At 42.2% G+C, this 144,179-nt stretch overlaps 3 protein-coding genes and 1 long non-coding RNA gene across 5 annotated transcripts; 3 read left to right on the forward strand and 1 right to left on the reverse strand.

Moving 5' to 3' along the window:
• Nucleotides 1-5,556: 5,556 nt before the first annotated feature.
• On the reverse strand, nucleotides 5,557-11,541 carry LOC142049949 (uncharacterized). The gene is made up of 3 exons (XR_012657869.1): nucleotides 11,408-11,541; nucleotides 6,341-6,429; nucleotides 5,557-6,233 (listed from the first exon to the last, which is right to left on the reverse strand). It is a non-coding gene; the product is annotated as an uncharacterized LOC142049949 (long non-coding RNA).
• Nucleotides 11,542-31,462: 19,921 nt separating this feature from the next.
• Nucleotides 31,463-47,358, forward strand: CCDC112 (coiled-coil domain containing 112). Its single transcript, XM_075078163.1, is given in 11 exon segments — nucleotides 31,463-31,632; nucleotides 32,288-32,403; nucleotides 34,461-34,582; nucleotides 41,991-42,080; nucleotides 43,328-43,403; nucleotides 43,988-44,378; nucleotides 45,195-45,611; nucleotides 46,336-46,410; nucleotides 46,412-46,432; nucleotides 47,033-47,151; nucleotides 47,232-47,358. Coding segments are annotated over 11 exon segments (1,509 nt in total). The 5' UTR covers nucleotides 31,463-31,581; the 3' UTR covers nucleotides 47,263-47,358.
• PGGT1B (protein geranylgeranyltransferase type I subunit beta) lies at nucleotides 47,301-87,305 on the forward strand. The gene is given in 10 exon segments (XM_075078165.1): nucleotides 47,301-47,726; nucleotides 53,123-53,241; nucleotides 61,516-61,583; nucleotides 69,768-69,919; nucleotides 72,984-73,116; nucleotides 79,693-79,738; nucleotides 81,362-81,546; nucleotides 81,823-81,931; nucleotides 86,605-86,736; nucleotides 86,739-87,305. Coding segments are annotated over 10 exon segments (1,146 nt in total). The 5' UTR covers nucleotides 47,301-47,586; the 3' UTR covers nucleotides 86,801-87,305.
• A 22,078-nt stretch (nucleotides 87,306-109,383) lies between these two features.
• On the forward strand, nucleotides 109,384-128,681 carry TRIM36 (tripartite motif containing 36). Of its 2 annotated transcripts, none has more exons than XM_075078915.1 (10): nucleotides 109,384-109,556; nucleotides 110,570-110,804; nucleotides 118,477-118,820; nucleotides 122,026-122,172; nucleotides 123,251-123,346; nucleotides 124,292-124,545; nucleotides 125,177-125,301; nucleotides 125,750-126,043; nucleotides 126,330-126,627; nucleotides 128,236-128,681. In XM_075078915.1, exons 1-10 carry the CDS (start codon nucleotides 109,530-109,532, stop codon nucleotides 128,579-128,581), a joined length of 2,166 nt encoding a protein of 721 aa, XP_074935016.1. In that variant the 5' UTR covers nucleotides 109,384-109,529; the 3' UTR covers nucleotides 128,582-128,681. The 2 variants fall into 2 exon arrangements, with proteins under 2 accessions (XP_074935016.1, XP_074935015.1); XM_075078914.1 differs by having other exon boundaries at nucleotides 109,404-109,556; nucleotides 118,495-118,820.
• The last annotated feature ends 15,498 nt before the right edge of the window (nucleotides 128,682-144,179 follow it).

The raw sequence follows: 144,179 nt of genomic DNA on the forward strand, positions 1-144,179 counted from the left end.
AATCTTTGGTCAAAGGCGTAAATATTATTTAAACTAACAAATATTATTTCTGAGAAAGAAGAAAGAGATTTTTTTGCAGAACAACGGGCTGAATGCTAAACTAAACACCATGAAAAACAAAGTCCACTGTTATTAAATCTGGTGGAAGCTCCCCAGACAGCACTGGCAAATAGACACTGTGGTATGACATGGAGGACTGATGTGATCTGATCTTTCGAAGGCTGGAGCCAGAGGACCAGAGGAAATGTCCCTCGCTCCCATTCAGATGTTTGTGCATGCAGCCCCTGCTACTGCCCGTGGTGGGTGCCCATGGGATGGGGGGACCCCAGCCTGGGACAGGCACCTTCTCCCCAGCCACAGGACATCTCCCACCTGAGCAACAGGTACCAAACCAGAGTATGTCCCTGTGTCCTTCTCCTCCAAGCCCTGCACCAAGGGCTTCCAACTTGCCCAAAAACCCAGAGCAGGTATATGAATGTACCCACTGTGGGGTATGTTTGCAGGGTGGCACCTGCATCTGACAGCCTCAGCCCTTGGCCTAAGGCCTCTTGACAAGCAAGAAAAAAAGCCTCTGCTTGTGTGATGGCTCCAAAGAGCCTTTTGATCAAGGGCACTGGCTCCTAGCCTACCCAGGGACTCGCTGGTGTCTCCAGCAGACTGCAGCAGCATGGTAGCTTTTGCGTGCTGAACAAGCCAGTGCACCCCGGCAGCCGCCTGCCGTGTTGGCTGGCACCTTTCTCCCAGTGCAGCAGGTTTCCAGTGCATCACCACCAACCTCTCTGCAGCTAAACTGGTTGAGCCCTTCATAATGAAAGTGACAGCTAGTGCACCCACTACACTTTTTGTGGGGTCAGTGCTGAGCAATGGTACTTGCAAATTAACATATTTGAGAAAACATGAGCCACCATGCTCAGTGTTCTCCAGCCAGCATGGGGTCCTTGCCTGGCATCTTGATTCCTTCCAGGGTTTCTGCTCCTTCCTGCTCCTCTAACATGGGTACACTTACACCTTTACATAATAAGAGAGGTAAAATTGGAAAAAAAAAAGAAAATTGCAAAAAAATGTTTACGTGACAAATTATTGTATGGTGAAATTCTGGTCTAGCAATAAAAAAGAAAAGATAATGTCATAATTGATATCTAGTATTTTGCATAATATCAATAACAGCATAATCCAAGTAATGCTATTATTACTACCAAGTGTGACTAATTAGACATGTAAAAATAGCTTTCTCATCTCTAGAATACATTTACCTTCCTAAAAGTCCTTTTTATTTAAGATTTTTGAGTGTTGAACATGTGAGGCAGAGTTTGACAGCTAAGAAGACTGCTTGTCAGTGAAGACTGGATAATTTTTGCAGAGCTGTGGGTATGACAGAGAAGGTATTCTGCAACTTGAGTCCCCAGACCATGTTTGTGCAGCATCTAGGGCACTGAGCCCTCCTGGCTTAAGGTTTGTTACTGCTGCCAAAATGCAAACATGAAGTCATTAAGCTGCATGAGCCCTTCAGGAGCAACAGCCTCGGGGGCCCCCATTGTACAAGGGCACTGTACAAGCAGGCAGCGACACCAACACCAAAAGCCACAGGCTTGGTTAATCGTTAACACTGGGAGCCGTCTCTTTTATTGTGCCTCTGCTTGCAGGGTGTCCCAGGGCAGGAAGAAAATGCCTGCTCGCTTTCTTTCGCTTTGGGAGGTATGAAATGAAAGGGTCATTTCTAGAGGAAAGAAAGGCTCAGCAGGTGTGAATTGAAACAGGTCCGTTGATTTTAACAGAACTTCACCAGTTTGTACCAGTAGACCAATTCTCTCATTGTCTCATCCAATTTAGCCCTGCAGGGCTGACATTGTTAACGAAGTTGTTGAAATGTCTGATAAGCGACAGAAAAAAGTGTGTTTCTTTTTAAATATGTATATATATGTCTAGAAAGTGATGGCGGGGGGGAAGAAAGAGACCTAACAAAAACTCCCAGGCTTCAAATTTCCTTGCCTTTTTCACTGATTTCTACTGACAAGCTTTTCTGATGCCTTTTTTTTGTTTTTTAACTGACAGTAAATTTATTATGGCTGTCACCACAACAGGTAATTGGTATGCTGTACACGCTGGGGAATGGGAAAGTGGTGGGTGTCAAAATTGCCCTACTGTGCATAATTGTGGAGTGGAGCAGAGCACATTGCCAGAGAGCTGCAGTGGGTCTGACAACACCCCGCTCCTTCCCCTCTCCTCCAGCCTTCTTCTAGACCTCCTGTTATTTTGGGGGTGCTTCAGGATTCTCCCAACCCCTCATCAAAGCTCTGCCTAAAAAGCACCTTTCACATCATATCCTTCACAGTATAAAAATGAAAAGCCTCCTAAACCATGTGCTAACAGGGACAATTATTTCCTTGGGGCGTAATGGTAATTATCAATGACTTAAACCCACTCAGCACTTTGGATAAGCTGAGCACAGGGTATGAATTTCTGTTCCTTTCTGCACCAGGTATGAACTCTTTCCCACTGCATCCGCTAGTTCTATTCAGTGGAGTTATTTGCATGCTGTGGCAGAGCAAAAAATCAATAAGGGCTTTTTTTTCCCCACCCTTCTGGAGATTTGTTTTTCAGTGAAGGTTAGAGTTATCTTCCCGTAAAAGCACTACATGCTGCTACTGGCTGACTCAGCGTTACTGATGGCAGCAGCTGTCAGAAATCTTGCCTCGGTTTTAAACCTTTAGATTCTAAAGTTTTGTCAAAATGTAATAAATTACTGCAATTTAGAATAATAAACAGGAGCCTGTTTTGTATATTTCATGAGCACGCAATACCACAGCTTCTCTCCCTCTCCTTTTAGTGTATCAAAATTGTTTTATCGAACGGGAGGTAGCAAAATATTATCTAAAATCTAACTTTACCTGCCAGTCTCTTCCTGTATGAGCGTAAAGTTTATTCTTGCGAGCTGTCTGCTGACTCCAGTCTCGTTTTTTTTGCCTGGGCAAAAAGCACCCAGTTCAGTAAAGGTGATCAGGACTGTGTCTCTGGATTGCTGCCTCCTTGGCTACCTTTTTTTCCACTAAGGGTGAAGCTTCCAGATATTTGAAGGACCTGTGGCAGGTTCAGGGGCTAGTAATTTAATTGTTACCCTTTCTTAATTTTCCCACAGTCCTGTGCAAAGTAATAGGACTGGGTTTTTTTACTTGGCATATGGAAAAAATGAAGGGCCACCCATGACTTGCCAGTACAGACCTTTTCACATCTGCTGCTCTAAGAGGAATGGATTTCAACTTTATGCAGTACTTTTCTTTTACACTCCTTAGAAAATGGTAATGAGTAAGTTCAGTGCAATGGCTTTGAAGGTGAAAAGCATGCAGCCACTGTATACTCCATATTGTTTACATTTAGTAGGGTAATGCAGGCTGTTTCACTGAATGGGGGAAATGTGGCTGAAGAGCAGCACCCTCTTGTAAGTAAATCAAGAATTATTGGCCTTCACGATCACTTTTTTTGCTTCCCACTGTGGGCTTCCTTCCCCAGTGCTGCTGAGCTCACACACTGCTCCCTGGCAGTGCTGTGTGCCTGCAGCAGAGAGCCTAAGTGAGACTCCCAGCCCCACTCTCCTTTCACAGGGGCAGTCTGCTTTCCAAAGCCAAAGAAAAAGTGAGGCTTTTTCTGTTTCTTACCCGAAATCTTGCTACAATGAAGGAGCTGCACAGACTTCTTTATAATGCTTATGCAGGGCTGGACTGCTTTCTGGGCTTGGACCTGGACCTGGACCTGGAGACAAAGACAGCGTATCCTCCACCTCACAGAACATCTCTGGCATGAGCCCCAGGTGCATCCCCTGTAGCTCTGCCCTGCTCCACAGGCTGCAAGCTGAGCCGGCACCCAGTGCCACTCAGTTGGCATGCCTGCCCCAGACAAAACAAGCATGTTTAAGCAACGGCCTGTTCCTTTTTGTTTCCATCATGCTGAATACATCCTCTTCCTGCCCTTGGCACAGGTACAGCCTGGTCCTCAGCAGTGCTGAGATTTCCTCCATCCTGTAAATCCTCCGTTGCTGAAGCTGCCTTGACAAGTTTTCTTGTAACCTGAAAATAGTTATTCCTGTACCCACAATCCCAGATGTTACTGCAGCTCTGGGAGCCACTCACATTTAGCTAGCTCCCAGCTGCACGAAACCCTGCCCGCGGCTGAGCATCTTTATAAGCCCCCATTCTGTGACACTTTTTGTCACAACCATCGCTGCCCTGAAACTTTCAACACAGCATGCTGCCAAGCAGGAAGAGGACACATACATCTTTATTAGGTTCAGCAACCTCTCTGCCAGATTCAGTAAAGCCAGCTTGCAATGCCAGTAATGCCAGTAAAGCCAGCATTTCTCCCCGAGACAGCTGCAGTACATCATGTCAGTTCCACCTCCACTGCCCCTCTCTGCAGAGGAGGGTCCCTACCCAATTCTACAGAATGGTTCAAAAGCCTATAAAAACATAAATTTCAGTGACATCCTATAGGAGTTCCCTACATATATAATCTCTGGTGTGTTTGAAATGTCTCAGTATGGCCCCAAACTTGACGATAGGTAACATCATACAGTGGAATGTGTGGTAGTTTTATTTTCGGTGGCTTTAATCACCACTGCTTTAAATATATTGAGCAAAATATAAGGACGATGGTCATAAGCAAGTACAGTCCTCTGAGTCTGAGCATACATTTGCCTCACTAAACATCCTAATTGGATGTCCTTTAATGACAGTGAAGCTTTGGTGGAAAAGGTCAGTGAATAACTACACAGCTGAGAAAATTCACACAACATAATCCTAGTCTTTCAGCTTCCTTCTTCCCTGCGCTGTGCACTGTTCATCCCCAGACAGGAGCATGTTACAGCTCTCCACCTCCTGTTCTCTTCCTGCTGTTCTCAAATGAGAGCAAAACAGCCTCCTTCTTGCTTAATTGAGCTTGGCTTCTATGATACTGAGTACACCACATTTTGTCAGAGCATTTATAGTTATTGACATTCATTTTATTAGAAAGAAACCTTTGAAACAAAATCAATGCATTGCTCATGTAAGAAGCACTTAAGTCATTTTGGACAGCATGGTGGTTTTGTCTGCAGCCCACACCTCTTTCCAGCTGTGAAAGCTCAGCTGGATGCTGCGGACTTTCAAAGAGGCAGTCAGTGTGGAGGTGGGAGGAACGAAAGAATAAACCTCTGCATCATAAAACAGGAGAAGGGGAATGTTCTGTTATGTGGATTGCCCGTAGCTTATGAGGTGCTTGTCTTTTTCTTTGAAAGGTGAGGAACTATAAGAAGAGTGTGAGAGCTCAGGTGACAGTGCTCTGCTGCAAGGGTGGCCTGCAGGCATGACAAGTGAGAAAGGCATTTCCTGCTCCTCTTAGAATTTGATCCTGAATCTCACCTCATTCCTGATGAGGCTGGGGCTTAAATAATGACAGTATAGTTTTCTTTCTTTGTTTTAAAAAAAGAGAAAATAAGACTATATTTCTGCTTGTCACAGATGTGAAGAAAAGCTAGAAAATACAACTTGAATGTTGCTCTAAAGGTCAAAAAATGAGACAGCAACTAAAACCAGCCCAAGCTTTATTTTAATCTCCTGATATTTTTTCTGGCTAATTACATTATTCTGCTGGGTCCTGCAATTTTTAAACACCTGGGATCAGCAGGACTCATTTGCACCAGTCACAAGGCTATGCTACCGCTCATCCCCCTCCTTTGAGCTTTGCTCGGGGGGCAGCTCCTGCGAAGATGCTCACGTCAGAGTGGAAAGCGAGGCAACTCAGTTCACGGGCAGCCTCTCGCTCTGCTTGCACCTCTTGGGGCACCAGGTGAGGAGAGATGTGGCAAGAAGGATGGTGTGGAAGGAGTCCTGGCTCCGTGGCTTCATCTCTTCTGCTGCCACAGGAACAGCACCTTGAAGCAGTACTGATGCTGTGTCTTTTCACGGTGCGAAGGTGCCGCGGTTCCTGCCAGCATCTTCAGAATTATTTCTGCCTGGTTTTCTTCTGCATTCCTACTGTCAATGGCTGACAGACAAGTACTTTGGGGGCTGATGGGCTGCACTTCTCACCAGGGTCTCACCACACACCTCCCTTGGACTATACTGTCAGATGTGGTGGACTGTAGAAATGGATAAATGATGACATCGTTGAGACCACCCTTAATTCAGGGCCATTTGTTCTTTCTCCTGGCTACAGAAGTGAGAGAAAGGGCTGAACAATTACAAGAAATGGTTGGAAGCACCCTGAAAATGAGGGAAATAATCTTCAATACAGGCGAGGCCTCCTGCTGTATCTATTAAAGGTGTCCTGGGACACAGAAAGCCATGCCCCAGGTCTTGAAACCACTCACCTGGACAGAACAGTCTGGTCTCAAATAAACTCTTGTCGGCCACCCCCATGTGAACCTGGTGCTCTTCTCAGAAATGAATGATCTCTTCTCTGCAACATAGTAAACATTAACAGGAGTTTATCGGTCATACCATTCCTTAGGTATTATTGTTTTAAAAGTAGAGCTTACCAGCTTCTGTTACTGAGCACTATGCACCCAGGAGCAGACTTGGTCCCAGCATAGGCTGTCAAAGTGGATCTTCACAACAGGTCATTTCTTGACTCTAACTCAAGTCAATAAGCCAAGCAAATTCCCTGGGGTAATTATTAATTGTTTTTGTTTAATTTCACATTTTGGTGCAGCTCTTAAGTGTCAGTGTCCACCACAGCTGCCACAGCTCCATCGCTGGACTGAGTACTGACCAAGGAAGTCCAGGCTCTGCAGTATGGACATATTTCTTTTGTAAATGAAGTAGAACCTAGCCTAGCCCAGATCAGCAAAAATCATTGATTAGACACCTCCCCTCCCAGAATAATGGGATTCACTTTAAAGTAAGTAAAATTGCAAAGGTATTCTACCTCATAAATCCCCATGCCTCAGTAGATGCTTGCGTTTCCCTCACACTGGGGAGGCCTAGCAATTAATTGCCTTAGCTTGCAAGCTGAGAGTCAGACTGCCACCTTGCCACCAGCCATGGTTTGTCTGTAAGGCTGCAGCCTTCCTAGAGGTCTGCATGACTCCTCACGGTCTGGACGGACTGTGCACAGAGGTGCACTGCTCCAGCTCCAGTGTTAGGGGTACTGACCCTCCTCCCACCGAAGCTAGTGCCACTTTTGTGCCTATGTAGATACTACATCTATATTCAGATCTGTTTAGCCTTGTCTTCTGTTCTGTGCTTGAGAAGAGTGTGTGCGTATGTGTGCATATGCACAGGTATATGCGTGCATTTAAATTTGATAGGTCTGTCTAGACCCAAGGCTGGGCAGTTTTAGCCCTGTCCACTTCTCACCCAAGAGGTGACACCACAAAATGCCATGATGTACTTGGACAACCTGGACTCTCAGCAGACTATAATCTCTCCCTTGGGCCTAAAAATCTATCTATGGCAAATCTGAACTGTCTAGGCCAATCTCAGGCACCCTGCAGAGCTCATGAGTGTGTGTATTCAGTCCCATGTGACAGTGAGTGCATGCTGTGGAGCAATACCAAAGCACAACACTTTAAAACGAGGAATACACCTCTCTCTTTATCATTAAGATTTTACATTTGTTCTAGTTTCCTTTTTTAAATAACTAAAAATAAACCATGGAGACTAACACATGCTTCTGTGCCCCATTCTGGCCCCTTTCCACTATGCCTAAGGATTTGCCTGCACTTGGTTATTCACTGAAACAGCAACTCTGGCTTTATGTATGTATGTATGTATGCATGTATGTATGTATGTATGTATGTATGTATCTATCTATCTATCTATCTATCTATCTATCTATCTATCTATCTATTTACAGCAAGCAACAGAACAAAAAGCATTACACAGGGTTTGCTTGGCTACACAAAACAGATCGAAAGCAGCCAGTTATCCATACCATTTGCCTAAAAGTTTCTTCCCATTTTTACTCATAACATGGAAAGCTTCAGACAGAAACATTTTTCCTAGCACTTCAGCATTTCTCACTTCTGGGTGGCAGCAGGTAAACTGTAGTGAAAACACAAGGGGATATTTTCCTTCTGTGGTTCTTTTGAGATTACTGGATCATACTTCAGTATTTTCACTAATGTACATCTCATTTTTTGTATAACCACCTAATTACAATATTTTCCTTATTACTGGTAGGCATGAACTAGCAACCTGCAAGAAAATATGTCCAGTCTCAAGCTGTCTGTAATCAGTATCTCATCTTGAGAGACGATCCAGGTTTTTGGAGACAAATAATGGACCTGTGATTCATTCCTGTGATTTTAATAGGCCAAAATTACACCTGCAGGTGAAAACCCAGTTAAGAACTAGGGTGCTTGAGATGAGGATCTATATTTCGCAATGTGGGTTCCATTTTGACATTTTAAATACTCTTACACTGGCTTATCTGAGAGAGAAAATAAGTCCCTTGGACAAGTAAAACGAAACAGATAATTTGGTTTAGCTTTTTACATGACAAGTTGCCCATGTGTGTTCTCTGTTTCCTTGGATACTAGAGATTTCATGCCACAGTTTAGCCGCACATATATTTTCTATTCCGTTACAGCACCTGGAATATGCAGGAAAAATCCTCAGAAATTGTTAAGATATGAACAATACTGCAGGTGTAACCTCAGACAGGAACCTCCTAGACAGGGTCAGATAGAAGTGGACAGGAAAAGCAGGAAAATCATCATCTGCATAGGCTTCTCAGTGGTGCTTGCTCTTGCTTTTCTAAGAAGGTAAGACTTCCATGGGAATATTCTCTTTCCTTCACCATTCTGAAACTGCAGTTGTTTTTGCTTTTGGTATCCACCTGACTGAAAACTGAAAATATAATGGGCTAGACCATGTGCATAGTTTGGACTAAAGGCCAGTCCAGTGCATTTTCAAAACAGTTTTCATAAGCCCTTGCACAATCATAATCGTGTGACAAAAATCAGAAGTTCCATCCTCAAAGCTACACTTAGGTGTGCAGATTTATTTACTAATCTTACAGACCAGTTTACAGACAAATTTACTCTTTCTGTTCACTTGTGCGATTATTCGATATCTGAATATTTGCCTAGTGTTTTCTAAGCCTTTTGCAAGTCATGATGATTTTCCTAAAAATGGACAAATTACCAACTAATTCCAAGTTAGTTGATAATAACAACAAAGCTGGTTTAAAAAGCCTTACAAAATTTCACCAGATAACTTTTAATAAGCCTTGTTTAGTCTCAATGAAAGGGCAGGGAAGACCTAGAGAAACCTGGTGAGTACTTTCCAAAGAGTTCTTCCATCTTTAGGTGGTGGTTTATTTGTGTTTAGTAAATCTAGATGGACTTTTCTCATTAGTTTGTTGAGTTATTCTGAAAACCCAAATAACTTTTATAATTTACAATGTCTTGCAGCAAGGAGTGATACAAGCTAGTTGTGTGTTTTCTGAAGAGTCACCTTCTTCTGCCCATCTGGAACCTACCTATGTTTATTTAAGGCAACGTTTTTGATGTTTTGTGTTGGACGAGCCCATGAAACGTGGTCAGCTCCTTCAAGTCACTCAAGATTTTACAGACCTGTGAGTTCTGCTCCTTTCCAGACTGAAGTGTCGTAAACTGTTCGAATTTTTATCATGGGAAAGCTGTTCTCTAGCTTCACAAAACTTGCCATTCTTCTCTGTAACTTCTCAGTTCTTTGACTTTTTCTCAGATGTTTCAAACTAAATGCAGCGTCCAATGCAGATATATCATAGATATGCATACAGTGCCATAATGGCATTCCCTGTTTAGTCCTTCACCATTTTCTGAACAACCTGGATCTTCCTTCATGTTTCTGACCATTGCTGAGAACTGAGTTGATGTTTTCACTGGATGCACCTCACCTTCTAAAAACCTTTTCCTTTTCCTGTTGCCAAAAAAGAGGAGGCACAGTTCCTAATTTAACTGCCTCACTTCAGTCTTTAAATTAATGTGATGAATTAGGTATTTAAACCTTGTCTGAGAGAAAGTGTAGAGAAATTTAGGCAGAATATAGCAGACTGTCATTATTTATTTTCAAACACTGGCAAGGCACTGAATATTTTGTGCTGTTCTATAAACACTTTTGTTTCCTCTTCTACTGCTGCTTCAGATGCACAAACCCTTCTCTCCACCTCTTTGCATTTTCAGCTTCCTTCAGAGGGAGGGGAACTGGGTGAGCTGGGGGGTGCAAAGGCTCTACACTCGTCCCTGAATGGGGAAAGCAAAATGTCATTACAGGCGACACAGGATTTCACTGAAGTGGTGAGGTATATCTTATCTTGTTTTTCACATCGGTGATGATTGATGCTTGGTGTCAACTTTTTCACTGAGAGTCCACCACTGACACCTACATGTCCCTTAAGTCATGTGAGGATTTTACAGACACTGGGGGATATTCCCTGGGATGCAATCTGACAGATTTGGAGCCACTTCATGATGGCAACATCTGCCTAATGGGGACAAAGGCCAGCATGAACCAAGCCATCGTAGCAAAAGGCTCTGGCAAAGCTTCCTAGCTGGATTCCCAGATATGTTCTTGCCCACGATGTAGAAAGGTGGGGTGGGAGGGACGCACCACCTGCTAGTGTAGGTCTCTTGATTCCAAAAGGCATCAGGTCTTGAAACAGCCCGCAGTGTAGCAATATTCCAGAAAATGCATTAGAAATCACTTCATAACTAGGCTTGCAAATTTTATCAATTATACCACAGAATTCCTAACAAGAATGATGGCCCCTGCTGCATTAGAAGAATGCAGGCTTGCAGTTGGAGAGGGTTCCTGCATTGGGAAGCCTGTTTAAAGACAGGATCATTAATTTCAATTCCCTCCCAGGAGAGTGGCTTGCTTCATGACTAATGCTCAGCACAGTTAAGTGGCACAGCTAGAGTTCTTGGCAAAGCAACATATGGTGTTTTCAAGCAATGTAGATGTTTCATTGAATATGTTTCCCACTCTGTTACCTTGCAACACTTCAGGGCACCTCTTTGCTCTGTTTATTATTGCTGCGCTAGTCCTTTTTACCTTTGATCTCAAATATATTCATTATTTACTGTATTATTACTAGAAATTTGTAATACAAAGATAGACACACCTGTGTACGCATCATTTTGGGGTTTCTTGTAATTGAAACTCCAAACTATGCAAAAGCCTTTTGATGCCAGACTCCGCCACTACTTTCCATCATATTTTGCATGCTGCTCATGAGTCGGGGACTCTTTGTGCAAAGCACTGAGGCCTTGGTTTTATGCCAACTAGAAACTCAATACACTTTTTGACTGCTTGGCATGTGTCCTTTGGAACAACAGCATTTTCATTTGCACAAGTAGCCTGTACATAAATAAGTCTGGTTTAGAGGCAGGCAGAAAGATACATACATATACAGAGCAATAAAGCCCAGCCATGCCAGGAGGGCTTACCAGTTAGTACAGTGTGTTAACTCAGTGAACCACATTTGCCCTCTCTGGAAAAGCCATTGTGATATCTCCTCCAGAGCCTAATGAGCCAGTCCCAGAACAATCCTTGTGAGTCATCAGTTTCCATTTGCACAAACCTGGTGTTAAATGAAATGAGAGAGAGGCAGATAATCTATTTATGTTCACAGGACTGATGCTAGGGTGAAATTCAGAGGGTGTCTACAGGGGAGCAAACAGCACTAACCTGGACTGCTGAGAATGGAGGTGGACTCACCAAAGAAGCCAGGTGGCTGTAACATTAGTTCTCTTACCAAATCTGTGTCCCATTTACTTCCTGAGTATACATCGAGAAACAAGGAAGGAGGGTTTTTTGCTGGGGTCTTCCTGAATCTACTAAACTTTCCATCACCTGAACACTTAAGAGGACAGCTTGTCATACAAACCTAACTTGAGTCTATGATAGCAGTACTACTGTTAATAGGCATGCTGCCCTGGTGAAAATGAGGACCTTTGTTTTTTCAGCAGTACAAGGCCAAATCATTGATAAATGATTCATGCACAGTAAGAAATCTGGGATGAAAAACTAAGTCCTTACAGTATGAAGAAGTGCTTACAGCACTCTGCTGTAAGCCGACAGCTCCACCCTGGCTCAACAGTGTCACCCAGTCACAGCAGCAGTGTGGGATATCATGAGCCCTGGCATCACCTTTGCCTCTCCATTCTTGCTCCATGCAGAGAACATTGCACATAGAGGGGTCAGAACCAAGGCACCCTTTTGCCCCAGAAATCTTCAAGATGCTGAAACTGTCCCAGGATGGCCCTGCTACTAGCCATGACGCAGAGACCCTAAGACATTATATTTCAGTGGGATGAGACCTACCCCACAGTGAGCAGAAAACAAAATTGGCTCAACATACCTTTGATCCCTGAGTTTTGCAGCATGTATACTCGATCTTAAGGCTTTCTTGCGAGAGCACAGCAAACCCAGGAGCCTCATGATCTTAGGAAAGTCAGGACAGTGACTGTCTAAATCCCAACTGCTGTGGCATGTAAGGAGCTGCAGGTTCTCTCTAACCCCTGTAGGGGTCTGGCTGGCCATGCCCCCAACCCTGGCAAACTCCAGGTGGTTTTCAGCCCCTCTTCTCTGATGACTTTTATATCTCTCAGGATAAAATAAATCAAACAAACACTCACATTTGAGCTAAACTAAAAAAAAAATAAAATTAGATCTTGTAATGGGTCACCCAAGTCATCTAATCACTTCTATGAATGGATGCATTTCCAAGGGAGAACAGCTCAAGAGCAAATCATAGCCAACTAAATCAAATGGAATTAACTGCAGTAAGATAGTGCTATTGCTGGTTCAAAGTCAAACTGACCTGTAACTTGACTGATCAAAAAACCAATACAGGCCTGTTTCATTCACACTGCTGCCCTCTTTCCAACACAAATGTTGTTGAATTTCAAATATAGAAAAGGCACAATCTAGACCACTTAGTCACTGCAGTATGTGTTCCTGAAGTCTATGGGTTTTTTTCCCTTGATTTATGTCCATGTTTGCAATCATTTGTGGGTGTAGTGGGTTGGCTTGGACTGAATGCCAGGTGCCACCAAGCTGCTCTATCACTTGTCTCCTCAGCAGGACCGAGGAGAGGAGGGAGAAAATGAGATGGAAAAAGAAACCTTGTGGATCAAGATAAAGGTAGTTTAATAAAGAAAAAGCAAAGGCTGTGCATGGAATCAAAAGGAGAACAAAGAATTTATTCTCTCCAGCCTCTTCACCGGAAGTAGGGCTTCAGTACGCGTAGCGGTTACTCTGGAAGACAAATGTCATAAGTAATGACTGCCCTTCCCCTGCCACCCTTCCTCCTTTCTCTTAGCTTTTATTCCTGAGCAGACGTCATATGGTATGGAATATCCCTTGAATCAGTTGGGGTCAGCTGCCCTGGCTGTGTCCCCTCCCAAGATCTTGCCCACCCCCCGCCTGCTGGGTGAGACTGTTGGAGGCAGCCCTGATGCTGTGCAAGCACTGCTGAGCAGTAGCCAAAACACTGGTGTGTTATCAACACCCTTCTAGCTACTGGTGCAAAGCACAGCACTATGAAGGATGCTATGGGGAAAATTAACTCCATGCCATCCAGAGCCAATACAGTGGCTTTTAAAAAAAAATCCACCTCTTATTTTGAGTTTGATGTGGAATGTGTTAGGTCCCCACAGAAGAAATAAAAGCTAGATAATTTGTTTTATTTTAAGCTGATATGAACAAGTCCAGTGACTGGCTTATGATCCCTGATACTTGACCAAAGTTCATTTTCTGCTCAGGCAACACTTTATGTCAACTGCTTGCTTCACTCACTAGATAAGCTTGGCAAACGATGTGATAGGATCAAAGCAAGGTAAATTGGGCAACGGTGCTTGTTGATGCACATTCTGTTTGAAAAACATGTGTTTGTACTTGGGCAAAGCTCAGTTTCTGGAAAGGTGAGCTTCATAGCCTAACAGTACTTCATTTTACCCCCTCACAGGCACAGGACTTTCTTCTGTTCAGCCTTTTATATGTGTAAATAAGGAAGGCACATGTGATCTAAACAAAATCAGGAATCAGGTCAACAGCATCTTCACTTGGACCAAATGGTGACCCCTGTTTTGGCTTCAGAGTAGGAAACCTAGAGCAGCAGCTCTGCAGGGAGCACACCAGCAGTCCCGCTTACTCTGGAGCCTATTTCTGGAAGGAATTAGCTGCACGTGTGCCCTCTTAAACCATAAATGCGTCTATGGTTTACTAAATATCAGATGGTGGATTAATACCTTGTAATAATAATAATGATACCACATTAATAATAATAATACCACATAATGACAGTAATGCCACATAAATAACAGATGCTGGAAAAAATCAATACAAAACTGGCTCCCCATGAAAAGGGAACTGACACTGACATAATGTGTAGTACATATTTGCACACACAAATTCACCCCATGCTGCCTTTTCCTGGCTGCTCTGGTTTAGCACATTGAACATTTACCGTCAAAGTCTGTGGTGCATTTGTTACTGCAAGACCCTTTTTTTTGTTTTGGCCAGATAAGACCATGAGCCTTCCAGTGTTGTCCAAGCCATACTCAGTAACTTCCACACTATTTTAGAAGTCCATTTGTGGATGGAAATGTAGGAAAACACAAAGCTAAATACTAAATACACGGTTAAGATTTTCTCCTGTGGCAAGTCGTCATGGTTTCCCCATTAGCTAAGGATGTTTCTTTTGTTGGAAAATCAGTTTTCAATTCCTTACTTTTTCTATACAAAATAAATACATCTAGTGATGAGTAAATATGTAACCACCTGGGTAGGCCCCTGAAATGTTCTTTATGGAGCTGTAAGCCTCTTCAGAACATGTACAGGCCAGACTGAAGGGCAGTAGCTACTGACTTGCCCTCGCAGGGACCATCCATGGGGCTCACAGAGGTAAGCTATGCACTGCCAGACCTCTACCAGCTACACTGCTGAAACCTCTGGGTACAGTAAACAGGCAGCAAGCATTTACAGATTTACTACCATGAAATTTCAGAGCTGACAACTTCTTTCTGCCTCTGTGACTTTTCCCCCCAGTGGACAGTAATTTCCCAGTATTTACACTAAAAAGGGTATTAAAGGTATATGGGAAACACAACCTCTACCTCTTCTTTTTTAAGTAGTAAGTTGGTCACCCTTCATTATCAAAAAGACATTCTGCTGGAATCTGGAGCTGCACAGGCAGCTGCAACAGGTGAGACTGTGTCTGTAGCACTGTAGTGCTACAGCCTGGCTGTGCGTCATTTCAAAGGTACACTGTGAAAATGCCTCTCTAATGAGATCTCAACATTCAGCTTTTAGAAATGTCCCAAGACTGAAGTCCCAATGCAGCTATACTCTTAGCAATTGCAAATTAATTGGCAAGTATTTTCAGATTAATTTTAAAGTCTCTTCACATTAAGAACAGGACAGAACAGTATGTTGCTTTGAATTTACGTTCAAGTATCTGAAGGAAAACATTCTTTTTTATGTTATCTTCTCTCATTCTCAGAAATGGGATATCTACAGACTTTTTGTAAAGAAGAAAGTGAAATTTTCTATTGAGAAAAAGTAATATGCAAATCAGGAAAGAAACTACCATAACAACATACACTTGCATTTGCAAATATCTTTCATTTCAAGTTGCTTTACAAATCCTAGCTTTTGCTCAGGCTTAGTCTTTGTATGAGCATGTCTAAAGCTCATGCATGTATTTCCAATAAGGTCCCATGAATTTATTTGCACAGGAGGTGAAAAATCACAAACATCATTACTCAGCACTGAAATCACAACTGTACAAGGGGAAGCCTGCCATGAAAAGGAATGGGTGATTATTATTATTATTAATATTATTCAAAGTAATGTTTTTCAAAAACTTCCCATCTATTACTGTGTCTAACGATCTGTTGCAGTAAAGCCTTGAAAGGACCATCACTGAGTCCAGAAGGTGTTGGATCAGGCCCTCTTGATATGCTCTCCTGCACCACAAACGCTTGAATAGCCCTGGTTCTTGTTTTTGTCTCTTTGACGCTCATAGTCAGCTCTCTTTATGGTTGCAGTCTATCCATTCCCCAGCTAACATAAACTAGCTCTAAACTAGCCAGAAAGAAATTAGTGTAACACCTCAGGCTTCAGCAGCTTAGTCTTTAAATAGGATTTCTGTGATTGCCTGAGATGCAACCTGCTGCAGCTGCACTGCTGTAGGTAGCAGGGCCCTTAACTGTAAGGTTACTAGCTGGTTGCTACCAGACCAAATGTGCAGAAGTCAGCAGGAGCAGAGGAGCCAAAAAAGGTGTTTGATTAAATCAGAGTTAGCCCACTGTGTGCAGCAAATCCTGGGAGACCAGAATATATACCCAAAAGTTAAACCTCTGATATTATTAGCTGGTCAAGCTGGAAGAAGCTACTCAGAACATTTGCAGCTTCCAAGGCCAAGAAAAATTGAGCTGAAGAAAATCATTTTATGTCTGCCATTAACTGTATTCAAGCCAAGGAAATAAAAATAATCCATATTAAACCAATGCCCTCTTTTATTTGCCATAAGTAATTTATATTTTACTTAGGAAAGTTAGGTTTAGCCTCTAACCTTTTGCCCTGCTGGCACTCAGGCTCTGAGTTTAAAGAGACGGCCTGGGCTGTTTTCTGTAGCAGTGGACAGACCCTCTATGTAGAAGTGCCCTTTCATAGAGAAATCCATTTTTTCCTGCCATTTCTTTTCAGAAATTATTTCTTGATTTAACTTATTTTTCTTGTTCTTTCTGAGAAACAAACCAGGAAATTTGCCCCCTCTTTTACTTCTCTTTCAGATTTTTGAAAAAGCTTAATAATTTTTAAAAATTCAAGCTTTCACAATTCCGTTGGAAATGCTGAAAGTAGCATAGGAACAAGATAAACAAGAATTCTTGTTGCTTCCATTATGACTGTTTGAAAAACATCAGACCTTTTGTTACTGTGGTGGTGCAACAAGTCACTTGCTGTCTGGTTAGCCAAGCCCTCACAGAATGTAAGAGTGAAAATTTTTTGCTGTTTGGAATGAAGTGAAGCAGAGAAATTTTTTTTTTCAAAATCTTTTCCCACAGATGCACCTGTGAAAGAAACATTCTTCTAAGTGCAAAGGGTTTGATCTGCAAAGATTTACTCTTTTTAAAATTTCAGAGCTCCAGTTTCCCTTGGGAAAATTGTCATTTATGCAGATTAACTAAGCCTTTGGTAAAGGACCTGCTTACTTTATCTACAAACTCAGCCAACCCTTGTTGAAGTTACAGGATTTACTAGTAATATTAGAAGACAGATGGGATCCAGGTGCCTGGGCTGGAGTCAGGTGGAACAGCCTGAAATGTCTCCCTGGGTTTCCCATGGACAGGCCTTGGACAGGCCCTTGTGCCCTTTTCAACCCTAACTTTTAGGTTATTTCATGCTTAATCTAAGTTCTGAAAGCTGAAAATGGCTTTCATTTGGCCAATACCCATGCCTTGTCTACCTCAGGAAATTCTGCCATCCAAACGTTTCTTTGGTCTACAAGACCAAGCCAGAAAAAGCATCCTCTTCCTGGCAAGATTTGCAGTGTGGACCAGCTCTAATAGGCACCCCGTCTTTGCTAACGTCTCTGCCCCCTGCTGCAGTGCCCACAAAATGAAGTATTGGAAGTCTATGAGGGCACTGACAAGTTTACCCATTTGGAGGACAATATTTCCCAGAAGAACAAAGCTTTAAAGGCACCAGATGGTAAAATAAAAGCTAAATATTTTTCTGTTAAAGAGATCAATTTGCTAAATTCAAAAGATGCCATTCATAGCAGAAGTCACATGATGCAGAGGACAACAATGGAGTCCTTTTCTGCAAACATCTGTTAGATGCATTGGCCTGTAAGGGGATACCTGGCAAGCACGTGTACTTAGCATGTCTGCAGTCCATTCATCAGCTTTGGCAGCTATTTTGGGCCTTGAAAGGGGGCAGCCATGCATCTCCAGGCATTCACCATCCCAAGAACAGATTGCCACCACAACACCAACACTGTAGCTCTTCAGCATCCTCTGGGGGCAACTTCTGGATTTGTCCCCGTGTAAATCTCCAGGCAATGCTGGGCACTCTGCTGCATGATGGTCATTCACCCACCAGCTTCGGCTGTGTTTTACCAGCAGCCTTTCCCTCTCTTATTTTGCTCTCAGCTACCCCCTCAGAAGCTCATTCATCACCACTAAGGGATTTGCCACATGCAAAAGCAGAGGGCAAGTCTTGTCTTCTCCTATGAACTGCCTCATGTGACCCTAATATCATTGTCCTGCTGGTACAATACCTTCTGTTGTTGACCCATTTAATGCATTTAATGTTTTAGTGTATATTTAAATTTATTGTAGTGTATTTTTGAACTACAACAGTAAAACCAAATAAAAACTGAAAAACAGAAGACCAAAAATTTATTTAGATAATTTGAGCTGCTGCTCAAGCATCGTGGTATTTGATGTATTTTAGAGCAGACATTATAGCGCCACATCAAATTTGTCTAGATGCTGTGGAAGAACAATAAGTGTGCTAATGTTCTTCTTTAAGAAAAGCTTCTGGAAGCTATTTAATATATTTACAAAAGCCAAGAAAATTATAATGCCCTCAAGACTAATGAAACAAACACCTTGGACAGCAGAATATGATGTTCCTCTTCCTGATTCACATCGTACTTGTCCAGGCGTTATATTCTTGCTTTTATACAGCCAGAACTTTAAAACATATTTAGTAGCGGCTGGACTTGATGATCTTAAGGGTCTTTTCCAACCTTAATGATTCTATGATTCTATGAAATCAAACTTTTGCCGATATCAGCACGAGTTAGAGGCCTGTACGCTCCTGGATTGTGCATAAAACTTTCATAAAGTGAAAATGCAATCTATTGGTCCAATTCAATATTACATTATTTGATTATTTTCTGTATCAATATTAGATTACTTCTTTTTATTTTCCAAAAGAGAGGTAAGATTTTATTCCCCTTTAATTTTTTATGTTAATCTTTATGTTGGATCATATTTTATTCAAAACGTAAATACTGTTATGCTGTGGTCTGCTAATAATTTAAGCAATTATGAAGATAACAGCTGCTAAGCCCCCTGATTTCACATGCACTGAAAGTGTTTACTGTCTGGTTTATGGCTATGTCATTAATATTTTTGGAGTGCACGGCGTTCTGGAGGAGTTCTGCAAGCAATGCATAAAATCTGTAATACTGATCCATCTCTGGCTTTTAGACAATTGGCTTTTGCTCAGTCATTTCAAATGAAAATGTAACATTAACTGCTTTAAACCAGCTTTCTGATTATATCCACTAGGAGTACTGTTGCAAATGTAGGGAAATTTATCTGTATTGCTACTAGTAGTCTTTATGATCAGGGGAACATCTACTATAGTTTAAATGGGGACTATTTTCCTTTGGAACAAAAGAGCCTAAATTGGTTGTACCCTCCACGGTGCAGGTTTGGGGAGAAATTACATCTATGATTTAGTCCCAGATTAACATAGTCTTTCAAAATATTTGCGCATGACAATATACACAAACACACTTAGGAACTGTATTTCTATACTTGATAAAGATATCAATTGTTTAAGAAAAAGAATTTTGATCCTCATATGGTCTTAGCATGGCATGGCATATCTGAGACTCAGTGGGTGTTGCCTCTATTTTGCAAGTAAACAGTGAGTACTTCTTTTTCAAGAAAACTCCAAAATTTTACTTCCCAGTACCTCTCAATCACTATAATAAAAGGTATTTGAATTTAACTATGTCTTACTCTTAGTAGCAGGCCAGTTTTATAAAATAATGTAACACACTGAAATGTACATAATGGACACACAGGTTTGTAAAGATGGATGTTACTTCCATCATATAGGTGCATGCAGAGATAGTGGGGAAGAGCACATTCCAAAACTCTAAATAAATATTGAGAGTTTGGTGCAAACACTTGAAAAAGCAGGCAGTTTAACAGTCTGTCAAGTTTCGAGTGCTTTGTGCCTACTTTTGCAACCTAGTACAGGAAGTATGAGTGAATGTTCAGGGCATCCACCCCTGGGCACCTAGCTGTCATGTCATTGTACCAGCTGTGTGCAGGGGTGCCCAGGCCAGGACAGCATGGGGGAACTGCATAGACAGTGTTTGTGCCTCCCAGTCAATACACAGCAGATAGCATACACTTGTGCACACGGTCAGAATGAAAATGTCCTCAGGACTGGAGCACGACAGAAAATGGCATTTACTGACAGAAAACAGGAAGGTTTGATGCTTTTTTGTGAGCTGCCATCTCAGGTGCTTCCCACAGACAGCTTTCCACAAATGAGAAGGAATGCTTAGACCACTCTGTGCTGTGAGTGTCATGTAAGACAGCTACCACATAGGTCTGGGGCTTGGCCATTCAGCAAAATTTTGTATCACATTTACTTGCAGACACCGTCTTTTATGCAACATCTTTTTGGTCAGCTGGAGACTAACTCAGAAGAAGTACGTATTGAGAAGTTTGGCCTGATTCACTAACAAGCACACTAAAGCACACTATGATTGAAAACTTCAAAATTCTGCTGTTTTGAATGAAAACCATTTGGAAGAACTTGACGTTTGTGTTTTGGATTAGTATTAATTCCTGTGCATGAAGTCTCAGGAGTTGCACTCATGTTACACAAGCACCTGTAGATTCCCTTGCTGCTGTTCTTTCCTCTAATGGCTGATTGTGACCCACGCAGTTATCTTTCTCTTCCTCCCCTTTCTCCTCTGGGATCTTTACAGGAGGATTTTAATCATTCTGGAACACCAGATATAGCAACATATGGAACACACCTTGATATTGTATAATAAGGAGAGTTAAGATAGAGCTGTTAGGTAAGGAATGATTGCTAAGGTTATTTTTAAGACTGTTTAAAACCAGAACATATATGTATCAGTAGGTTCCCACAGGAATGTGTGTTGAGGCTAGCAATCAGTGCTACGATGGGGACTGTGTAACATTCCTCAGTACCTTGGAATCTGAGCCCACAAATATTTGTTTTATGGGGGATCTACTCAACTATGTCAAGTTATGTACGCATGTACCTGGTTATGGGATTTGGCACTTGGACTAGGATTTAATTCTGATAGAAACTGCATGTGACATGACAAAACAGACAGGCACAGGCTCTGTCTGAATGGGTGTCTCCATGGCCATCAAACAGCTCCTGTTTCCTGCAGGTGGTCCAGCAGTAGTGGTAGGGCACTGTCAGTATCTGCTGCTTCATCCACCCAAGTAAAATCTCATCTGATAAAAGCAAAGCTATGAAAATGCTGTATGAAATGAAAGGGTTAAAATACATTTTAGTTAATTCTCACTTGGATATTTCTGAGACTAAGTTGTAATACAACACACAGAGCCAGATTTGAAAGACCCAGAGTTTCCTTTTGACTTCATGGCTGTGGACACACCATTGTGCTTGCCCCTTTACCCCTGGGGGAACATGTAAACACAATAGGAGCAATAGTGATGTGAAAAATAGCCTGGCAGTCAGATGTTCACATCACATTGATTGCACCCAAAACCAGACTGAGGGCAGGAGGGAAAGGAGAACTGTTGATGCTGGTCTGTAGGTAAAACCATGCTCCCCATGGGGGTAACTCATCAAGCCAGATGCCCATCAAACTCAGCTGTTTCCGAGTATGTGGCCTCCTACATTTCCAAACAAGCTTCTCCCCCAGCCGTGTGCCCTGAGCCCGCATCCAGGGAAGGGAAGAGACATGATGTCAGCTCTTTGCCACCTGGGACATGGGTGCATTGGGAAAATCCTGCTGGGTCATTTTAGCTGGCTTCAGGAGAAGATTCAAAGTGACCTTGATGCATGGCAGGATCTAATGCCACAGACACAGAAGTAGAGCGTTAGAAAGATTGCTTTTGTTTTAAGAGGTACTGAAATGACATTATGCATATGCTGATGTGTTAATAGATGCCTCCACACAAAGATCATGTTAAAGCCATGCATCTCTGCAGCAGAGTTCTCCAAGTGGGGCAACTTTTCAAATCACCTTATATCAGCATTGTCAGAGAGTGTTTCTAATCAAATGCTCATTTGCCACGAGTTATCCCTGGGTCCTAGCAAATGGTGCACTCATTTGAGTGCTCAGTGTGTTGCTGTGGCAGAAAAACACCAGCAAACAAATGAACAAAAACCCAAAAAGGTAAGCAGAGGTCTAGTTGAAAAAAAAAGACAATTCCTTTTATACATAGCAGGGATCAGACAACTCATGGTACCCTGTCACAAACGTTCATTATCCTCAGCATTGCAGGATACAATTGGGATACTGAAGGTTCTCCATAGGGTCACATGACCTGATAGTGTAATCTGACTTGCGGGATGGTCAGGATCCAGATCTGCTCTCCCAAAAGAAAACATAATTAATGGGAATAGCTCTTGACAGATGTCAGAAGGGAAGGGATGGAAGACAGAGAGCATATGAGTCGTACTGGAGTTCTCCAATAAAATTGAAAAAGACACGGGAGGCGGGGGGGATTATTAGCTTGGAAATGGATAAAATTGCCTGAGCAGTTCTGTCAGAGGATATAACAGTTTGCTTAATGATGTGGTTGTGCAGAGAAATCATTTCCAAGGAGAATGTTGCGCCTGAGAGATGTTTTACAGCTTTATCATGTACCAATCTAGAACATGCTACCACATGGACTATTGTATACTCAGGGGTTTAATACCTCTCTCAACATAGATTCATCTAAATATCTATAAAGGGTGCCAATGTGGATTTTGTTTTGCTTGGGTAATAACTACCATTTGTTTATTTATAGGGCACTGACAGTATGCATTCATCACTTTACAGACATGTGCCTTTTGACAAGAGAAAAGCCCTGGCGTCCTACATCTCATTGTGGGTTCCCTGTCCTGTGGGTACCACTCAGCCAGAATACAAGGAGGAGAGTGGTAGGGGCAAAAGCAGCTTTAAGCAATCTTTTGTGCTGCCTCAGCTCTGGGGATTACCCATCTGAGTGGACTTCAGAAGTGTCCTGTGAATATTTATGTGTGTGAAGGGGATAGAGCCTGTGACTAGTACCCATGGGAAACACAGGAAAAAGTGGAAACCTGCGGATGTTATTAACAGCAGTGCTACAGAAGAGCCTATGCCATCACACACCTCTTTGGCAGCTGGTTTTGTGAGCATTCTACTCTCACCACCACTTAAAGCACTTGTATTCTCACCTTGACCTTTAGATTTTGGTCCATGATCATACACAGCTAAAACCATTCAATTATCCTGGGCTATTTGCTGATGAATTATCCTTGCAAATTCCCCTACTAACACTCCTACCTGTCTTATTATTCTCAAATTATGCAATATACTGAATTATGGATTTTTCCCCAACCTGCCAGAGAGCTCTGTAACATATAGCCACGCCTCTCACCTTTCTCACACCTCTCATCTTCCAAAAGTATGTATGGCAGGCTATTCCCTCTCGCAGGTGTAATCTGAAGTATTACCCTTACACACTTCACTAAGGGAAAAAGCTTGTTTATGGCTGCCTGCATTTCCTTATCAATTGCTGAAGCATGGCTCAGTCTGGTCCAAGATCTTGTTTGCGAGGGAAAGGCAGGAACACCTCACTTTATTGTGCTCCACAAAGTTGTTTTTTTCAACCAAACATCTTTCTGCAGATTACCTACGTAATGGCTGCTGTGACCTTCAGGCTTGCAGTCCATGTTACCTACCAAGGATAGGATACTATATACACACCCTGCATATGTCTGCATGGGTTTTTTTTCCTAAATCGTATATTATACAGGTGTGGCTAGCAGCAGGGCAAGTACAAATGCAGATGTGACTGTTTATTTGATCTTGTGTGCTGCAAAGTGAACATTAACTGAATGCTGACATGCAATTCTCAACACTGTCATTCCTATAGCATGTGGCAATGCCACAGCGCTATCCACACAAGCTCCCCAAGCACTACATATCAGAGTGCATGCTCCAGTGTAAGGATGGGTGGTGCCTTTGTGACATGTCTCAGGTACCCCGAGCGGCTGTGCTGGAGGCAGGAGTGACATCCTCTGAATCCCTGTAACCGTTCCAGGCCCACTGCATCGCCATGCCTCCTCAGTGAGCTATTCCACTCCAGCCACCTCCAGCGCCTTGCCTTTTTGATACCACATTATGCATGTAAAAATATTCTGCCACTACATGCAAGTGACTGTGTTTCATATATCTTAATAGCCCATTCATTTCCACTAAAAATAACAGCTTGATAATTTGCTGTTCTGCCAATAAGCAGGGACTAATCAAAAGTGCTCTGCTTTAATTTTCTACTTTGAAAGGGACAAAAACCTGATACCCTAAGAAAAGCAAAAAACCCAAACAGAAAAGAGTGAAAAAATACAAGAACCTAATCTAATTACTGATCCCAGTTTAACCCTAGGATACTTACTGATTATAGCATTTCAACCACTTGCCTGGCATTGAATGCTTCCAGCACAAGAGAACTACTAATGTTCCTCAGATTCATTTTCACTTTTGGCTCATTTCAAACCTTTTTTCATTTCTACCTGCTGCAGACAGAAATCAACACTGGCCATGCTGATCCTTCTAAGGTAGTTATGCAGTAGTAGCAATCAAAAAAAAAAATCCTTGTCACTTTATGCTCCTTGTTGGCCAAATATATAAGGCATCCGTGCCTTCAAACACATCTGCAAATCATCTATAGAGTATTTTTACAGGTTCTCATCACAGCCTCAGCCTCCTGAAGCTATGCTGGGGATCACAAGGCTGGTGTCATGGAGGGCTAAAAGGTATTGCTACAGGCACAGTTTTGTAGCAATGGTATGCAGGCTACCAGATCGGTCCCTGCATATATAACCGGTAGTCTCCCCTTGCCCTGTTGTCTCATCCACTTCTGCTTCTAAAGTTCTTCCACTGGGGCCCTTCTGGCTCTAAGTATGGTTTTAAAATCCAGGACAATGAAAAATTAAGACAATAGTGTAAACAAAGGGCGATTGAGCCTCCTGAGCTCTCTGTTTCCTCTCACACTGCTTGTGAATGTTGCTTCTGTAGTAGTTGTGGCTGAGACCTGACCACAAGAAGTCCTAAAACCTGAAGGCAGTGTTACAAGCCTGAAAAACACATCCAAAACCTTAGCAAAAAGCATCAAGTCAAACACAAATGGTGTTTGTGTCAACTTCTTCACTCAGAATATTTTTACTGACTTCACCGAGGCAAATGTCAGGTCAGAAACCAGGAGTACTTACCCCAGCATCACACAAATCTGAGACTCTATACTCCACGTGAGAGATACCATGAAAGATCAAGGGAACAGGACAATGTGTTGAGGGTCTTCAACACATCCTGTCCTCTAAAATAGTACCAAGATCCTATCTTATACCCACAAAAAATGTACTGCTTTTGCCCAAACACTTATTTGACCTAATATTGACACAGACAGGTATATTCTTGCACAGACACTGTCATCTTTTATAGTAAACTGTTCTGAGGAGAGATATGAAATCAGAGGCACTGTTTAATATCGTCTGGAAGGTGTTTGATAAATGGGTATTGGTCAAACAACACTTAGTGAATGTGAATAAACCTGTTGCCAACTGCTAGTTTTCATTGGAACAGTAAATCTGTGAAACCCACAATGTTTAACTCAGTGCTACTGAAATCCGGAATAATCTGTGAAATTGGGGTAGCTTTATGGTTGCCATGAAAACAGTAATTGTTGTCACCATTTCAAGTTTATTTTTAAATCTGAATTTGGACAATATGAGTTTTTTGCTGTAAATGGACTTTTTGTTTATGTTTTCTTTTTTTAAACCACAAAGAGTTGCTTCCATGTTAATTAGTAGTGACTCTGTCTTGCATCTTTCAGCCATGTATCCAGAATAATGGAGGTGAAAATTGTGACTGTGATTGATGTATGTGTGTTGCTCTACTGGTTTGTGCAGTTACAGTCCCAAGTCACGCACATGCTCAATTAGCTGCTTAAGCATAAGGACTTACAGTAATTTCAAATAAAAAATGTAGAAGTACAACATTCAAAAATGTAGCTTTTTAATTCTGATTAAAAATTTAATTCTGATTACTAATTTAATCACTTAACTCTCATAGGTACCATAGCGATCTGTAGGGACTAGAACTGAGAAAAATAAAAGTCATCAACAAAAATTTTGAGCTTGAATGTGCCCGTTATGAAATCAGTGCCAAAATTCTTAAACATTTCCAGTTGTAGCAATGCTAGGCCATACACTTGTGACAGACCAAGTGGTTCTCTTTATCTGTATATAGTAGCGTTGCTTTCATGCACAAATATCGTGGCACTTGCTCCTAGTAGAAGTCAGCTTTGCCAGCCAGCTATTTTCCTCATGCACCTAGGAACCTCTCTCTTTTCTGCACAGCACACTTCCATAGAGAACCTTCATTATATTGGTAATGCATTATCATTTATCTGCCTCTTACTTATTTGAGGTTTTTGGAGTGCTACTGAGAGTGGCTTGAGTTAGTAAACTCTTGGCCTTTATGTGACAAGAGGAAGAAAAGCTCCTGACAGCCTGAAGCAGACAGCCAGTCTTTTGCAAAAGCCACAGAAATGCCATTGAAAGGGAAGGTTCATCATGCTTGACTGCATTAATAACCAGTCACAGAAAAGTGGCATAGAAGCTAATATATTAAAAACTCACAATGAAGAAGTGGCAGAGACAGCTGCTGACTAAGGTCTTGAAGCCCCAGCATGACTGATGCTGTCAGTAGCATGACCTATGCAGCATGCCAGTTTCAAACACAAGCAGCTGCTGAAGTTGTTGATTGAATATACAAATGTGTACCAGGGAGAGCATCCAACTTTTTGCTCTGTTGAGGTTTGGCCAAGCTTAAAACTTTCTATAATTTTGCCAGAGCACATTTCTGTCCTCTGCTTGCCAGGTCTAAGAAGGAAGGTATTTTGGAAGACTGGGACTTGAAATTAGAACTATCACCTTCATCACATTCCAAATGATTTTAAGAAAACCTTTGACGCTTAAGTAACACATTAGGAAACATTTGTGTGTTACTGGCATGCCCACTACCTCTTTTTGTGTGTTTCAAGTACAGTTGTGGGAAACATTTTCTTTTTCCTTTTGTGACAGGAAAGGGAGATGAGCACTGAGAGAATTACAGAAGATCCAAGAATGGGAGATGATATGAAAATACATGAAGAAAATCATGAGAACAGAAAAAAAGAGTTAAAGGATTGGAGGAAAAAAGGAAGGAATAGGATGAATTATTAAGAGATCAGATTCAGTTATCATTTCCCCAGTTATAAATCAGGAGAGAGTGAAGAACACTGAAATGGTGTGCTCCTGTTCATTTGGGACCCTTGGATCTCGCACGTGGGTTTGTTCAGGTTTTTTTCATTTTGCTTTTGGTCTTCCACTTCACTATTAGTGTGAAGACTTCAATCAGGGTTCAAATAAAAGTTTATTTTCTTGAAAGATATAGGCTCTGTTTTACAGAAAGGAAAGGAAATGGTAGTTTAGGTGAGCAGATATTTCTGTGGACATTATGATTACAGCTTTTTTTTATTCCTACCACCTACATTCTCCTACAAACATTTACTAAAACTAAGCTACTGATTCCAGGCCTCTTTATATATCTTGTACTTCCAGTTTCTTTGAAGATGTCTTCTACACAGAACAAAATGTGAAAGACAAGCTACCGTTCCTTGCTATCATGCCACCATGCAAAGTCCCTTCTACCTAAAGCACAGACTGAAGCAAAATTGAGTTAGGGTGAGTGGAATAGGCACTCATCTGGGGAACAGGAAAGAGATCTTCTATACTGCCACCGTCTAATCTGCAGCTCCTCGACTTCTGGGGCAAGTTAGGCACTGGTAGGACAAGGTACTGGGGGACACTGACACCGAGCTGCAGCTGCAGAGCAAGAAACCTTTGTATGTGCAGGCTGTCAGGTCTCCTAGCACTCCAGGACAGGACTCAAAGGGAGACAGGATGATCACTCTATCCTCATCAAATGAAGGGGAGCTGATGGTGCCAGTATGGGGCCAGGTGAGATCATCCTGTAAAGAGGGATAGAGACAGCCAAAGGACTGGGTTCAGGCTATATAACCTACAGACACTAAAGGCTTGCTGTCGGTTTCTGGAAAGAAAAAAATACAAAAACGATGCCTTTTAGGAGCTATCAGGTGCTTCTCAGATGACACCTGGTGGACAAAAACTGAAGAGATTAAAGCAGCCTGCCTTCACAGTGCAGAACTGTACCATCCCTGCTTGCATCTGCACTACTGCTGGTGTGTGTACCTATCAGGTGCCCTCCCTACTCTGCCTACCCCTGCAGAGTGCATTATTACAGTGCCCCAGAATAAGCACATATCATCCATGTACCTCTAACAGGATGGGGTTTTTTTCACCTTCTTACAATTTTTTTTTCATATTCTGGCTGATGCCTTGAGTTGTTTTAATTCTGACCTGTGAGTCTGAGGCTAGACTACAGCAGAGACATTGTTTTCAGAAATAAAAATTCAAGGAAAGCCCATGTTGTTTAGCAGCAACTGAGTGCTTTTATAGTCTAGGATACCTAGACAATTTTATGAATGCCTTCACAAGCAGATAGTTGTACCCATAGGGTTAAAGGCTTTGATAACTTCTGATCATTAATTTACCCTTTCTCTTTTAAACCACTTCCAGTTTGCTTCTCCAACACCAGCAGCTTTTCTGCTTGACACTTGAAAACTGCCTTAATGTGTTCTTGTTGAGAACTCAGAGATTACCCTCCAATAAACAAACAAAAAACCCAAAACCAAACAAAAACTACAAACAAAACAAAACAACAAAAAAACACAGCTCTGAGCTGACCTGGAGAGAAACATCTACTTAGAGGGGTCTTTCTTCTGGGGATCCACAGCCAGTGAGTGGTTGCTTATGCCACCTGGTAGGAGAGGTGGTTTCCTCAGGGATCTCATGGATGGGAATACAACATTGCTGTGCAGTCCTTTTTCTCTGTTTGGCTTGAAGGATTTCAGGGAAATGGGAGACACCGCTGAACCAATACTGTGATAGATAATGCCTCCTCCATAAAGGTAAGTGGCTGTGGTCAAATCTTTGATTGCTGGCATTGCATCTTCCAGGGTAACATTTTTTTTTCTGTTATTTGGCCTTTCTTGTTCTATGTATATCCAGTTCCTTTGAATATTAACAGCTTTTTCTTGGGGTACTTCCCTGCTTTATTTTTGTGCAAAATCTTGAAAGCTTTTATGAAGCAAAACACACACAGAAGTCAGGGATTTTCTAACCTCAAACAACAAACCAACCTGACAGAGTGAGTGTGGGAGAGGTCAGGATGTAATTATGCTACATAATTATCTAGCTTGTTTCTTCTGGATCTAGATTACCCATTTACAGAAGAAGTTCACAGAGGCCACCCAAGAGTTGTGGCACTGTATTTGGTCTGGCTGGGAGAGAGTTAACGTTCCTCACTACAGTCCACATAGAGCTGTGCTTTGTGTTTGTAGCTAGAAGGGTGTCCATACCCCTCCAGTGTCTGGGGTATTGCTGATCAGTGCTAGCACAGCGTCAGGGCTCTCTCTCCAATGCCTCCCCCAAAGCCACTGGGCTGGGGGTAGGCAAGAGGTTGGGAGGGGACACAGCCAGGGCAGCTGACCCCAACTGACCAAAGGGTTAACCCACACCACACAACATCGCGCTTAGCAATAAAAGCTAGGAAAAAGGCGGTGGGGGGGGTATTTGTTATTAAGGTGTTTTTCTTCAAAAGCAACCTCTAGGGGTACTGGGGCCCTACTTCCCCAGAAGTGGCTGGACTTCGCCTGTTGATAAGAAGTAGAGAATAAATCTTTTTGCTTTCCTTTACTTCCGCACGCAGCCTTTGTTTTTATTCATTAAACTGCCTTTATCTCTACCCATGGGTTTTTCATCTTATTCTCTCCCCACGCTGCTGAGGAGGGGGAGTGATAGAGCGGCGTGGTGGGCACCTGCTGGCCAGCCAAGGCCAAGCCACCACAGGCAGATTCTGGCTCAGGCAAGTCCTGCTCCAGAGAGGGAATGAAGTAATGTCCTGGCCTAGCTGAAAGCCGGGGTTCATTTTTATAACAGCACCACAACTTGGTGCCTGACTGCCCCCTCCCCTGGTGATTACAGTTAGAACTAGCCAAGCCTAGCTCTGCTCCGATACCTGAAATACTTCTGCAAGTGGTTTCTTTGTAAAGTCCTCAGGATTCTGAGTAACTCACAGGTAAAGTGTGTGGCAAACAATAATATAGATTGACCATGCAGAAATTGGTGAACTACTTAACAGCATCTGAACTCCACTACCATCAGAGCCACCATGTTGAACTGCTTGCTGAAAACAGGTGCCTGCTCTGGAGCAATCCCTTACCAGTTGTCAGTTTGCTGATCCTAGTAACCGAAGCCTTGGAAGGGCTGACAGTCACCAAAGGAAAGCAATACAAACATATTCTAGAAGACACATTTTTTCTGTGAAGGACAAGACAAAGAAGACTCTGAAACACTGCTGTAGAGAGAATACTTTTACAAGCCATTTCAGGTAGCAATCTGTGAGAACAATCCTCCTTAATTTATGCTGATGACTATTTTCAGGTTTTGAAATGTTCCCCTTTACTTGTTAATTCCTATTCAGCAAACACAAAGAGAACAAATGTAAGTGCAGTCATAAAATATAAAGAGGAAAAATATATCAGGAAAGTGCTCTTAAAAACATCAATTAGGCAATAAAGTGTCTTCAGCTTTGGCCATTTGGTTAGCATCTGTCAACACTTTTGTGTTCTGCAGCTGGGAAAACACCAGTTGGTAAAATCTCTTTAGCTAGCAAAGCCACTGCATGAATAGATTATTTCTATTCTGCAGAAATGTTAATTGGCCACTCATTAAAAGTTTGATTGGTATACGTGAGTGAAAAACAAGATCTTCAGAGTCCCCAAAATGTACTGAATATTGTGAAACTCTTTATGCCAGGATAATGAGGATATGTTCTGGTCTTCCTGAAGGAAGCAATCAAGACAAAACCTTAAACCCCAACATAACTGAAACCAGAGCCAGTAACAAGCGGGAAAGGGGAAAATAGCATTAGAACATATACGCAAGACAGATTAGTCAGTCATAGTCAAATTACAACCCCACATGGCTCTTCACTATTAGCAGCAGCCTGAGAGAACAGCGGGACACCCCACAGCCAGCACGGCTTGCTGCCACGCGTGTGGTGGACCTCTAGGTACGCAATTAGTCGTATACCGCAACAGCCCTCGGGCCGGGGCACCGCTGCCCGCCGGGGCTCCAGCCCGCCGCCCCGAGGGGACACCCACTTGCGACGCCCAGCCTGCGGCCCCAGCTCTCCGAGGCAACCGGGGCCTCTAACAGAACCGGCGGACAGCCGGGGTCCCTCCAGCCCACACGCCCCCGCCCCAGCGCGCGCACGCCCGCAGCGGCTTGGCGGCGGCGGCGACCCGCCTCACACAGGCGCCGTGCGGCTCGGAGGAGGCGAGGCAGACGCTCCGCGCAGAAACCCGCCTTCTTTCGGCCGAAATCCCGGGGTTTCGGGAGGCTGGAAGTGGCGGCACGCCGGGGCCTGTCCTGATCGCCGCCGGCGGGCCGGGACCGCGGTGCCGCCGACATGGCCGCGCTGGCGATGGCCGTTGCTGCGGCGGCCGCCGGGCAGCCAAAGGTAAAGGCCCGGCCCGGCCCTTCCCGCCGGGAAGGGGGAGTTCCTACGAGGTGTAGGCGTCAACGTTAAAAAGAAAGCTGCGGGAAGCGGCGCGGGTTCGCCGGGCTGGCCTCAGCAAGGTCGCTCCGTAACCTGAGCTGGCGGTTTCATAATCTGCGCTCGCAGCAGCAGCTCTGTTAAGGATGGCCAGGGTTGCTGTGAATAAAAACTGGTAATCTGCAAGGGACAGTAAGCAGATTTCAGAAGCTAAGCTAGTCCTTTTTTTGAACAAGATGAAATGGGGGTAATCTGCTAACCGTAGATTACATGCTTATAGCCAGGTAGGTGGTTACTCTGGCTCCTCAGACGCTGCCACGAGAGAGACAAGGCAATTGCCTTGATTTAGTATTGCAGTGTGGTGAGCAGCCTCTGGTAGAGTAAGCTGATGTTGCAGCCTTTCTGTTTTTCTCTTGAATGCATTTTTGTATAATCATCAGCTTGCCATCAGCCCTTGCTCCAGTTTTACACCTGTGTGACTTAAAATTAGTTGAATAGCGTCAGTATAGAACTGAAGTTAATGCTGTTACTCTGCACTGTGGTGGTGTCTGCTTAAAATTAACCAACCAGCATTTAAAAAGTATTGGTTTTGAATAATACTTCATTTTGTTATGTACAGAATGACAGCTGTTGCAGTACTGCGGGTGCTAGTCGACAAATTCAGTACCAGAAGATGAAAGCTGAACAAGCTAAAAAAATTGAATTCATAAGAACTGCAGAAAAGCTGAAAACTCAGTAAGTTAAACACTTTTATCGTGTTTTCACGCTGTTCTGGAGGTAACATAACACAAGGTTCATGGTAAGAATTTATGGTAATGAAGCCTTTAGGCTAAGATCTCCTTTTCAGGCGCTTAGCCCTGTTGTTCTAATTACCATTTGGACTTTGGTCAGTCATCTGTAGTAAGCTGTTACTACACTACATGCACAAAAAAGAGTGCATGTGGCATAATTGAGTTCTCAGTTTTCCTACTCAGCTATGCTTGCCCTTCTAAGGACCGAAAGCCTCTAAGACATGCCAACAAAAGGAGAGTTGCTGCAGCATTACAACAGCTTCCTCAGAGAAGATTGAACGTACTTAATCTAGAATACCTAGGCCACTGCTTTGGAAAATGGGGGTTCAAGACACCTGAGGCACATAAGTGATTTATATCTGTTTCTCCACATCCTGAGTAAGTGCTGTAACAACTGCACTGGCAGTTGAAAGACCAGGGAGGTTTCCTTTTGCACGGATGAGCTTTATGAGGAAGAGCTGATGTAGCCACCCAGCTGAAGGAGAGGTTTGTGGTTGTGAATCTGTAATGAACAGTGACACTTAAGTCTCACAGCAGTGTTTTATGCTGCCTGACTGAATTGGCTTCTCCTTAGAGGATCCTGAGTTATGGCTCAAAAAATGACTGCTGGGTAATGTAGACATTGCCAAGCAACTTCAAACAAGGCATGCCATTTAACTACAGTCATTGTCCTTCTGTAATTGTCCTCTGAAGGCTTCTAGCGCACCGTGTGTGGAGATTTGGGTCTAGGGTCTGCTCTCTACAGTCCAGTGGACAGCAAAGCATTTAGACTGTGAACCATAAACTGTACCCTATATGGTTCAAACCCCTATAGGAGCAGTAGTTTCCTGAAGAACAAGGCTGCTACTGAGAGAGATTCTTGGGCTGTTGGTAGTATTGGTTAACGTTGGGAATCCGACCAGATGTCTCTGTGCAATGTGGCTGTTCTGATCTCTAATGTCATGGCACCAAACTTCACAGATGTGCTTGGAGCTGCAGACACTTTGGCACGTACTCTTCTGAAGGTCAAACCCTAGCACCCTGCCTGGTTGTAGTAAGGCAAAGCACATCCCACTCTGTTCTACTCTAAAGCTTCTGACCTGAGTAAGAAAGCAAAATCATAGAATTGTTAAGATTGGAAAAGACCCTTAAGATCATCGAGTCCAACTGCTAACCTATCACTGCCAAGTCCACCGCTAAACCATATCCTCAAGTATCACGTCTACCCTTCTTCTAAATACCTCCAGGGATGGAAACTCAGCCACCTCCCTGGGCAGCCTGTTCCAATGTTTGACAACCGTTTCGGTGAAGTTTTTCCTAATATCCAACCTAAACTTCCCCTGGCACAGCTTGAGGCCATTTCCTCTCGTCCTATCGCTTGTTACTAGGGAGAAGAGTCCGACCCCTGCCTCGCTACAGCCTCCTTTCAGGTAGCCGTAGAGAGCGATAAGGTCTCTCCTTAGCCTCCTCCAGACTAAACAACCCCAGCTCCTTACAGCTCTCTGTACTATATGTAAAGCATAGTCAGTAAGGTAGCAGCTTTAATATCGTAAGTTAAATGCTAATGAACTTGAATTTGAAACTTCAGTTGCAGTAGTACTATTACTAATGTTAGGGCTGAGGGAATGTACTTGTTCCGTCTGTGCTGGGGCTCCACCTATGCGTGCAACTGCATTAATACAGCCTGTCTGTCCCAGTGCTTTCCGGTGAAAGCTCTCATAAAGCTCCCTGCTAGTGAGCATACGGATGAAATTTCAGACTGTTTCAGTGTGACTACCTGTCAGTGAGGTAATTTCCCTGTTAACTTCTTTCTCTTATTCAAGTCCTTGGGTTTCTTTGGTGTGTAGTGTTATAACTGCAGGAAGATTTTTCCTTGAAAACAGCTGTAGGAACAACCAGTGTTTTGTATAAAAATCTAAGACAGTCCTGTTGATACAGCCTTAGCTGGGTACTAACCTTGGAAAATCTTGGGGCTTTGCTAAGTATTCATGTCTTACTCAGTGTGGCAACCTTTTTTTCCAGGCTTGCAAGTATAGAAAAAGACAAAAACGGACATCTTTACAATAGGAAGAATGATTTCAGGGTAGAACACAGCATACTAGAGGAACTGGAACATACTATGGCTGTCAGCAGGAAAACTGAAAGTAAGTGGTGTTTTATTTGGGTGTTTTGTTTTACTTTTTTTTTTTTTTACTCTACTGTTGTTCGTTTAGACGGTTTTATAATCATGGGTACAGAGAGATTAGTTCAGGTGGAAGGTAGATGCAGATAAAAGTGTGGTATTTCATGATGTGTGCTGCTTATAACAAAGATGTCCACAATTCTCTTGCAAAAATCAGCAGGATAAATGTTTTGGGACTTACGTGTTATTAACTGTTTTCTTTTAATCTTTAATGTAGTAGTGCCACCCATGACCACTTGTCATGGTTCAGCCCCAGTCAGCAACTAGGACCACGCAGCCACTCACTCACTCCCCCCACCCCTGTGGGATGGGGCAGAGAATTGGAAGCGTAAAAGCAAAAAAAAACCCAAAAAACTTGTGGGTTGAGGTAAGAACAGTTTAATTATTAAAAATAAAATAAATATTATTATGATAATAATAAAAATAATAATAATAAAAAGGAAAAGGGAAAAAAAACAGAAACACAAGCGATACAACCGCTCACCAGCTGCCGACCGATGCTGCTGGTCCCCGAGCCGCGATTGCTGCCTGCCTCCCCCGGCCAGCTCCCCCCAGTTAACGTATTGGGCATGACATTACATGATATGGAATATCCCTTTGGCCAGTTTGGATCAGCTCCCTTAGCTGTGCCCCCTCCCCTCCCGGCTTCTTGTGCAGCCGGCAGAGCACGGGAAGCTGGAAAAGCCCTTGACTAGTACAAGCACTACCCAGCAACAACTAAAACATCGGTGTGTTATCAACACTGTTTTCATACTAAGTCCAGAGCACAGCACTGTGCCAGCTGCAGTGAAGAAGGTTAACTCTATCCCAACTAAAACCATGACAGTATCCACCCCTTATTCTATACCGTTTACATCATGCTCAGGTCCCATACTATCCAATACAACTTCAGTAACCCCTACCCACCTTCTCATCCTTCAACAGAATATACAGGTTTCATTTATCATTCCCCTTTGCCTGAGGCAGGAAGAACCCAGACTGTTTTCCCCAACGTATTTTTCATGTGCACTACAGGGACTCTGTCCCCTTCCACAGTACGACAGGGTTCTCATTGGGCAGGGCCAGCTCGACTGGCAGATCCCCTAGTGTTGACTAACCATGTGGCTTTTGCTAAGTGTGTATCCCAGTGTTTAAGTGTTCCACCCCCTATTGCTCTTAGTGTAGTTTTTAACAGTCCATTGTACTGTTCGATTTTCCGGGAGGCTGGTGCGTGATAGGGGATGTGATACACCCACTCAATGCCAAGCACTTCAGCCCAGGTGTCTATGAGGTTGTTTCAGAAATGAGTCCTGTTGTCTGACTCAATTCTCTCTGGGGTGCTGTGTCGCCACAGGACTTGTTTTTCCAGACCCAGAATAGTGTTCCTGGTGGTGACATGGGGCATGGGGGGGGTGTGTTTCCAGCCATCTGGTGGTCACTTCCACCATTGTAAGCACATGGCGCTTGCCTTGGTGGGTCTGTGGGAGTGTGATATAGACAATCTGCCAAGCCTGCCCATATTTATATTTCATCCATCGTCCCCCATACCACAGAGGCTTTACCCGCTTGGCTTGCTTGATTGCAGCACATGCCTCACATTCATGGATAACCTGCGCAGTAGCGTCAAGTCCACCCCTCGATCGCGAGCCCACCTGTATGTTGCATCTCTCCCTTGACGGCCTGAGGTGTCATGGGCCCACCGAGCTAGAAATAATTCACCCTTATGCTGCCAGTGCAGATCCACCTCAGCCACTTCAATCTGAGCAGCCTGATCCACATGCTGGTTGTTTTGATGTTCTTCAGTGGCCCGACTCTTGGGGACGTGAGCATCCACATGACGTACCTTTACAACCAGGTTCTCTACCCGGGCAGCAATATCTTGCCACAATCTGGCAGCCCAGATGGGTTTGCCTCTGTGCTGCCAGTTGTGCCGCTTCCACTGCTGTAACCAGCCCCACAAGGCATTTGCCACCATCCAGGGGTCAGTATAGAGATAGAGCACTGGCCACTTTTCCCGTTCAGCGATGTCTAAGGCCAGCTGGATGGCCTTTACCTCTGCAAACTGGCTCGATTCACCTTCTCCTTCAGCAGTTTCTGCTACTTGTTGTTTAGGACTCCATACAGCAGCCTTCCATCTCCGGTGCTTTCCCACAAGGCGACAGGACCCATCAGTGAACAGGGCATACTGCTTCTCCTTTTCTGGCAGTGTGTTATACAGTGGGGCTTCTTCAGCATGTGTCACCTCCTCCTCTGGTGATAATCCAAAATCTTTGCCTTCTGGCCAGCTCATGATCACTTCCAAGATTCCTGGGCAACTGGGGTTTCCTACTCGAGCCCGCTGGGTGATCAGTGCAACCCATTTACTCCACGTAGCATCAGTTGCATGGTGTGTAGAGGGGACGTATCCTTTGAACATCCAGCCCAGCACTGGCAGTCGGGGTGCCAAGAGCAGCTGTGCTTCAGTACCAACCGCTTCTGAAGCAGCTCAAAACCCTTCATATGCCGCCTTTATCTCTTTTTCAGTGGGAGTATAGTGGGCTTCGGACCCTCTGTATCCCCAACACCAAAACCCTAGGGGTCAACCTCGGGTCTCCCCTGGCGCTTTCTGCCAGAGGCTCCAGGTAGGGCCATTCTCCCCGGCTGCAGTGTAGAGCACATTTTTTACATCTTGTCCTGCCCAGACTGGCCTAAAGGCTACTGCATGAACTACCTCCTGTTTAATTTGTTCAAAGGCCTGTTGTTGTTGCCCCATTTGAAATCATTCTTCTTCCAGGCCACTTGATAGAGAGGGCTTACAATCAGACTACAATCTGGAATATGCATTCTCCAAAAACCCACAATGTCTAAAAAAGCTTGTGTTTCTTTTTTGCTAGTTGGTGGAGACATGGCTGCTATTTTGTTGATCACATCCATTGGGATCTGACAACATCCATCTTGCCATTTTATTCCTAAGAACTGGATCTATTCTGTGGGTCTCTTTACTTTGTTTTATGGCAAAGCCATCTTTCAGAAGGATTTGGACTGTTTTCTTCCCTTTCTCAAAAACCTCTACTGCTGTGTTGCCCCATATGATGATGTCATCAATGTATTGCAGGTGTTCCAGAGCCTCACCCTGTTCTGGTGCAGTCTGGATTACTCAATGGCAAATGGCAGGACTGTGTTTCCACCCCTGGGGCAGTCAATTCCAGGTGTACTGGATGCCCCTCCAAGTGAAAGCAAACTGTGGCCTGCACTCTGCTGTCAGAGGGATTGAGAAGAATGCATTAGCAATATCAATTGTGGCATATCACTTGGCTGCCTTTGACTCCAGTTCGAATTGAAGTTCTAGCTCGTCTGACACGGCAGCACTCAGTGGAGGAGTGACTTTGTTCAGGCCACAATAGTCCACTGTTAGCCTCCACTCTCCATTAGACTTCTGCACTGGCCATATTAGACTGTTAAAAGGTGAGTAAGTCTTGCTGATGACTCCTTGGCTCTCCAGTCGGTGAATGAGCTCATGGATGGAATCAGGGAGTCTTGGTTCGTGCGATATTGCCGCCAGTGCACTGTTGTGGTGGCAATCGGCACCTGTTTTTCTCTGACCTTCATCAACCCCACAGCAGAAGGGTCCTTCGAGAGGCCAGGCAAGGTAGAGAGCTGCTTAATTCCCTATGTTTCCAAGGCAGCTACACCAAAAGCCCACCTGTAGCCTTTTGGGTCCTTGTAATAGCCTCTCCTGAGGTAGTCTATGCCAAGGATGCATGGAGCCTCTGGGCCAGTCACAATGGGGTGCTTTTGCCACTCATTCCCAGTTAGGCTCACTTTGGCCTCCAATACAGTTAGCTCTTGGGATCCCCCTGTCAATCCAGCAATGCTGATGGGTTCTGCCCCTGTATAGTTTGATGGTATTAGGGTGCACTGTGCGCCGGTGTCCACTAAAGCTTTACACTCCTGTGAGCTGGATGTGCCAGGCCATCGGATCCACACAGTCCAGTAAGCCCGGTTATCCCTTTCCTCCACCTGGCTGGAGGCAGGGCCCCTCTAGTCCTGATCATGGCATTTGCAACTCACTTCCTCTAAATATGGATCACAAGTGTCTCTATTAGGATCAGAAATAAAATCAGCGCTTCTGCTCCTCTGTCTGGGGAATTGCTTGCTGGAAACTGGAGCAGCAGCTCTCCTGGAAGAACCCCCATGAGTGATTATTCTTCCTTGCAACTCATGTACCCATGCCTCTAGGGTCGAGGTAGGTTTTCCATCCCACTTCTTCATGTCCTTTCTGTGGTCACGCAGTTAAAACCATAGGGTGCCCTGTGGTGTGTATCCTCTCTCTTGAGCCAAGGGACGCTTACTCCTAATGGCTGAGATACTGGTACGTACTGGTGGGGAGTAGGACATATCTTTGAATTGCTGGAACTCCCAGGATAGTTTCTCCACAGCCAAGATGAGGGAGGAAGAGATATTTTCTTTGTAATCCTGGAGTTTATCCATCACCTCCGCCACCATTGGTGCCTCGTCATCTTTCCAGGACGTTACTGCGAATGAGTTCCCATGTGTCAGTGGTGCGCTCTGTACAAACTTCCGCCACATGGGTTGTGTGCACTGGGCTTCATCTGGACCTTTGGATGACTGATGATCGTCTAGGTCACTATAAATCACCTCAAGCATGGTTAGTTCCCTCACGTACTGGATACATTTCTCCATGGTCATCCATTTTCCAAGGTGATATACAGTATCTTCCTTGAAGGGGTACCTTTCTCTCACAACGGACAGGAGTCACCTCCAGAGGCTGAGGGCTTGTGCCCCTTTTCCAAATGCTGTGTCAATGCCCCCTTCCCTAGAGAGGGATCCCAGTTGTTTGGCTTCCTTCCCCTCTAATTCCGGACTGCTGGGCCCATTATCCCAGCATCAGAGCATCCAGGTGACAATGTGCTTACCTGAATGATGGCCGAAATCTTTTCGCACATCCCGCAACTCACTAAAGGATAGGGATCGGATGGTCTCTGTTTCTTGTACAATTTCTTCCTCCTCCTCTCGTGATGGCCCTGCTCTTCCATCATCTCTTTCTAAACAAGTTGACTTTCTCTTCCAGGATTTCTTCTTGTGTAAAGGGGCTACTGATACTGGCACGGGTTGGTCCTCTGATTCAGTTGCAACGCTTGTCACCGGGGTTGGAGTAGCTGCAGTGTCTTGTCATGGGGGTTTGAGTGGCCACAGTGCTTGTCACTTTCCTTGTCTTTGTCTTTTTAGATCCAGAGGCCTTCTTTTCCCCTTGGGGGTACTGAATAATGTTAAACAGGGCTTGGTAGGCATGTGCCAGGCCCCAGCACATGGCAGTGATTTGTATCTCTCTGGAATTGCCAGGGTGACAGCATACTTCCTCCAAATAGTCTACTAATTTTTTAGGATTCTGCACTTGTTCAGGAGTGAAGTCCCACAACACTGGGGGTGCCCACCGTCTTAGGCATTTGCCCATACTGTCCCACATACCCTGCCATGCATAGCTATCGAGCCTTGGGGCAGATCTCTGGATGATGTTCCTAAATTCCTGATTAACCTTAGACAGAACTGAAACTGTCTGCCAAAGCAATACCAACAGATGTATCTTTAACTACCCAAGGATGTTCAAGATACTGAAAAGTTGTTGTAATGAAGGAGGAGGCATTATAGAAGATGGTAGCTAAGGTGCCATTCTGTATTTCCTCCGTAAAAAACCTCTCAGAGGAGGAGATATAATTGCTAATTGGCTCCATGAGGTGGTACCCCAAGTACAGTAACAGCTTCCATGCAAGACCAATAATGCTCAAGGCCAGTGTTTTAATAACAACCTTCCCAGGCAAAACATCTCTAATCACTGCAGAGCACAGCAAACTACAAAAACCAACAGCAATTTTTAATGTGTACTTCAAAATCAGCATGGTGTAGGCTGGACCAACTAATACTGAGAAAGATGAATCAACGCTGTGCCCAGCAACTGTTATTATCTCAAACCCTTTGTGCCCTGCGTTGGGCACCAAAAAGGACTGTCGTGGTTCAGCCCCAGTTGGCAACTGAACACCACGCAGCCGCTTGCTCACTCCCCCCACCCCTGTGGGATGGGGGAGAGAGCCACGATTGCTGCCTCCCTTCCCCGGCCAGCTCCCCCCAGTTAACATACTGGGCATGACATTACATGATATGGAATATCCCTTTGGTCAGTTTGGATCAGCTCTCTTAGCTGTGCCCCCTCCCCTTCCGGCTTCTTGTGCAGCCGGCAGAGCACGGGAAGCTGGAAAAGCCCTTGACTAGTACAAGCACTACCCAGCAACAACTAAAACATCGGTGTGTTATCAACACTGTTTTCATACTAAGTCCAGAGCACAGCACTGTGCCAGCTGCAGTGAAGAAGGTTAACTCTATCCCAGCTAAAACCATGACACAACTTCAGCAGAAAAATACCGTTTTAGAAACTTGGAATCAATTTTTTGTGTGTATTACAAAATCTAATGTAGTCTAGCTAAGGAACAATAAATATATACTTACTGAAACATAAGTTTTTATAAACTGCTGCCTTTTAATATACTTTTAAATTGTGTTTGCATTTTTCAGATTTGTAGATAATGAATATTCCGTCTAAAAAGTGCTGTGTGATGGTACACAATATCCGTTCTACATACAGACTAATTAAATACTTAAGGAAAAAAAGTGACTCGCTGGTCACAGAAAGAACATAGGTTCTTTCAAAAGTAATCAAATCCTGCTATGCCTTCTGATAAAGATGATCAAAAGAAAATAAGCTGAAGAAGGGAAAGGACATGTAAAGACAACTAAAACTACACTTACCTTACAAACTTATATGAGTTTTAATGTGTGTCTTTTCATTAAGGGAACTTATCATATCCTTTACATCTTGCAATTCTTAAGAAATGTAAATATTTCTGAGGAGTGACTAAGCTAAAAAGTTCAGAAAACTTTCCAGGGGTGAGAAGCGAGCATGGAACTACGGATGGAGCTACTGTTGTGAGATAATAAAGATGACAAAGGTGAGAGGTGTAAGGCACTACATGTGAGGTGTGAAGGGCTGTTAGAGTATGATCTTTGGGCAGATACTAGAACCCCCAAACTCCCCATTACTGTGTTCTGGTCTTTCAGCATGATCTATGTGCTTCTACACTTTCTGTGGTCTCAGCAGGAACTATTAGGGTCATGTCTTAGGTAAATTTTGTTACATTTACATCTTGGACCCGATAAGATTTGGAGAATATTGTCTGTGCTCAGTATGATGACAATTTCTTATGATCAAACAGAATTTGTGTCCCTGCTTAGATGAAATCCCCAGTTTATTTCAGACACTTCATTGCTCTTGTTCTCTTATTTGAATTTAATGCACAGAGAAACCATTAGAACTATCAGCACCTTATTTTGTTTAACAGAGGGTAAAATCCTGCAGCAGCTATCAAAAATACAAAATTATGTGAAGAGACTTCAGCAACAATTAAAAGACGTGAAGCCTACACCAGAATGTAAGTTGTGACGACAGATTTAAAAACGTTTTCCTCTACAGGCAGGTTTCTTGCACAGTTGGGCTTATGATTCTCTTGCAGACTTCTCCAGTCTGCTTTTTCCAGGAATCTGGGAAGGGAAGAATGCAGAAAAGTAAGAAATGGTGAAAGATTGTGCAGTTGGAAGTGGTATGGGTTTGTTTCTTCAGGCTGTTGAAAGCCAGGTATTTTCTGTATGTAACTCTTTGCCTTACATAAAATACAATTCATATTCTAGTGCCATTTAGGTATAGCTCCCTTTCATCTGGTAAAAGGTCACAGAGTAGGGTCTACAGGGAACTCATTTCTAGCCGTCCACATGGCTTGAAGTGTAAGTTGGAATGTTCTGTGGAAGATGCTGAAACAACTCGGTCTGTTTGGATGTTTTGAAACTTCTGGGAAATAGGCACTGAAAGAACCACTCTTCTGTGATGCTCTAGTACCTCGTGTGGAGCTCAGGCAGAAGTCCTGCTACTAGCTGAAGGCTTTCTGATGCTAGATTAAATGTACCTCATTTCATTTATTCAGTATCTATTCTATTAAAAAATGCATTATCTCCTTAAGCTGTCAGTAAAGATACCAAGAACTAACAAGGCATGAAAGCTGAACTAAGAGCTTTAGATGACATAACTCAACCAATTTTGTTTATTTTTTAAGGCCAGGTTAGTTAAACTATGTGTTCAATATGTGTCCATTCAGATGTTGTGCTGGTTTAAAAAAGGTTCTAAAACATATTTCTACCATTGCAAAATAGACCTCTAGACAGCTGTATTACCATCTTTCTCTGATGTTTCTTTGTTAGCTTTGTTAAAGTAGTGACCTGTAGATTAAATAGGATTGCTGCAGTCTGGTGTAAACCAAAGATTTGAGTGTGCATCTTAAGTCACCAACTGCATGGTTATAAAAAACAGAAGTGGAAACTCTTTAGGAGAAGGCTGCGTTATTCTGTGAATCAGTTGAAGGTCACTCAGAACGAGACTTGTTTAATGGAAATAAACATTTATACTGGGATTTGCATCCAGCTAGCTAAATCAGTGTGAAATCACACCTTTTGAATAAATGAGAGTCTGTCTTCTAAGGCAGAGATGGAAATGCATGCTTTTTTGTACTCTGAAGTAACAGTGTCCCAGAAGTCTCTGCAAGTGCCTACATTTTTGGGCAGTGCTGAATTACTGTTAAATACTGTCAACTTATTAAGTGTTATGCTCTTTTCTTCTTTTCCTTTTTAGTTGTGGACAAGCTCAAAGAAATGATGGAAGAAGCTGAAAATGCAGTCAATGCTTTTAAAGAGGAACAGAGGCAAATGTATGTTTATACATGATTCAGCTACAAGAAAAAGTGCTTTTGTAAGACACAATGAAAACTTTGCATTAATCAAGTAAATTATTCTTTTGATTTACTCTGTTGCTAGCGATTCCTATGGTATGTAAATCAAAACTCAAACTATCAATATTAGAATCTAGATAAACAGCCTTTTAGGGAGGCTGTTTGTATAGCTATTGCAGTGATCCAGTGTAACGATGAATTGCCTGTGAAAAGGCTTCTCAGAGAAAAGCCGCAGAAAAGATTATTAGGTCATGGTTTTTTTGTTGTTGCTATTGTTTTGTTTTTTAAGTGGGTGGGGTTTTTTTCCATTCTCTCTACTGGTGTCAGGTGTTTGAATGCCATAAATGTGTGCTTTCCCTAAAAGGGTAACCTAAGTGTGGTTGTGTAGTGCTTTATTATGGGATCATTACAACTGTGCTGTCATCTGTGTTAACACTTCAGTTCTTAATCTTTGAACAATAGCTTTTGTGTGGCATTGAACAGTTCCAAAATTCATGCTTGGTGAATAAGCAATGAATACTGGAGTTTTTTTCTTACATTTGAGAGTTTGTTCTTTTTTTCAGATATGAGCGGCTTGTGAAGGAGGAAAAAATTGCCATTAATGAGCTCAGTGTCTTTGAGAGAAAAGTGGGACTGTGGGCGTTAGGCAGCTCAACAACCAAAAAAGGTTTGAAATTACCATCAGCCAGGGTCTCAGTTGATAAAACACTTGAAAATCATCTACCTGAAGAAGTAGTAGAGTTTGAAAGATTTCTTCAGCGAACAGGAGGGCGGCAGGGAGGCTGGGATGATTATGATTATCAAAATTTTCTGCAAGTATGGACAAAACACAAAGGAAGGCTATCTTATGTGGATGAAGCCCTTGCGTATCTCTGTGGAAGAACAAAAGAAGATATTGAACAACATGACAGATGGTATCGAGAATTTCTAATTTTCCATGAAAGAAAGAAAGAGGTAAAATAATCCCTCTAGGGCTTTTGTAGCATTAAGAAAAAGTACTTATTTTTAAAATGCATGCATTTCTTATTTTTGTGTTTGTTTCTCTGGTGATGGTGCTAGGTGGATTTCTGTTACAGTTGATGGTGTATAACCGAAGCCTTTAGCATCCTCAACTTGCCAAAAATATTTGTCTTACCGAATTACCAATAAGCATAGACCTAACAACTTACTGAAGTGGGCTGTGTATTGCCAAAGTATATGTTAAAGGCTTTTGATGGCAGTCGTCCAGAAAGTTAGATGCCAATCCTAGAGCAGTAAGTGATCCTATCTGAAATTGCAGTTCTAATTATACCTGTCCCTAAGAATATTTGTCCCACTGTATAGGCAATATACCTCTGCCATACTGACATAGAGAACTATGATTCCTTCAAGAACTATTCATCTGAGTAATAAAAGATACACTGACAGAAACTGAATTATAAAATAGTAATTGGAATTGTTAATTTGAAGAAAAAAATTAAGACCTGAAATACGTTTGCATTAAAAAAAGCATATTACACCAACATTAATAACTACTCCAAGGTAATATGAATGCTGTAACTTCAGTAATTTTAGCAGGCACATATTAAAGCTGCCTGTGTCATCCATAAAAGTAGGAAAAAAGATCAGGAGAAAGGAGACATTTTTTTTGCCTTAAGTTTTGCCCTTAGTAGACTTCTAATTCCTATCAGCAGTTTATATCCTTGGAGTGTATGTTTTCATCAGACCGAATAAAGAGAATGTGTAAAATTTTCATTAAAACCTTTTTTTTTCCCTGCTGTTCTCTCGCAGTCAATTAAGAAGTGGAAAGAAAAGCAGATGCAAGAAAAAGAAGGAAATTTGAAGGAGAAAGAGGAATCAGAAAAAAAGCTCAAGGAAAAATGGCTACAGCATGAAGAAGCTCAGAAGCAGAAAACAGAAGAAGAAAGAAGAAGACAACAAGCAGCAATTGAAGCGTGGAAGAAACAGAAAGCAATAGAATTTGCAACGGAACAAGCATCACAACTAAAACTAGAAGAAGAGAAGGAGAAAAAGCAACAGAAAGAACGCCAGCGCCAATGCCAGATGAAATTACTGTTGGAAAGGTATACCTTGCAGAAGAAAGAAAAGGAGGAACTTGAGAAGCTTGAAGAGGAGAAGAGAGAGAAAGCTGAAAAGGAGGAAAGGAAGAGAATTGCTGCAGAAGAAATTACTAAGTTTCAAGAGCGTGTCCGTAATTACATCTCCAGTTATGCATGTTGTTCTAAATACACCTACTTCCTCCTATTATATACTCTGTTAAACACTTTTAAAAATCCTTAATACCCATGTTTCATTAACTATTTTTGATTCACTAGGAACAGCAGCATGTTACTTACAAGAAACAGTATGAAACTTTATTCTAGACAAAGATGTTGCTTTTCCTCAGTATCTTAAATTCTACAGGTTTATTCAAGCCCGTATTTTTTTCTACATATAGAAGTGGTTTTATTTACTTCACTGTGAAAATGTTTGGGAAAAACAACTTAGGCTGTGTTGCTCTCCATGCTATAGAAAACATGAAAAGACCTGATTGTTGTATGCAGGTATGAAATAAAAAGAGATGCTTAGGATCCTGCAGGTTTCAGTAGCTGTAACGTCAAGTTAGATCCCATCTCAGTGTAAATCCAATTACTGGAGAACCAATACTACTGTCAGCATTCACACTAGAGTTAATTTTTGTAAACAGAGATTAAACCACTGCAATCCTTTTTTTTTCAATACTGTGTAACTATACTTTGTCCAGGACAAGCTGTGTAGCGAGTAAGCTATCTAGTGTAACTTTTTATTCTGTACTATGACAAAGCAATTTCAAAACAAAAAAATTAACTGTGAAAAGGGTGTGTATATATTTTGTTACAATATGTTCTACTTCCAAGGATAAGTTTGCTTTTCCATTTGTTGTTTGTTTCAGGATGTACATAAACTGGAGCTAAGGATTCTACAAAAACAAGCTAAAGAAGGAGAGAAACAAGAAAAAGAAAAAAAGGTTGGCAAAGTTAAGAGAGAAGGTAACATTTCTTTTTTTAACCTGAGGTGGTTGTTTAAACAGCCTTTTTCCTCATTGCTCTAAAAAGCAATTATTTTTACTTATCTAAATGGTTGATGAAGGGAAAAAATTTAAATAGTAAGTTGTGCTCATTATCAGGAGACAAAAATGCAGCAGCCATAGTCGTTCTTGTGTTTAAAAAAAAAAAGGGGGGGAGCGTGTAAAGAAAAAAGGCAGGAGATAAATAAATGGTCTCCTGGCAATATTTGTTCTGGGGAAGGCCTATAGGTCATACAGGTGAGCTGCAGTATGGGTGATGGTTTCATTAAATGGTTTTCTATCATTAGTTAACTAAGTAGGCAGGTTCCAGAAGAGCTTTGGGAATATTGTCTGGGTTCTTAGCAATTAACCTTTTAAATGACCAATGAGGGCAAACAGTTGTTGCCCCTCTTACTGGTGTTCATGTTTCTGCCATTTCTTGTGATAGTGCAGCAGGAAAAGCCTCTGGCTAGCCAACTGTATTTTGTTTACTCCACACCTATTCATATGATGAAAACCTAATGAGTGTATGTAACTCATTCTTTGATCAATAAAATAGCCCAATATTTTGTTTCACTCTGAGGTCGAGGTTCACATCACCAGAGACCAGTCCAGGTTGTACAGACCTACCACGGGCTGGGAGGAACGCGTGAAAGAGGTCGCACCAACAGCTTCAAAACTGCTTTTACGAGCTCCTCATAGGTGAGAACAATTATGGATGCGTGGTATAACAAAAATACAGTTCTATATGACCTCTTTATGCTTTTTTGCCTTGTTTTTAGAGCTTCTCCAGCCTGGTGGCAAGGATTATAGATGAGCACGGGCCTGTCCCTGTCGCACGGGAATGACTTCCTTGCTTGTGAAGCGGCCAGCAGTCCTCTGGAGTCGTCACATTTACTTGATGCCATGATGTGTATTATATTTATGTTGTTCGAAAAAGAGCGGGATTTGAAACGCCGCCTGTCAGACGGGCAGGGTTGGCGTGACGCCACGTATTTCCGTTTGCGTGACAGGCAGCGGCCGGCCGCCGCCGGCAGTGACGTCTCGGGGGCAGGGCGGGGCGGGGCGGGGCGGGGCGGGGCGCGGCGCAGTGGCGCCTGACGCGATCGGGGCGCGCCGGGCGCGGGCGGCGGCAAGATGGCGGAGGCGGCGGCGGAGTTGTCGTCGTGCCCGGAGGAGCCTGAGCGGCTAGAGTTCCTGCGCGAGCGGCACGTGCGGTTCTTTCAGCGCTGCCTGCAGATCCTGCCCGAGCGCTACTCTTCCCTGGAGACCAGCAGGTAGCGGACGGGGCCCGCCGGGGCGGCGCGGGCACCGACGCCCTTCGCGCCCGCCCCCCCCCCCCCCCCCCCCCGCCCGCCGCGGTTGATGCGGGGGTCTAGTCGGGGATCGCTTGGGCTCCCACGTATCCACGAGGGAAGCCTTGTGGATCCTTGTAATTTCTTTTTCAGACCTGTGTTTCGCTCTTCTAATCCACGCTGGAAGCCGATTTTAAAATAAATTACTCCAGCCGTCGGTGGCTCGAGGTCAGCATGCAGAAGGCTCTTGTTTATGTAATAGGAATAACGCAAATCTTCGTTAGCTAGTGTAAGAGTTAACGTACTAGTGAAGAATGCTCCTCGCTTTGAATTGGAGGGACGCTTGTCCCTGCAATGGCGTCAGAATGCATTTATTTAAGATTCTTGAAGCCTTCGCGTCACACAGTCAGTCGCATCTGAGGCACAAAAGGATCGATAATTTGTCAAGTGGCACTTGACAAAAACTTGGAGACATGTAGAGGGTTTGATCTCTTAGTCGACCAATAAAATCATCAGATGCTTTTCACTTTGTAGTCTCCTGCAAGTCATGCTGTGAAGAGTGCTTAATGGCTTTGAGCAAGTCTTCCTGCTAAATCAAGCTTTGTTTCACTGGAGAGTACAAACACATGACAAAAACACTTAAGGATTAGTTATGGATAGCACCGAACTGCGCATGGAATGACACATAACTTTATATTCAAAAGGAAAGTTAGAAATTTTGATTTCAGAGATATGTATAATTTTTTCATTAAGAATTAGGTGATGTTTCAGTGTACTTTGTCAGTTATTTTAAATGACAGCAAGAGGCAGTCTAGGCATGCATACTCTTAATTTTTTCTAGGCATTAAAGCTACAGTAACGTGCAGATGTATTAGAACATAAAGTGAAGGGCTAACCTTAGGCACAGTGACGTGGGGGGAAAGGCTAAATAACTGGGGTCTGTTCACTTCCTAGATGTAGATCAGATCCGAGAGGAGGGAGGATCTGATCACAGTCCTCCATTACCAAGAAACTAGTTACAGAAAGATGGAGGTGCACCCTTGACAAGGGAGCATGGTGGCAGGGCAGGAGGCTGAGGGAATGAGTCGCTTCAGGTAAAATTGCCTGGGTGTAGGAATAACGTTCTTCACCATTAGAGCAGTAACCACAAATAGGTTGCCCAGCGAAGTGCTGGAGTCTCCCTTGATGACTTGGCTTGTCAGGGTCCTGGGTCATCTTGCCTAAGGCCCCACTTTCCACAGAAGGTGGGACCAGTGATCTCCAGAGGCCCTTGGCAACCTAGACATTTCTGTTCCGTGATTTACATTGCCATGCTGACGCAGTTTGGCACTGAGCTGAAACAGAGCCTTTAGCTTAGGTGAAGGCTCCCCCAGTCTTACTGGATAGTACTAGTAATAACTCCAATTGTTTTGAGAAATCTTGAGAAATTAAGGCACTGTCTTAACTTAAATTTCATGTGTGGTCATAGTAGCCATGACACAATACATAACCAGTGCCCAGTGAATTGTACATAATGGCTGTGTCACACTGAAAAAACACTCTTTTCTTTGTTTTTTATTTGATTTTTGATTTTAAAAATTGGAACTGTCAATTTGAAGCTATTTCAGAATGCCTTAATTTTTTGGCTAAAGGGCACAGTCGAAGCCTTCGATTAGAGTAAGAATCGCAGTCATCTGAATCCATGCATTTTTTTGAAGTCATGAAGTTTTTACTCAGCTAGAGGTTTTTCAGTTCTCTTATTCTGATCTAAGGTATAGGATCAGATGCACATACATGTCTGTTAACCAATTCTAAGTGGGGGACTGAACCATAAATGCATCTTTCCCAGTTTGGCCTTGAAGGTACGTAGATTATGTTTTTGACAGGTTCAAGGTCACTGAGCTCCAGACGTCCCTTCCAACCCCTACGCTTCTGCGATTCTGTGATCTGTGTGATTCCATGGTGAACTAGACAGGGAAACCCAATTAAAAAGACCCTTGTTTAAAAAAACAAAATTATTTGTCAGTGAGTTAGTTTTGGTTCACTGCACTGCAGCAGAAACAACTGCATCTGTTGTCCCCAGGCAGGGTGGTAGAGGATGAAATTTTCCAGTGCTGGTCCGTTCTAACTTAAGCTGTAGTTGGTCAAACAATAAGAGAGTGAGTACAACAGTAAAGAAATTTGATTTCATGTTCCTTACTCAACTTACTGGCTCAGAGCCTTCATAATGATTTTTGTCTGTAGTTATTACACGCAGCATCAGCAACAGTAGTTTGTAAATAACCTGGATGATAGTGTTTCATACATGGTCAGTCAGTACTGTGAAGTTTTGCAGGAGAATGTAACTCTCTTGAGTCTCTCTGAAGTCTTTCAGATTGTGGTGCCTCATGGTGCTCTTTGTAGCACACTTACTTAGTTTCTCACATTGGTCAGCTCAGATGCTTTCTGAATTGTGCTGAGAAACTGTAGTCTTTGTCCATGCCTGAAGACAAAGAGCTCTGAATCCATCATCAGAAATGTCTTTACTTACTTGTCTTGGAGGGGAACTTAAGACAAATGATACCTGTTCATAAGCTTTTGGTAGGTCAATTAACAAATAAATTTCAGCTGTCAAGCTTTGATGCTTGACTTCCTAAATTAATACATGTACAGTAACTGAAGTAGTAGAAGCATAAAGAAAAGATACAGCGAAAGGGGTGCCAAGCTTGGAGGTCATCTTACAAAGAGCCGCCGTCTGGAAATCGCTGTATGTAAATTTTTTACACCGCATGCTGTGTGTCAGCTAGGGTGCTGCTAAGGGTTGCCTTTCTTAGTCTTAGAACCTGTGTCTGTTAATTTTCTGTGAGGCAGGACAGCATATGGAGTAAGGATGCAGCATCTGGATGGCTGTATCAGGGCCTGTCTGTGTCCAGTGGTGCCAGATGTTCTTGCCCATCATGTGAATTCCAACACACTGTACGAGCTGTTCCGTAGTCACGCTGCTACTATTAACGCAGAGAATCAGCTCTAACTAAATAAATTGAAAACTGACTATATGTAAAACTGCTTCTTATGTTTATTTATCTGATCTATGTATTTTTAAGTATAGACGAGATTTATTGTCCGTCTTGTACTTACAGCCTTGTGGTTTTTAGTTTGCAGCAGTTTCTAGTGCTGAAGTTGGCATGTTGTTTGTGCCTCATTGGAAGTAGCTTAGCCTGGGTAACATAGAATAAAAATGTCTTTAAGTAGTTTCAGTAAAAGATTGTTAAACTTAATGTTTGTGAAAATTGGAAAATGTACTCAAGCTTTCAAAGAAATAACTTATTGTAGCTTAACAGTACATTCCTTGGTTGTTTTTTTTTATAAAAGTTGTGGTTTTGCTTGAAATAGTGGGCTATTCTCCAGAGGCAGATTTTGGGTTACATAGATCTGCTCAATGGCAAAAGTTGATATAAGCTTGGAAGTGTTAATTTTGCACTTTGAAGGACAATCTTTTAGCCATCAGATGGCTTAAAAGATGGCTTAAAAGACACACTTGTTCCATGTAGAAATACCTTTGTGTGCAACACACTTTTTTTGGCTTTCAGTACTCAGAAACTTTATTTGTATTAATAATAGTGAAGGGACCTACTTTAGAATCCAATGATTACAGAGTAAATTTACATTTTCTGCCATGTATACCCGCAATATGGAGCAGTACCCTATTTCATGTTTGATTTTTGTGTGTGTGTGTGCAAGGATCCTAGAGTTGCATGGAAGGATTTTTTTGAAAAGGGAATGCTAATGTTCAGTACCCAAGCAGTTTATAGACTAAAACCTTTTGTTTGTAAGAGTGGTATGAAAAGCAGTGCAAAAGTTGAGGATCAAAGTAAGAGATGGTTTAAAATCAAGTAACCTCAGCTTAACAAGTCACCATTATTCAACTGAGTTGCAGCCATCACTTGTGCTATGTAATCGTAGATGATAACAGTTCTGAAGCAGAAGTTGTTGACTTAAACTCTGCTTGTGAATGGCCACATTACGACTATAGCAGCAGGTCAGCCCACTGGTAGGAATGTCACCCTTTGACGTTGTACCATTTTATTGAGATCAGTATCTGCTGAATCATCATTTAGCTGCTCTGTTTTAATTAGATAATTATTTTGGAGGTGTGTTTTGGGCTGACTTACATCACCATTTTTATTTTGGTCTTCATGTTTGTGGTTGAGATGCAGAACCACATGCAGAAATTAAGTGGCTGTAGAGGCTTCTGTCCACATCTGTCTCCTCATTTTCAGAGGTGCCTACTGCTGATGGCTAAGGTGGCTCACCAGCTTGTGAGGTAACTGCAAATTATAACGTAGCCTTCTGAGGAGAGCTGGCATTAACTTTTGGTTGTCCTTAGCATGCTAAACTAGTTTCTGCCTGTGTAGCAGCTGTTTCACAATCCATCATCTTATCTGGTGAAAGGAGAGCAAGAATTTCTAGAAGTAGGATAGGCAGATGCAAGTGTGGGTGGCAAAATATACATCCAGCTGATTGCAGTCTGAGTCAGAACTTCCAAGGTACCATTACATGATCATTTTCTCTCACAGCAAGCTATCTCAAGTTCCTAACCCAGTGATGTTGCTTTGGTGTGCTCTCAGAGCAAGCTATGCAACTGTTTGAGGGTCATGCTGTGAGCTAGGGAACTGCAATGGTTTGACATAAAAACAAAACCCTCAAAGAAGGTGTTGGTTAACAGGTATGGTGGCACACATTTATGGAAGGAGACGAGCCACGGGCAAGAAAGGCATTCAGCATACTGCACTCCTGTATTGGATACTTGGATTTGACGTCCTTAATTTTAGATGTGTAATTAAGTTAGTCATCTAGGTTCCTTCACACCAAAGGACAAGAAATAAGTGCCTCTCGATGGTAATTCATCTGGTGTGCCTATTTATACACTGATTGCTTACAAAGGAAGCCTTGCTGTTTGATGCCTACCTTGTAAGCATCCATAATTGGGTCTGGGACACAGTGAGAGACAGTTTACTGCAGTTCAGGGTTACCTTGCACTTACTGCATATTTAGGGGATTATTCATGTAAGAATTCATCACAGAGAACTAGTGCTTCATATGTTAATAACCTAATTTGCTTTGTAGTGTTTTTTTCTCAGGTAAGCAGGCCCTTAGGTTAACGTCTGAGTTGGTGTATCATTACTATATAAAAGGAGGGTTGCTTTATATGAAAAGCCTTGTTAAGACAGAGAAATGTTTACAGTACAAAGGACATAGTTTTGTTCCATAGATAAATGTCATGCTTTCTGAGCTAGGATCTGTGTGTTGCACCCCTGTCAAAGGCTGAGAAATCATAGATATTTCTGTTTCTCCAACCGTTTGTTAATTTCCCCATGATATTTATGGTGGGAAGTGTAAGTCTTATCTTTTTCTTTTAGGTTGACAATTGCATTTTTCGCACTCTCTGGTCTGGATATGTTGGATTCCTTAGATGTGGTGAACAAAGATGATATAATAGAATGGATTTATTCCCTGCAGGTCCTTCCCACAGAAGACAGTGAGTGAGTTTTTAGTTTTTTTTTTATTGATATTAACATCTTTACTTATGCTTTTCACCTGGGGAATAGTGGATGGCTCTTGGTTTTTATAAAATGCTAGGCTGATGTTCCTGAAGTGCTGTCCTGATAATTTCAGATAGAAAAGTCAACCAAATCCTAGAAATAGATTCCTCTAAAGTAATAAAGCTAGAAGAAGCAATTACTTTTTGGCTTTTTTATGTATACAAGTTGAAGCTATGAAATTAATTTGAAGATAAGACAGTATAGAATAGTAATAAAATTACACCTTTAAGCATCTCAGAGGCATGTATCACCTGGTTCTAAAAGAAATGCATATGTTACAGAAATATTACAAGTCTAATAGTCCTCATATCGACTTCCACTAATCGTAACTATGCCAGGAGCTCTGAGCACAGGTGTGGTTAGTTGGAACAGCTTTTTGAAAATCGGAGGTCTAAGGTTAAGAAGCAAAAGGGATAAACACAGTTCCTGCTTTAAAATGAAAAATCTGTTCCTTAGATCTGTGAAGGCTAAATTTACCTAAGTTTTTTAGAAGCAGTAATGCTGTTGTTGCATCCCAGCGTCCTCAGCTTGGAAGGTGCGCAGCAGATTCAAGCCGCGGAGGGAGCACACATGAAGTGTTCCTTTCCAAGTGACTTGACAGAAGTCAGGGAGGTGCTGTTTGTGTGGGCTAGGTAGTATTGGCAGTTTTTTCCATGGCAGCACAGGTGAATGACTAAAAGCAGTAGAGATTGTGGAAGGGAGGGAGATGTGGGCAAGGCAGTCCTGCTTTATGACAGGAGGTGCTGGTTTGTTAAGTCTTGGTGTGGGGTTAGCTCCAGGCAGGTCTCTTGAGAAAGGGTAATTCCAGGTGCCTGTCTGTAAACTCATGAACATGTACTTCATATGTTGGACGGTTGCAGAAAGAAAATTGTGTGTTTCCTTATAATATGTAGTCTGATTATATACTACAAATCAGGTCTCTTCCCTAAAAGCAGTTTTATGAAATAAAAGCATTTCTATGAAGTAAGCATATGGAAGTCAAGAGTGCTGATGCTTGATTTTTACAGTAATAAAAAGATCCTTTTTCTTATTCTGGAGACTTAAAAACCATCAGATCCACCCCAGGCATTAGTTCTAATAGATTCGTGTTTTCTTGTGTTGTATTCCAGGACTGATTAGAGAAAATTAGGGGTTTGGGTCACATAATTACTCCCACAGCATTTTTAATCATGAGAAGGTTCCTGTGCCTTAGCATTAAAAAAATTTTGCAGGCTGTACATGCTTTGTTTTTAGGAGTTGCTCACTTTCTGATCTTTATCCCAGTCTTCAGGAGAATATTCTGGAAGAAGAGTGAAGTTTCCAAGAGAATAGAATAGGCATTTTTTGATTTGTTTTTCTTTGATAGTATGTAGTAATTCTCAGGGGAGGAGAGGCAGAGGGCAGTTCTACCTAGCCAGTGTTTGGAATAGTCCCATTGTCAAGAGCCTTCTGGGAAGGGCAGTGTAAATCTTAGCTTGTGGATGTGGAGGCTAACAGCCCAGGGCACAGCTGAGATATGCTCCTTCTTCTTCTAGCTATCATCATATCATAAAACTACAGGAGAGTAGTTTTGGGGAGGGCACTTTTGGCAGTGCGTTCTGTGCTTTAAAGTGATAAATCTCTCCTTTTCAGCAGAAGAACAACTTCCCTCCTATTCCGTATTTTCATATCACTTTGTAAAAACTCTATTCTTCTTGTGCTTTTATGTTTTTGATAATAATGCTAAAGCACGACAGCTACTCTATCTGGTCACTTGATACCTAAAACTTCAGCGTTATTTTTATTCTGTTTTTACTTCATTTAACGGACAATAGAGGATGCAAAATGTAAATGATACCAACAGCAGCAAGTTGGGTATTCGATGACTAAAAATGCAGAAGGGAATGTATACCCTCTTGTAATGTCTACTTTCAATAAAATGTATAGACTTTGTGCTTTTTTTAGTCCTGGGTGTGTGCAACCTTCATTAACTGGAAGCCTCCCAGCAGTAGAGCTCTGACTCCCTCTCCCGGCCTGTTTGAAGAAGTAGCTAAACTGTGGTAGGCTGCAGCAGTGAACCTTTGGTTTCAAAATGCTTATGTATCGCTCACTAAAGAGAGAGGTTGCTAGCTTGATGCATCAGAATCCTTCCAGGTTAAAAAAAAACCAAACCCTTTGCTCTTGAAGAAACATTCTATTACAGCTTTTTTTACATTCCTGCTGATGAATCCCTCTTTCAATGGAAAATTGTTTTTTAAACATTTAAATTATAACCCTGTTTTATGATGTAGTTTCTGGAAGGAAGAATTCCAGTAAGATTCTTAACCTAAGTAACTGTATTGTGCTTGATATAAGTCGTCATTAATTTTGGCTCTGGGACTGAAAACCTATTTAAAACTACAGTTCAAATTGGAATATATTTTTACAGAATCTTGGGGCTGTTTTTGATCACGTCACTGGTTAAATAAATGACTGATTAAACTAAAATGAGCAAAAGGAGAACTCCTGTAGTTCTTATTAGAAAAATAAATTTCTCCGCTGTTTTTGTTTGTCCCTCCAAAGGTTCCATAGCACTTCAGTTAATTTTTATTTAAAGCACTTTTTTAAGGTGCCAAATAAAATTATTTTGAGAACTACTGCTACCTTACAGTCATCTTTCCAATGGATGGTAGACAGAACAGTTGATGCTTTGCAAACTTAGTATCTGTTTATTTTTATTAATAACTATTACAGTAGGTGTATTGCCTGGGATAGAATTCAATTTTTCTGTAGTAGCCCATATACTGCTGTGTTTCGGGTTTATTACTAAAACAGTGTTAGTAACACACCAGGGTTTTAGCTATCGCTGAGCAGTGCCTGCTCAGCATCAGGGCTGTCTCTTTTTCCCCCCTGCATCCCTTCTCCCCCAGCAGATAGAGCTAGGAGACACAGCCAGGACAGCTGACCCTGACTGACCCGAGGGATACTCAATACCATCTGGCACCATGTTCTGCAGTAAAAGCTCAGGGAAAGGGGGTGATGTCTGTGGTTCTGGCGTTTGCCTTCCTGAGTAACCCTTATGCCCGGCTTTCCAGGAAGTGGCTAAACACCTGGCTGGCCAATGGGAAGTGTGAGTGAATTCCTCCTTTGCTTCGCTTGTGCCCACAGCTTTTTCTTCACCTATCATGCTGTCTGTGTCTCAATCTGTGAGTCTTCTCTCCTCTCTGTTTTCTCACCTTCCCATGGGAGGGTGAAGTGAGTGAGTAGTTGTGTGGGTGCTTAGCTGCTGGTCAGGGTCAACCCACCATAGCAGGGCATTACACAACCTGCTAGAAAATTCAATATTTGATTTTAGAATACTTCCTTGATAGAGTCTTACAATATACTGTGATAGTTTTAGATAGCATGTTTGTATTTACTGGTATGTGATATGTCTGATGGGTAATGAAAGCTTCAGTTTAGAGGTTTGTAGCCTTCAAATTTTTTATGTGATACTATGCTCATGAATGCAAAGTGGTGAGATCTTGAGCTTGCTGGGTAAGAAAGCAAATATATACTTTGTGAGCCTAATTGAAATGCACTAAAGGAAGCTAAAAATTAAGGTCTGTCAGGATAGGTTGTATTCTTCTGTGTGTTCATTGTAACTGTGATTCAAACAAATTATGTCTTTTAGGTACCATAATCTCAGCTCAAGTATTTTAGAGGCTGACACAATGCCATTCCCTCCTAAGTAGAATTGGTATGTCACATACAGAAGCTGACCCTGACACAGAAGCCTACCATCCTTATCTGAATGCTTGGTCCCATTGCTGACTTCTGCTTATTTAAAGGGCCCCTGTCTTCTATAAATCTTGCAAAATAGTATTTTCTGTATTGTATTCTGTAGATTTTGGCCATTGTTACTTTTTCTTTGCTTTTAGTAAATGCTCTGCTTAGGTGCATGGCTAATACATGTTTTTGTTTTGTTTGAATGTTCACTGCGGTAAGACCTCACTGTGTTTCCTTTAGAAAGAAGCTGAACTCTTGAAAAAAAAACCACTTTTTTCTTTTTTCATTTTTGGGGAGGGTGGTGTTCTTTTACAAGCCTTATCAGAAGTTATGTGTATTTAGACTGAGACATACTTTTTAAAGCGTTAGTGAGATTGGAAAAGGGGTTTGACAAAAGACCCGGTTTCAACTGCTTGTTCCTAGGATTATTGTCATGTCAGAGTTTTACTGGTTTTCCTCTCATAAAGGAGCTCCTAGACAGAATTTCAAATTTATTTAAACTATCTTAAACTGCAACTCTTAGCAAAAGATTTATCCCAGTTTCCTGCGGGTCACATTGAGAAACAGTGCAGCACTTTTGAAAGAGTGTGAATCCAGAGCTCGGTACTCAAGTAATCTACAGACAGTGGGGGCACATTCTTTGGCTGTATTCATTTACCATCCTCCCCCATAGCAACATTGGCACTTGCCTGACCCTGCTTCAGAGCTGGTTTAGCTTGTTGAAGTGGCAGAAGAGCATGCATTTCTTTATGTCAGAAGGTTAGCTTTGTGTTGGTGTTGCTGAACTGTGTTGGATGGGAGTACTAGTGCCAGCCCAGTATGGGAGAGGGAAGAAAATTGTACTTCTTGACAGCTGGATGCTTTAGATTTGTAGTGATGCTGCTTTCTTCTTCACTTGTGTGTCAGTACTGAAAAATTGATAAAATGTCATTGAATGATTTTCGGATCATTGTTACATGTGAGCTTTCTGATCATGGATTTCTTGAGCAGAAATATGAATTTTCCTTCAATGTAATCTTCTTTAATGACTACATTTGAAGTGTTTATCTGGATGTATAATGGACTTCCATTTTAGAGAATGCAACTTTGCATTTTATGACATATTCTAGTGCTTTGATCCGTAAGAATAATTATTTTTTAGCCCTAGTTCAGTAAGAATTGCTTATGCTTACCTTTATCTGGATGTACTGACTGTGTCAGCCTATGTTAAAGCTGTGATTTTTTTTTTTAGTATCAATATTATAATGATGCATGTGAGCTTTCTTCTGTATTTAGCAAAATGAGAAAAGCCTTGGAACAGAGGAATGTACATGTAACCTGAATGGGAATAAGTAGTGGTAAAGGTTACCAGTCTTCCCATGCAAGACAAATCATTAGAGATAAATAACAAAAACGTCCTGTCTACAACAAAAGAGCTCCCAGGATAAAACATCTGTGGTCATCATTTGGAGCTCTGTTACATGTCTGAAGGACTTCCTGGTGGTTTTCATCATGGGAGGGTCTCAGCTCTTGGTTTAGGTGTGGAGTCTTTTGTTTTGGGAAGAAGGTCGATTTTCTTTAGTTCTGTTGTGAAATGTGAAAAGTTTTTCCAGGTGTGTTTCATTCAGCTTGCAGTAGTCAAGCAGTGAAACATTTATTACTTTTCGCTCTGTCTTAAGCTCTTTCAGGAAGTGGTTAAATATGTGTAACTCTGAAAGTGAACACTAGGTGGTACCATTTCATAACTGCAATTATACTTGATGCTTCAGTGGACTGTGCTGGAGCCGAACTGGTCACTGCCCCGGTTTTTTACATGGGACGTAAACTATGATCATATCCTTTTAATTGGGATGGGATATGTTTGATTTCTAACTCTGCTTCTGATTCTGACAGGCTATTTGTGGTCCAGGAAAGTAGGCAAGAGTTTGGTTAGCACTACTAAACTATTACATAAGATAGGAAGTGCAAGTACTTTGCAATAAAATAGTAAAACCACCTTCACGAAAGGTGAGGTGGTATGCACAAATTGAAAGACAGTGCTTTTTCTGTAATTCCCCTTTGGTTCCCATTTGGTTTTGAACTTGTATGTTCACAGGAAGCTAAAAACTAATTTGAGATGTGACGTCAATGTGTCAGAGTCATCTGGTTAGAAATGAGCTGTTTTCACTTCCTGTTTTAGCACTTTCTTTGTCAGCTCAGCATTCTGTTTCTTAATTCAAGAGTTGTAACTAGAAGTTTATCAATTCACTTGTAATGCTGAAGGTCTAGGAAGCATCTGTTACAAAGGGTTTTTTTGTTTGGAGGAGGGGATAAAATTCCCTTTAAACATGGTGCAGTAGTAAGAAGGGCATTGAAGAGCCTTGCTATTCTTCTGTTTCTCCGAGTAACCAGTGTGTAAACTCTAGGATGGGAGATCAGAAGTCACAGACTTAAAGAGTCAAAATAGGTTTTAAATTAATGATAGCAATACAGTTAAAAATTCAGCATTTTAAAATTGCCAACGCTGGTTTTTAGTTGGTAGCAGTTTGATAGTACAAGAAAAGTTTAAAAATATTACATGAAAATTGAACAGCTGAAGATCCTGATTTTCATTGAAGTACTTTGTTTTTAATCTCTCTCACAGTAGCAGTCAAGTCAGACGTCAATCAAAGTGACCTACTAACAGCACACTGCACTTGAGTTTCGTACTGCCATTTCTGCCTTGATAATGAATTATAAGCTACCGTCTAGAATGCCACTGGGGGGGATCAGTCTTTCTGGGATGGATCCTTCCATCTCGCAAATAACAGTTGAGTTCTCTTTGACTGCAGAGCTGTCCTAATTGTAGCACAGTTTCACTTGCAACAGGCCAGAACAGCTGTGTGCTAGTAGGCTAGCAACTGTTTTCTGGATGAAGAGCTTCCACATTAGTGCCATTTCAAAGTGAATTTTGTAGTTTACTTAAGCACTTAAGGCACGGATTAGTTTTTACTAAAAATGGGGCAAGTGAATGGTGATTTTTTTCCACAATGTCACCTAGAAAATCTGGTATTGAAGAAGTAAGAATTTAAGTTCTCTTACTGATCATTCAGAGTGTGTCATTTTTCAAATTGTGATACTTTTTGGGCGTGTCCTTCAGGGCCTTAGATTCGTCCTTAAGACTAAGATTTATTGTGCTTTCCAGAACCTGTTGCAACATGAAATGCAAGTCTTTGACTTCAGGAGCTAACAAATGTTCTCTGCAGAGATTTAGACTATAACAAAATAGTTAAACATTTTTTGTCTACAGATACAGATACTCTTTCTGGTTTGTCTTTGTGGGTGTGACTGTAGCATACCAATTTTTAGTGCAGGCTGAAATGACCTTCATTACACCTGCAGAATAATTACAAAGTACTTTTGATTGAAAGGTGGAGGAAGGGGAGATTGCAGCTGGTTTTCTTTTTTTTTCTGTTAAATAATAGTTCACTCCACATAAATTAGGTCCAAGGACTTGCCTGGTAGAGAAACTTGCATACTTCAACCATGTTGAAGTACTTAGACTCATAAAAGGTTCTAGTTTAAATGTTGCATATATGCAGAATGCATTTGAAATTAGAAGCTAATGACACCGTAACTGGTAGACCGCATTGCACAGTGCTGTTTTTTTAGGACTTTCAGCTTTATAACTTTTTTTTTCTTAGTCTGGTGCAATTTTCCCTAATCTCCATGAGGATTTTTAGATTAAAGGCTGAAGAGCTGGAAAAAAAAAGGCAGGGGGAGAATTTAAGAACACCCAAATGTTGTTGAACTATTGCACTCATTAGGCTTTTACTTTGAGAGGTTGAGGAGTAAAGTAATAGAGTTTTTGCCATGTAGAAGCAGATTTGAGCCCTGCAAATATGTGCTTCGCTCTAGACAGTGTGTGGTGCACCCTTCTGTATGCTGCACGCTCAGGTACTGTGGCACATTTAAAACAAATTATACTGAATCACTAACAGAAATGTTTGATAGCTACAGTGTTCTTGTGTCTGTGTTTTGGGTGAGAGAGAGATGACTCCAATTAAAAATTTGCCTTCCACATAATTTTAACAGTTTCACTCTGACAGTATTGAGTTAGATCAGTACTAGCTTAAAACTGCAAACTGTTTGTTTGTCCTTGTATATATTGCAAAGTATCTTAAAACAGTTCTGATTGGGAACAGACGGTATTACCACGCAGAAATCCAGAGAGGAAAAATATTTAACAACTCTGGGCACTTTTCCAGGGGAGAAAGCCTTTTTTTTGTTTGTTTTTTAAATTGGTGAGCATGGGAGAGAATTCTGTGCTGATATGAATACTATATTTCCACCAATCAAAAAACATCTGTTACTATGGCAGGATCAAGTATGCTTGTGGTTTTGTTTTGGGTTTTTTGAGATTAACAAGCTAAACGACACATGTAAACTCTAGTAATACTGTGAACAGTGTTGAACTAACAGATCTTGATCTTGAATAGACAATTATGGTTTATAATGAGTGTTTCAGCAAAGCAAGTTAGTTGAGTATTTTTTTAAATCTTTTTCAGGATCAAACTTGAATCGGTGTGGATTCAGAGGCTCTTCATATTTAGGGATGCCATTCAATCCCTCCAAGGTCAGTTAAGTGTGTGTGTGAAATACTTTCAATTGGGCAATAAATGATCTTGTGTGTTTTTTATAATATTAACAATAATTATGGAATATCTGGAAGGCAGGGATTTTTGCACAGTTAATACACTGCAATGTTTGCAGAGGTTTAAAAAAACATGCATAAGAAACGTACTAAAATGGTGCTGCTTGAGTTTCCAGAGCAATGAAGAAACTGACATACAGATTGTCTTGTCTCAGAGCACTCACCCCCTTCTCTGATCTGTTACTGAAGTAGGGAAACCTATCGAACTCAAGAACTACCACCTGGTAGAGAATAGCTCCATATTAAGTAGTGCAGCACATGCTGTTCTTCAGTATTCCTCTTCCTGTGATGAAACATGCATATTTGATTGCGCCTGGTATCCACTCAAACGTAGGCAAGACTCTGCTCATCCCAGTTTGTCGTGACAGTAAGAGAGGATGCTTTGAAGCCCACAGAACTGAGGTTCGAAAGAGTTAAATATGTATACAAAAAGAAAGTGCCCTTAATAAAAGAGAGAAGGGAGGTTAGCAGAGGCTGCTAAAGGTCTGATGGGAAGGCCTGCCTGATACAGCTGGAAGAGGGAAGTAGAGGCCAGTGTGAATGAAGGACTGTGGAAGTGGTACAGGAGTTCTATCCTGTGCTTGACAGTGAAGAGTCAAATCTCAGTAAAGAGTGGATGAAAAACCTAGAAGGGCACTAAATAATCACGAAGTATTTGATTTTTTGTAGTGGACAGATAGCAAGATTTTAAATATAAATGAATGAATGAATCTTGGGATCTGAACTTGAAAGCAAGGATGGACATCTGATACACTAATGACTCTAGTTGAGTATGAAAACACTTCAACTAACTTGAGTACAAAGGTAGCACAGCAGCCTGGTTTGGCCTTATTTATCCTTAACAGCATAAATTTATGCTTCTTAATAATTTGTGGGAATGGGTTAATAACTGCATATACGTCTTTGCATAGCAAGTCAGCCAAGTACTCATAGCAGTAATACTCAGAGCATGCACTTTACAACAAGGGTAAAATAATTGTGAAGAGATACAGCCCTATACTGGGTGCTACAGCAGCATGTGACAGGCGAGGTAATTTGTCTCTTGGTTTGCGTTGGTATTTATCCTGTTCTGCACTACAGATGGTGTCTGCAGTGAAATTTGGGATGTGTAGTAGAGACTTACTGGGATACATTGTTAAAGTTTAAAGACAAAACAGTAGGCAATTTCATATAATTCCTATAATTTCATCATTTTGTGTGGAAAAAAAAAAAGACTGGTTTTAAACAGAAAGAAGATGATTGTCTTTGATAACAGTGACCTAAAGAAGCTGAGGTTGTCATGCTATTATTGTGGCATAACAGCATTATAAAATGAATAAAGACACAATTTTACCAAACAGATAGTAAAAACGTATCAATCACGTTTCCTCAAAGGTTTGGGTCAGTGCCATGTGATGTGGTACATTAAATCAGTGCATGCTTTTGGAAACCTTTTTCAAATCCTCCCCAGTGTATAAAGCTTCAAGAGCAAATTCTGGATATAGTTCTGGGATCTTGGAAAGGCCCCTGAAGACAAAAAGACCGGAAGATTGGCAAAGCATCATTATCCCTTCCCAACACTTACCGGTGTTTTAATTTAACTCTCAACTTCCAGTAGTACATGCTTCATATTTAAATACTCTTTTTTTTCAGGAGATGTGTTGCGGCATATCAGTGTCTTGCAATCTGTTAGCCAATCTACAGAAGGGACAAAGGGGTGGAATCGTGTAACCTGTGGAAATTAGCTACAAGGTCATTAGCTCTAGAAAATGTTTGCAGATGGATGTGCTTTTCATTCAAGCATTGCAATACTTTTTTCACTGCATCTGCATTAGAGGGATCAGATCTGCTTGATTTATTGGCATACAAAGTTTTAAAGTATTTCCAGCAATGTTGCCCTAAAATGTTCTGCAGTAACTCAGAAAAAGAAAGATTTGGAAATCTGCTGCAATGACTTTGAATTATGTTTAAGATTGTGTTGTTTTTCTTAATAATTTAAAATTGTTCTATTAAATCCGCGTCTTGAAAAATAACTTTTGAAAAAGCCTGTAACTTCTTTGGAATTGCATTGACAGTTACTGTTACATGCCACCACAGTGATTTCATTCTTGAACTCTGGGAAAGTGCCATACTGGAGGTAGCCAAATCTCTTCTGTCCCTAGGGATGCTTCAAAATAATAGAAAAAAGCAAGGGATATATTAGAATTTCCAACTTTACTAAATGTTACCAGGATAGCTAACTTGTTTTTGCTTTGGGATTTTTTTGCTGTTTCCTTTCAGCGGTTGATGGTAGTGCCTGTGCAGCTATCTGGGACTGTAGCAAAAGTAAAGCAAACCCACATCTATTGCTGCATTTAAGCATGAATCGTTTGGAATTAGGTAACAGTTATTTTCTGAAATGGCTTCAGGTTTTTTAGTCTCTGTAACTTGGTGTTATTGACGTTTAATTTAGCTTTTTAGCTTAGGGGTAAACAGTTTCCTTAGAGTTTCAGATAGGCCTAGGTCTTTTCAATCTCTTTAAAGTGTTAAAAATCAGTTTTGGAGGCTGGATTGAAAGCCAATACCTGGAACTTTTCTGTAAGATTGCAGTAAATGACATACGCTTTGGCTTAGGGGAAAAAGATCTGTTTTGTATTCCCAACATGACATTGTATTTTCTTAAGACTGAAACAATCCATGTTTGTAACACTGATGCCAGGTATAAGAAGAAAGTTTTTGAAAGTGGGACTCTGCCTGTGTAAGAGTGTGTTTATTAGCTTTCTTTATTAGTGTTTGGAGAGATCTTGCCCATGCTTTTGCAGCAGTTTCTTAGCCCTCTCTGCAGCGGTCAACAGGAATTGTTGGTCACCATAAGTTATGTTTAAATAACTGTTCTGGATAATGTGGTAGGGAACATTATCACATCACTGAGCCAGATTTAAATGTTGGAAAGCTTCCCCTCACCTTGCATCTTTAAGTGTTATGTCTTCTAAGGAAGGCTCAGATTGTGGAGACCATGATGGTAGCACTCGTAGAGGAGAAATAGTTTCCTCCGTTGCTGAAATCCAAGTTAATCTGCTTCCTGTGTGACCTACAAACTGCAATTATCACAAGAGGCAAAGTGTAGAGAGAGAACAGGACCTGGCCGTATCCCCATTGCTGTCTTCACAGAGTATGTCTGCAGCAGTGTATTAGTGCAGATCATTAGAGAGTACTTTATAAAAGCAGATTAATGTGCTTGCTCCAAAAGAGCAAAACACACAAACTGGGGTCCTTTTAAATGAAACTGAACCGGAAGGTGTACTGCAAATGAGCTTCTCCATTAGCAGGCTGTTAGTCCATGGACCCAGACTACAGCTGGCACAAACTGTGAAATGCATGTGGTGTGGGCACCAGTGCCACAGCACCTCCTGTTCTGACCTCCAGACCCACTCCTGTTGCTTTACTCCTTCACGTAGACATAATTTACGGGATTAAGTGTATTTCTTCTGGTTGCTTAGTCTAAGTGTTTGATGATTCACCCACAGTTTAACAGCTTTCTTGTTCCTAGTTTTTGAGATGTAACTTCTGCCATTCTTAAAATAACTTTGTTCTGTTTATCTCTGTGTCCCTGGCCCATGAAGATCACAGTTTGAGGTGGTGGCAGCAGTGGGTTTTTTGTGTTTATGCTGACAGTTTGCTTGGTTGCTGCTGCTGTTTTAGTCTGCTGTGTCTATGAGGCAGAAATAGTTACGGTCTGCTAAAAGCAGGCTTTGTTCATAATACAGAACTTACAAAGGAACTTCTTTTTACCAAGCCTGAAGATGCCAGTTAAAAATCAAGTCCTCTGTCTAGAGTGGATTTGATAAATTTGGGACAAATTTCTACACAATGTCTGAATTACTTTGTCTTTCATAGTAGAGGCAATCTAGCAATACTTCCTCCCAGCCATGCAAATTTTAGAGGTGTCAAACTTTCGAGACTTACTATAATCTTTTGAACTTGGAGAAGCCATTCCAGTCCTATTTTGCAATATCAAAATATCACAGGGCCAGTTTCTACAAATTTTATGAATTCTCAATTTTATGCAAAAAAGCAGTGTTTTCTTAGGCGTTATCTTTTTTTTTTTTTCCCTATTTCTAAAATGTCCAATTATTCTGATTGTTGTCCCCTCAAAGACATCCTGTTACTTGGGCTCAGGTGTTTTGTTGCATTAATGTGTGAAGCATACACTGGTGTGTGTAGGTACAACATAAAATTTGGTAAGTAGTATCACAATGAGCCTGAAATAATTACATGGAACCTAGAAGATAAAGTGAATTCCAGTACACTTAAAATTTTAACAATTAGTGTACAGAATATGTTGTTGTTCTTCTGCAGAATAAGTGTATTTGTTTTATTTATTTTTTTAAACTACATGTGGTGACCAAAGATCTGTTAGTCTCTGAAAAGCTTCTAAAATCATACAGTAATTACACATATGAAGCATCTTGTTGGCCTCTGTGCGTATGCCTTGTAGTAATTTCTGCATGATCTCATATTCGATACTGATACTTCTGTGTTTAATTTTACTGAAATATTGGCCATATTTGTTGGAATTTTTGGCCCTAACCCAAATGTTCTCAAGGCATTGGCTGCATACCAGTATGTTGGACCTTCTGTCACTTTTACTGGCTTTTTTAGTAATCACTTATCAAGATATCTAGCAGTACACGAATTTATTGTGTAGGAAATTTAATTACTTGCCACGTGACGATGGGCAGCTGTTCTTGAATGCTGAGGCCATCTCCCTGATTCCCCACATAATGATGTTTCAAAATCATGTATCCTGACAGTTTTTTCTGCATTACTTGTACCTAAATACTTGTTTGACATTCAAGGGCAGAAGCAGATGGCAGTACTAATTTAGCTGTGAAGTTCGTGATTGTATGTTACAGGCAGCAGACACTATTGTTTGCTTTATATGCATCATACAAGCATAGTTTGTGCTCTTGATTAGAACTACCAGACTTGCAAAATTTTCTACAGATCTGGTGTTGCTGAAACCCTGTATCTGGAAATGCAGTGTGCTACCTCTACATGTGGAAATGTTTGTGTGGGAAGGAAGTACAGGTAGAATTTGTACATTGTCCAGGTATTGTAGTGATTGATACAATTTTTCTGGGGTGGCTGGTGTTATTTAGTTTCATGACCATACAGTATATGTGCTTCTAACACTTCGCAGCCTGGTTTTGCTGCAACGAGTAATAGTGTAACAGAAATAGAAATACTGAAATACAAAATTCACTAAAGAATAAAGGCCCAGTTATTTAAACATGTTTTTAGGCTACCAAAGCTTTACATGCAATATGGAAATAGCATATGTATAAAAAAGTACAAATAAAAAGAAATCATCAGAAGTGAGAATTTTCAGTTACTTTATGTGGACGCTCTGTGAAAAAATTGTCACTTGAAAGAGAATGTTATTTGAGAACTACAGATACCTTAGAGAATTTCCTGAATATCCAAGCACTTTTGTACTCGTTAGAACATTTGGGTAGAGTTTTCGTAAATAGAGTTTTAAAAAGCAAATCTGAATATCCTTAGAATGAGCCTTCCTTCCTTAGTGAAGGTAGTCTTCCTTTCGAAATAATATTTTTAAATGTAAAGTCAAACTCTCACTGTATCTATTACTGTTCAGGTATTCCTGATGTCAGTATTGTTTTGGAGATGAACTACCTATAAAAGTGTGTGAACAGCAGTGGTGAACAGCTAACACTGATTTGCAGGCTCAGGCATTTTCTGCGTATTTGTGTGAAATAAGCAGAGGCATCTTCTGCACTTCCCCTGCTCTAGGTTATTCCAAGTAGGAAGAAATTAAGTGTTCCTCTCATTCCAGCTGAACTTCAATTATATGGAAGTTTTCTTCGTAGTTGCTGACAGGAATTCCTGGGACATTCTGTAAGCAGTTGGTCCGAATATCAAAGAACCTTTACAGACATTTTTAATTGACTTGAGTGTGTCTTGTGTTTCATTCGACAAAATGTGGGAAACTCTAGCTACAGAGCTGGGACATTGAGAATCCATTTAGGGCAAAAATGGGTTCAAATTTTGCTTTTTAGAATAGAGACTTGCTTTGCTTAAAAGTAAATTACATTAAACTGAATACTTCTCTGCCAGGGTAAATTTGTATCACCCTATATGTCTGGATTTTTGGAGCAGAATTTTACATTTGAAGTAAGTTGATGCATCACAAGGGTTAAGCTGCTTATAATAACATTTTTAAGGGGAAGGTATTCTGGAAATAAGATTTTTGGTTCTGTTAAAATCCCTAAAATTGGTATGATAGGCCAGGTTGTTCCTTCTGTTAGAAGAAACATGTTTCAGGACTGCAGTAGCTTTTTCTAAGCTGTTTGAGGGCACAGCTGTCCTCCATCTGTGGGGTGCCCCATGGGGAAGTCAGCCTGCTACTGGCGCAGCTCTCCTACAAAGCAAGGGTGAGAGAGCTGGGACTGTTCAGTCTCGAGAAGAGAAGGCTCAGGAAGCTCTCACCAATGTATATAAACACCTGAAGGGACGGTGCAAAGAAGACAGAGCCAGGCCCTTTCCAGTGGTGCCCAGTACCAGAGACAGAGGCAACGGGCCCAGACTGAAACACAGGAGGTTCCCTCTGAACTTCAGGAAACACTTTTTCACTGAGAGGGTGACCGAGCAGTGGCATGGGTTGCCCAGAGAGATGGTGCAGTCTCCATCTTGGAGATATCCAACAGCTGTCTGGATGTGGTCCTGAGCAGCCAGCCCTAGGTGGCCCTGCTAGAGCAGGGGCTTGGACCAGGTGACCTCCAGAGGTCCCTGCCAGCCTCAACCACGCTGTGATTGTGTGTGTGTGACTGGGGAATGTGCAAGGCAGGAGCCAATGATGGAAGCACTGACAGCTCACAGGTAGGAGTAGGAGCTGTTGAGATTTGTGCCCCCTTCGCAACAGAGAGTCGAAGGCTGGAAACGAGAGAGAAGAGCTGCTGCTGTCGGTGCTCACTCGCTTGTTCCCCTTCTCTGTTGCATCACTAAAGCTTTTTCAGTCCTTCTACAGCCACTTTCACCTTGTTTTCTGCCTCCCTTTCCCAACTGTGTTTGATTCCCTAGTGTGAGAACAGTCCTTTTCTGTCTAGTGGGTAATAAGTATTTTTCTCCCAGTTCCTTATTAGAAGCAAAGCTTTTTGGCTTTGGAAATAAGTGTGACTTGCCTGAAAAAATACCAATTACACATAACGTAATCTTAAATTTGGTTCGATACTGCTTTTTGCATGTGTTTTTAGGATTAATTGCAAAATAACAATAGCACCTGACTAGGCAATAATGCTAGTAAAATGTGATTTAAAAACTTGCTTGTCTCCACTACTCAGTAGTGAAGTAGCTTTTATCCTGTTTAAAATGCTTGTCTTCCAGTTGCTCTACATTGAACCACTCCAGGTATCCAAAGTCATCGTGTTACATTTGGTTTCTGTTTTCATGAAGTGGTACAGTCCAGGATATGCCTATAAAATATCAGAAGGAAAAACAATTATTTTAGCACAGCTGTATCAATCCCATGCCCATTGTTGTGATTTGTGTCCTGTTACTAGTAAGCATTTAACTCTCATTTTAGCTTCTCTGTTGACATTATTTGCTATGTAAATACTTTGTTTAAGCTCTGATTATTGTTTAGAGTAGAGATGAAAGTAGATGAGAGGCTAACTTGGTATTGCTGCAATTGACAGATTACTAATAATCCCTCAGACTGCTTTCTACTTGTAGATCACTGGATTGTAAAATCATTGTTTAAGGAACCTCCAGAGGTTGGCTGTTTAACAGTGTTTACCCAGCTGCCAGGAAGCTAATGCCCAGTGGCATGTCAGGATGAACTTGGGTACAGTTGAGCACATCCCATCTTTTTGCTTAACTCTTGCATAAATATCACTCTTGGCAGAGCTTTCTTCCAAAGCTTCCTACTGACCAACTGTTTGCAAGGGTAGCAGAGCTGTGCAGCAGCTTAGTTTGATTAAAAAAGCTGAGTGGGATGCTTTCCATTTAACCACAATGAATGAAGGGGAAAGAATTTTGTCTACCTCTTAACTTTTTAAAAAAATGAATGCTTGATGGTAATACAAGGTCTTACGATGTTTCTATATTTCCCGCCCCCTTTTTTTCTAGGGTCCGGGTATATCTCATCCCTACGATAGCGGGCACATAGCAATGACTTACACAGGTCTGTCATGTCTGGTTATTCTTGGAGATGATTTAAGTCGCGTAAATAGAGATGCCATACTGGCAGGACTGAGAGCTCTCCAGCTGGAGGATGGAAGGTAAAATATATTTTGTATTCTACAACTCTCTGGACGATAAATAGAAAACCCAGATGTGGAATGAAACATAAGAAACATGGGTTTTATGAAAGTAGCTATATACTCTTTTCTTTCTATTAGAAAATACTTTGATGGGTAATCAGTACCAGCCACAGAACACATGCCAGTTTACAAGACCAAACAGCACTTCCTGTATAGATTTGCTTCACATAGGAGAATGACCGTATTTCCTTACAACTGTACATACTTATTACTGGACAGTTAACAGATTGGTTGATGTCTTGAGGATACTCGTTTTTCTGCTCTGCCCTTCAGATAAGTGAGGTTTTCTGTGTTCATGTTCTCTGGTTGTTGCAGGGCCCTGTAACACTGCTATGATGGTCTTGGCTGTGCTTTGTGGGGGGATAGTCCTTATCTAGTATTGAGAGATTCAAGATAGCAACAGATGAATTAGCGTATATATTGTTTGTAATAGGAGTGTATTATTACTAAACTTTGTTGTGAGATCTGTCCTTTTGGCATGCATTTTTTAATAGATGGTATATACTCCATCTGCTTCTGTTGGAGGGGTTTTTGTTTGGTTTTTCTTTAATGCAGGCTGAAGCTGGTAGCTAACGAAAACTTCTGCTAATGCACAATCTGGCTATGTTCTTAAATTTTACTGAATGGCATTTTTGAAAGAGTACTTTAAGAAATGCAGAATTCTAGAAATGTTGTTCCTAAAGAAATTATCCTTCACCTCACAATGAAATTGCTGTCACCCTTTATGAGTAAAGAAAGCTTTTGTTTTGGTCAAACGGCTGTGTATTGCCTAGACATCTTATGTAATTAAAACCTTTTTTTGGTAACACAACTATAAAAAATGGCAGTGCTGCATGTGTTTTTAGAAACAAAAAACAAAGAAAACTCCAGAACATTCAGAATGTGAATGGTGAATATGAACTACATGATGTACAGTTTTCTGTTGTTTGTAACAGCAGACTAACCTTGATGGGCCAAGTCCTAATGGATGTATACAGATATATATACACGAGTATTTGTTCATCTGCTATAGTTTGCAGTTTCTTCAAGCATGTAGAAGTGCCTGTTCCATTGCTCCAAGCATTCCTATTATATGTCAGACCATTTTTATTTTAAAAGTATATCCGAAAGGCAGAAGTTGCTCCCAACTCACTAGCATCTTGAAGTAGTTACTTGTCATCTTGCCTGATTACAGTAATAAGCTACATGCAGTTAACCTCTTCTAGATGTTTGTATTGTGTGTGGTTTTAATACACAGACTGATAACTCTTACACATGATCCGGTGTTTTATATTCCCTGCTGAAGAGTGCCAGCTGGCCCCTATAGGGAAAGGAGAGTGCTTTGCACCAGTACAGAATTGTTACTTTGGCAGGAGTCAATTTCTAGTGTGACAGACATTTTCATACCTATGAAAATTGCTTTTACTGGCACAAAGGGGGAGGCTGTGTGAACGCTGGAACTTGAGCTAACATCTTGTCCAGATGGAAACAGCAAGTAAGCTCAGTGAGGCAGAGAGACCCTATTCTGGTGTTACCCTGGTGTAAGTATGCTAGTCTTAGTTAATAGAGACAGGCATAAAGAATCAAAAACTAAGGAAAAAGGATTGAAATTATATTGTCTCTTTTCAGATTATGAATAAATGTATGTGTTTTAATTTCTGCCTTACCTTAGCAGAATGTGATTTGAAGTATCTGGATAACATACAGCACAGTTGTCATCTGAGGAGGGGGCGAGATTGTAAACAACAGTACTGGGGCATGTTAAGAAGCATACTGGTTTCCTAGAATGTCCTGTGTCATATCCAGAGAGCAGTGGAGTTCATCCCTATCTGAGCTGCAGAGAGGAGGGCCTGGCACCATTTGGGTTAGGAGAGATGAAGGTATCTCCCAGAGGCCCTTCTATGCAAGAAGATAATAGGGTACATACTTGAACTGCAGGGCCAAAGAGGGAGCATCATAGTGGTGATAGTCATGCTTAAAAGACTGTATTCAAAGTCAGAAGTACCATTTTTTAAATCTTTTTGTTGCTGTTGTTGTTAGAAGAGATTTGTCAGGAGGACTCATCAGAATATCCTGTTGTCCTGGCTTCTTGCAATTTATTAAGTCATCAAAATATACTAACTAGCTCTTTGAACCAAATGGAGGCTTGTCAGGCAGCAAATCACAGCGCCCATCTTCACTTTAAGGGTCTCTGGGAGGGCACAGGATTGTAGCTAGATAACCCAGATACAATAACTTTAACATATTCATAGAGTTTGGAAAGATTGTAGCCATAAGAAATAAAAAACTGGACTGAAGGTAATTTTCACCATTTGTATTAGAAATTAAAGTAATAATGATTACATTTATACATACATGGGAAACTCATCCTGAAGTTGCAGTCAGGAAAGAAAACTCTCTGAACTATTAAGATTTCTAGGAAGGCAAAGAATTCTCCCCCAAACAGTAAATGTTAAAATGGTAACTTGTAGGGGAATAGACAGGGATCGGCGACCGGAAGATCACAGGATGTGACGGAAAGATAGACTCCTCCCCATAGGAGTGGCAGGAACAGGAAGCGCAAGAGCTATATAAGCATGTGACACAGCTAAATAAACGGACATTTTGTATCCATCATATTGATGTCTGTGCATCACTGTCCCCAGGGTGGGTAGAGCCCTGTGTCCCGGAGATATGCGGCCCAAGATAAGTTCTCCCGTAGAAGCGTACAGCAACAGTAACTCATGCATCAGTATATACTGTGATAGCTGAAAGACTGTAAGCATTAATGTCTTTGAATAAATAAAGACCAGTGTCATTATATTGCTGGAAATAGTTGCCCAGGCCCCTAAGTGTTAATAGTGCCATTCGTTTTGCTTGGCTTAGCTAGAATCACATCTTCTAAAAAGAAAATCTAGCATAGCTTTGGGTCATATTTATGTGAATACTGTAAATAGAAGTAACTAATTTTTAAAGGAAAAATTATGCAATTCCTTGAACTGCTTTTCATATTTTCTGATATAACAGTCTATACAGTGTGTAATGACAGAAACATTTCTTTCAGCTTCCGTGCAGTGCTGGAAGGAAGTGAGAATGATATGAGGTTTGTGTACTGTGCTTCCTGCATCTGCTACATGCTTGATAACTGGTCAGGCATGGATATGAAAAAAGCAATAGACTACATTAGAAGAAGTATGGTGAGTGTTCACAAAGTGTTATTTCTTACTACGTTTTAAATTTACTAGCTTCTTGTTTCTTAACTATGACTAAAAATCTTTGCATCCAAATTGAAATACTATGGTAATTTCTTTTTTTATCTTCCTACTTTAGTGAGTTGAAAATGAAAAAGTATATCTATTTTTTAATTTGTATTTTTACTATAATGCGTGTACTAGCAAGATAATTTTATTTGGTGTGTTTGTTCACTGCAAATTAAATGTGATGTTTTTTCTTTAGAATTAAATTTAAAATTGAAAGCAAGTTTTTGAAAGCTAGGGCCTGGTGTTGCTATAACTTGGAAAAAGTGCATAAGTAAAGCACTGCCCCAATATTATTCTCACAATAAAAGAATGTACAAAACAGGTGATGCACAATGCAGTTGCTCACCACCCGCTGACCGATGCCCAGCCCAACCCTGAGCAGCCGTCACTATTCCCCTGGCCAACTCCCCACAATGTATATATGGAGCATGATGTCATATGGTATGGAATATCCCTTTGTCCAGTTGGGGTCAGCTGTCCCAGCTGTGTTCCCTCCCAGCTTGTTGTGCACCCAGCAGAGCACGGGGAGCTGAAAAGTACTTGATGACTGTAAGCACTGCTGAGCAACAACTAACACATTGGTGTGGTATCAACATTATTCTCGTACTAAATCCGAAATGCAGCATTATACTAGCTGCTAGGAGGAAAATTATCCCAGCTGAAACCAGGTTACTTAGTGTATGCATATTTTTTTTTCTGTGTCTGTGCAAGCTGTCTTCATATTTGGTTGGAGCAAGAGAGTTTTCAGGTTTTTTTCATTATGTTTTCATTAGTTTAATTGAGTTTCATTTTGCAAGATTAAAATAAATGTTTTTCAAAGAAGCTGAGTAAGCTTGAAAACTATAGTTCCATGTGAGTAAACATACGTAGTAAACTCTGCTGGTCCACAAAAAAGAGCCAAATTTTGATGACGTACAACTTCTGTTGTAAACCAGTATGTTTTAGTAGTTGCTGCCAGCAGTGAGATTGTAAAATCTAAGTGACAAACAAGTCAAAATAAATACTTAATCTCCTGCTTCAGACCAAATTGGTTATTATTTTTTGTTTATTTTTTAAGGAGGTAGGTAGATGCATAAGCATTTCTTACTGTAGATCACAAGGAGCTTTCTGGCACACTGCCATAGGCTGATTAGGAACATAATTCTCTTCATATGTTCTTTTTTAAAAAAAGTAAAATCAATCTAATTCATACATTGTGCATTCATGACATTAGCCTGCATACGGGAATTGAGTGTATGAACAAAAGTTTATACTATCACACCTACATTGCTTTTAATGCTTTGTAATACGTTTCTTCTCTGCTTACTCCTGCCAACACCCGTCAGCAGGACGGGAGAGAATAGGAAGAACAAAAGCAAGAAAAATTGTGGAGTGAGGTAAAGACAGTTAGCTAAGTGAAGAAAAGAGGAAAAAAACAAGTGATGCAAAGGCTGTCAGTCACTCCCCACCTCCCACAAGCAGATTGATGACCAGCCAGTATCTAAGCATCAGCCACCTTGGAAGAAACCTCCCTCCTCTCCACCCCTTCTTCTTCTCCTACCCCAGTTTTATAGCTGAGCATGAGGGTACAACAGATGGAATATCTCTTTGGCCAGTTGGGTTCTGCTGTCCTGGCTGCCCCCGCCCCCAACTTCTTCCCCAGCCTACTTGCTTTGGGATGGTGAAGTGGAAAAAGAGAAAGTTTTGTGCTGATAGTCCATCCAACAGCTGTCCGCTAGTGCCCATGTCTTCCCCACTTCTGGCAGGACAGCCTATGAGCCCCTGAGGTTCGTGGTCCCACTCCAGTTGCTGGTATTCAGACCACCTGTCTTACTATCGTGCTTTAGCCGGCAGCTCAGCCCCACACAGCTGCTCGCTCACTCCCCCACCGGTAGATGGGGGAGAGAATCAGGAGGGTAACGCTCGTGGGTTGGGATAAGAGCAGTTTAATAATTAAAATTAAAAGAAACAACAACAGAAATGCGGTGTAAAGGAGAACAACGAGAGGTGCAAAACCCCGGGGGGGGGGGGCGGGGAAGGGAGGGGAGAGGGGGAACGAACCGCCGAAACAAACCGCACACGACGCAACCGCCCGACGCCGCGCCCGACCCGCAACTGCCCCCCCCTTAATATACTGGTCACGGTGTCACGTGGTATGGAATGAACCTGCCACTGGCCAGTCGGGGTCAGCCGCCCCCACCATGGCCCCGCCCCTCCCAGCCCCCCTCCCCCCCGCCACGCGGCAGAGCGCGGGAAGCTGGAAAGGTAGCCGACCCCCACAGTGAGGAGAATTAACCCCTTCTCAGCCAAAACCAGCACACTTACCCACCAGCTATTTAGGCCTGAAATTTACTTGCATTCACATATGCGCACACTCAGAACAGCTAGTGCATGTCCACAGAAGGGAGTTGAAAATAGGATTTCATAAGTCTTGGCCCGACCGAGGTGATCAAGGGCAGGGGTCAGTCGTACAAGCGTATGGACCAGCAGTCTGTTCACACTCTATTAGCACCTTTTATCCCCTTTTTACCTCTGTTTTACCTTCCTTGTACTTCCCTAGTCTGCTTTGATATTTCTATTTCTCACTGTTGGGTCTTTCCCTAGCAATCCCGTAATACGTTGTGCACACCCCTGCCTTCCCCAGAAAACACCCCATAACAAGTTCTATACAATCCCAGAATTTTATTCCCCTGCATCACGTAAGAGCCCCTGTACCCCCATAGTTAGTAGCCCACTTTAGGTAGCATGGGTTTCCAGGGTTAGAACATCCCTGCAGAGTCCTCTTGGCGGGTTTCACCCAGGGACAATGATTTATACATTCTCCTTTCACAGTGTGAGGGAGCATCCAAGTCAGAGTGCTCGCTTTTCACTGAGTGGGTCAGGAGGGTTCTTCCTCTTCCTCCTCTGATCCTTTCTGGACCTTTGTGTTTACCGAGATGAGCCTTTAATCAGATAGCTTAGCAGAGATACAGTAGGAGAATCACATTTTAAGAAAGAATAGAGCATAAAACCAAAATCCTCCTTGTGTTGTTCTATACATCACATCAACTGTTAGTTAGCATTTTGTACACTTGAGCGCAGTTTTGGTCCCATAGGAACGGTACAAAGAAAGTTAAGTTGAATTGTCAGAGGTATGAACCAGCGTGTAAAAGAAGCATTTAGTATACTAAGACTCTTCATGATTAAATGAAGTGTGACAGAGGTATGTAAAGTAATAAGTAGCGCTGGAAAGATGAAGCGAGCAAGGAGCAATTATTTCTAAGGCAAGACCTAGAGAGTGTTATGTAAGGCCATTGGTAGAGCAGGCCAGTGGAGATTTTCTGAAAGTTTGGATCTCTGAAATGGAGATTTCTGTCAACAGTGATCTTGAATCAAATTTATAGTTTGCTTCTAGAGCCTTAGCATTATTCCTTGTACCTGTAAATTCCAACTGTTATGTTCCTACTAGGAAAATTGACACCACTCTAAAAGAAAAAAAAAATTGAAGCATGAACAGAACAAGACTTCTTGGAAGGGCTTGTAGTAATACCTCAGTTGACCAGTGAAGTAAAACTGGAGTCTGGGTATGGTCAAAGTCCAGAAGACACTGGCTTACCCTGAAGACCATGTCTTTTGCTGGCTAGATCAGAGAGTAACTTAAAGAGATGCTGTAAGCAGTGTTCTGTAGGCAGCAGTCATCTTACCATGTGCTAATACGTAGCAAGAGATGCTATATTTTTGTCCAGGTTTACTGTAAATTGGTAGATTCACTGTACGCTGTGTTCAATAGGACTTCTTTTCCAAAAGCGTTAGTATAATGTTAATTCAGTGCAGAGCTGGTATGCACAGGTACACTAATTTTGTCTGGGTTTTCTGGGTACGCAGTGTTTGGTCAGACCAGTATTTCAGTGCACTAACGAGGCTGCAAAGTGTCAGGCACAAAATCTTTGCATCCTGCTTGGTCACATCGCAGAGCTGAAGATGTGTCTGAAGAGCTCTCAAGCATTCGGGGAGTAGCCCTTTGTGAATATCATTCCACAGTGGTAGTTGTTCTGTCCTCTCATTCATCTCTTTCCATGATCCTCCTTGAGATGTATTTGAATTCAATTACCTATAATATGAATGGAGTATTTCTTAAAGTATAGTTTTTAAATACAATGAATGTGAAATGTGGTATCCAAGAATGTTAGCTTGATTTCTCCGGTTAAGATTTTGTAGATAGTGCTAAAAATAACCTGTATGTATTACAGTTCAAAGTAAATAATTTGTTATTCCTTGTGTAACTAAGTCTGCAGTGAATATTGCCATGGTCTTTCTTGCAAATGCTTATTCTTGTTACAATGTTACCTTACTCTGGTACTTCCATTAATTACAATACAAAAGAGATTGCATTGCTCACTGCTGTGGCAGAGAGGTGTGGTTTTGTTTTTCTATAATATATCATCATTTACACATAGATGAAACAAGTGATAGTTCACAGTCTTTTTCAGTTACATGGCATACATGTGAAATGCAACTAATCTGGATGGAGAGTAACATGACTGGTTAAACACAGTAATCTTTCTAATAAGCTTCTGGAGTTCTTAGCTTATTCTTTGGAATTTATTCTCTAGTGATGCAGTATAAGAATTGTGACATAATTCAGTACAGCTGAAGGAGGGAGGGAATTCATGTAGTTAGGCATATTAAGAACAGGAAAAGATTGTAACATGAAACAACGTTACAAACAAGTTGCTTTGTTCAGAAAAGTAATGTTAAAAAAATTAAATCTTCATACAAAATGGGAGAGCCTTCTTGTTATCACTTGAGGAAAAAGTGTTCATACAGTACTGATGACAAAAATAATTCTGGATCAGTTTTATTGTCAGTAGAATATATAAGTTCCAATCACATAATTTTTTTCAGCATACACTGATTTTTAGCTTTCACATTCAAAAGTCAGATAAATCATTAATCAAAAAACAAGAGACGCTAAGATGCTGAAGTTTTTAATTACTTCAACAGACTTGAAATACTGCTTTTTGCAACATTGCTTGGTTTACCACAAATTTGTTTTTTAAGTAGAGAAATTGCAAGAAGCTTTAAGTATACCACCTGCTTCTTCTAATACAATAGAGTCCTCTTGAAATACAGGTATATGAATCTGTTGATAAGATTAAGCTGGTTGTGAAACTTTTAGACTGTAAAGAGAAGATTGTACCCAATTGGATTTACACATTTCCTGAGGATAGTATTTAATTATGTAGTTTTCATGTTGCAGTAACCTAGAGCCTCTTTTGTGTATAATTTCCTAGGTCTTTCTAAAGGACAAAGAAATAAAAATATTTCCCTAGTTCTTTAATGCACACAAGTCCCCAGAGAGCAGCTGCTGTCTGTAAATAAATAGGCACCCATCAGCCAAAGGTCAGCTATTGTCTATTAATATTTCAGGCTAATTGTACAACCCAACATAGTACCCTGTCTGGGATGCACACTTAGCAGCTTTTCTTCAGAGCTAATTACTTCCTCATACATAAAGCAAAACACCTCCTTTTACAATTACTGTTTGTAGAGTTAATTAGCTTTGCCAGCATGGCTTTGCTAATTAGCTTGCCTTTGCTTAGCTATTAATGGGTCTGTGGTGTGTGGTAGCACGTTTGCATTGCATTCTCAAGGCAGTGCAAAGAGTTTACACTGTGTGTTTTAACATCCAGATGTTTGTAAGGATTACTTAAAAGTGGCTAGTTCAAACTTTAGGAGGTTAAGCTGCAGCTTGAAATGTATGTATCGAATATTAGTGTTTTTAGTTGCTTCAATTTGCAGCAACAACTCAAAACTGAGCAATATATTTTTAATGTAGTTTCTGTGGCTGCTTCTGTATCCTTTTTTTCTACTCAATTTCAGCTTTAAAAGCAGATCTACAAAATAACCCCATGGTCATTCCTAAACAAGTGCTAGCGCCTGTAGCCATTCTTTGGTTAGGACTACTGGAGTCATTAGGTTTAGAGCAATAGTATTCTTTACTCTGTTGTTGCTTCTGGTGTGTCTCCCCACGCCCCTTCATTTTTTTTAAAGCCTGATGGTCTTGCTCCTTACTAAAGCATTTCTTGTACTTGAGTATTGTACACACAGTAGTACCTTGCATTTTGCCTTCTTGTATGGTAACCAGCTTTTGGGTTAGAGACAGATTTAATTTATGCATTTAATTTTGTTTGGAATTACATATCTATTTTCTCTTTGTATAAAGTCAAAAAAATTTTTTTTTTCTGTAATGGTTGTCTGCGTCACATGCTTTCCCTTTTTGATAAGGACATGTTTATCCATTTTCAGACTTTTAACATATGTGACAACTACACTGAACTCCATGAAAGTCATAAAAGCTGCCTGCACTGAGACAAGGCTAATTTGTTAATTATTTTGTGCCAAGAGCTGTTTGAGGTGTAGGTTCAGAATTTAGTCAGATTAATCGGTGGTTATGGTTTGATAATAATTTTGCTAGTAAACTGAGAAATTGCAGTATCTGCGAAAGTGATGTGGTTCTAAAGTAACAAGTTTGTGGTGTTTTTTTTTCTTCAGTCTTACGATAATGGCCTGGCTCAGGGAGCTGGACTGGAATCTCACGGTAAGAATGTTAAAATGTTCTATGCCTATTTTTAAGACTGGGATTGAAAATGGTGTAAGAGGTGCAGGGTATGTCATGCCTTTCCTTCTCTTCTGATTTTAAGGAAGTGGGATGAGGAGGAGTAAGTCCAAAACATTCCTTAGAATATCATCTGTCTTCTTCCCTTTGTTTCCTCTTAATATCGGACTGGATGGGCTCTTAATATATCAACTCCATTAATCTTACCTGTGAATGTTCTGTTGAAAGGTGTTGGCAGCAGTTCTTGTCTCCTGCTGACAGAGCAAACTTTTTCCACATGTACCGTGGCCACTCCATGGATTTGTCTGCAAGAGATCTTGTGCAACGCACCTGATAATCTCCAATTTCCGCAGCTATTAGCAAAACCTAGAAACCTTTCTTCTGATAGGTTACAGCATCCATTGGGGCTTAAATCTTGAGGCAGCAGTTAATTTTTGTGAACAGTTGTTAGCTGTGAAGATAGGCGTTCCCAAGGGACTGATGTTTTTAAGCAAAATGTTTTCTATGCTATGAAGTAGTGGTGACAGAGGGACAGAGAACCTGTTGACTTTTATGTGACTGGTATTAAATTTATCAAATGTCTGCTAGCTTTATCCTTAGTATTGAGCTTTGATAGTACTCTATTTGTTTTCTTCCTGCAGGAGGGATAAAGTTGAAAAATGTATACCCTTACATATTTACGAAATTAGTTAACTAAGTTACTGTAGAATGCCAGTGATAACAGATAGCATTACTTCAGCATCCTTTTCCTGCTGCATTTATCAGAATAAAAATAACCTTAAGAGTTTCTGGGGTCTTCTAGCACCAGGGTAGTGTAAGAACTTTGGGCCGCAAGTGCTTTATTAACAGCTTGCTCTCAGTCTTTCCCAGGCTGTAATTTTATCCTACCAGGTAATAGACTCAGGATGAGTTTTGATGGGCTTTAAAAAGTGGTGGTGGCTATGATACACAGACAAAGAATATGAGTTTCTTTTCTATTTCCAAATTTTACTTGCAGTTTCCTTGAACACAAAAATTTTTTAGGAGTGTAATTTGTGTTTATTACAACCATAAGAATCTAGCAGTCTTTTCATAGTATTAACGTGCCTTTTTTTCCCCCCGTTGATTTTTTTTTTTTTTTTTTTTTTTTTTTTTTTTTTTTTTAGCTTTCTGCTCAGCAGACACTTCTGTCTGTTTATACTCTTGGGGGATTGTGTCTGAGAATGCCTTTGGCACCTCTGCTTCAGTCTGATTGCTGGCATCCCAATAGCTTTCTTTTTTAAGTTACATATGAAGAAATGTTTTCTGTTGCCTTGCAATTTACTTATTTCTGGACTGCTGTGTAATGTAAATTGCACAGCATTAAGAGGCAATCCAACTTTAAGAAAACGAATGCAGTTTTATTTGTGCAAGAGTTGGGTTGGGGTTATTTGTCCTTTGGCATACATGCTGAACTAATGTATTTTTACTTATTTAGCTTTTAGAATTAAAATTAACACTTTCATACTTTTAGAAATTAATTGATTTTACTGTTAACTACCCTAGTTAAACTTCTGACTGAGATCATACATGCTTCAGTGAAAATCAGAGTATCAAAACATCACAAAAACAACTCTCTCTTCACAGGTGGCTCTACATTTTGTGGTATTGCATCACTGTGTTTGATGGGTAAACTGGAGGAAGTTTTTTCAGAAAAAGAACTGAACAGAATAAGAAGATGGTGTATAATGAGACAACAGAATGGCTACCATGGTCGACCCAACAAACCTGTAGACACTTGCTATTCCTTTTGGGTGGGAGCAACATTGAAGGTAGTGTACAGAACAGCTACAGGATAGTTACTGACTTGTTTTGATTTCTTTAAGCATCATATCTTTTCTTTACTTAGAAGAGTTACATATTTGGCACAAGTGCATGAATATGCACAGATAAAGGTCTCTCATCTTGCAAAAATTCAGGATATGGAGGTTTACCAGATTAGTGCTATCTCTGCTAACACTGCTTATCTCATAAACAGGCTTTATATTTTAGTATTTAAAATATACTAAGGTTTACTATTTTACTGTAATGGTCCCATTTCTTTTCAGCTCTTGAACATATTCCAATATTCAGATTTTGAGAAGAACCGAAATTACATCCTGTCAACTCAAGATCGCCTTGTTGGTGGATTTGCCAAGTGGCCAGACAGCCATCCAGGTAAATTTACTTGTCAAAAGTGTGGTTTGTTCTCAGCTAGAAGTACATTCCAGAAGTCAAGACATCGAAGAGGTGTAAAGGAAGCATTTTTCCCTCCGTCGCCTTCAAAAAAAAAGGAAAAAAAACCCTTGAAATTTAATGAGACTTTCATAATTTGAAGGGAAAGATGGGGAGTATGGTTTTCCCTTGTTCAGCCAAAAAGTAAGTGAGCTATTGTTGTTTAGACTGTTGCTGAAAGAGTATTGCTGTCTATTTAGAGCTGGACAAGCTTTTCCCATGTGTTTAACTGTTGCAGTTAAAGGGAATGTTAATATTTTGCAGTGGGTATCTTTGTAAATGGCATAAGTAAAATAGTTCAGAACATTTCTTTCCTTAAAGGAATCTTCTAAGCTTATTCAGGATTCATTAATGTAGTTAAGAACAGTCAAAGTTTACATAGTTACATATGATTTATAGATTGTGATTACACATAGCAATTATATGTAGTATATCTGAAAGTTAATTTTTATCCTTTTGGAAGTGAATAATTTGAAGTAGTGAAAAATTTTGAAAGATCCTAAAATCTTTTTAATTTATTTGGACAATTTACAGACTGTTTATCTTTCCTTCCACTGGGCAACACTACTGGCACAAGGTTTGTTTTCACAAGTTTGCATGCAATACATTTGTTGAATTGTCTGCAAGCTGACGAAATAAGATAAAAATTTAGTCAGAATAGAAGATGAGTCTGTTCAGAATCTGTGCCCTGATATTTCATCCTTTCATCACTTCATGTTGAACAACAGTTGAGAATTTGTCAGGGTGGACCCATGCTGAAAACACAGTGCTTGAGATAGATGCACTCCCCACACTCACCTGAAAACCAGCTTAGGATTCGTGAGGACTTAGCTGTATTTATTCTGCATGATATAGATCAGTCAGTATCACGTGGAGGAAATACTTGTGTTTATCTTGATGAACCATTTACTTAAGTGGGTTGGGAATTAAAAAATCTGTTTAAAACCCCAGTCATGTTCAAAGTTCCTTAACCTGTCTTTTAGTATAGCTGTGATTGTTTGAGGTAAGATTTGAGAAAGGCAAGACCAATAGTAAAGCTGTTTTGCTTTGATTTGTGTGGTGTTCCAGCCTGAACACTGCTGTTTCCTATAAAGCAAGCTTTTGCTGTGCCTCTTTTCTTGTGATTGGTGGGCTTATTGCAGCATTCTTTCCTCAAGCAGATGGTGACATACGTTTGTGTTCATGTTTTGAAGGAAAGAGTAAAAAAGTTAATGCATTTCTAATGTGCAGAATTACTATAAATGCAGCATTGCAAAGACTGTTTCTGTGGAACTGTGATTTCATTGTTGTATGTACCTAGCTGAGCTTCCTACAAGATCAGTCTAGTATCTGAAAGGCAAGCTGTCTTTTGAGTGTTGTGTGTTGCCACGGAAAAGATCTCACACTTTACTAACGTGAAGCATCTGTGCAGCTCAATTGTTCTCAAAAACCTACTGTTGGTTAAATGTACGTAGTCGTCTTTACTTCGGTCTAAATGCAAAATGTGAAGGTAACAAGAGTGGTATGGGTCATCTTGCAGATGAGTTAATAGTTCTGTTGAGGCTGAATATGGACAGAAATTATTTGTTCTCTGTGAAGCATTTACTATTTGTAAAGCTGATAAGTGACCTCAATTTGGTTTTGTTGCAAAACTCAGATGTGACAGAATATTCCAGGGACAGTAAGTAAGTAAGCAAAGTAAGAATATGCCATTTTTTCAAAGGTGCTTTCTAAGATAGATTCAGAATTTGAACTTCTGTAGCTTCTACTTTATAAAAGCTCAGTTTAAATTTGGATAGTCAACCTGTCTTTGCTGTGCAGTAATGTTTTTAGGAAGCAGACTAGAAGAAATTGCAGCAAACAGTGAACTGCTTGTGATAATCTATGTATTATGTGGACTTCCAAAGTTCTAACTAACTTTTCACAACTGATGATTCAGGGAAATATTATTTTGTAGTCCTGATGTTCCCATGCTAACAAACATCAATATATTTTTGGTTCTGGAGTCCAGTAGCATTATTTAACACTGTTGATATAAAATACTATTTGGACCAGTGTGCTTATTGAGCAGTGAGCTTAGGAAACTTCTTTGCCTTTGAAAATAAATCTGAAAAGTCAAAAGACTCTTAAATGCTAGTAATCCTCTGAAAACTTGAGCATAACAAAGTGAATCAGGACATAACTGTTGTTTTGTTTATAGTGATCTACAGGTTGTGAAATATATAAAAGGCTTTTATCTGAAAAATCTTCTGGATATCATTGTAGTAGTATAGAACTAGTACTGCTTTATAAAGCAGGCAAGGACACTGACTTACCAGGGAGATAGATACTTCAAAACAGAACTGAACACTCATTTTTGTCCGTTCTTTGTTTACAGTTGACTGGTACATATTTTTTTCACCAAGCCTTTCATGTTAAGCAGTTAGATCTACCTTGTGTTAATACTACTTGTTACAAACATTAAACCACATTAATGTGGTTTAATTGAGTTAATTTTCTAGCATCCTGTATGGTGCTGTGTTATAGATTCATGACCAAAACAGTGTTGGTAACACACTGACGTTTTAGGTGTTGTGGTGCAGGGCTTATGCAGTGTCAAGGCCTTTTCTGCTTCTCATCCCACCCCACCAGCAAGCAGACTGGGGGTGTGCAAGATTTTGGGAAGGGACGCAGCTGGGACAGCTGACCCCAACTGACCACAGGGGTACTCCATAACATACGGCATTGTGCTCAGCAATAAAAACTATGGGGAAAAGGAGGAAGGGGGGAACATTTGGAGTTACATGTTTGTCTTCCGAACTAACCATTACGTGTGATAAAGCCCTGCTGTTGGAGAAGTGGCTGAACATCTGCCTGCCCATGGGATGTAGTGAACGAATTCCTTCTTTTGTTTTGCCTGTGCCCATGGCTTTCACTTTCCCTATAAACTGTTGTTATCTCAACCTATGAGTTTTCTTGCTTTTAATATTCCTTTCCTCTTCTCTCACTGGAGGTGGAGGGGAGGAAGCCAGCAAGGAGCTGTGCAGTCCTTAGATGCCTACCAGAGTTAATCTACAACATTTTGCTAGAACACATACTGAAGCCATCTGGGGATTTTTCAGAGTTGTGAATAAGTCACAACTATATTTAAATAAACTTTTCTTTTAAATTACTAGATGTGCTGGAGTGTGCCCCAGGAGGTTGTGCTGCAACTCTGATGCATCTTGCTTTTTATCTTTGAATGATAGGCAGTATAAAAGAATTGGAAGCACATGTGAATTACAGGTTATGCAAGAGAAAGATCAAAAGGTTTAACATAAAAGAGTGAGAGGATGAAGATGACTGTGCAGAATTACTAGATGTAAAACAATAAAGTGAGATTTGCTCTCATAGAAGTATAAATACACCTCACTTTTATGTTCCTTTTAAGGCAGCAGCAAAGCAGTTGTGAGGTTGCACGCTGCATTCCGTATTTGCGACTTACAAAACAAAATGTTTGGACCTATGTTTTTTGACCTTAAAAAACTTGGTGCATTTTGTAGCTTGAAACACAGGCCACATATATACATTTTGGCTAGAACTAACTTAATACTCAAGTTAGCATGGATTTGTACAACTACTGAACTTTGTGGTTAAACCTACCAAATGGCCATATACAGGTAATTAGGTTTATATATGGCTTTTAGTGCATATCAATGCAGCTGTCCACAGGAGTTAATATACTGTATTTCCTGAAGTTGAGGTCTCCTTGCCTGACATACTTTCTGCAAGGTCAGTAGGGGCTGTATCTGCCAAGCATGCTTTTGTCTGCATGTTTGTTAATGTGGTTAAGCAGAAACTTCCTTCAGAGTCTCTCTGTCCAGATACCTCTTGTTATCATTTTAGTCAGATACGAATTTACCAACACGTCAAAAAGATTACCGAGTGTTGAGAATTTGCAAGGGGGGCATTAAGTTCACATCCTCTTTCCATCTTTAGCCTCTGATTTCATGGGCAGATAATACAGTCTAATGGCTTGGTGCTGCCAGAGGAGGCAGGCTCACTTCTCCTCCTCCCAGCTTCCCCAAGTACAGTGGCACATCCTTTCTCCTTTTTGCACTAGCTTTGGTATATGTCAAAGCCTTCTGCAAACCAGTTTAATTTACCAAAATGTCAGAAAACTCTTTGTTTTCTCCTGATCAGGTTAATTTCCTTGCATGTTTTTTTCAGTTGCTTTTGGTCATGCAGGGTGTTCAGCAAGCTGTAGTGCTGGTATAAGATAGGCAGCATGGAGCAGCATGAGACAGGGGAATAAGAGTGTCCCTTTTTGGTGGCAGTCATCTGTTATGGCTGATGCAGCCACTTCATGAATTCCTATCCTTAGGGTATTATTTAAGGAAGGGGGGAAACTAGGTAAAGTAATTCTTTCATACTTCTACATATTGCTGTTTTGCAGCTATTGGCACTAATTTTGGTGTTTCAGTAGTCTGTTGTGCATCAAGTAATCAGCCAAAAAGTTCTTGTTTGTTTGGGGAAAAAATGTGCTTTGTCAACAGAAATTATTTCCAGTTTCTCAAGTTCTTTTGCTGTTTGGCCTGAGCACTCAGAAGAAATATAGTAGTGGGCAAGAATTTTTATAAAACATAACATAATTTTTTCCTTTTCTGCCCCTTTTTCAGATGCTTTACACGCCTACTTTGGGATCTGTGGTTTGTCATTAATTGGAGAAGCTGGTATTTGCAAAGTTCATCCCGCCCTGAATGTAAGCACAAGAACCTCAGAGCGCCTTCACCACCTTCATCAGATCTGGAAAACAAGGACTGTAAACAGTGCTCAGACAACACACAACTCTGTACAAGACTGATTATGACTTGAATTTAGTTCTGGTAGCATAACTGTAGCCCAAGGTTAAAAGCCATGTATAACCAATGTGCTCTTTTAAGTGCTGGAGTCATACAATCAGATCTGTGTTGCTGGCATCACTTCGATAGGGGATTGCCTTCAGCAGGTTATTCTGCGTTGTGAAAAAATATTTTGATTATAGAGAAGTTTGTCACCACAGACTGTAAGTGGCTCTTCAAATGGCTTTACTTCTAAGAAACCCCTTGAGGCATTTAAACTTCATTTTTATTTTATTTTTTTAAATTTGTGCATACTGTGTCAAAATATATAATAGGGGAGTATTTTCAAAATCTGTTTACATACCATACAGTATAGCACAGAGCATTGGAGTTCTTTATGATCTTAATGTTTGACATATTTTTGGGTAGAGAGTCTCCCATATTAAGTCTCAGTTAAAAGTTACCTTTTATTGTCTACTTTCAGATTCTATAAACTTTGTTAAAAAAATGAGGTAAATAAAATTATTTTATTCAATATACTGGACTTCTAAAGTTGTTTGGCCTTACTAAATGGATTTTATAATTCTTCTGAGTAGCTTCTACACAGATGCGGTGGATTATTAGCCAAAGACTTTTCATCTGAAATATTCTCGTTGTGAAATTCAATGAGAGTGTAGCGTACTGATGTATGTTAATAAGAGATATTCAACACAGTCTTTTGGAAGAGTAGCTGTGTGCAAGAGTAGCATTAGTCAAGCCTTTGTAGTACATTAGAACTGTACAACTGCACTCTGAATATTTTTTAATACATATTTCCCCTTTAGTGTGAATAATTCCAAGTTTTGTAATCATTCTGTGTAAAGAATGAAACATTGGGCTTTAAAGTAAATGGCACTGGTTTTACAGTAACATGATGAACATTCTCAGCTCATTTAGTAGTTGTGCGTTACTTCCTACGCCTGAAATGGTCTTCAGAATCAAAGCAAATAACTTCACAGCTGCTGTGTTTGCAGCTGGTCAGTTTGTGCCTTTCAGGCATACAGTAGCCACCAGGATGTCTTTCCACTTGCCAGTCATTAAGGTGCATTCTTTTTTCTAAAGGACTTCCAAATAGGTAACTGAATATCACTCAAGCCAGATTAAGCGCACCACTGCCACCACTGAGCCCAAAGAGACAGGATATAGACCCTTTCAGTGAGCAAAAAGAGCTTCAGGAATAACCATGGTTCTGATTTTGCACTGCAGTGCAAGTGAAAAGAGTAGAGTAGTTACACCCTTGTCACACATATCAGAGAGATTCAATGGGCATCTTCAGGCTACCAGAACAATCCCGGTGTCCAAATCTGGAGCAGCCTTCTTACGTAAAGAAATTGGTCTTCTTTCTGTAAGCGGATTGACTTCCATGGCAGCATCGGGAACATCAGCAGTGGTGATGGTCTGCTTGGAAAAGCAGAGAAGGAGCATGGGGCAGGGCTTGGAAGTAAGACACGATGTAGGCATGTCCCAGTAGGCACTTCTCTTGTAGGAGGAGAGGCTGGTAGAACTGTAATCAGTTCGGAGCGGAGGAAACAAGAGGACTGTAGGGCTAGTATTGGGGAGGAGGGATGAGGTACTTGTAGGACTGGTGCAGCATAAGAGAATATTAGAACTGGAAGATAGGGAGGCTGGAGCCAAGAGAAGAATAGGGAAGGGAATGTGAAGTAAGAGTGGAACCAAAACGATGGGAAGGATTTGAGCTGCCTAGGATAAGTGCATAGATTGGGGGGCAAGAGCAAAAGGGAGGTACTGACACAAGCAACGTGAGGGAGTGAAGTGAGGAAGATAGAGCTTGGGAATTGGTTTTATTCCCCACATCCTGAGATTACCTGAAATTCACTTGCAAATAAAAAGAAATAGTAGAGATCCCTGAAAGAGGATCTACCCAGCTGGGGCCACGCTACAGCAGTTCCTGTGGGAGTCCCATTTTCCCGGAGGGGCTTAATGGGATGTTGGGTCAGCAAAGGCTGAGGTAGCTTCCCAGAACAGATGACTGTCAGGTCATGGGGCTCTACCTCACTGAGAATCCGTTGAAAAACAAACCAACAAAAAAACCCATGGGGTAAAAGTCGTTCAAAATAGCACAGAATATGCCTGTCCTTGACATCAGATGGTGGCTACAAGTTGACCCATGGTAGAGTGGGGTGGTATTTGGGAACATGGTGAAGTTAAGATGAGATCTAATTGTAGCTAGCCATCCCTACCCATGCCTTTCTGCCTTGCTGGAGAGCTGTCTATCAGGTTTTTAGCATTTAGTACATCTCCTGTTAGAGGAAGTAGCTTTGAATTCCAGAGTAGTTTAATAACGTGCTCTAAGTCGCTGCTAGGAAACAGCCCAAATACTGATACTTTCTTACTTGACTTAATGAGGAATGGTGTATTTAATTATCTTGGGGCAAATCCATACCTGCAAAATCCTGAACTGTGGCTCCTGAGTTCACCTATCTGTGACGAGGTTCTCATCTGTGAGGGACATAAGGGCAGAGAAGCAGAAGTAAGGGGACAACAGTGAAAAATCATATTCTGTGAATAATTAATTTCTCATGGCAAGTAATTTAACAATGTTCTGCTTCAAAAAGCGGCAAATATTTCTTGCTTTGTTTTCTGTAAGCTACCTTGGGTTGTTTATATGGATTTTACACTTCACATTTTACCCCCAGCCAAATAACATCTTTTCAGGCTGAATGTTGACAGCAGACGTATCCTTTTCTAAAGGTTACAGGAGGCATATTTGTTTCCCATTAGCTCCCATAGTTTGTTCTGGAGCCAGCAAAATGTGTATGCCTTCACCCCACACTGAGAATCTGATTACTTAAATTGGTTTGAAATCTTTAATCTTTTTTAAGTTGAGAAAAATCTGTGCTAATAACCAACCCTGCATGCATGATTTGCCATTCTTAGTGCCCCAACTGATGTCAAGCAAACAAATGGTCAACACTGAATTGTTCCTGTGTAGCCGACAATTCGATATTGACTATGGAGTTAATGCTAGATTGCATTGCCTCCCCCACTGTTGTGGTTATCCTGTCTTCCGACTAGAAAAATATTAAATGATGAACCAATGGACAACAATTTCACAGGTAAGAAGATGAGTCCATAATCTAAAATCTCTTTTAAAACAGAAACATCCAAATGCAGCTAAAACATAAATGTGAACTACAAAAGCCAAACCATGCGATTACTATCCACCTGTAATAATTCTGTGTTAACCACAGCTTTAGATTGTTGAAGCTGAACTTAAGCAAGAAATTAAATTAAATGGCTTCACCATGTGCTTGAGGATGTAAAAAACCATTTTGGCTATCAAGGCTTGCACTAGGCAGAAGAGTTACACTGACACAGCCTTTTGATGTTCCAGCAGTGGTGTCATACAACAGACCCACTCCCTTATTCTTCCTGTTTATCAAGGTGGTATTTATAAAATTAATGCCTTGTGTAATCCTCAACAGCACTCAAAGCTAGCCCATGGCCTGGGCTGACAAATGTATGCCAGCTGGGTGCCCCTGGCTTACCTGAGAGACTCACAAACTGTCTGTTGTTCTACCTCCTCTCCCAGACGAACAGCCTGGAACTGGCTTGTTGAACAAAGGAAGTTAAATGTATCCTTTCAATGGGATCTGAGGGCCGACGTTTTAAACATCGTCATTAGGGCTTTCACAGCAACTTGATTTGTACATGGCTGCTGGCAGATACAGCAACAGCATTTTGGATGACTTATTGAATATGTTTTTATTTATGAACTTTTCATCTTGAGAAATTTTGTTCTAAATGGAACAATCATCAGCTGTGAAAATAACAAGTAAACTGGGCGTTGGAGAAATACCTGAAATATGTATGTTGAAGCACGTGTTAACTCTACCTTGCTCTATGCCCTAATGCCCTGTAACAAAGTAAAAGACAACCTAAGAGGAGCTTCTTCAGCTACATCAAATATGCTGTTCTCCATGCAAGCCAGTATCAAAAGTGAACACATTTCACTGTTGCAGAGAGTCCTCAGCCATTTAGTTTGGGGTTACCTTGTGTAGAGGTGGAAGAACAATAATTTCCAGAGTTGGAGACCTTCTGGACAGTCTGTCCCCTTGCATTTCGGAAGAACCCTGCTATCGGTGCCTCTGCGGAGGTAGAAGGCATGCTGTCAGGACATGAGAAGAAGAGAGACCCCCAAGTAAGCAGATCCTTCTGCTGCAACTGAAACGTCAAATGTCTTCGAAATTCATGAGCTGAATGAGAATATTGGTCTGTTTAGGTTGGTGTTAGATACTGTGGTTTTTCTGAAAAGCTTTTGTTTTGCTGTTGCAAGTAGAAGCCACTTAAGTTTTCCTCACTTTAGACAAGCACTGGGTGAAAGTCATTGTCGTTATACTAAATTATTATTAAATTACTCCACTGAGCAATTACAGTATGTCACAGATTTACACTTTCAGCCCACCATTTTAAAGCTTTTGTCTTCCTGGTCTCTATTTACTTGATTAGTTTCTGAATTTAATAAAAATCAATGGACTGTTGCTTCGGGAAGCAGGGCAAACTGTTATTCCTTGTGAGCTGTAGCTCTCATGGGGTGGGGTTTTTTGCAAGCCAGTCAGATGTTCTGGATGAAGAACTGCCCATGCAGCATCTTCTCAGGGCACAAAATACTACAACCTCCAAAGGTTTTCAAGCTGAACCCACCAAAAGAGGGCAAACCCCCACACTACTGCTTTGTTTTTGAGGTACTGACAAAGTGCCTTGTTTGGTAACTGCAGTGTGAGACCATGCTTTAAAATGTCCACCTGTAGGTACAGGCTCTGTAGTCGGGAGTGGGACTGGGCAGAAGTGGTCATTATCACTGGAGAATGAGCAAGATCCCAAGGAGGGAAACAGTCCTAACTCTCATCAAAACGGGGAAGGTCATCAAGGAAGAGAAAATCTGTGTGAGAACAATCTGCAACCTCTCACTCGAGAATTTCAAAATATGCATGGGGGAAAAGTCTGTGGTAAAAAGCGAGCTTTCTACTTGCCAGATCAGGTTGTTTATGCTCAACTCAAATGAAAGGAGGGTGATACGCATTTGGAAGCCTGTGTTTTAACAGTTTTAGTTGTGTATGCATGTGAAGGCAGCTTCTGTGTTAACTCATAACAGTGATGATAACCAGGCTGTGGTACAAGGACCCCGAGCTACCCTGTGCACTGGTTAAAGCAACCACCTTGCACGCTTACAGTCTGAGAGAGCGTGGAGGCCTTCATGAAGCTATTTCTGCAAGAGCCATCCCTGGGTTTCCATCCAGGTCCCTCCCCCTGTCCCCTTTGCTACAGCACATGGAACAGAGGCTCTGCCTCACACTGAGAGGGAGGATCCCACCTTACCCTTTTACAGCAAATCTGCTAAAGGACAGTCTGATGTGAAAATGCCAGAATAGAAGTCAAGGCACAGCTTTCTGTTGTTCATCACCCTTCCTGAGTGCTTGTGGGAAAGGAGTGGTGCTTATGCTGCCTAGAAAGCTAAATATGCAGGACTGCTGTTGAAATTGCATGCTGCCTTTGGATAATTTAAAGGTTTCCGTAAGTGAGAGCTATATATATTTCCTGTTACGCTGTCCAGGAGTCTTCATTTAGGAACCTTCTTTAAATCATGGCCATGTCTTACTAAAATGGGCTCATTTTACAAAATTACACTTTAACCTTGGGCCCAACCTTTGCACTGCTTATACCATTAAAGCCTCCTCTAACTTCAGACTCATTGTGGAGGAGCATCATGGCAAAAGGCATCTGTGTAAACCTACTGCCCAGGGAGCTTTTGTCAGGGGTGCTCTTTCATAGCAGGTTAGACTTAACAACTGTCAGGAACGACATAGGGACACCTGATCCTGCCTTGGGGAAGTCTGGTGGGCTCTTAAGGACCCTCCTGGATTATTTTTTGTAGTTCTGTAGTACTACTCCAACACTGTGATTTTTTTAATCCATCCCACCTCCCCACCCCCCACCCCCCCCAACCTGTAAATTCTTAAGGAAAGTTTTGCTGGTAGCACTGTTTAATGTAGTGCTGATCTGCAAGGTACATAGATGGGAATGGGGTGAGGGATGTTTCTATAAATAGCACAAAGATACTTCAGAGGAAATAATAAATCTTAGAAGGATTGGGCATATTTGCACTATTTGCACGTATTTGACTATTTGCATACTTTACAGATCAGCTGTCCCCAGGCTGTGCTGACTGCCCAGCCTCCTTCTGAAATAGCCTCTGAAATACACAGCCAAGGACAGAATTCTGCTAGAGATGTGTCTGGATCAGGCTTTCCAACCCAGCCACAGGGCTCTTCTATATATTTGTATAAGGCTCTATATATAACTCCCCATATATGGCCAGACAGAGTGCGTCTTGCTGAGTAGTGATAACACATGCCCTCTCTGGCTTCCCAGTTGCTATAGATAGCTTCCTACACAGACCGTGGAAACTGCTACTACCACCAAACTTTTCTGATGGTTCTGTGTCTTTACATTTGTTTTCAGTGTAAATAAACTCCAGCCTTAAGCAACTTTGTTCTGCAGAATGAGGAGCTGCTAGTAAGAGCGAGGACTGCAATTGTGGCTTTCTAATGAAAAGGTGTAAGCCATGTTAGTGAGGTGAGCTTCCCTGGCCACATGCCTCATCCTGTCCCCTTCCCCTCCGCTGCCAAAAGCTTATCCTTATTTTTATTAAACCCAGATACAAGGGAACAGCAAAGGCACATGTTTTATCCTCCTTTGCCCAAGATGCACATGCCTCTCACTGAGGGGTATTCCTGGCTTTGAGAGCAAGTTGGGAACCAGCAGCTGTCGATGGGAAAGCGGCTCCCCAGCCTTTTAATGGCTGTCAGCATGCTCCTGTGCTCAGGGCCCCTCGGCACAGGATCCAGACAGGCACTGTCTGCTCTCTGCCCTGTGAGGCCCCATGCATAGCAGCAGGTAGGTTTCCCGCACATTCCTCCTCCTGCTCCTGAGTGGCCCTAACTCTGCATCAACCTTACCACCCAGCTGTAACCCCTCTGGACTGCTGCAGGCTTTCTCACCTCCCATGACTGCAAGTCATGGTCCAGGAGCCACAGAACGGGGAGGCTTCACAGGTCCCCGCACGAAGCAATGGCAGGCACACTGCTTTTGGCTGTAGCAGAAACCTGAGCAAACATGCAGACGGGCACTTGAGATGTTACGTAGCGTTTTGTCCCTGGGGAGGGCAGTTGTTAAAGCCAAAGGCTCCACAGGCTATGAAGAGCAACAGTTCCCACGATCTGCCTTCTATAAAAGGAAATTAAAGTCAGCAGCAGCTGTTGATCTGATAGCCAGTCTGGACTGGATACCCGTCCCGTCCCCTCACTGGCTGCCCAGAGTACTTCATCTACCCATGGATGACTTCTGCCATCAGAACAAGCTGAACCTTCCGTTGCTTTTTGATGCTAGCCAGATTTGGAGCAAACAGAAACATTAAAGGAAGGTTTGGGGATTTTTTTTTGTCTTTCAAAAATAAGTGCTCCAGTGTCAGTCACTCTGGTGAAGGTTTACTAACACTGGTAAAGGAAGATTCAGACACTTTAGAGATATTTTGCCTTGTGAGCTGTGTAGGAGGAGAGTTTGCCTTGTCTTTAACCAGTTTGAAATACTTGGCTGGCAAGTTATTTGGGGAGGAGTCTGGGAGGAGCCACCATTGGCACATCAACATGCATTTGACTTAGCCCTCCTTCACAGCAGGGCAAAGCAAGATTACCTCCATGAAGTTGGTGTGTTATGGCTTAATCAGAGGGAAATCCATCCCACTCAGTTAGGCTGCTGCATCAGGGACCCCATTTTAAGTACGCTGAGGAGAGCTGCTGAAGTTGCCAAGAAGCCTGTAGAAGTTAAAGGAACTAAAACAAACTTGTATGGAAAACCAGGGAGATTTCCTTCTGTAGAAACTCCATGATAGTGCATAAGTGTTTGTCTGGCACGACAGAGCCCAGACTCCCGTCATCAGGGACCGTGCTTCTGCATATCAACCATGTGATAAAAGTGACCAAGTTCATGCAGCAAGGTTTGTAACAGCTCTGCACTGCAGCATGTATGGGTCAGGAATGTCTTCCAGAGCAACAGCCAAGCACTCAGGGCTGCACCTCTCCTACAATACACCCTGCAGCTGGCTCTGCACCTTGCGGTGCTTGGCTCATCCCACATCACAACACACGTAGGGAACCAGCCAGGACAAATTGCTGTCCCAGGTCCTCGTCATGCTCCACACAATAGGGCCAGGAGCAGAAGTGTCACTGTACTTCACCCTCAGCTTTTTAACACTACATGGAACAGTTTGGTTTGTTGTGACTTCAGAGAAACTCCCTAAGTGACATTTTCGGCCTTCTGCTCTACACTGCACATCCCTTAATATACATAGGCCGACTTTGTTTAAGCCAGTGACTCTGTGAGGGGTCACCAGCACCTCTGTTGGTCTTCACAGTGGGAAGGAGATGCCGGAACCCCTGTCATGGGCATGGTGCTGCTCACCCAGGTTGGCTGTGACAGTGCTCCCACTGCACTGCAGCACTGCAGGAAGGTACTCCAACAGCGCCACATCTGCCTAAGAGCTGATCCCAGCTGGATACTGGTGTTAAAAGCAGGTTATTGGTGTTAAGGGTCTGTAGAGCTTCAGACAACCAGAGGGAAAACAGGTAAAGGGGCAGGCTCATTTTGGTGTGGTGCGACGCCAGGAGGGGAGGCAGTTGTCTGGCTCATGCAGAGCACAGCGGGATCTGCACAGACCTCGCTCTGTGCAAACCCATTCCACAGGGAGCTTAATCGACTTTCAGTGGGATTAATGATTGTATTAACACACAGGTAAACACAGGGGAAGAATTTCATTGCAGGAACACTGGGCATGCCATTTTGAAAAAGGAAAGTTAACTCAAACCTAACCCTGGTGTAGTTAAGCTGTAAGAAAAGTGCAGGGGCCAGCTCACACATTTAAACCTCGAAGGCATAAATTGGACAAGCTTTGTCAAGGCATAGTACTCTCTGAAGGCCAGCTGAGTCTGAAAAGATTTCAAGTGTTATACCACCTTCTTCAGAGCCTTCGCTGTTACAGACATACATCTTCTGCAAAACACACCAAATCACTAAAACATACATCGCCACAGCTGCATGCAGAACTCAGCTGCACTCATCTTTCCCTTATCTTTCCCTGATTTGCATGTCTCTGATTTCTTCATTAGACAAATTCTTTTAAGTAAATTAATAGAATCGGTAAATTAATAGACTCAGGTCTGCTGTTTTTTTCTCAATTAATATTTGTTAAAACTCTAGATACCCAAAATTCTCTTTATAATGTCAAACTTGATTAACTGTAGTTGTAGCAAAAAATGGCAAATACATTATATATTCATGGATGCATCATTACGTACTTTAGCCAATTCCTTATAAATATCTAATAAGATACTCAATACATTAAATATTAATAGTAGTCTACATACTTAACCCATATTTCTTAAATGAGCTTGCTCCCAGGGGCATGTGATATTGTACTAGTACCACATGGGACAGGCTAGGATCAAATCATACATAAAGATAATTTTTCACACAGCACAGACACAGTTTTCACTCTGTACTTTATTTTGTGTGTTTGTGCCTCGCAAATACCGAATGGATATGTTTATGATCTTTGGATGAAGGTCTTCAAATGGAGCAAGACAGAAAGCCTAGAGGTAGATCTCTCTCATGTCAAAAAGGTCTCGGCATACTAGAAGAAAAAATCTGGCTCCAAAATGCTGTGGATTTGACATTCACCTTTTAATCTTACTATATTTGCCTTTGCCAGAGGACCTACAGCCAGAAGTAAGGGAAATAAGAGGTACAGGCTAGGGGTGAGACTTATTTCTGGCCATTAGCAACAGGTGATGTTGACATAGCCATAGAGCAGCAGCAGAACAGCTTCAGTATCTCATGTTGATGGTTGCTGTTAGTTTGCCATATTTAGAGTTATTGGTTTAGCGACCTTTTTGCTTTTGCCAGTACCTATTAGAACAAAGTATCTAAAAATAAATAAAACCCTGCTTCAGTCTGTGGTGATGAGCAGTAAAAATTTGATCACTAAGGAAGGTTAGAGACATTGAAGAGGGAAAAATCAAATTCTCCCACAGAAAGTAAGGATGTGAATCGGCAGCTGCATTGCAGAAAGAGATCTGGGAATCCTAGGGAATCCCAGGCTAAATCTGAATCCTGAGTGGGATTTGTTAGCATGAGAGTCAGGGAGAAGGTGTAGGAGTTTGCGTGCTTGAGGTGGCCTTGGTGGGACCTTAGCTGAATGTGGAATAGACACAGAAGCAGACAGTTCCCTGACCACTTACCAAGAGACTCCAGATAGCTCTGCTCCTTTTTCTTCCCCAGAGCAGCACACATAGGAATGGTTTAAAAAACATCCCCCTGTGGTGCCTAAAAGAACTAGTGGGTATGGGTTTCATTGCAGGGAGAGGTTTAGATCTGCGTGCAGGTACTGTGAGCTTAGAAATATAGTTTGGTGTAATTTGTCCTGCTTATAAAACCTTTCCAGGCGTCAGAAGGTCTCATCTATTTCACGGCATTTTTTTTCTGCTAGTGACAGTTCCAGTTTACATCACTCCCTGTGGAAGGAAGCCATTCATATAAAATTAATAAACTATTTACACGAATTCTCTTTAGCATTGCTCAAGTTGGATGCAGGCCTCTGAACACAGCTAAGAGAATAAAAGCAGGTCACAATCCTTACCAGAGGCATGCACACATGGATACACATTTAAGTGGTGGCTTTTTCATTATTTCAAATGTTAGTTCAAATGTACTATTTAACACTGAAGTAGTTCATACTGAATATCGGCACAGTTTCCCACCACCTTTAATATCATTTTTCTTGCATCTCCTTTGCTCTGGCATTGCAATCATCAGTGGCATCAGAGTCCTTGGGGATGGAAGTACATCTACACAGATCCCTTTTCCCCATACATGCTGTAAAACAGGAGCACTCCTTCTCTCCTCCGAACTGAATTATTTGTGTTAGCCCTTCCCGTTATCACCATCTGCAGCTGGCTTCAGAATCCCTTTAAGTAGATTTCCCCAGGTAATGATGACCAACAACTTCAAGCATGGTGTACAGGAACACAGTGCGGGAAGACCCTGCTCAGGATGCTAGATGGCTGCCAAGGGTGCATGCTTGAGTGGATTGCCTGTATAATGAAAACTGGAAAACACCTTACCATCCTAGGGCAGCAGAAGGAAAAGAGCATCTAAGCAAGCTCCACTGCTCAGATTTAGTTCAGAAGGAGAAATTAAGATGGAGAAGGAGATCATCCAGAAAAATTAGAGCTGTCACTGCTGTCCTGGGAGAATCAACATAATTTGCAGGTCAGGAAACACAAATTTCCTTTACATTTTAATTTCTGTACCAATGTGCCAAGACAGAGCCCTGTCAGGATTGCAATACAGGGCCAGATTTTTCACTGGTATAAAATTATACAAATTAGTTTATACCAGTGGATTATCTAGCCTGGGATCCTTGCTCTTGGAGACTTACTTCAAGTTTGTGACCCTTGTACTGATTCATTTTAACATAATAGGACATGCTCTGAGACTGATAATTTCATACAACTGAAGGTTTGAATTAATTTTCAGACATCCTGGTTCCACAGAAAGGAACGAACCTGAGAGATGAAACAAAAGGAAGTAAAAAGTGAAAAGCAAATTCATATCTGCAACTTATGTGGAACAGGTGAGGCTATTTCTGACCTAGAGCCTACCTCAGTAAAGGTTGTGTAAAACACAGGGAGCGGTTACCAACAGGGGTGAAAGTCCCTGGGCCACCAGCTGCAACACGAAGCTTCTCCATCTGTCTCCAGCCTTCCAAGCGCACATTCCCCTGTCAGCCTGCAGCCACTTAAGACAAAGGCTAGCACAGACTTTCTGCCATCTGAGGGGAGGTAAACAGAATCCCTTAGAATGGCTACAGGAATTGATATATGCTGCAGAGAATAGTCCCAAATTCCTAGCTAGTCTGGATCATGGAAACAGCTCGTGTTAATGACACTGAACTGCCCAGAAGGCTCTGCCCAGCCTCGCAGGACTCTGCAGAAATACACTCTTCTGCTGGGCTGATGGCAGGGAGCACTGTGGCCAGGATCATCAAAGCAAGCGCTCTTTGGGAGAATGCTGTTGCTGAAGCTGTAAAATCAATGCAAAAGTGGTTTGTGCCATTCTGCGGCTTGCCTATCAGTGGCAGTCACCTGAACCTGGAGCTAACGCCGAAACAAAACTGCTCCAAGAAAAAAGCATGAAAGAGCCATCAGCTTCCTCTGTCTTCTGTATCCTACTTGCCCTGGCTGACTTCATGACTTGAGCTACATTTACACCTCCTTCCATATATGGAGCACTCTAATGAGGGCCACAGCACTCCCCTGCTCCTCCCGGACAGCACAACTTAGCAGTGACTGGGGTGTCGATTAATTTATGGAAGCAGGACATGAGGAGGTAAAGGAAGCAGAACTGGGAATCATCCTTTCTGTCCCAAGTCCTTGAATTTCAGCCCTGGCTGAATTTCTGGGCTGGTCATTACCAGTAGAAAGGAAAAAAAAAAATCACATTGGTGCAGCAAAAAGTCATGAGACAGCAGCCAGGAATTCAGAGCACATAGCTCAAACTACCAGCGTGATTCATTTCAAGACAAAAGCACTGCTTCAGAGAAGGTGCACAGTGCGTGCACCAGGGGAGACCCTTGTCTCACAGGCCTTGGGAGGTGGTTGCTGGGGGTTGTTTAACATGAACATAACACAGCTGCAATGAGATTCAGGTGCAGGCATGCCTCCAGCTGACAGTGTTCCAGTGGAGTACACTGCTGCATGTTGTCTTCTTGCACTGCAGAGAAGAAAGGGTTGTAAATTCCTTGGGTTTTCACACAGCCTATCATTACTGAGCAGTAAGGTCAAAGGTATGTTTGCTGCTTGGTGCGGGCTATCATCTGGAGACTCACACTGCTATTGTGGTGCAAACTTCCTTGACGCAGGAGTGCCACTGTTGCGGAGGCCACCACCGGCCTTGTGTGCTGCGGTCAACTGCTGGACTTGAGCAGCTTGGGAGAAGTGAGGCACTCCTTCAGGCTGTTCCTCATCCCAGCCTTGGCCGGCCCCACTGACAGTGCTTGACACTGACCCAGAAAAATTGTAGTAGTGAAAATTTCCCACGTGGGTGCCATTTGGTGAGCTGGAATTAGTTCAGAGAAGCAAAATATCTCACACTGAGTTAAATTATGGATCGAGGACCTCTCAGCTGCATGGGTGATGACAACTGACCGTCCCCTGCACCACTGCCCATTGTTTATTCCTGGGCTGTTTGCACAAAAACAATACATGGGGCACTGAAAGCCTCTCCATATACCAATAACAAGCTATTTGATTAATGAGTTATCTGATATGTATAATTGTACACTATCTAATAACAGCAAAGTCTGGTAGCTATTCATGAGTCCCATTTCCTGAAAAAGAAAGGGTGTATTGTTTCAGTGAGTAACCTGTAGAGAGAATCTGGGATAACATTACTACCATATCAGTACACTTAGGAAATACAGCCTCCGAGGGGATACATTATACTGTTACAAAACACCCTTTGGTACGTTTTCACCACACAGGGGTGATGTGCTGTATGGGCTACCCGATAGCTGCCGCGTAAGGGCAGCTTGTCCCCTTCTACCTCTCAGTTTGGGGTAGAGCTGGTGAGAGAGCAGCAGACTGGCCACTCACCTGCCCCTCTCCCCTAGGTTTTGGGGCATCCGGGACCTTTGGGTTTGGGGCAGTTTGAGACCAGAGGAGGAATAAACAAGCCAGCTGCTGGCTGAAGTGACCTATGGTGCCTCTACCAGAAGTAGGCTATGGCAGCAGCGTGGAGTGGAGACAGGCACGGAGCAGGGGTGTGGGGTCTGCAACATCTCAGCACCACTCCCCAGCTGTCTGGTGGGGCTCCCTTGCCCACGGTGTCTGGGTGGGGTTTTGCAGTGCCTCTCCTGGTAGCTGGCCCTCTTGCGTGATGTGAACATTTCATTGGGCCTTGAGGGCTGCCTTCCTCAAGCAGTGTAAGGTACTTGAGTTGCCAGGACCAGTTTTTCTGCCACAACTGTATACAGGCATGTTGTATCCATCCTGAGTGGCAGGGCAGCATCAGGGCTGGGATGCAGAAAAACAGATGATAGAAATTTTCTTCCTGTTTGAGTTACCCCACTGACATGCCACCAGCTAAGCAGAAACACAGGAGGCAGATCATACATGCAATTACGTACATCACATTCGCAGGCACTCTTCTCCGCTGATGTGTTTAGACACAATTTTTCATCTAAACAAAAGCTTGGAGTTTAAGAAAACCAGATGGAGCCTGGGGACAAATGCATCATGCTGTACCTCAGCACAGATCCCACTTCAAGCTGTGCTTTCAAGTCTCTTTGAAAAGATGCATGCCCACCTTGGGTGCTGCCCTGGGCCGACCTGCTGCAGCACCAGACCCACGCCACGGGCCCAGTGAAGACCAAGGGTGATTTATACAGTTAACACTCAAGATTTGGTGAGACCACAAGCAGGTATAGCCTCACCAGCTCTCTCTGGGCAATTCGACATGCCCTGACAGTCCACATGCCGCTGCGGCTGGGTGAGAGGTTTTCACGGGCGTCCGCGGCCCCTGAGCATCCCTCACTGCGCGGGGGGAGCGGAGGGTGGGTGGAGCACGGATCGTGGGGCCATGGCGGTGGCCGCGGACAGCAGCTGCTTCGACTACATCTTGGACCTCCTGAAGCTGGACGAGGTAGGGGCGGCCCGGCCGCGGACCCGCCTGTGCGGGGGCCCCGGGACTGCCGGCGGGGTTCCCGGGGGCGGCGTGTGGCACCGCGGGGTGCGGTAAGGCATCCCCCGGACACCCGTGCAGGTCGGGGAGGCGGCAGCGCCCCCGGGACACCCGGAGGGGACACCCGGTTGCCTCCTGAAATTGTTTTTTGGGCGGGGGGGGGAACTTGACTCCTCCTTAGAGCTGATGTACTTTACTTCGGAGGCTCGCCTAATATTTGCCGCAGGCTTCTAAGGCTGTCAGGTGAAAAAGTTAAAAAATAAAATCCGAAGTGTCACTCAACCCAACACAGTTAGCCATCTGGCTTCCCCCCCCCCCCAGCCTTCTGCTCTGCGTGTGACGGTTTGTCCTTCGGCTAATCCGTGGATGTGGTGCGGTAACACGGTGTGTGCCCGTGGCAGCCTGTTACCGGGGGCTTTTTGTTATCCATAGCTGGATTGGCTGTGGGCGATTCTGGAGTGAAAAGTGTCGCCCTCAGGAGATGGTTCAGAGTTTGCAAATATTTTGAGGGAAACTAGCATGTGGGTTTCTTAGAAAAAAGGGGGGGCGAATCCAACTTCTTGTATTTGTGAGCTGCTGATACATGTGAAAAACAGAGTACTTCTGCCCTCTTCCCAAAGACTCTAATGTGGTGGATTTAGGAAAAACGAAGTAGTCACGGTATTTTTAAACTTAATGAGTGTGGCAAACAACGGTGTTATCAGAAAGACTGTTCCAAACACATCCTGAAAACCCTCCAGCTCATCTCCACAGGCTGCCTTCACACCCCATTTCTTTGCTTCCCCTTCCGCCCTCTCTACTTCCCCCTCCCCCTTCTAAATATCGTGGATGAACCATTAGGGCAGGGGAGAGAGGAGTTCCCTGCGTGATTTTCTGCTTCTCCTTGCCCGGGAGTAACCATGCCTAGGGCTCTAAAGGAAAATTCAGATGGCCAGGTCTTGTTCCTGCCCATTTCACACAATACAAAAAAATCATAAAGGGTTTCAGGCAAGCTACTTCTTTTGCCTGCGAGGGGGTGATACGTTTGCCCCTACTCTCACAAACAGCCTGTGCTGGTAGCTTGAATCAGACACCCTCTGCAAGAGCATATGGTTCAGTAGACAGCCAAGTTAGCACATTAGTGTGAAATATGCATGTTTATTACAAACAGTGCTGTTCTTTATACACAGAGCATCACATTGCCAATTCCCATCCTCAGAGACACTGGGTGTACCTGAAGAAAAGAGGATCAGTAGCAGTTGTGTGACCTTCACCGACTTTCCATAGTGGCGGCCACAACTTGGGGTTCTCCAACGGCCGGCTCTGAGACCTCTTGCTCTCCATGTTTTTGTTTTGCATTTCTTTACCTCAGGCCCAGAGTTTTAGATTACAGTCCCTTAGTAATTAATTCATGTTATCTAGGAGCTTGGAGGTATTCTGCTGGGATAATTAAGCTTCTTTCTCGGGTGACATAAATCATGCCAGCAAAAGGACTTTCTGCATAGTAAACTGTATTTGCTTAGGGGCAGGGTATTACTGCTTAGAGGTCCCATCACTCCAGTTTTCCCTTTCCTGTTCTCCCAGATCAATAATGCTTTTGCAACAAAGCCTGAGAGCATTAATATGCTCTGAATTAACTGCTAAGCATCTGCTTTTCACGCAACAAAGAGCTAGAGGAGAAACAGGAGGTGATAACAATACTTTACACTGGCACAGTCACCTCTCCACTGTGCAGGGTCCCAACAGGTACAATACATCAGCTGATAGATCCTGGGCACGTGAGCTCTTTCTCATGCTGCTTTTCCACTCAGTTTGCAGTCTCTGTCAGGCTTCTCAAACAGGGCAAATGGTTATATATTGCTTTTCCCTGGGGGAATGTCACTTCAAAAACCTGTTAGCACTTTTAGTGATTTTTTCTAATTGTTCTCCTGTGACTCTCTTTCACACACACAACTTGCACGTTGTGCCTGGAACAGAAAGATGCATGCAAAACTTTTAGCCCCAATAAGACAGTCCTTGTGTTATCCATGTATCCACAACATCTTTTTAGGCTCAGTGCAAAACTCTGTGAGGTATTCTGAGCCTCTGAAGTACCTGTCACAAACATGGCAGTAGCAACTGAGCACTCCAAAATACCCAGTGAAATAGTTTAACAATTAACTGCATTTTGTAGCAGAGGCACTGAGGCAGAAGGAGTTTGTATGACCTTCTTTCAGGGCTCTGAAATCCCAGTTCAAATCCAAGCAAGGACGGACACTTAACTGTTCAGAATGACATAATATTCCAGAAACAGTTTCAGGCTTCTTTTCTTCCTCTCTCTTCCTCATTGTCTGTAAGTTTCCTTTTGCAGTAGTCAAACACACGAATATCCCTACAATTATTCACCCTCACTCCATTCAAATTGTTTTACTTGCACAGGCACGTTTTCTTCATTGGAACGTGTCTGTTTCTCTTACGTTAACTTCAAGGAATTTTTAGAAAATTCTGTAAAGAAAAATTTGGGTCTGGTGGGGTAACTGATACCAGTACTTGTTACCCATTTTGTAGAACTATTTTCAGGCATTTTCCTGGAACTGGAATAAAACCAATAAATTGATATAAACTGACGTGAGTTTCAGAGGGAGGCTAGTAACACTGACACTGTGTCCTTGTGCACTAGCTGTTGATTTTGTTGAAATAACGATCTTGGCATGCTCCATTTTTTAATCAAACCCCTCACCCTCTCTGTTATTTTCCCTCACTCATTTTCTTTGCTTTACCATCTATTCTTACCCTCCACAGGGTTTGCAGAAACTGACAGTGATTCATAAGGAATAGTTTTAAAAACATTTCTCCAGAAAAAGCATTTAGAGAAATAGATACTACTAAAAACATGCCCTAAAACCCATATGATATAAGCATGAGGAATTTATAAAAATAATTTTAAGAGCATTTCAAATTCTGCATGCTCTCCACCTAGACCCTGCAGGTGACACTGATTTCTGTCTGCCTCTTCTGTCATATAGTGACCGATGTACAATTCTTTTGTGATGGCATTTCAGCTTTTCTCCAGGTGAGAGTAAGGGACAGAGCTACACAGGGGCACAAAACCAAGTCACGTGAGGAACTGGAAATATGAAGTACAGCAAAGTTTACAAGCAGCTGTGGGGGCTGCTGGGCTGCTCTGGGCTGCCTGATTCAGCTGAACTGGAGTTCCGCTCATCTTTCAGAAGATGAAGATTTACATATTTCTTGCTCAGGCAGAGGAAAGTGCTGGTTTGGGGTTTGGGTCCCTGCGCAGAGAACAGCCCTTTAACAGCAATTTTCTTCTGTTCACAGAGTATCCAGAAGCATGCCAGGTTATGTCTATACCATAAGGAGTATTTGTGCAAAAAGGTGACTTGGGTTAAAAGAGCATGTAAAGGTAACTTGTAGTTCACTTTCAGGTAACAGCTTAACTTAGATGTCACAGAGGAGTCTAACAGCTAAGAGGAGTTAAAATCCAATTCATCTGTCTTCACAGCTTTTAATCTGAGTTCCTTAGCTGGGTTAGTCAGCCTGCGTGACAAAGATGTGTTTCCACAGTTTACACATGCCCTCATCATTCCAGCCATGGGTTGTCTGAAATGCCTGCAAGAGGATGGGATGCTCTTGGAGAGCAAGTGCAAGGTCCCAGCCTTGCCCTTGGTGATGGGGTAGCTACAATCAGAGAGAAGGAGAGGAGGCAGTGGGACAGAAAAGCAGTCCCTCATGTGCTACATGTGTATTGTTCATATTTTTTGTGCCATATCTTCATGGTGTCAGAAACTGAGTCTGTGGCTGGGCTTCCTGTAAATTAATTTTATTTTTTTAAATGTAAATCTTTAATATTCCAAATATTTTTCAAAATATTTATTACATTTCATTCCCACTAAACAGTAATAATTTGTTTACAGCTATGATTCTTTAGTTCAGAGCTGGAGGGTATTTTGGTTTGAATGTCATGTGGTTTTGAGAAGCTTTTTTATTATAATTCTTTCATTTGCCTGGCAAGTGATTATGATGCATGGGTGGAACCAGCAAAGTCCTCTGTGTGGACTGCTGTCTGCAGCTGCTGTTTGGATCCCCTGCAACCACCGCTTTCCAGGTGTCCTGGGTGTGAAGCAGATTACTATACACGCAGCAGTAAGTGAAAAAGTAAAGATATTCTGAGTCAACTTAAAACACACTGAGATATGCTAAACGCAAATCCTATCCAAAGCTGATTGCAATCCCAGTATTCTGGCAGTTTGATGAGCATAGTTTCATTTGCATGGTGCTCTGTGCATAGCAGTGGATTGTGTGACCTTCCAAACCTGTTGGGTCTAGCTGATGAGGTTATGGGATCTGTTAGGAAATCCATCCGACCAGGAGGGTTATGGGCTTGTGGCACATCTCTGCAGAGCAGATAAACAACCAAAATCAAGGATTAGGGCTTGATATTTTTGTTTTATGACAAGAAATCCTCAAGTCATCATTATTTTTGTTTTGAAACACCCAATGTCTCTAGGCCCTTGCTGGCTGTTCAGGGTGACGCAGTTGAAGGGTGACTGTCAAGAAGACTAAGATGAGCACCTATTCTGGAGGCCAACCAGGCACATTTCTCTCAGGCAGCATGAACTCCTGCCTTCTTGCTGAGTGAACAATCTGTCTTTCAGCCTGCATGACGGAGAAAATCCTGGGGAAAAGAGACCTCTTTATGGTTCAACTTTCAGGGCTAAGCAGAGAAGAAAATCACATCACTCTCAATTTACAGAGAGCGAGATGCAGGCTAAAAACCCACTGCATCCATCCTGGCAGAAAATATTTCCATTGCACAGGCAGAAAAGTGTCTCCCTCATAGCTCAGTCCCCAAGACAGTCGCATTAGCTCAGGAACAAATCTCACTCTTCATCCTGCATCTTTCTGCTATGGACGCGTTGGCTCTGCTCTGATGCAAACCTAGAGCATGGCAGGTAGCAGCAGTTCAGTCAGAGGAGTGTAGATCAGCAAGGAACTGGCTCAGGCTTAAGCCATGGTTGCAAAAGCAGTGCTTGGAAAGCTTTAGTCTGAGAACCTCACTACTGAAGGCAGGGGAGGTGTTGCCAGCACCTCCCAAGCACTTTGGGGCATGCTGTGTCATACTTCATGCAGTAGGATCCCAATCGGACGGTATAAAAAGTGTAGGATTTTTATAGCTCATTGAAAACCAGTGCCATATCCTGTTTTTAATTTTACTGATAGTTAATGCAAGTGAGCACTTGGGAGACTGCTGTGTAATACTGATTAATGACGGGAGACCTTGTCCTCTCTACAACTACTCGAAAGGAGGTTGTAGTGAGGTGGGTGTTGGTCTCTTCTCTCTAATAACAAGTGATAGGATGAGAGGAAATGTCATCAAGCTGCGCCAGGGGAAGTTTACACTGGGTATTAGGAAAAATTTCTTAAATGAACGATTGTCAGGCATTGGAACAGGCTGCCCAGGGAAGTGGTAGAATCACCATCTCTGGAGGTATTTAAAAGCTGTGTAGATGTGGTGCTTAGGGACATGGTTTAGTGGTGGACTTGGCAGTGTTATGTTAATGGTTGGACTCAATGATCTTAAAGGTCTTTTCTGACCTAAATGATTCTGTGATTCCGATCCTATCTATCCTGAGGTAGGAGGAAAATATGATGAGATGTCACCCCTCCCCAGTTTCTGTCTTGTGCTGCTGTTTTGGGAATGCAAGCCATGCTAGCAACGCCCCACCAGACCCTGTATGCTGAGGGGGCAGGAGCCAATGCACACCTGTGGCTGGAAAAAAAGCAGAAGGTAGGTCTGACTTCCGTGTACACACTGGCCTTATATGGAGGTCCCTTCTGCAGAGGCTAATCACAGGAGTCTCTTCTGACAGTGGTTCGTGCTCTTACGTTTTTAATGTACCCGTGATTCCTAAATGTTGGGTTCCTTTGCCTCCCCGTACCGTAAAGCTAATGCAGATTTTGCACTGCAAATGCAGTCATCCTCGGCTGAGGATGGATCACAGGGCTAGTAAAAAGGTGTGAGTGCAGAAGGGGGAGTCTTATCCTTTGGAGGCCTTCAAGGACCTTTTCATCCATGTAACATCTTAATGTGGTGGAAGAGGTGGTAATTAAAATCTTACTGTAAAGTACCCTGAAGCCAGAGCAAACAGGCACACAAACATGCTAATACCTTAATGATCTATTAAGGGATTGAACAAAGAGTCACTCACAAGTCCTGCCTGTAACTGTAGCTGGCACTGTGGTGCATCTGAAGGCTGTGGGTGGACAGGAGGAAAACGCATGCTCTGGGTTTGTCCATGCTAGTGACACCCACCTCTGCGGGCACCTACGCCTTTGGTGTGAAGTGCAGAATGGTTTGCCTTCTTGTGCTGCCAAAGGCAAAATTTCTTCATACAGTTTCAAAGGCAGCAGCAAAGCCAAAGGGGCTTTGTTCTGGTCTGCGGCTGGTGGTTTATCTGGCCTCAAATCAACCACAACCAGTGTCAGCAATGGGTAGCATACTAATGTAGACAAAGGGCTTATGATTAAGAGCTACATCCTTTAAAGCCTGCCTGTAACATCAGGAAATTAGGGGGTCGTAGAAGTGGTTAAGGGATAATATAGTTGTTCAGGTGCTTGCAGATCACTACTCAAAATATAGTTGGAAGGCTGACAACTCATGTTCTTACCAACCCCTTCTTCCCCCCCGCTTGTTTAAGTAATGTGTTTCAGTTTGAATATACATCCTATGCATTACTGCCATTATCGGCATCATTTCAAGCACAGTACTCTATTTTTATGAGGGTGGTTTCTAAAGTAAATGTGAAATAATATCTTTACATACCTCCTCCAGAAAGTTCTTTTGTGTAGTAGTGGACACGCAAAAACGTCACCTCTGTCTTCAGGATTTCTGAGTGTAATTTTCCATTCAAATTTCATGTCTGGGTCACTGAAGCCCAAATGTAAACAATGACCAAAACCCAGATAAGACATTTCAAGTGTGTTTGTTTTATTGACATGTATGAAGGGTAATTCTGAACTTGTTATCCTGATGTTAGTCTTTTAAAAGGCAAGTAGGTTAAATTTTGGATTTATCAAACTGACAGCATTTCAGCATTCACATATTCCAGGCTCCTGCTGTTTTAATTAACTAAACTTCTGTCTGTTGTGTAATGCAAGGACACTGTATGCTTTCACTCTGAGTTTCCTAACTACTGATTTTTTCTCCTTTAGCCTAATGCTACATTAACTACAGACAACATTGCGTCTGCAGTGGCTGCATCTGCAACCTTGCCAAAACCTGAAGAAGCGGGATATTTTAAAGTATTTTTCTGTTGGTTCTAGGTGGTGGCAAAAAGGGCATTTGCTGCACCTTTTCCAACGGAAACATGCTGTAAGGGAGGCGGGCAGGAGGTGCAGACAAGCCTAACCGCCTCCCCACCGCTTTCTCATCCTAGCTGCCACGAAAGCCGCCTGGCGCCTGCCTGCCACGCCCTTCAAGTGCCCCGGTCCCGCTCCCTTTCCCACGCCCCGCGTATCGTGGTGGGTGCGACACGCACCTGCGCGACACCTCTGTTACCGCGGGAGGGCGTTCACGGCGGGGGCCGAGCGGGGGAGTATCAGACACTCCCCGCGGATGGGTGGGCGGCCCTCCCGGTGTCGCCGGCCGACAGGCAAGATAAAAAAAAATGAAATAGAGCCGGTTTCCCCCCGGGACCGGAGCGGGGGGCGGCGGGGGCGGCCCCGCCCCAGCACCGCGCTGCCCCCTGCCGGCCGCGCCGCGCCCCTCCCGCCCCCGCCGAGAGCCGCCGGTGCCCGCTGCCCGCTCGCCATTGTGCGCCGCCGCTGGCCCCGCCAACGGCTGCCCCCGCCCCGTCCGTCCGTCTGTCCGCCCTCCCGCCCGGCGCCCCGCCGCGCAGGCAGCCGCTGCGGGCGGAGGAGGCGCGGGGATGGAGGGCGATCGGCTGGAGAGCCCGGTGAGCGCGGGGGAGCGGGGGGTGCGGCCGCCGGGTGGGGGTTTGCCGTCCCCGTCGCTGTCGCGCCTTGTGCCGCGGGGTGGGTGGGTGGGTGGCGGTGGGGTGGGGAGTGTTTCCTCGCGTGTCTCCCCCGGTGTCCCCGCCCGGGTGGGAGCGGCACCGGCGGCACCCCGCGGCGGCGCGCAGGGCTCGCACGGAGGTCCGCGCCCCGGAGGCGCTCCGGTAACGTCGGGCTGAGCGGGCGGTGCGCTGAACGGCGGGCCCCCGCAGGGGCCGGGCGGGGACCGGCCCGCCGCTGCCCGCGCTCGCCACTTGATGCTTCTCGGCTGGGGCGTCGGTCGCCGCCGGCGTTCCTGGCTGATAGCCCGGCCGCGGGGCGCAGCGGGCGGCGGTGCGGGGCGGTCATCGCCTTACCGGCGAGCCGCACGCATCCGCGGGCTGTGCTTTGCGCAGTACATGGGTATAGAAATAACGTTCCTGACTCGAACTTGTGGCCTCATGATAGTCGGGTCAGTTTCAGCCCTTAAATGTCAATCAGCGGCAGGAAAGCCTGTTGTTTAACCAGTCTGACACTTAATTTTTTCCTTTTTTTTTTTTTTACACCCCCCCCCCCCCACTTGAAAAGCGAACGAACAATCAGTTAAACGTATGGATTCCTATTGTTAAGAAGTGTGGTTGCTTTTGTTTCACTAGGTCCTCAAGTGGAATTAAGACTATTCCCCTCCTCTCCTTTCCTCCCCTGCAATGCAGACATGACCTAAAGATGAACTGAGTTTGTCTAGTGGCAGTGTTCATTCTAGTTGAAATGAATGTTGTCAGTGCTTTCATAAATGTTAATTGAGATTTGTTGCAGTGTTAACCAGGGGAGAGCCTCAAACCAGCTATAACTGCGTGCAGTGATTATTCCACAGAGCTGGGGTTTGGTGACAGAGAGGCATACAGCTGTGCAGTAAGTCTTGCTGGCTCACATTTTGTGCTTTTGACGCTTGTTTTTCCCTCTTTCTGTCATGAAGGTTACCATTAAGGGTATCGAAAGAGAGCTCATCTGCCCAGCATGCAACGAATTATTTACCCATCCATTGATCCTTCCTTGCCAGCACAATATCTGTCACAAATGTGTGAAAGAAATACTCCTTACCTTTGAAGACTCTCTTGCTGATGGAGGCTCTGAATCCTCTAATCAGAGTAGCCCTCGAATTAAAATCTCTTCCTCTAGCATGGACAGAATTGACAGGATTAGTAGAACAGGTACGTATCAGAATTTTTGCATGTTTTACTAAATTTATGTACTCAGCTGACTCGAGATGAATGGTATCTGCATTGGTAAAATGCCTTCCTGGTACTCCTGATGCAGTTAAAGACATGACTTAGGGACAGTACAAGTCTTGTTCTTTCTGTGGCAAGAACAATGGGAATATTTTTAAGGACAATGCACTTTATTTAATATATAATAGATTTGTCTTTGTGGTGTCCTGTAAATCTTTATGTGTGTATAACCATTGTGTTTTTTTATTCCTGTGTTTCCGTTACATTGAGAAGCAATAGCCTTACGTTCAATAGCATCAAGATGTAGATTTCAGCAATTTTATTGCCTGTTAGTAGTACTGTTGAAGTGGTTCGCTCAGGTTTCAGCCAGCCTAAATTCAGTAGTTCCAACTTCCTTCTGACCCTCTGCAGACTTTGCAGGTGATAGTTTTGTTCTACCCGTTCATTATGCTTACAAGAAATAATTTTCCGTAGATGATGATCATTGCAAGGTTGCAGAATCAGAGGACAGATGACTGCAAGAAGGCTGCGCTGACAGTCTCTTTGAGCATGGTCTGCTCAAAGCTTGAAGGAGCATTTAGCTGTAGGATTCCTCATGCTCCTTGTAATATCACACTAGAAGGTTTCCTACAGCCTTCTCTGTAATCCACGGATGAGTTGATAATGCTTTTGCGCAGATACATTGAAAGTACTTTGTGCATATTATACTTCTTAAAGAAACCTCATCTTGGATTTTAGTCTTCCTTCTGACATTGTTATCTGCTTTAAAACCACATTCCACAGTGGTCTGGAAGAGTCACCCACAAGACAAACCCTAAAACCATACCTTACATTTTATGTCCTACTAATGTTCACCCTCCCCTTCCCAGATTCCAAAGTTCAAATGTTTTATTTCATCCACTTCTTCTAAACAGCTCCTGAGTTGTTAGTACTGTAACCCTTTCAAATCAAGTTCAGTAAGCAAATGCAGTGCTTGCTGTAGCTTGGCTGGTTGAGGCTTACATGATTTGAGGGAATGCCTAAATCAAATGGCTACTTATCTTCATTACAGGCCTGTTTTCTGGATGTGGGGTACACAGCCCCACAGTCACTGTTTAGCTCTACATAAATACACTTCAGCTGCTTTCTAAGCCCTCTCTAACTGCAGTGTTACCTGAAGTTTGAATGAAGAGAGCCCACTGGTGACTGCTTTCTCCCAAATCCAAGTCTATTCCCTTTTTTCCTCAGTAAGCATAATGTTCTGGCATGGTATTGTATGCATGGACTGAAGTGGTTGCCAGTTTCCACTGCAGCTGTCCACTTTATGTTTTTACAATGTGGACATTGGAGTGCCAGGAGTGTGGTGGACGGGCTGTTGGTGACCTGACCTCCCTGTGAAAACTGGCTTGCGAAGTGTGGGAGTATCGGACAGGCCGTGCATGGGGAGCAGCCCCGCCTACTGCCTTCAGCAGCGTAAGTGAGGAGGTAATCCTTTATTTCCCATCAAAAGCTGCCCGCCCTCCACCTTGCTCTCCGTTGGGCAGTAGAAATAGTGATCTAGCATGACGTGGCCCGCACGTGGTGCCGTGACACAGTCCACCCTGTGCATGGAGGAGGCAGAGCTCCCTTGGGAGCCTGATGTTTAATTACTACTAGATCTGCAGAGTTCAGTTAGCAGTGCTGCCATAGTTGTTGACTGCCCTTCTTGCCAGGTTTAGCGTTACTGTTTCATTGTGACCTTAACGACAGGGCAAGAAAGACCCATTCTTGGTACTCCTGCCCCCGTGAGATACATGCACGCAACGTGTTGCAGGTGTTGTAATCTTTAAATCTACAGTAGTCTGCCACCATGCAGGCAAACAGATGGGAAGTTATGTGTGTTATTTCTTCATCTAACCTGCTAGTAGAGGGAGGGAGATGAATGCTTTCTTAAAGACTTCATACCTGTTTGATGAGTAGCAAGACAGTGTTGAGACTTGGAAATAATAGGCTTCATCCCTTTCCCCCCAAAGAGCATTGGGTAGATGCACATCACAGGCAAATAATAATCTCAGACAGTTCAGATTTGCAAAATGAAAAGCATATGGAAATAGGAGCTTTAAAGAGTACATTTGGACATTCAGGTTATACTGTCTTTGCTTCTAATGTTACAGGCGTTATAGCTCCATTGCTATGTGGGGTGTGAGATTTGCTCTCAGATGTTTGGTACCAGTAATGTTCAACCATCTTGCAACTTACATTTGTACAATTCCTGCCTTGCATCTGAAGTACCCATGCTGTGCATTGCCTTGCTTCGTTCATTTTGTGATCCTTAGGGAAATTTGTAATAAAACAACTCCATAAAAGAGAAAACTTACAAGAAAACATCCAAAGCAGGGCCTCGCATGTATAACAGAAAATCACTAGAATTTTTGGTAGGGTTGTCCAGGGCATGTCACTGTCAAGACATTATTGTTGTATTTGAAAATGTATATGATGCCCTCCTTCCACTGTGGGTTTTTTCTTTTTCTTTTTTTCACTTAAGGAATCTCTGCTATCTGCATGAGGAGTATCATCTATTTAAAATGTTTTGGGCATTTAAATTCTTGAGATGCCAGAGGGAGCTGGTCCAAATTTGTATTTGTTGTGCATGCATGGCTTGCATTTACAAATAAAATTTATCTTCATGTAAAAAAGCTGGAACCGGTAGAACTCTCTATTTTTCAGTTGAAAAATGAAGAGCACATGTGCTTCTTAAAATCTAACGTGTTGGTTTAAAAAAACCCTATTGTTTATGTTGTATATAAAATAATTTTTCATTAAAAGGAATTATGTTGCATATAGTATGAAAACAAAGGATATTTCTTACTGCTAATCCATTTTCTGTAATGTTAGTGTAATTACAATGTTGGTGTAATTAAAGCATGTGATGTGCTTATGTTGACACTTGTGCAGCACTGACGGATGACGCAGAAACCGAATGTTTGAAATATCTCTCCGTGTGCGCCTTTCCCAATCTCTTCTTTCTCCTTTTTTCTGTTCTGCTTAAATACTGCAGTTGTTTCATGTGCTAGGAAATTAAACATTCTTGCCTTTCAGCCCTGCAATAGTTTAACAGCCACAGGAGAGACAACAGTTGATGCTTTTAATTTGAACCATTGTAAACCAATGGTATATCTCATTTTTTGATTTCTAAACAGCTTTCTGTTCATTGTTCGCAGCCTCACAGAGGAGGTCTTTTGGGTGGAGAGGTAGAAACGCTTCACTTCTTGTATTGGCTAGAGATAGCCTAGCATTTAGATCTCAAGTTAAATACTGTTGGTTAGCATATATCTTTTTGTCAGTGGTCAAGTGCACAAAATGGCTTTTGCAGTGAGCAAAGGTACAGCAAAGGACTTCTATAAGGAAAGCTTTTCATTCTGTTTAACACTGACTTAAAGGTCAACTGGACGGGAATTCAGTTAAGGACTGGATTATATTTTTTTCCTTGTGTGTACACATGACTGAGCATACATTGATAGGTGCAAAAATGCACATTCTCTCTTCCCTTTAAAATAAAAACCCGACAGTCACCCCCTCACACACACACTTTTTAATTTTCAAGTTTACATGCTTAGGTTTCACTAAAACTGATGCCTTACTGGTAGTGAAGCATCGTTATTAGATTGATCTTTGTAACATTTAGATGTCATGTTTGGCCGTTGCTTTTAAATGGAAGGTGGTATTGTTTCTTCATTGTATCTGAGCCCCTTTAATTTGGTAGAGAAGCAGATGGAAATTTACACCATGTTAATCTGAGTATATAGTTCTGGTAATTTAGCACAGCACAAGAATGTATGAGGAAACCTAAATGTTTTAAATTGATACGCTTGTAATGTTTGACATGCCTAGTGGCACAGTCAGATCGAAAGATAGCCAGTGTCTCTTCAAGTACATCTGATTTCCAAAACTGAGATAGTCGGAGCATCTCAGCCGCTGTGTAAGCTTATTGACATAAGTATTTGGTTTTTTGATGTGGTGCTCTGTCAAAAATGGGGAAAAACCCCCAAAACTCCAGGAGCAATTCATAGAAGTATTGTGTCCTTCAAGAAAGACATGTACTGAGCTAAACACAAACCTGAATTTCACACTTAATGAAGGACAAAGCACCTAATCAGAAGGGGAAGTTTAAATTGTCTCAGTTGAAGACTGAAAGTGTCATAAAACAAAGATACCATAGGACACCGTCAGAGCTCTCAGAAAGGTGTCCCAATCTGCCCTTTTTGCAGAAAGCACCGTTGATTTGGTGAAGATTGAAGTATCTGAAATATTTTGCAGCTAGTGACTTCTTTCACTGTTTTTAAAATTTTCTTTTATTTCTCTCTAAAAGTCCATCCAAAAGCATTAACTAAGTTGGGGGGGAGAAATATACATTTATATTTATATTTTTTTAAAACTTCTATGAGAATCCAGTTGACTTTTAAGTTCTTTATTTTTTTAAACTCTCACATATTTAACTTCCATGTCTTCCATAACCATAGAATTCTGGTGATACTGTTTACTTGGAAAACACAATTTTATCTTTAAGATGTCTTATCCCTTTGCAAACCAACAGCTGCAGATTGGGCTTTTCAACATTTTAAGTGTTGGTACCTCTCCTTGGGAAGAGGACATTTAAACATTGCCTTTAAAAGACATACTTAAGATTGCTCTTTGACTTGAGTGTTTGCAACCTGTGTCCTAATATTGGTGAATTTAGAGTCTGATCATGAGTATATGTTGTGCTAATTTTTTAGTTATTCATTGAGCTATTCATTGCAAGTGGAGCAGTCTGTTTACAAACCACAGTGGAAAATTCCTTGTGATGATTCCTAATAGTTCACAAAATACATACTTGTTTCTTGAAAACTGCACTGGCAAAGTGTACAAGAGAATATGGGGAGAACCTAAGTTTCTCTGAGCCATGCATCTAAAATGACTAAAAAAATCCACGTTTTTTGCTGCTCTGTTTTTTTTGTGTTTGTGTTTTTTTTTTTTTTTTTAATATATATATAAGGAGAACTCAGTTTTAGCGAACTGAACACAAGGCAGATAGGAGAGATAGTGCTCCAAGTAATTTATTACTTCATCAATGCTTTCATTTTAAAATACAAGTGTGGAAATCATATAAACAGAAAGTAGACTAATTCTTACTGCGTGTTAATATTTTAACAGTCATTAAGCAAAAAGAGAATGTTTCCATACATTAAGTATGGAAGTGGCAGAGCATGCCAAGAAGCTGATCAAGTAAGCTTCCAGCGCTTAAACCAGGGAAAAAAACCCCAACCCTAGGCTCTTAGAGTGCTGTCAATGAAAAGGGATGAGACATCTGAAGGTACGCAGGACTTCGTTGATACTGGATTGCTTTCCGTAAGCAAAGTGTCACCAGTCTTTGCAGAGCATGGCTCGTGATGATGGTCTCGTTTCAGTCCACCATGGGCAGAATGAAAGGCCTCCGTTGGTATGCAGCTGAACTCGCCTTTGAGTTACACAAACACCCCTTCCACATTTGAGCCGCTTCGGCCAGACTTAAAAAGCATGCTACTGGATATGAATTTCAGATTGTGTTTTTAAACTTGACCACTGCACCATGCTTTTTTTTCATGTTATCTTGCTTTGTCATTGCTTGCTCCCTGCTATAGCATATAGCTTGTAGGTATTCTCTGTATGTAGGACACTGTGTCATTATTTTCTTAGTTTTAGCAAATGTAAGTACTCCAGATCCCTTTCTGTAGCTGTTGACTGCATGGCACTGCATGCGAAAGCATCTTTTTGTTTAGGCCATTGTAGAAGTCTGTGTAGAAGATCTCTCTGTGTTCCTGTGTGCAGTGCTAGCTTGGAGCATACATTGGAAGTAAAGTTTGTGTTTCACTGCTGTTGCTGTGCATTGCACGTATGTGTTGCTGTGTATGCCAAGTTACAGGTACTGCAGGATGTGCAGTTCGGGTCATTAATAAACTTCAAGTAAGTACTAAAAAAGTAAGGGAAAAAAAAATCTCTGCTTCCCTTTGCTGGAGGGTTGTATGCCAGTGCCTTGTGTTACCCATACTGTTCTGTAAATGCAGTCTACTTGTTCTGCTCAGAACATACACAAAGGCATGAGACCAGCTGAGTTTGGGACTGTCAGCCTGTGCACACTTACTCATGCTCTGGTTGTGGCTTCTTAACTGACAGTCATGGGTAACTACCATGGGGCACATTTCAAAGACTTTTAAAGGAGCTTGTTCCTTATGGGAGTGTTGACTTTTTTTTTTTTTTTTGTAAAGAGACTGGAAAGGGCGTGATAGGAAGGGAGGTTTTGGATTGTTGGGTGAAGCAGCCACAGGAGAGCAGCACAAGGCGAGTGTGTTTTGGATAGCATCAAAGGACTTCAAAAAGAAATGAAGCATCAACATTTCCGAAGATCCTGGCTAAATACAGATGAGAACAAATTTTCCTTTCTGAAGAAGTACCTATTTCAACACTAAGAAATTCAGCTTTATGTCATACCTCCATTTACAAATTTGGTAGTTATAACAGCCTGCAGTCCTCTCAAAGGGATCTTAAAAAACACACTCCACACTTTTTATTTCTCCGTAAGGGGAAGCTGAGAGAATACATGTTACGGCTAAACACTGGCTTAGCCTACTTCAGAAACACACAATGGACTGCTTTTTCATTGTTGTGCCCTGTGGGTTCATGAGTGAGACATGGGGATGCACTCCCTGTTTCATAGCCTCGACATGGGGATGCACTCCCTGTTTCATAGCCTCGAGAATGTTACCCTGTAACTAGCTTTTGGATCTGTATGAGCTATCCCCTTAATCAGGCGCCAAGGGCTCCTTAGGCTTGTGGCTTTACCAGAGCCTTTTACGACTATTTTGTAGAAGAGGGGAAGTTTATGCGTAGCTGTTTGGTAGGAGTGCAGCTTCTCTGCTGTCCCCTGCTGAAATTAAAAGAGATAGGCACACCCTGTGCAACTGTGCATATCCATGGTTCCCCAATTCAGGGTAGAGGAATCTCTCAGACATAACCATCTCAGCATCCCCTTCGGCATGTGGGGCATAGTTAGCAGCCCTCCTTTATGAAGACCATTCAGCAAGGGTCAAGTCAGCCTCTGCATATTTTGACTGATTTGGCTGAGATTTCACACTGGTAATATCTAGTTCTCTTGTTTTCCTCTTTATGTTTTTTTTATGATGCCTCTTGATAAGAGCCATAGAAGTTTGACTCAGCCAAAGCAAACTTCAAGGAGCTCTAAGTTGGCTATATTTGTCTGGGAATAACTAGTCTCCCTCTGGCAATAAGCATCTTGCACTTGCTTATGTTACAAAGATGTTGCTCTCTATAGAGGGCAGCCAGTTAGTCTAAAACCAGCAGGTTTCTGGAAGGTTTTGTGTTTAGTGTTTCAAAAGGCTGCAGCTTGAGTGCATCCAACACTAGATGAAGAAGATAGGATTGGAACAACTAAATTAATCTTAATATTGAATCAAGTTTTAAAGTAGTAGTTTGTAATGTCCCCTGGACTCAGACATTATGCTACCTTGTCATGGCAAATGTATTCTCTTTGGCTTGGCAGACCGCATATGAATTGGTATTATACTGGTTTGGACGATGTGCTACAATAGTTTGGAATTGCTTCATAAATTCCTGTGCTTCTCCCTTTAAACCTCTTCCATTTATGCTCCTCCTGAATCAGGATTTGGTGTCTACACAGGCAGAAAACGCAACTCGCTGACTCCTAGATCAACTCTGTTTCCTTGTCCGGGTTGCAAGCGCGATATTGATCTTGGAGAACGTGGCATCAATGGCTTATTTCGCAATGTTACTTTGGAAACCATTGTGGAAAGATACAGACAGGCAGCCAGGGCAGCCATTGCTATTATGTGTGATTTCTGCAAACCTCCACCTCAAGAGTCCACCAAGAGCTGCATGGACTGCAGTGCAAGCTACTGCAATGAATGTTTCAAAATACACCATCCTTGGGGAACTGTGAAAGCCCAGCATGAGTATGTAGGACCAACCACCAACTTCAGACCCAAGGTGAGTATACCATATCTTGCAGGATTTGGGTTGCAGGATTTGCGTATAGCTTCAGACATATGTGCAAAGTTACTTGTGTTTTAGGACCATCGTTGCTTTATTGACTGTTGCTGTTATTTATTGAGTGAACCATAGATTTTGTTCTTGTTGATGCTGAAGTGGTTGTCATTGAAGAGTACACCGAGAACAAATTTGATTGAGACCCTAAAAATAAGGATTTTTTTACTTCGGGGGACGGATTGTGTCATTTTTGATTTGTGTCTTTTTTTTCTTTTTTGGTAAGACTTAATGATTGAACATCTATAATGGCAGTGCTTTTCTCTGGAAGTCAGGTGAAGGAGGATGCCTGTGCGTGGTAAACTTAAAAAAAACAACACAACTGACCTCCCCACCACCCCCTTAAGGCAGGGTCCCTTTGGATGTTTTTTTGCCTGAACTTCACCCATCACGAAACATCATCTTCCTCTCCTCCTTCCTTGCATCTATGAATAGCAAAAGGTGGAGTTCAGGTCTCCGATGTTGTTACACCCTGTTGTATTTAACAACAGCAGAAGAGAAAAAATGCAATGGCAAGTGTTCCACTGTACACACTGCTGCTGCTGCTGCATTCAGACAAAACGGAATGATTGCAAAGTGCCATTCCCTTTGTTTTGCCTGCTAAGCATGGTACAGAACATGACAGCGCCTTACTGAATTTCAGTTGCGTAACGGGAGGAATTGTCACAGCTGCCGTCTTTCTGACAAAGGACTACAGTAGGTCTTAATGTCCCAGCACTTGCTTTGTGCCTGTGGCCAGTGACCTTGCTGGAGGTCCCACAGATACTGGAAAGGCTGATGTTCAAGGAGTCCTGATTAATTTTGATTAAATTAAGTAGATTTGATTAATGTGCAATGCATACAAAGCTCTTGACTGGTGGGGTACCTTCTTTCTGAGGCTGGAAAAACTTGAGCCTCAAAAGTTAGGAAGCTGGCAGATAGCGAACATCCAGAAGTCCACTTAGTGCTGTTTTTGAGTCTGATACATTCATTCCAGTTAAGAATAAGCATGTGCTTGATGTGCTTTAAAATGTGCTAGCACACAGCTGTCTATGTGAAATGTCCCTTATATTGGGTAAAGGAGTAAGGTAAAAGTTTGCACGCTGTATTCCAGCTCTTGATCTAAAATACTGTACAGCTCCTTAAAACCTTTGCTTCTATGGTATCTAAACCCTCACTGCTATGACACTGCTACTTAAAAACACCAAAGGCACCTCGTGATCCTTGTGTACTCATAAAGGTACTGTATGTTGTTACACTACATGCAGACTGAATTTGGGTTTCAATGTCAGTAGTTGAATTCTATTGAAGCAGATCAAAAGGGGGAGAAGTGGTTTAAATTATCCCGATGTTGATGTATGAAGTGTGTGCATGTGTGTGGGATTTAGCTTTTTAAAATTATATGTGAAGACAGCTGTACTATTTAAAAAAAGAAAAAAAAAAGATAAAAACATAATGTAGTTAAATCAACTATAGGTACATCAACCTTGTAGAAAAACATCCCAACAACAGTAAGCTGATATTTACCGTGCTCCTACAGAGACTTTTTTGAGGACTGTTTGAGCTTAATATAAAGAAAGAAAAGTGCATTTTTCATTGCACTGCATTGCGAAGACCTGAACTGAATGCATGGAGTATTTGCTGGTCTCCTAAACAGCATTCACAGTCATCACTTTAATTTACAACCAGACCTTGTAATGTGAGTGGTGGGGATGGGAGAAGCACATACTGGGCTGATTGTTCTTGAATTTTGAGAGAACCAGACCAGGTAATCTGCTGACCTCTTCCGTCTGGCAGGCTGTAATTCTTGCTTATATGGGGAGATGAATACAAATATGTGGTTTCTGTAGGTGTGACAATGCACTGCTGTGGAAAATAACTTCCACAGACTGACAGCATGACTGCAGTTTTTGGAGGTGTCTGCCCGCACAGCTGGTTTTCCTGAAAGTTTCTTTTTTTTTTTTTTTTTTTTCTTCTTTTACATCCACCAGTCAATGACAACAGGATAGTTTATTGCATATTCTGCTTAATGACAGTCTTATGTACAAAGGCACTAGTGAGACTGGTCTCTTTGGCCTTTTCACCATAGCCCGAGATAACATCTGGGACTTGAACATTGGTTTCAGAGATGGTGTGTGATTTTGTCTTAATGTGTCCATATTTACACTACTCATCATTTTCTATATTTGTGCCCTTTCCTGTCCTTTTTTTTTTCCTCTGTGTGTGTGTGTGTGTGTTAAAAGATGATCTTTTTAAAGCTTGATTGCTGGCACTGCTGTCTTGTTCCTCTCCTTGACATGAAACTGAAAAGCTTTCTAAAGAGCTCTTCTTTGGTAACATGGAGTAGATGGACTCAAATGTTCTCTTTCAATGTTATGGAATGAAGCAAAGGATTTTTGCTTAACACCCACCCCCTTATATGGTTTTGTCTGTGGCTTGAGCTTGGAGTTGAACAGCACTTTCTTTTCCTCTTCAAGCAATTATTTCAACATGTTCAGTTTTTGAAAGATGATTTTTAGTGAACACCAGTTTTTCGCAATGCTTTTTAAGCTGATACTGGAATTAGCGCTCAGCATGAACAACTGGTAATTGGAGTCAGACAGAAGAATTGAAACACTGGAGCCTTTTGTCTTTAAACTGACTGTGACTGGTGGTGGCGGCTGCATTTCGTTTTTTGCTCCAAGAGCAACGGCTATGTGGCTGATCCAAGTCTACCTTAGACTTAAATCATTACAGTATTATGTCAACTCTTGCTTTAATAAACAGTTCATAGTCATTTCGAGAGAGAGCTCAGATGCTGGCATGGGTACGGTTAAATTTAACAGGGTAGGTGTGTTATCTATTGCATTTACAACTCTGAACGGGAGTGATGGGAGCTTTCAGCATGTAAACAGCTTCAGTGATTAGCAAAAAAGGTTGATTGCAGTATGGAGGCTACATGTTGTGTACACAGATATTGCTACAGGTTTAGTCACTGTAAAACCTCATGAAACTGCGTGTGTTCATCTGCTGGCTTTCACTGGCATGGACAAATATGAAAGGTGGAAGATAGCCTGAATATAAAAAAATCCACTGATGGAATCAGTCACTGCTGTGGGTTGATTGAGTGTTTTGATGGGTTGTTAATTTGGAAGTACACCTGCATTTTCTCAGCTCTCTTTTTTTTCAGATTTTGATGTGTCCAGAACATGAAATGGAGAGGGTAAACATGTACTGTGAAATCTGCAGAAGGCCTGTTTGTCATCTTTGTAAACTGGGCGGAGGTCACGCAAACCATAGAGTAACAACCATGAACACTGCCTACAAAACCCTTAAGGTAAAAGTAAATATTGTTGGACCTGGCCTCAAGAAGGGGAAGAGGACTGAGCTTCTGGTGTAAAGGCAAACTCTCTGTGGCAGGAAGCCAGGATGTGTGTGTAGAGGGCACTGAACTAGGCGTGAGGCTTGCTGTTGTGCAACATTTGTTAATGTATATATTAGTGGTGACATAGCTCACGTCTGAGAAACTAAACTGTATTTTCTATGAGGCTTCAAATATAACCCTTAAAAGTGTTTGCATCTTATTTTAGCCAACTGTACAGCAGTACTGGCCAACACAGAAGTTCTAAGCAGTTAATACACTACAATCTAGCTTTTATCCCTGGATGTTCAGACAAGTGTCCTTGTGGCTTGGGTTAACTGATACTTAGAAGCACTCCTGAAAAATTTGCATCTGAAGCATCTGTTGGGACCCTGTATGTTTCTGAAGTTGCATAGCTGTTAATTCCCTAAGCACAGTACAACAGTAAAGACTTGCAAAAAACATTGCTTTGTTATTAAAGAATGATTGCACTACCTCCTCTTCTTCCTTTTCTTCCTCTCTTGCTCACACACACAAAAAAAAAAAAAAAAAAAGCGCCACCCCAGCCAGCCTTGTACTCTTTGGCCTTGTCCCCTGTTTGCAAGGCTTTTCCTGTGCAGCAGTTAACTCTGGCAACTAAGGAAGTGCAGAGACACTCGTAAGTTAGTGCTTTGAACACTAATTTTTCTAGCAAATCTTACTACAAATAAGTTAATAACTAACAAGGCTTTTCTGTAAGTTTTAGTGATGTCCTGAAGCCTCATGTTCCTAGCCTAAGAGAGGGCGACTCCTCTGGCTGGGGAGGAATGAGCCAGCTGAGGCTGTTACCTCTTGTCATTAAAGGCTGTGCCCCCAGACCTACTCACAGCAGTGGCCTGACATCTCTGCGCAGTCATCGCAGGTCACCAAGCAGTTCCCTGTGGGGCTGCTGTTCGTAAGTGGTGTCAGGCTGTTGTCCTTGTAACTAGATAAACCAAGCACTAGCTGGATGACCTGCCTGCGCTGGTTTGGGTGGGACACCCTCATTCTGCAACTTGTTGGTTTATTTTAACAGGAGAAGCTTTCAAAAGACATTGAGTACCTCCTCAGTAAGGAGAACCAGGTGAAAGCTTACATCACACATCTGGATCTGCTGCTGAAAGAAACAGAGGTAAGAGGGCTTGTGCATTGTCTGGGGATGGCTCTTGCAGGGGCACAGCAAGGACTTGAACTCTTTTCGGTGAAGCGTTTCAAATCCTTTTGTTTTTTTCAGTTATCCAGTAAAACAATTTCTGTACAGTTTGTGTTAGTCCTGAATCACACAGAGTATGATCTAGTCCTGACAGTGTGGGAAATCTGGGCAACACACAGAGGGAAGTTGATTTTTGGGTACTGCTGTACATTTAATTGAAATAAAGTTTATTTGATACCTTAACCAAAGAGGGGTGTGTTTGACTTACAGCTCTTGGGTTTTAATGGTGCTGCACAATTTACATTGTCTGTTTACCTTGAGGATGTTGTAGTAAAGTCAGAATTAAGGGCAAAATCTCCCTGCAGAAATGTCAGAGCTGGGGGCGTGCTCACATACAAGCTGAAAACAATGACAGAAATTGCAGGAGCTCCTGACCCTGCCCGTATCTTGACATGAACTGTCTCCATGCTTTGTAGTTCCTTTCATCCAGGGCACTAGTCAGAGGTGGCACTATGGTTCTGAGATCATGTGTGAGAAACTGGGCTGGACCCTTGCTTCAGGGTGATTGGGGAAGATGGGTTCAAGGTGTTTGGGGAAGATGGAAAAGCACTTAATGCTTGGGCATGAAGACTTCAGAGTCTAACCTGCTTTTATAGTACTTTTCTATGAGCTGTTTGGACAAATGCCCTGCATAATCAGAGGAATACTTTATTTCTCTTTGTTCCCCCTGTTAAGATAATAAATGTTTACTAGCTTGGTTGCAGTGTTGATTGTATTTTCAGTGCTGAAGAGCATAACAAAGCTCATTAGTCTTGTGAAATAGATGACTAGATTGCTCTGATATCTTCAACAACCTTAAGCATGTTTCTGTACACAGCCACGGTACTGTGGAATCTGTCTAAAATGTCTTTTATTCCCTCCTAGTGCAACAGTGAAAGAGCTAAAGAAGAAGCATCTCAGAGTTTTGAGAAATTGTCTCATGTCCTGGAAGAGAAGAAATCTGAAGCTTTTAGGGCAATTGAAACTTCTAAGAATTTAAGGCTGGAAAAATTGCAAATGCAAGCAGAAGAATATCAAGGGCTCCTGGAAAATAATGGCCTTGTAGGATATGCTCAAGAAGTGCTTAAAGAAACTGATCCATCTTGTTTTGTTCAAACAGCAAAACAACTTCATGTCAGGTATCTTAATTATCTTCTCTTTGAGGTATAGGTACTCTTGCAGGACGCCTGGTCAGTCATATTCTTTTGACACCTGCTAGTAAAGTACTCAATGCAGTGTCTTGATTGCAGAGGCTCAGAGATGGTCCCGGTACTGTTTAGTAGAAATTACTACATTAAAGGCGTGTGTTAAGAAACAGCACACAGGAGGGGCTCTGTCCTGCGGTGATGCCTAGCCTTGTTGAGTGGGACTGCAGTGGAAGGGCAGCCCATTCAGCTCAGACATATTCCTTTGCTCAGAAATTGTGTCTGGTATTTATAAGTTAATCTAACAGGTCTCTCTTGGCTTTAAGCTTTTTAGTCTTAATAGTTGTTCTCCATTAGTGCTTCACACCTGTTTTGTTCTTCGAACATAATGCCCCAAATTGTTAAAATGCTCTGCCTGTTCGTTATCTTTACACTGGTGTACAAAAAGCCTTTAAATTTTGTGTTTGATTTCTGTCTAGAGAGACAGAAATTCCTGGGGGGCATCAGTAAGTACGTGAAAACAGAACTTTTTTCAAAGCAAAACCTAGCATTTTTACTTTAAGAAGTGCACACATGTGAACTCGCTCTTCTCTTTTCTGCCATCTCTCTGCTTACGTGCTTTCAGAATCCAAAAAGCTACTGAATCTCTGAAGAGCTTCAGGCCAGCAGCTGAAACTACTTTTGAAGAGTTTGTGGTGGACATAACCAAGCAAGAAGAGATCCTTGGTGGCTTGTCCTTCCATTCCAGTGGTAAATTGCAAAAGCATCAGGTCTTTCTTGAGTTATGGCTTTAAGGGCTTCTCTGGGAAGAGGCAAAACTTAGGCAGGGGTGCAGCTGCAGAACTCAGTCTTGTGACTTGCATTGTCCCTTCTGTTTCCATGATCCACGAGGCATTACCTGGCACTAGATCTTCCTAGAAGTTTTTTGTTGCATGACAGAAAAGAGTAGGTTTTTATATGTTTTTTTAGCTGTCAGCAACAATAAATAATACAACTTTCAGAGTAAAAACAGAAAATGAAGGATTTATTTAAGTGTATGAACTATCCTCATCTGCACTCTTTAACTGAGTGAGTTGGATCTCCTGCATGCACGCAGACACTGTGCTATAGCCACTCAACAAAGGGCTTGAATGATTAATTCTAAACCAACGTGTATCTAAATTTGAAGGTTTTTTCTCTTGAATCTCTGGCATTCCAGGTCTAGAAATACCAGATATCAACGAAGAGCAGAGCAGAATATACAACAAAGCTCTGATCAGTTGGGAATGTCCTGGGAAGACAGACTCAGCTGATACCTATGTTCTTGAGTATCATAAGCTTAACAGAGAAGAGGAGAGTGCAACATGGCAGGAGATCCAAGTTTGCAGCAAGAGCAAAGTAATATCTGATCTTGATGATGACAGCAGCTATGCCTTTAGAGTTCGAGGATATAAAGGGTCCATCTGTAGCCCATGGAGCCAAGAAGTTATTTTGCGTACGCCTCCAGCTCCAGGTACTGGATTTTCTTATGTCCAAAAGGTGCTGAATCTGTGTCTGTTGGTGTTAAGAGCTGTAGGTGGTTTCCAGTAGCTCCTAGACTTTCTACTGTTACCAGTTGCATAAGTGTTTAGAAGCACTGTTAACAGGTACCATACGAAGACTGTGTTAGCTTGCGTGACATTCCTGGTAGCCTTTAAAAGTGAGACATTCTAATGCCAGTGTGACTTAAAATGCAATTTATAAGCACAGAAGGCTGAATACTTAACTAAGAGGAAATTTTCTGGGATGCTGTTTTTCAGTTTTCAGTTTCCTTTTTGATGACAAATGTGGGTACAACAGTGAACATCTCCTGCTGAACCCAAGAAGAACCTCTGTGGAAAGTAGGGCTGGATATTCTCTCCTGCTGGGATCTGAGCGCATGCAGGTTGGATGCTACACAACCCTGGATTACATCATTGGCGACACTGGGATTGCCAAAGGGAAGCACTTCTGGGCTCTTCATGTGGAAGCCTATTCATACGTGGTGAAAGTGGGAGTTGTTTCTAGCAACAAGATACAGAAATTGTTCCATAATACCCATGATGTGACCAGCCCGAGGTAAATTGCAGACCCTTCCTTAATACATATTTTATATAAGGAGACTTTTTTTAAAAAAATAAATTAAGACTGAGTCTGGTCTCCGTTATTGAAGATGAGCCTAACCAGTGGAACCTAACCTAAATGGAAAGTGGCTTGAAGGATATGGTGTAAGCAGGTTGTCCTGTTCATCCCCTACTATTAGTACAAAGACGTTCTAATTATCCAGAGTCCTATTTTCTTTCTTTCTGGGAAAGAAAGCAGGTTCCTATAAATGCCAAGATATGTCAGTTAAAGCAACAAGGTAAAAAAAAAAAAAAAAAGCATCAGCTGCAAGATTGAATCAGTGCTTAATTGCCAATAGTAAGACTCTGCCTTAATACCATTAGCATAATAGGTTTGGCAGTCATTCGGAGGTGTACACTGTGTGTATTTGTGTATCTTTGCTGTAGCTTGTGTCACGGTGGATTCCAGGTGACTGGCTTATTCTAGGCTATATGCTTGCATATGATACTGGGGTGCTACTGAGCACAAGCTGAAGTACGGTGGACAAAGGAGCAAAAACATTTCCAGCTCTCATTTACAGTTACACTAAGCCTGGATGTGTCTAAGACTGCAGGCTGGGAGGCTATCTGCTGGGGGCTATTACCTTTTTCAGGAATCTAAGAATGTATTGACTTCCTCCTGTATAACATACTGAAAGTGTAAAAAAGCCAATGTCTTGAGCTGCTTAAAGTCAGATGATGCCTTTTTGCAAAGCGAGAAATTAGATCCTGATTTCCTGTTTTCTTTTTCCTTGTCCACACAAATATCTTCAGCTTTCAGTGAAGTCACATCTTCAGTGAAGTCACAAAGACTTCAGCTGACACACATGCAACCTCCTCCCAAACACCCCAAACCACAAATCCTCGGTAGGGATTGTCTGCACAGAAGAAAGTGTTCTTCTCCATTCTGTCTTCACCTGGGGACAGAAACGGGGAAAAGCATGTAGACTGAACAAATCTGGCTACAAACTAACTTCCCCCAGGAACCAGCTGGGAAACAGGGTTTCAGGGAAGCCTCCAGGCACAGCACTTTTAAAAAACAATCAAACAAACAAAAAACCAAAACCTTAAACCACTACTTTCTGTGTTGTGAATTTTAAAGACAATGTATTACAGGAGCGGCATGGGAAACTCATAGGACAACAGTAAGGTAAAATGTATTTACCGGTGTCATTTAACGTTATGTAAATAAAGTTGAACATATCTTGTCTGCTATGATTAGTCATATTCGCTAGATTACTTCTGAAGTGAGCTAATTTACTATACCTGTAGGTTCATAAATGATTGCATAGCATGAGTACATTTAGATACATCTGCTCTTTAGTAAAGCCTTCTGTGGTCTCATCCATATTAGTGTTTAGCTGTTATTAATTGTTTGAAGTGGCCCAAGTGAGTGTTCTCCACCTACTAAATGCATCTTCCCTTCTGGCTTAGGTATATTTTTACCCCACAAGGTTTTGTACATAGGTGATTGTGTGGTGTTACCTGTCTTACAACATTTTCTCCAATTCATGTCACTGATCCCACTTCAGAATTTGACAAAAGAAAATGGTTGTTTTTGCAATTGGTTGTTTTTCTGTTCTAGATACGAACAAGACAGTGGTCATGACAGTGGGAGTGAAGATGCCTTCTTTGACTCATCACAGCCTTGCACACTGGTCACTTTAGGCATGAAGAAGTTCTTTATCCCCTCGACACCTGCTGCCCCCAAGGATCCAGAGAGCAGAATCCTTCCCCTGCCATCGAGCTTGGGCATCTGCCTCGACTGTGACAAAGGCAAGGTGGGGTTTTACGACGCAGGGTGTATGAAATGCCTTTATGAGTGTGAGGTGGACTGCTCTGGCATAATGTACCCAGTATTTGCCTTAATGGGCGGCGCAGCAGTTCATCTTGAGGAAGCTATCGCAGAAAAGTCACATCTAGTGCAGTAATCTCTTCCCATTGCTGTTCTGAGATGGAAGATGAGAGCAGAAGAATTCTGCCTTATTTTGCAGTCCTGATTAGTTACATTCTACCTATGTGTTGCTCACAAGCCTATGGGCCGTGTTTTTTTTAAACAAATGGTTCAGACACTTCCCACACCAGTGGGAAATATTCTTCCAGGAACACTCCTGCCTTTCTTACGATCTGTGCAATGCTGTTCTCCACAGACTTTCTTCCTGGGGGGAAGCAGGGAAGAAGTTTGACTAACAACCAAATTACTCTTCAGGGGTAGAAATCTGCCTTTTATGTGACTTGAATCTTTACATGGTCAGTTTTGCATTTAATAATGTCAAAGCTGACAGTGTATGATTGCCATTCTCCTTTTAAAAAATCTGCCTGAAATGCCTCTGGGGAGTCAAATGCTTTCCCATTAACTCCTGAGCACCAGGGATTGGGCCTTTCAGCATGAAGTAACATTTGGAAAAATACAATATAAAACAGGGAGAAATCAGAACTGCAGCTGAACATTTAGGTTGTATTGGGAAGGAGGAGGATAAACTAGAATCGGATTGCATGTCATATACGTTTAATGTGACTGTAAGCTAAAACTAATTCTGATACCTGGTGTCATATAGTTGGTGGCATAATGATAAGTTTCTTTACTCTTCCAGGCTTTTACTATAGGCTATATAAAACATATGAAGTGCAATTTGACCTTAAACATCAGACTTTAGAGTGCAAAATCAGAAGTGTTTGCATGTGTGAGTAATAGTACCTGGTATATAAGCAAAAGCAAGTGAGTTACTGACATTAGTAATAATATGTGAACTCTTAAAAAAAATCAGGTATTTCTTTTAATCCTTATTTCTATAAGTTAATTTTTTGATCCAGTAGCAGCTTGATCTATTTTAGTAAGAATGTTAAAAATGCACTGAATAAGTTTTGAGACACAATTTCTGCCTTAAAGGATGTCTCCCCTCAAAATTAAGTTCCTTTCGTGTTAAAAAATGTATCAAATAGTAGGTTTTCATAGAATCACAGAACCACAGAATGCTTTGTGTTGGAAGGGACCTTTAAAGGTCATCTACTCCAACCCCCCTGCCATGGGCAAGGATATCTTTCATCAGATCAGGTTGCTCAAAGCCCCATCCAACCTGAATTTGAACACTTCCAGGGATGGGACAGCCACAGCTTCTCTGGGCAAGCTGTTAAAGGGTCTCACCACCCTCATCATTAGAAATTTCTTGCTTATATCTAATCTAAGTCTACCTTCTTTCAGTTTAAAACTGTTGCCCCTTGTCCTGTCACTACGGGCCTTGGTAAAAAGTCTCTCTCCTGCTTTCTTTTAAGCTCTCTTTATATTGTAAAGCCCCAATGAAGTCTCCCTGGAGCCTTCTCTTCTCCAGGTTGAACAACCACAACTCTCTCAGCCTTTCTTCACAGGAGAGGTGTTCTAGCCCTCTGACCATTTTTGTGGCCCTCCTCTGGACCTGCTTTGTGCTGGGCACCCCAGGGCTGGATGCAATACTTCAGATGGGGTCTCAGAAGAGAAGAGTGGGAGAGTCACCTCCCTTGCCCTGCTGGCCACTCTTCTCTCTGCTGTGCAGCCCAAGATACAATTGGCTTTCTGGGTTGCGAATGTGCATTGCTGGTTCTTGTCAATTTTTCATCCACCAGGATCCCCAGGTCCATCTCTGCATGGCTGCTCTCAATCTCCCACTCTGTATCAATATTGGGAATTGCCCAGACCCAGGTGCAGGAGCTTGCACTTGGCCTTCGTGAACCTCATGAGGTTCACATGGGTCCACTTCTCAAGCTTGTCCAGGTCCCTCTGGATGGCATATCGTCCCTCAGGCATCTCAACTGCACCGCTCAGCTTGGTGTCATCTGCAGACTTGCTGAGGGTGCACTCAATCCCACTGTCTGTGTTGTTAATGAAGATATTAAGTAATACTGATGCCAGTACAGTATCCTTGAGGGATACCACTTGTTACTGGTTTCCACTTGGACATTGAGCCATTGGCTATAACTCATTGGATGTGGCCATCCATTCACATCCTTATACATTGAACAGTCCGTTCATCAAATCCTTATCTCTCCAATTTGGAGGTGAGAATGTTGTAGGGGATCGTATCAAAGGCCTTACAGAAGTCCAGGTAGATGACATCCCTAGCTCTTCCCTTGTCCACTGATGCAGTCACTCCATCAAAGAAGGCCACTAGATGAGTCAGGCATGATTTGTACTCAGTGAACCCATGTTGCCTGTCTCTGGTCACCTGCCTGTCTTCCATATGTTTCAACGTATCTTCCAGGAGGAAGTCCAGGAGGTGGACTGCATCTGTTTATAGGAATCTACGTGAAAAAACATTTGGGTACTTGCACTGTTAACTTGTGTTGTGGGGAAATAAGGATGTAAAGTGAAGGATATTTCTAATACATACTTGGTGCTTTCTAATTTGGGGATACACTTTTTAATTTGGGGATAGTGTTGCATCTTGATGAATGTGTGTGAAGTATGCTTATTGAGTACATGTATACAGCTGTAGGGCTATGAAATGGGACCTGAAAATCACAGTACACTTAAATGAATGTAGGTCATAATGCAAAACCTCTGTGTGCTTTGCTGTCTGAACTGTCATACTGATCTGACCTGGAGTCTACCCCTCCCAGTGTCCTCTCTCCTAAGCCTCTGTCCAGTGGCCACTGTCAGAAGAAATTGGCAGAAATGACATCTGCACCAAGGTGAGCATGACAGCCCTTTCAGGGCTAGAAAGGCCCAGCAAGGGCAACCTCTTCTCTGGATCTCACCCACAGACGTTTCTGCCTTAGTAAGATTGCGTGGAAGTATGTTGCACAGCTTCATTGCGTACTTGTGTGAGAAACACTTTGATGTCCCAGGCAGCAGGTGTGAAGCACTGTGTATCTTCTAGAGGTTTCTCCTGCAGGGCAGATGGCAAATTATCCCTCACTAGTTACCCTTTAGGTAATTTCTCTTTGTAATAGATGGTTATCTTAGCCTTTCTTTCCCATTATGCCCTGCCCTTCACATTTCTTCTTGCTCGATGGAAGCCATTCTGTACTGGTGAACATCCTGCTGCCTGTCTTTCTTCTCTTGCCTTCTGAGACTGACTGAGAGAACCCTCCATACAGACACTCTGTTGCTGTGAAGGATGACAAAATTCTGGGTTTTCCTCTTTCCATACTCCTAAAACCGCATGTGCTTTTTTGATTGATACCGAACACTAAGCTGATGTTTACAAAGTTTCTTTTGCAGTGTTTTCCACACAATCCTGATGGTGAGTTGTAAACAAGCTGTGCATTGCTTTTGTTAACATTGAGTTTCATCTGCTTGTTTACCTAGTGACTTAGTCCTGAGGGCCTCCTGCAGCTCCTCTAGACTTGAATGTTCCTGAGTAGCTTCATAGGTAACACAAACGTAATCCTTTTTTTGTTTCCTTCCTTTTCCAGATCTTGGAGCAACTTCATTTGTAGTGAGATGCAGCAAATCTTTCTGCTGTTAAAATTTATTGTTCGTTCTGCTATTTTTTCCCCTCAGCCATTTATTAAACCATGATTAGCTAGCCAAGCACTGAAAACTTTTACATGTTGGTACACTCTGTTGAGTAGACGACTCATGTTCTTGTATGTGTGGGTCAGATAGACCCAGGAGACAGGATTCTTTCTTCTCCCATTGTATCATCACCATCTGTCTGCTCATCTACCAAACCTAGTATCTGCTTAAAGCTGTAGATTATAGGGTTGAACTTTCAGGTTTGTTGTTCCCAGACCATGTCTCCTTCCACAGACAAATATATCATATTTGATTCCTCTGTTTCAGAAACTGATATGAATTACAGGTTTTATGTCACAGTTAGCACTCCACAGTTCCATATTTGGATTCTTTATAAGCATCTGGACCAATATCACCAGGCTTTGGCCTGTGGCCTTTCGTTACTTTATGGAAATATTTATAAAGTAACACTCTATCTAAGATATGAAGACAGTCCCTCAGACTCAGTTATTTAAAAAAAAAAGATGAAATTTTACTAGTTTGAGAATATAGAAGTAAGAAATTAAAAATTTAAGGTTTTTTTTCCTACTATAGCTTTATCTTACATTCATTTAAGATGTGCTCTCCTATGCAATTACTTGTTCTACTGGACAGAGACTGATGCTACTTTAAACATTTGTCTACCTTTTGATATGCCTGTATTTATCTCAAATTGGTTTAAAAATTGGTTTGGCTTTTGGTGTTACTTGAATACTTAGAATGCATTCATTACAGTCCTCTATGGTGCTTACTCCAGCTTATTAAATAAAAACCCACACTGTCAGAGGCACTGACAACACAGTCAGATTTTTTCCACTACAATGGAAGCGTCACCTTTCAGAAATACAGTTCAGCGGTATTTGCCTATCCAGACACTTATTTTTCCAGAACAAGTTTCTTCCTACAAAACAGCACTTTACAATGTAGACTAAGCTAAGAGTAGTGTGGTATTGTGTGGAAATTTGTGCAATATAGCTGTTTGGTGACTACTGTGTGACTTGCAAAGCTCCATGCAGGTGTGAATCATGTAGACACTTTCTAGATATCTAAAGCTTTAACAAAAAGGCCTTGTTTAAAAATATTCTGAAATGTAAATGTGATGTCTTGTTGTTTTTTTGTTTTTTTTTTTTAATAAAAGCTGAAAATACAGTAGCTTCTTCATGCACATTATCACATCCCAGCTCTGATGTACCTCAGTTGAAATCTTTCTTACAATAGTCGGTTCTCAAGTCTGCCCATATACCAGTACCTCTAACTTTGGGAGGACTAAAGAGCCTAATTTGGACTAACTGCCCCATCAGGCTTTTACTTAAGATGCTGACGTTAGCAACCTAGCTGCCTGAAGCTCCCTCTCCAGGCCGGGGAGGAAAATGTGTATCCAAAAAGAACTTGGCTCTTGGGCATTTTCAAGGGAACCTACTGATGGAGGAGGCAGATGGTGCTCCACTCTCCGAACTGAGCAGCACACTCAAGAGACCTAAGTAAGGCTGGGTGGACCTGCCTTGCTCTACAATTCTGAAAATTGGTGCCACTGCCCAAATCTGTATCTCTCTGAAAATTCAGTGTTTACATTTGTCGACACTGCTGCTTTCAGGATGTTTTAAGTTCCAGCTTATGGTGGTTGCTGCCTTCAGGCCTGCTGTGTGTGCAGCAGTGAGTGCTGGAGGCTGTATTCACAGTGATGTCCTGTGAGCTGTGCTAGTGCGGTTAAAGCAGCCACACAGGCAATATATGTATGTGTATACTTTAGGAGAGAAGGGCTGATACTCCTGGGAAAGCAGGATTTTTGAAACCAAGTGCAGCATTCTGAATTTTCTCAACTTTCTGATTTGACTGCCATCCTCAAGTATGTTGTTCAAAGGTATAAATGACGGGTCTGTTTACTGCTTGAAGCTGAGTAAAACCAACACTATAGAGACAGAAGGGTGGCTGAGAAAGCACTTGAAAAGGGCTTGGGCTGAAGAATATTCTTGGCGCCACGTCAGCAAATGAATGCAGAGCTGACTGGCACTTCCTGAGATGCTTGCCATCAGGGGAAGACTGAGATGGTCCATGGTCCTTGGCTCAGCTCCTGTTCAGTAACAACTTTCTGAAAGCTTATTTTGAGGTTCAGAAAAACAAACCATGCATCTGTGTGAGAGAACTTCAGTTTGCACTGGAGTCTCAAATTAGAAGTGGCTTTGACTTGGCCTGAAGGATATTTCTAGCTCCTTGGCAAAATAATAAGGCTTTTTGTGTATTTATTGCCCAACTATAAACATTGCACTGGGCAAATCCAACTTAGTATGAAAGGATCCATTTGTTTTAGCTAGCCTGCCTGGTTTCACAGGCTTAGCCCTTGTTCTTAACCCTTTTATTTCTCCTGCCTCCTATACCCCGTAAGACATTTTTTAAGGAAGAAATGGGAGGCTCAAACGCTGTCAAAAAATGTTTCTCAAAGATTTCTCTTTTCCTGCCTGTTTGTTAAATTCTGCCTCTTATTTTCTCCATCGTACCCAGATCAGGTCAGCTTTAGTGCAGTTATTGGATTTCCTGCTCTTTTCTCAAACCTGGAACAACAGTAGCAGTATCCTCTGCTCCTCCATGCAATGTAACTGATGTAGAAAGGGAGGAAAGCAAATACGGAGCTATCCTTAAACATTTCAGAAAGAGACGGAGAGAAAATACCCTGGGTAGATAGAAAACTTTCACCTTGAAAAAAGAAAAAAAGGAGAAAAAATTTTTTCAGAGGAGAGGAAAAACTACTCTTTTCTTCCACTCATGGGGTCCATGAGTGACCATTCTGCATGGGTGGTCGAAGCAGGGCAGGGAGGTAGAGGAGGTTCCCACCGGTGCTGCTAAACATGTACGACCCACAGTGCAAGTTGGCGTGTTATCCAGAAACGGCTCTTCCTGGGGTTGGTAACCCACTGTGACCTGGTGGGCTAAAACTGGAAGTTCGGTGCATTCCTCCCAGTTCCTTGCTATATGGCATAATGTGCGAAAGACTGTTTCTGCCTGAGCTTAAGTGAAAGGATTATACTTGGTCTCTGTCTGTGTGAATTGATTTAGAAGACGTCTGTCTCCAACAAAAAACGGTTGTCTGAATTGTTATATAGATATCTATCCATCCTTTCTTAAAAAGAGAACTGTGGTATACCTTTTAAAAGTAGAATTTATATTAATGCGATTTAAATGGGTCATCATACTTAGTTATGTAGCATGCCACAAAACCACCAAAACTTAAGCAGTGGAATGAAGAAATTTCCTTTAAGAAATAATCTGATAAATACTCCTTCAAAACCAAGTTAAGTGATGAATGAAGATTAAAAGTCAAGAATTCACTGGAGGAGTCATTTCATAAGAGAATTGCAGGGATCTGAACTAACTACTAGGCTATGGAAAACAAGCAGCACTTCAGTCATCACTGAAGATGTGTGGGTATATGCATTCATATCTGTGTATACGTGCATGTCTTTTTTTTGGGGAAAGTTATTTGGCTACTCATGAAATTGTTAGGAAGATGAGAAAAAACTGGCTCATTGAGTAATACTGACTGTTGTTCTTAGTGCCATGTTTTCAGGATTTTACATATTGCTGGGCCAAGCATGCTCACTGCATCCAGCTACTTAGCCAGTGGGAGGTGGCAGAGGATGGTCCTTTCTTATGCACCGGGGGGTATATGGGGTGAAGGGGCTGTTTACCATGAGGCAGAAGGATCTTGGGTGGTGCTGGTGGTGCATCTTTGTACCGGTGCATGCTAAGCCAGAAGATGACATGAAGATGTGACGTGTACCTCAGCAGAGCTGATGGGATGATTTTTATCTCAGCTTTTCCTTGCTGAACCTGGAGATGCCTCACACACATGTCCCCTCCCTCCCTGCTGTTTCTTGGGACCTACAAGAAGACTCTGGGTTTGGGAATGATGGTGGAGGACACTTTTGAGCCTGATTCCTGCATCTCTGCCCTGGCAGAAATAGTCCTTAGCCACACCCACAGTAGCCCCACACAGGATCTGGACCTCCCAGCATCTGCCTGTGGGGAAGAAGCCGCCTCCACTGACCACCCGGCAGCTAACTGGCAAAGGAAGCTGGTTTTGCATAGTCACTCCGGGCTTCAGCTGGATTTGTTGCTTCTTCCCTTATTTAGAAGATGATACGTATCAGGCACCTCCTGATATTTCAGGGTATTTATGCAGGTGTGAATTAATTCATGCTGGTTTTATTAAAACTTTTTCCTGCCTCACAGATGAATGAGTAAACCCTTATACTAAGTCTAGCTTAAAATGTAATTGATTTACTTTTTTTTAAATGACTAGAGTCCATTTCAGAAAACTATTGAGACAGAAAAATAAGGTTGAAGAAGGATAAGACTGGGACTTGTCATGAGAGAAAAAAATCACGTGTAGTACCTGGTTTGTACTATTTCATTTCAGAGCACTTCATTTCTTCCAGACATAAGAAATTATGAAAAATGCATTTTTAAGACACTAGCGAGGAAAGAACGTGTTGGTACAATTTCTCTCTGGAAATCCTATTGTCTCTCTAAATGCCTTAATTCACTTGCTAAATCACTTTTTTTTTTTTTAAAAAACTTTGTGCAGCTCCAATTTTTTCAGGCTGCAGGGAGGCAGGCTGGCATCACTCTGAGCCCCATCCTGTTCCCTGTGCACCAGCCAGCACCATGCAGTCACAGCACCCAGCCTGGTGCATTATTGCTGTAATCAAAGGGCAGTAACATATGGCATATGCAGATTTGCAGTGTAAATGCATTCAAGACTATTTAGACATGAGTTTATCTTCGAGCACCCTTTTTTAACTTGCCGTGAGAGCAGCCAGTAGGGGTTGGGGCGGGATTTCCTCAGGACTCTGCCATCATTTTTTGTTGAGTCCAGGTGCTGGTTTTGGAACTGTGTGAGCATATCTAAGTGTGTGGGTAGGCTTCACTTTCATTGGCTTTGTAGTGTCTCCCCCTTTATTTAGCTTTTCCTTCTCCTTAGGTTCTCCTGTCTAGCTAGTTGATGGATTTATAGTGTTAATGCAAGCAGAAGTTTTTTTTCAGAGAAGCAGTGCAAAGAACATGCCCTTGGAGTCCACATAATCACATGTACCGTTATTATAGATGGTAAGGAGAAAATACTACTCCACACTTGTTTACAGTATTGACATACTGCCTCTTTTAGTGTTTTATTATTTATAATGATTAAAAAAAAAGACTTAAACCTAGTTTATGAACTTGGTTTTTTAAAAACTTTAAAGAAGACCCATGACTACTATTTTAAAAAGTGTAGTCCATGTTGTTTAAGAAATACTAATTTCTCGGTTGTGATTTTGTGGTTCTGGTCCAACCATTAACCATGCCTGTTTTCTTTTCAAAGAGGGGGTAACAGCAGCCAGCATTAACACCAACTCTCAGCTGAAGCTGCTGTAGCATTTTGCCTCCCCTTGACTCACCCCTTGGCCGCTTTTGGTGAGATCTTCCCTCACAGGACCTCTAGCTCCAGGTACATCACAATAAGGCCAGTTGCATGTGCTGGTGACACTGGAACATGTAGCAGGCAGCAAGGAACAAATTATGAAATACTTTTAAGAGCACATAATCAGAGCATATTTGTTGATAAATAGAAACTAAAACAGTAGAGATGGACTATGTGGTTTCACAGCAGGCATTGTCAGTATTTTGTGGGAGACAGGCTGAGCCTGCTTTGTTCAGCTCATGTATATCCAGTGTGTGCTTTGCTTTACAGATCTGCAGTCTTACAAATACCCATTTACTTGTCAAGGGAGAGGCGTAAGATTTAAAATCATGTGAAGTGCTCTTCGACATGGGACCAGCCCAGGCTTTAATGTATTTTCCATTGCTGCTGGTAGCATTGGGCTGTCCACCACAGAACAGATAAGAAATGCAAAAGCACAAGGGCTGGCTGCTTTGAAGTAAGTATAGGAAATGGTTCCTCTCCTTTGAAATGCAAACCTGATGGGAAGTCACTGCTCCAGTGGCTGCCATTCCCTTTGATATGGCACATATAATGGAAATGAATGCTAGAGAGTGACAATCAAAATGCTTTGAGAAGCAAAGGACCAGAGAAAACATATTCTTATTTTCCACAGCTTTTATGTTAAGCAGTACTCAGCCTGTTGAAGTAGAGTTCCATAAGTAGGTCTGCAGACCAACTTGTTGGAGATTAAGTTAAAAGCTTGCAACTCACCAGTGTGACTCAGTGGATGATTATCCTGTGTTTCACTGTTGAGATCAATATTGCTCACATTGGCAATGTGTTTGTAATGAGAAATTTAGGTTTGGCTTTGCCAAATTCTATACGGATTGTTGAGAAATCTGCTGGAAGTTCTTAAGTTGTCACGAGGGTGAACTCTGATTTAAGAAGAATGTTCTTTATTGATATGAAAAAGATTTCTTAGTCACTAGTTGACATTTGTTCCTGTTGTGGACTTAGCAAAATGTGAATTTCTTACACTTGGTTAATTCTTTTTAAAATGATACAAAGTTTTCTTTTCCCTGTGTTTCCATCATTTGCTGATGATACCAAAAGGAAAAGGAAGATCTACTGAGAAAAAAAAGAAAAGCAACTTTTTCTAATTTCACAATAATGCTAAATTTTATTTAAGAAAGACAAAAGTCTGAGAAGTGACCACACTATCCTATGGGTTGCATCTTCCTGAACTGAAACATCACTAAGAAAGAAGATTATTTCTACTTTTCAATGCAGACAGGATTTTAAGAATGTTCTTTAACGCAGCATAGCTATTGTTATGATCTGGATTTATCCATTTTACAAAGAATGCTTAGGTTTCATTCAGACCTCTTTACATCATGTGAATAAGCCAAAACATGTTGAGTCCAAACTGGTTGAAGTTATGAAGTGGGCTTTGTTCCAAGGCTTGCTGAAGCAAATGAGAAATCAGAGGAAAGCAGCTTGAAGTCAAAATACTGGAAAAGAAAAAAGGATGTGATCATAAGTTTTGCAGAAAACTTAGGAAGTGTAACTGTAGGAACTGTAACTTTGTCATACAGGAGCCTGCCAATTTTTGCTTTTCCACACTTGAGTTACTGACTAGAACATCTGTATATCTCTGCCCTTCCCCTTCTTATAGTAGGCTTAGTCTAAATGCTTGCAAAATATTATAGATGTTGATATAAATATAAAATATAAATATAAAGTGGCAGAAATATTTAACAGATAATTAATATTATGTGGCTTTGTTTAACAGCTGGGGCTTTCCATCTCATCAAAGTGATAAGACCACTATATTGCAAATTAGCAAACTATTTGTTGAAGAGGAAGGAAAAACCCTGTTCTACACCTTCATTAACAAGCTCTGATTTGATCCTTGGGTAGTCGTCATTTGACAGAATTAACACTAACAAAGTTCAGATTCTTTAATTTTGTGCTAAGTTCTATACATTTAATTATTAAAACCTATGGCTGAATTAAAAAAAAAGGAGAAAATGTGTTGAGCCTCAATCAGAAAATATCATGTAATCTTTCTCATTTTGAAACATAGGTAATCCCCTCCAGCAAAGCTCAGCTTTCCTATATTCACAAAAGTGTACTCTACTGACAAAACATTGACATTATCATTTGCTTTTGCAAAACATCTTCCACACAACAAGGTTGTCAAAGACAAAGCCAAGCAAAAGGAACAAACCCAGCTTTAGAAGGTAATTTAAACCCATCTTGCTTGCATTAGATTCAAGATCTCATTGCAGCATTTCAGTAACTTTATGAATCCCAGAACAGTCCCTGAAAAGAGTCAAGAACAACACATTTCCTTCAACTCCAAATTAGCTTTCTGCTGGAGGGATGCGAGTGTCTGCCCACATGGCTGTCACAGAATGATGAAGATCTTGCAAAGAAATAGTCTTAGACTCCTTTGTGTTCCAAAAATCTCTGCTGTTTCCCTTCTCACTCACCTGCATGTTTTACTTCTCATTGCATGACCATTTTTACCCACAGTGATGTCAGGTGGCTGGACATTTAATCTCTGAGGTAATGGCTCTGGGCAGTTAGTGTGATTATCTCTGCTTCTACCTAAACACTCAGATTCAGTCTGAAACAGGTATTTCTTTAGCTGAAAAGCCAGGTTTCTGTGGCACTGTGCAATCTGCAGCCTTCCAGATCTGATAATAGATATAATTAAGTAATGAGCTTAGTTCCATTAAGTTGCTGCCATTAAACTATGCAGCTGGCAACCACAACACCACTTGTGAAATGCTGTGGGTACAGCACAGGGCAGCCAGAACCCTTCTTAAACAGAAATTCTATTGAAGCAAAGAGTTCAATTCCTTATTCTTTAAAGCCTTCACATTTTCATTAAATACTGGAAAGCAGTAGGTAGAGGCTGTAAGTTAGTGCCTTGCTGTTTTTCTATTTTTAAGAGAAGCAAGCAGCAAAGTCTGCTACAGGAGACCCACTGAAAGGTGTGTAGCGTATAAAACTATAGCACCAGAGCCCATTTTCTGGGCCACGGGCAGTGTTCTTGCTCATTGCATGTTGCACACAAAAGTTGCAGCCCTTCGCCTGGTTTGTTTTTTAGTACAATTTTTACTGTTGCTCCGAAGGTTAGTAGAGAACAGTGCTGTCCAGACATGCTGGACAATGGGAATTATACTGGGTGCCCTCCCAGAGTGCCTACAAGGCAGATGCCTGGGGTGAGTTACTAGGGAAAGATTAGGTGAGACCTAATGGGAATCCCTTCTGAAAGAGTAATGGCAGGTCCCTGCCTCTGCCCTGGCCCTGGCATGGCTGGCTGGCAGCAGAGGGGCGCCGCTGGGCACTGCCTTACTGCAGGTCACCCAGTGCACCCCATCTGGGGCCATTCCCTCTCTGGCACCTGGAGCTCAGGAGAAGGCTGTGTATTTACGCTGACAAGCAACCAAGGTTTAGATTTGTCTCCTTTTTGTTTGATCTGATTACAGGCCATAATGCAATAATGAAAAATCTGAATAGATTGTGTAAAAGGCTAAGGAATGTGCATTTCAACTTGGGGTGCCATGATAGGCAAGGGGGCTGGGATAAGAACAGGGAAAGTTTAAAGTGGGACACCTGCTTAAATTTAAAACCTACAGCTACGATCAATATACTGCACTGTTCAAACTCAGTTACTGAATTGCTGCAGGTGGTAGAGGTATAGGTGTATTAATTTGTGATGTATGGACAGAGGAATCTCTCCGTTAGGGTATATTTCAATGCAAGCAAATGCAAACTAGCTGCTATGAAAGTAAAGCATCTCTAAATGTAAGTGAGGAAAAAAGGAACAAATACTTAGAAGTTTGAAGGCTAGCAATATCTGAATAGACTGTTCCAAAGGGTATCTGGTCTCAAACAGCCACAGTGCCAGTCATTTAAAAGTTCAGTTGCTTCAAAGCATAAGGTATTTGCCTTCAGTGTGTCTGGCCATCCAGTTGCGGTAGGATTTTTTTTAGAAATGTGACCCTGCCAATGACTTTGAAAGGAGTCAGGTGAACACGGTCTGTACAAAAGTGACCCAAAATGGCTTTCACTCATGAATAACCTGAAATAAAATCCTGCCATATCCAGACCCAGCTTTTTCAAACTGTGATTCAAGGGACCCAGCAAAGACTAGGAAAGCCCAGCGGCAGGTCTGTAAGTGTAGCAGGAGGTGCTCTTTAGCGGCAAGGGGAGGGAGCCGCACCTAACACGAAAAAAAAACACAAAACAAACCAACAACCCACCACGAAAAAAAAAATCCCACACCGTCCGGCTTTCTCAAAAGTACCAGCCAGGCCAGCCCCGCTGCTTGGTTCCCGGTGCGCTCCGCCGTGGCGCTGCCGGGAGAGGGCAGGCCTGCACCGAGCCGCCGCCGCCGCCGGGCACTGCCGCGCTGCGCGGGGCCGAGCTGCGCGCGGTGGCGCCTCCCGCGGAGCCAAGGGCCGCAGCCTCTGCCTGGGGGACGGTCAGCGACCACCTTCGCGGGTTGCAGGCATGGACACAGCGGTGGGCTGCTGCTAAATAACAGCATAAACTTCATACCAACCGTACGAAGTTTAACAAGGGTGATATTGCACCTGGGGCACGGCAACCCCTGGCTGTACACACAGACTGGGGAACGAGAGGCTGGAGAGCTGCACCACAGAGAGGGACCTGGGAGTTCTCGTCAACGGCAAGTTGGACATGAGCCAACAGCGTGCCCTGGCAGCCAAGAGGGCCAACCGTGCCCTGGGGTGCATCAAGCCCTGCATTGCAGCCGGGCGAGGGAGGGGATTGTCCCGCTTTGGTCTGCGCTGGGGCGGCCTCACCTCCAGTGCTGTGGGCAGGTTTGGGCGCCACAGTACATTAGGGATATAAAGCTACTGGAGAGTGTCCACAGGAGGGACACGGAGTTGGTGAAAGGTTTAGAGGAAAAGTTACATGAGGAGCAGCTGAAGTCACTTGGTTTGTTCGGCCTGGAGAAGAGGAGACTGAGGGGAGACCTCATGGCGGTCTGCAGCTTCCTCACAAGGGGAGGAGGAGGGGCAGGCGCTGATCTCTTCTCTCTGGTGACCGATGACAGGACCCGAAGGAATGGCAGGAAGATGTGCCAGGGGCAGTTTACAGTGGGTATTAGGAAAAGGTTCTTCCCCAGAGGGTTGTGGAGCCCTGGAACAGGCTCCCCAGGGAGGCATCATGGCACCAAGCCTGACGCCATTCAAGAAGCACTTGGACAGCACTCAGAGATACAGTGTGAATTTTGGGGTTGTCATGTGCAGGGCCAGGAGTTGGAGTCGATGATCCTTTTGGGTCACTTCCAACTCAGGACATTCCATGATTCTGTGATTCTAGAACAGCTCAGTGTGTCTCATTGTGGGAGCCTAGAGGGGTCTCACAGGATCTTTTGTCAGGGTTTAAATAGGTGGTGCTTCCATCTGCCATGAGTAAAACCGGCGGACCCCAGGGGCTGTTCCCGAATAGCAGCTACAGGGCTAATGAATGGCAACAGAGGCAGTGGTTTGCAAAGTCTGCCTTGTGTGCTCACTGGTTGCCTTTGCCGTGTCCTCGGGGAGGTCCCCAGCCTCATGGGAAGCACCTGGGAGTGTTACAGCCCCTCCAGGAGCTGACAAGTAGCAGAGGAATTGCTTTGCCAGCAGGTTTCCACCCAGAGGAAAAGACAGCAAAAGCAAAGTTGCTCCTGGATTGTTGAAGAGCTGTAGAATCTTTGCTTACCTATGTCTCCCTTGCAGAAGGATGACAGGTGAATCTGTGAATTGCATCACTGGCAGAACTGGGCACCATACTGGTATAGCCATCTGCAGGCCATCTAGATGTGATAGGAGATGCAGGTTTTGTAATCTTGCACCCTGTCTGCTTTTATTGCACTGGTACTAAGAAAACTCGTTCAGAGTGCAAGAATAAATTGCAGGATGTATATGCTAGGTGTACATTAGGTATTAGGCAGGATATACACATTAGTTATACCTTGTTACAGGGGTAAAAATGCTGCTGTACCCTAGTTCATTTAACTAAGAGATTTCAAAGGCTACCCAGCAGGCAAACACATCAGACAGATGCAGTGGATACAGGTAAAATGGAGGAAAAACCTGTGTTCACTTGGCAGTGCTGAGGATCAGGCCTATCGACAGCAAAGCAGATTTCTACCTGAATTAGACTAATGCATCTACCAAACATGCTTCAGGCCTACAGTTCAGTTCTCTTTAGAAACGCCAGAAGCACTCAGCTTTGTGCCACCATATGCAGGAGCAACCAAAATGGGATGATGGGCTGTGCTATAGGTCTGGTTTCTCAACTGCTGGATCAGTGGGTCATCAGGGGTTGCTTGTGTGAGTATATGAGCCAACCAAAAAGTATATATGCCTTGTCACTTGCTGAAGGAGTGCTGAGTTCTGAGCATGCTTTTGAAATCCATTTTAATTTCAATTTAAGAGTAAAGTTGAATAGATACCAACTTCCCATCTGCATCCCCGCTATGTTCATAGTACAGAGGCAGTGTCCTGTTCACAGTGCCAACTGTTCCCACAACGCCTACACACTGCCTTTGCTCCCTCAGCCCCCTGCTCACCGAACACAAAGGGAACAATATGGTCTGTGGGCAACAGCTGCC

Source organism: Phalacrocorax aristotelis, chromosome Z, assembly GCF_949628215.1.
Source record: "Phalacrocorax aristotelis chromosome Z, bGulAri2.1, whole genome shotgun sequence".
Taxonomy (NCBI): Eukaryota; Metazoa; Chordata; class Aves; order Suliformes; family Phalacrocoracidae; genus Phalacrocorax; species Phalacrocorax aristotelis.

What these genes read in the sequence shown, in the direction of transcription:
- TRIM36 (XM_075078915.1), top strand. Translation starts at nt 109,530, where the DNA reads ATGGAGGGCGATCGGCTGGAGAGCCCG. An exon ending in CCACCAACTTCAGACCCAAG is followed by an intron (nt 118,821 to 122,025) that starts GTGAGTATACCA and finishes CTTTTTTTTCAG; the next exon opens with ATTTTGATGTGTCCAGAACA. An exon ending in TGCTGCTGAAAGAAACAGAG is followed by an intron (nt 123,347 to 124,291) that starts GTAAGAGGGCTT and finishes ATTCCCTCCTAG; the next exon opens with TGCAACAGTGAAAGAGCTAA.